Source organism: Centropristis striata, chromosome 1, assembly GCF_030273125.1.
Source record: "Centropristis striata isolate RG_2023a ecotype Rhode Island chromosome 1, C.striata_1.0, whole genome shotgun sequence".
NCBI classification, from domain to species: domain Eukaryota; kingdom Metazoa; phylum Chordata; class Actinopteri; order Perciformes; family Serranidae; genus Centropristis; species Centropristis striata.
Genome location: NC_081517.1, coordinates 44968760 through 45112938, shown reverse-complemented (window position 1 = coordinate 45112938; position 144179 = coordinate 44968760). Strand labels below are relative to the sequence as shown.

The window sequence follows — 144179 nt, the reverse complement described above, 5'->3', positions numbered from 1 at the left end:
TACTCATGAAAGTAGATTTGAATGATTCAACACAACATTAAAGTTTAAATGTGTATTTTCTCTGGAGTTGATTCCAGTCAAATCTAATTTATGTTTTATATTATCTTACCTATAAAATGTGAAAAATAATAAAACATTGCCTGTTATAATTTCCCACAGCCCAAACACATAAATTCATACTCAATAAACCAACAGTCTTAATATGTTTAAATATAAGTAAATATAAGTTTATGACCATATTTGACAAAGAAAAGCATTAAATATTCATATTAATCCAGAACTTTTTGCAATATATTAACTCAAATAAAGAAAGATGTTTTTACTCATGAAAGTAGATTTGAATGATTTCACACAACATTAAAGTTTAAATGTGTATTTTCTCTGGAGTTGATTTCAGTCAAATCTAATTTATATTTTATATTATCTTACCTATAAAATGTGAAAAATAATAAAACATTGCCTGTTATAATTTCCCACAGCCCAAACACATAAATTCATACTCAATAAACCAACAGTCTTAATATGTTTAAATATAAGTAAATATAAGTTTATGACCATATATGACAAAGAAAAGCATTAAATATTCATATTAATCCAGAACTTTTTGCAATATATTACACTCAAATAAAGAAAGATGTTTTTACTCATGAAATTAGATTTGAATGATTCAACACAACATTAAAGTTTAAATGTGTATTTTCTCTGGAGTTGATTCCAGTCAAATCTAATTTATATTTTATATTATCTTACCTATAAAATGTGAAAAATAATAAAACATTGCCTGTTATAATTTCCCACAGCCCAAACACATAAATTCATACTCAATAAACCAACAGTCTTAATATGTTTAAATATAAGTAAATATAAGTTTATGACCATATATGACCAATAAAAGCATTAAATATTTAAATAGGAGGAGCTGGAACCAGCAGATATTTGACATTTGAGCTTGTAAAATGACTAAAATGATGATTTGATTATAAAAAACAGCTGCAACGAGTCGATTAATCTGCTAATTGTTGCAGCTCTATTCTGCCCTACAGAGCCTAGTTACAAAGGGTTAAACTGAGAAAAACTGATTTAAAGTTTTTTAATGTTTTTTAACTGTCCAGCCAAATGTGTTATATGTAGATCAGTGATATAACTCTTATTTCTACATGTATTGATGATGTCATTTTTATGCTAAAAAATCATGACGATTTATTTGACCTTTGACACTAAAAATGTAGCTACTGCACTCTGGTTTTGCTGTAAAAGATCCTAATAGTGATGATAAACAGAGTGGAGTACACTGTAAAAAATGTTTGTAGAAATTACAGTAAAACTGTCAAATTGCATCAGAAATAGGTCGTAAAATTAAACATTGTACATCACCTTAGTAGATACTTTTAATTACTGTAAATCAAAGAATAGTATAAAACTTTAAATTCTACTGCCATAAACTGTAGAAAACACATTTTTGCTGTAAAAATATAAAATTGTCATGTAATGTTAATGGAGAAATACCTAGATGAAACAATTAATTATCCTAAAAGTAATGGGATTATTCATCAGAAATTACAGTTTTTGCTGATATTCACATTTACATACGCTCACTGTATTTTTTATGGTGAAGAAGAATTTTACTGTGAATTAAACATATTTTTTTTTACAGTGTAACTATAATGTTGTTGTCTTCTTTCACCTTTTATATTTAGTTTTCAGTGAATAAACATTTTCAAAGTGATTTTGTTTGAAGTGAATTTAAAAGTGTTTATCAACTCTGTTCAAAAAATATGTATTTTAGACTTAATATTATAAACTAATGTTATATTTTAGTCTTAATATAATTGTATCTCACTTTTTTACTTCATCACTATCTAGATAATAATTTCCCTATTAAATAAACGTATAATTTCTATTATTCTTGTCTTCACTGTTCAACACAATGAAGAAATACAAGACGACACTTACTGCAGTCTGCTTTGGTTTTGAGTTGGATTTTGGAGTTTTTTTTATTACTAGAGTCATTATTTATCTGACATAAAGCAAAATTGAAATCTAAAACGTTGTCACAAGATAAAACAGAGACAAAGGAGTTCATTTTTGGTTAAAACTCAATTTAGAGCCAAACTGTAGTTGGTGCAGTTCGAGGCTTTGTAGGGCAGAATTCTCACACATCACACGAGGACGCTGAGGCATGATGTCATCATCCAGCTCAGTGTGATGTCATCATCCAGCTCAGTGTGATGTCATCATCCAGCGCCTGGTCCTCCAGCTGCTGCTGGAGCTGACAAACATTATTACTCACACAGAGATAAAACATTCTGCTTTCTTCTTTACATTTCATCCTCTGGAAACTCTTTTTCAGACTTTTTTTCCTCACATGATAGTTTGTGACTTTCCCTGTTTCTACTGTTATTGTCCAAAGCTTTGTAATGTTACACTGCAAAAAAGGAGTTTAGTCTAAAAACCAGATCAAACAGTAAATCTAAAGGTCTAAAACCAGATCAAACAGTAAATCTAAAGGTCTAAAACCAGATCAAACAGTAAATCTGCTGCATGGACAGATAATTTACCTTGACAAGATTTATTAGATTAAGATTATTAAATCTAGAAATAAGCATGTTGAACACTTAAAATAAGAAATTAACTCTTAAAACCAGATAAATTAAAGCTGCCAGCAGTGATGAACTGGCCCGAGCAGAGTGACCTGATGATTATTTGGTTCTTACCAAGATTTAAAAAAAAAAACGTTTTGTCTTTTTTTGGTGTTTTTTGTCTTTTTGTGTCATTTTTGTGACTTTTTTTTAGTCTTTTTGTGTCCTTTTTTGGTCTTTTTGTTTCTTTTGTGTGTCTTTTTGTGTATTTTTACATCTTCTTTTGGTCACAAAATGACCAAAAGAGAGAAAAAATGTACAAAAGATGAACTGGCCCGAGCAGAGTGACCTGACAATTATTTGTTTCTTACCAAGATAAAAAAAAAAAACATTTTGCCTTTTTTTTGGTGATTTTTTTTTATCTTTTTGTGTCTTTTTTGTGTCTTTTTTTTAGTATTTTTGTGTCTTTTTACATCTTCTTTTAGTCACAAAATGACCAAAAAAGACAAAAAATGTACAAACCAGATAAAGTAAAGCTGCCAGCAGTGATGAACTGGCCCGAGCAGAGTGACCTGATGATTATTTGGTTCTTACCAAGATAAAGAAAAATACAAATTGCATAATTTATAATGTTTTAAGAGTTAATTTCTTATTTTAAGTGTTCAACATGCTTATTTCTAGATTTAATAATCTTAATTTAATAAATCTTGTCAAGGTAAATTATCTGTCCATGCAGCAAGATCCTTTCCCTCAGATTTACTGTTTGATCTGGTTTTTAGACACATCTTTTCTTGCAGTGTCTAACATATAGTTTGTGAATGATTTTGCTTTATTTATTATTTTAAATGTCTCTTTATCTGTTTCTTCCTCCAACTGTTTCTGATGTGAATTCACTCTCTGAGGGCTGATAAAGTTTCATCTCATCTTATTTTAAATTTGCTTTTAACAGTAATTTGTCTGCTCAGTTTTTGCATAAAAGTAGAATAAAAAGATGATTTACCAGCTTCAGCATTCCCTCAATCACAGCAGACACAGTCACAGTCATCCTCCATCTCCTCACTGTCTTCTTCTTCTTCATCAAAGACGCTGAAGAAAAAACAATCAGACATGATGAGTTGAGAGATTTCTGCTCTGATAATAATCAGCATCCTGTTGATATAAAGTGTCCTCAGTTAGTTTAGTCCTGCCTGTGGTCAGTTTAGAGCTATACTGCAGGCCGCCACCAGGGGGCGTTCAGGGCTTTATCAGTCAGGTAGAAGCAGTTACTTCCTCCATCTGTTCATATTCTCACATTGAAGTCAACACAAACTGATGATCTGCAGTTGGTCACTGCACATTAACACCAACATCCTGAGAGTTCACATTTATCGTCCAGAAATGTGTTTTATTGTCTCATTTCATGCTAAAGTAAACCTAAATCTGATATAAATACTGTTTGAATCAGTGCTTACCACTCAGATGGACCGGAGCAGATGAATGGAAACTTCTGGTCACAGTTCACGTCCGCCCATCCTCCAGAGGAGCTGATATGTGCTGCTGCACAATCCTCATTTGGACCATTAGGTTCTCCTGTGTTCCAGTATCTGAACGAGGAGCTGCTTCCATCGGACCACTTCCAGGAGTCTCTGAAAAGGCCGATCCAGACGTAGTTTACTCCTGCTCTTTCAATCAGCTCCTGGACCTCCTGGTTCTCTGCCTGGTTCCTCACACTGGCCAGGTCTGTGTGGTGTTCTCTGCAGTAGCTCTGGGCCTTGGTCCAGGTCATGTAGTCGTCAGTGAGTTCAAAAGTCACATCCAGCCCTGAACATAGAGCAGAGAGAAATGCTGTGCAGAGGCAACATAACACACAACACTGATGCAAACTTTATATCTGAGTTTTTCTGCGTCTGAATATTTTTCTCAGCAGTCTGATGTTTCTTAATGAATGTGAGCATGAAGCTGAAGTCTCCGTGGAGCTGTGTGCATATCAACTCCTTCTCTTGCAGCCCTGTTGACTGAGACAGTGACGTGGGATAAAGCTGTTAATGATGGAGCTCTTTATAGAAACAGAGAAATGAAGGCAGGACTCATCTGCTTTAAATGAGCTTCATGTAACTGGAGACAGAGAGGCAAAGAGCAGCAGAGAAGGGGAGAGGTCACCAAGCTCACCTGGTCTGTTTTACCTTCACTCATCAATATTCTCACCTGTCACATCACAGCACACCGCCCGTTTGCTCTTTGTGCAGGGGTAATCGTACCATCGTTCGTTATAACTCATCAGTGTGCAGTGTTCAACACCTCCTGCATTGTTTGGTTCTCCAGGATTCCATCCTCTGAACTCCTCCTCCTTTGGTCCGTAGAAACTTGTGTCTGTCAGTGACCACCTCCAGCTGTTCCTGTCATCGTACAGTCCGATCCAGACGAGCTGAAACACATATTTGCATTAATAATAATATTCATGTGTCCATATGAAGAGTGAAACAGGTTCCTGTAATAACTCCTGCTGTTTATACTGGACATTAAGAGATCTCTTATAATACACGTTCAATAGGGAACTAAATCCTTCGTCCTGGTTCAATAGCCGTGTTTCCTTTAGGGGGAAGAGTTTCGACTGTGACGTCACATACGCAACGGATTAAACACAGGAGCCACAACTGTGGCCGCCGTCGCTAACTGTGCACAACGTCAGCAGCTGATCATAAACATAGTGATGGTGAATTTACCGGCATCACTAACTGTGCACAGAGTGTCTGGTGCTTGTTGTAAACAAACAGAGATCGCTAAGCTAACACCTCCTGCAGCAGCAGCACATACACACTGTACTGCTACACAGCTAACTGTTAGCACATACACACTGTACTGCTACAGACCTAACTGTTAGCAAATACACACTGTACTGCTACAGAGCTAACTGGTAACCTGTTAGCAAATACACACTGTACTGCTACAGAGCTAAATGTTAGCCTGCTAGCACATACACACTGTACTGCTACAGAGCCAACTGTTAGCCTGTTAGCAAATACACACTGTACTGCTACAGAGCTAAATGTTAGCCTGTTAGCTCATACACACTGTACTGCTACAGAGCTAACTGTTAGCCTGTTAGCAAATACACACTGTACTGCTGCAGAGCTAACTGTTAGCCTGTTAGCACATACACACTGTACTGCTACAGAGCTAACTGTTAGCCTGTTAGCACATACACACTGTACTGCTACAGAGCTAACTGTTAGCCTGTTAGCACATACACACTGTACTGCTACATAGCTAACTGTTAGCAAATACACACTGTACTGCTACAGAGCTAACTGATAGCCTGTTAGCAAATACACACTGTACTGCTACAGAGCTAACTGTTAGCCTGTTAGCACATACACACTTTACTGCTACAGAGCTAACTGTTAGCCTGTTAGCAAATACACACTGTACTGCTACAGAGCTAACTGTTAGCCTGTTAGCAAATAAACACTGTACTGCTACAGAGCTAACTGTTAGCCTGTTAGCACATACACACTGTACTGCTACAGAGCTAACTGTTAGCCTGTTAGCACATACCCACTGTACTGCTACAGAGCTAACTGCTAGCCTGTTAGCACATACACACTGTACTGCTACAGAGCTAACTGTTAGCCTGTTAGCACATACACACTGTACTGCTACAGAGCTAACTGCTAGCCTGTTAGCACATACACACTGTACTGCTACAGAGCTAACTGTTAGCCTGTTAGCACATACACACTGTACTGCTACAGAGCTAACTGTTAGCCTGTTAGCACATGCACACTGTACTGCTACATAGCTAACTGTTAGCCTGTTAGCACATACACACTGTACTGCTACAGAGCTAACTGTTAGCCTGTTAGCACATACACACTGTACTGCTACAGAGCTAACTGTTAGCCTGTTAGCACATACACACTGTACTGCTACAGAGCTAACTGTTAGCCTGTTAGCACATACACACTGTACTGCTACAGAGCTAACTGTTAGCCTGTTAGCACATACACACTCTACTGCTACATAGCTAACTGTTAGCAAATACACACTGTACTGCTACAGAGCTAACTGTTAGCCTGTTAGCAAATACACACTGTACTGCTACAGAGCTAACTGTTAGCCTGTTAGCACATACACACTGTACTGCTACAGAGCTAAATGTTAGCCTGTTAGAAAATAAACACTGTACTGCTACAGAGCTAACTGTTAGCCTGTTAGCACATACACACTGTACTGCTACAGAGGCAACTGTTAGCCTGTTAGCAAATACACACTGTACTGCTACAGAGCTAAATGTTAGCCTGTTAGCACATACACACTGTACTGCTACAGAGCTAACTGTTAGCCTGTTAGCAAATACACACTGTACTGCTACAGCGCTAAATGTTAGCCTGTTAGCTCATACACACTGTACTGCTACAGAGCTAACTGTTAGCCTGTTAGCAAATAAACACTGTACTGCTACAGAGCCAGCTGTTAGCATGTTAGCAAATACACACTGTACTGCTACAGAGCTAACTGTTAGCCTGTTAGCAAATACACACTGTACTGCTACAGAGCTAACTGTTAGCCTGTTAGCAAATACACACTGTACTGCTACAGAGCTAACTGTTAGCCTGTTAGCACATACACACTGTACTGCTACAGAGCTAACTGTTAGCCTGTTAGCAAATACACACTGTACTGCTACAGAGCTAAATGTTAGCCTGTTAGCACATACACACTGTACTGCTACAGAGCTAAATGTTAGCCTGTTAGCAAATACACACTGTACTCACATAGGAAACTCCTGCTGTTTCTGCCGTTTTCTTCAGGATCTCAGCTTCCTCCATGCTGTCTACAGTGGCCAGGTCGGAGTATTTCTCTCTGCAGTAACTTTGTGCTTCAGTAAAAGTCTTCTGTTCATTAATGACATGAAACTGACGTCCAGCACACAGGCCTGTAGAGACACACACACTGATCACATTCATGCTGTAAATAACTTTTATACATCTTCACTTTGTAACTTTACAGTTTAATGGATCCAGACGTCTCATTGTGTTTGTAGTCAAATCAGGAATGTAACAAAGTACATTTACTCAAGTACTGCACCGGAGAGTTTAAAGTCCTGTTTGATGCCACTTTATACCTGCAATAATATAATATCATAAAATATCATATCATATCATATCATATCATATAATATCATATCATATAATATCATATAATATATAATATATAATATAATATCATATAATATGATATCATATAATATAATATCATATAATATCATATAATATATAATATCATATAATATCATATCATATAATATCATATCATATCATATAATATAATATAACTGCCAAAATTTCACACTGACAGATTGTTCTTTTTACTTATTCTGAATTTAAGAAAGAGGACAAATCTATACAAAACAATAAATTGTTGTATTTAATTTAATTTAATTTATTTATTTTTTGGCCCAAATTCTTCCACATTGTTGTATTTTAAACATTTTTGGCGTGTGACCTCTTCCAAAAAAATCTGAATGTATAATAATGAATAATAAAGTTTATTGTATAGTTAGTTATATCAGAAGTCTTCCTTGCAACTATGACAAATGTATTGATTATTTATCCTTACTCAAACATCATTTCTCTGTTATTGCTTTATCTGAAACATGGCTTACAGAAGATTCCAGAGAAATATTTAAATGACCAAATTACAATTCAGTTGACTACGTAAGAGAGAATAGATGTGGAGGAGGGGTCTCTCTGTTTCTTCTTGCTGACTGAATTTAAAGTGAGGGATGATCTCTATTGTCAAAGATTTTAATGAAATTCTGTCCAGTTCTCTTGATTTGGTAAACAAGGAGGAAAAACTTTCTTATATTTTAGGAGATTTTAATATAAACCTCTTTAAAAATAATTTAGATACATTAACCACAGATTTTCTCAATATTCTTTATTCTAGTCACTTTTTCCCTCTTATTCATAAATCTACAAGAGTAAAGGAAAATTCAGAACATCCTAACAAACAACTTAAGTGAAGGAATGAATTCTGGGTTTTGTGTTTAGATTTGTCAGATCATTTCCCCATTATACAATACTCTTTAATCAAGTCTAATAAAACCAAACCAAATGAGAAAAAGTTGCACAAAAGAAATATGAGCAAGTCAAATATTTCTATATTTAAAGATATGCTTGTCAATCAGTCTGTTTTAGTCTGAACATCAATCGTACCAGAGTCACCAGGGAATTTTATTCCACACAATTTATTTAGAAAATTAGGAGGCTTAATAAAATGTCACTTAAATTATCAAAATGTGACTGTTCATATACCTTCTCTAAACATTTGTGGGATTGATATAATGAATAAAAAATGCACAAAAAAGTATATCAGAAACATTTTACAGAGACAAAATAAGATTTCCCCCAGAGGAAAGTTATTTTGGGATCCACAACTGAACAGAATAAAGTGACTCATTTTAAAATTATCCATAATATTTACCCATGTAAAAAATGTATTTCCAGGTTTGCTGATGTAGGTGAAATGTGCACTTTTTGTGGAGATAATCCAGAAAGAACTTTACATTTATTTATGTTTGCCCATCGTCATCTATATTTATTGTTATATATTATTTTATGTCATCTATATTTTGGATTGATATGGAAAAAATCATACTCGATATGACTGGACAGCCCATCATTTTTTAACCTAAAGATAACATCTCAAAATTTGAATCTAATAATAAAACAGTATGCTTTATAACAAATCTTAAGTTTCACATCCACAAGATGAAGTTTTCCAAATCCCTCCATAACTTTAGTGTTTTCACAATAGAATTGAAGTTTTATCTAGAGACTTTAGAGTTGATGTCAAATAAGAAATGTGAACTGCTACATTTTAAAAATTAATTTTCAGAAACCCCAGAATAGTATAAAAGTAAGCACCTTATTATTTACTTTTTATTGTAAAAAATAAAAAGTACATATATATATATATATATATATATATATATATATATATATATAATAATAATAAAAATAAAATAATAATATAACAAGGCACATAGGGTGTAAGGTGCTTACTTTTATACTATTCTGGGGTTTCTGAAAATTAATTTTTAAAATGTAGCAGTTCACATTTCTTATTTGACATCAACTCTAAAGTCTCTCTCTCTCTCTCTATGTATATATATATATATATATATATATATATATATATATATATATATATATATATATATATATACATGTACTTTTTATTTTTTACAATAAAAAGTAAATAATAAATAATAAGGTGCTTACTTTTATACTATCCTGGGGTTTCTGAAAATTAATTTTTAAAATGTAGCAGTTCACATTTCTTATTTGACATCAACTCTAAAGTCTCTCTCTCTCTCCATGTGTATATATATATATATATATATATATATATATATATATATATATATATATATATATATATATATATACAGTAACTGTAACTGACATGCCTGTATTTCTCTCATTGTTAATAAAAATCTGATCGCATCATAAAAGAGTTGTGATAAGAGCTCTGCAGCCACAACGATGTATTAACGTAGATAGAATCTAAAATAAAAGAAGACTTGCCTGGTGCAGCCGTGAGGAGCAGAAGAAGAACCAGCATCTTGTTCCTCTCTGTCTTCATGAGAGAGAAACCCTTCAGACTTCTGGCTTCATGAGAGAGAAACCCTTCAGACTTCTGTCTTCATGAGAGAAACCCTTCAGACTGCTGCTGCTGGAATTAACGGACAATGAACAACACCTCAGTATTATTCCAGCAGCAGAGGCAGCAATCATTTGCATATTAAGGAAATAAGAGGCAAATGATCACCGCTACCTTAACAAATGTGAACCTTTGTTGTTGTGTTCCTGACACTGTTTGTTTGTCTGCTGAGGGCTGAAACAGCTGTTGACCAGGTAACAGAGAGGAACACCTGGGAGGAATACAGGACGTACATATTAAGAGCCTTTACTGCAGTAGAAGTACTCACACTACACTGTGAGAATACTACACTACAAGTAAAAGTGCTGCATTCAAACCTTACTGAGAGTAAAAGAATCAACAGTCTATAAAAGTATTCTCCTCCCTCGGATGTTTCATCCTTTTCTGTGCTTTACACATGAAATTATGGTTCATATCATTTGGCCTTTTTGACAAGAATTTGCAATTTGCAACTTTAATATCAAAGTGAAAACTGATTTTTTACAAAATAATGTCAATTCATTAAAAAGTTTTATTCCTTGGCTTTTTAACACTGCGTGAGTTTTGTGGTCCTCTGTGCTTTTATTTATTTTATTTCTTTTACTACTTTTAACTACGTCTTTTATTTTATTTTACTATGTTTATCTGTTTGGTTGTATTGTTTTATTTATGGCATCATTTTAGAATGATACACTTATTATTTATTGCTGATTGGTATATGGAATTGTTTGTTTTATTGTTGATGTACAGCACTTTGTACAGCACTTTGGAGACGTTTGTGTTGTTTAAATGTGCCAAACAAATAAAGTGGATTGGATTGGATTGAAAATATATCAGGTAAAGTAAATGGTTCCATAAATATTGATCCCCTTTAAAGTCACTGAGCTGTTTGAACAGAGTCCAGCTGGTTGGTGCAGCAGGTTACAGTTAGAGAGATGAGACCATCTGAGTGGAGCTGACGGCTGGTTTTACTATAAAACATCTGGAGCTCCAGTCTCTGGTCCATCACTGGTCCTGCTACTACTGACACATGGAGACACAAGAACACTCCTAGTGACTCAGAGAAAACAACATTGAACAGTAGAAGTCAAGAGATGGATACAAAAAAACAGTCAACTCAGTGGACATCCCACAGAGTTACACCATCATTAGACTTAGACTGAACTTTATTGATCCTTTGTTCTGACTCCCTCAAGGAAATTGAAGTTCCAGTAGTATATATATATATATATATATATATACATATATATATATATATATATATATACAGTACAGGCCAAAAGTTTGGACACACCCATTTCATTCAATGCGTTTCCTTTATTTTCATGACTATTTACATTGTAGATTCTCACTGAAGGCATCAAAACTATTGTTGGGATTCTGCCACAGGTGAATTTTGGGTTCATTTGTGGACTTTAACATTTGTGGACTAAATGAGACATTTTCCTGAGCCCACTCACAAAATGGTGAGTCACCTCCATTTTGTCTGACCTCAAGAACTTCAGTTCCCAGAATGCACTGCATTTATGACACCTTCCATGTGTCATGTCATTGGTCAAGGCACCTTTGACCCCACAGGAGGTCCACTGGCCTGCTATAAAGCAGACAGCTGTACCACTTTACTTTACCACTCCTCACACACACACACACACACACACACACACACACGTTTCCTTCTCTTTTGTAATGTATTCTCTATTTTATAGATGTGTGCTTTTATTTGCTTTACTTGTTTAGAATAAATACCTTTTGATTACGAATGCTGTCTATCTAATTATGTACATTATGAACGATATTCTAACCTCTGCTGTGACAAGAATTCACGATTCCTTTAACCACTATTAAATATTAATATGGTAATTTGATTATAATTATATTCATAATTAATAATCAGTGTTCCAAATTGATCATTTAATAACTTTATGAGACTGATTTAGGTGAATTGGCTATATTTTCTCTGTTTACAGAGTGGTGCCCCAAACGAGCTATGACTTAGAGTAAATCAAGTCATATCATTTCTTATAATTAATAATTATTTATAATAATTATTAATAATGCTTATAGCCATATTAATGATAATGTCCTTTTAGTAATATATTTGACGCCCTGTGCAAGGTCATCATTTATTCATAAAAGAGCCATCCTTAATCCCCAACATTTTTGGTGATCCTTGATGAAGGCGACTGGTATCTTTAAACAGATACCCCAACATAGTTGACGCCCCGGTGCGTAATTACAACACTATGAATGAACACATATGGAATTATGTACTTAACAAAAAAAGTGTGAAATAACTGAAAACATGTCTTGTATTTTAGATTCCTCAAAGTAACCACCCTTTGCTTACTAGAATATAAGACATGTTTTCAGTTATTTCACACTTTTTTGTTAAGTACATAATTCCACATGTGTTCATTCATAGTTTTGATGAATTTACAATGTCAATAGTCATGAAAATAAAGGAAACGCATTGAATGAGATGGGTGTGTCCAAACTTTTGGCCTGTACTGTATATATATATATATATATATATATATATATATATATATAGTTTAAGCAATTTAATGTCTCAGTGTACTCTGAAATGAATGCACATTTGCAACATTTAAAATTCTTTATTGAGCATGATAGTGTTTTGAAAATAAAAAAAAGATTCAAAATCACATTTTATGTTGGACTAAAGGACTAAAAAACCATCATAATTGTGTTCTATGTGTCCATTGGTCTATATTGGTATATTCCCCATAATGTTCCTTTAAGGATAAATAAGTCTGGGTTCTTCTGGTTTAAGGACCAAAACACTTTTATTGTGATGCTAATGTGAAAGTGATGCATTCCTTTTAGAAAACATGACAAAAATACCAGTAAAAATATTGCACCTATGTTGATATTTACTTTGTAAAGCTGATTTCAACTGATATTAATAGTATACAGATAATTTATATATGTTATTTTACAGTGTTATTGTTGTCAGGTTCAAACTCATAAATTAATTTTCTATGATTATATTCAACATTCTCCAATTCTCTGAGTTGTAGATTTATTGCATAAATGCACATATGCTGACTATATGTAACATCAAAATATAAAAGTTAATAAACCTATTTTTATTTAGTTAATGTTCATGTTGTCATGACAATGTGCTCACATAGATATGTTCAATAAAGTGATGTATAAACCAGTGTTTCCCAACCTTTTTTGAGCCACGGCACATGTTTTATGTGAGAAAAAAATCACATAATACCAAACAAGAATAACACAAAGTATTTTAATGAAATATAATAAAAATCTAGTCTTATTTTACTTACTGGGTGTGAAACATGGACCTGTTTAGTTGAACACAAAGCTGATATTCTGGCAGGATTTGGAGTGAATTTGGAAATGATTCATGAGCACTAGGGATGGGTACCGAATTCGGAACTTTTATAGGTACCGACCAAATTCCGTCGGTACTTCCAAGTACCGATTCATGTAAAATCAAACGGTACCATGTTTCGGTACCTAAACGGCGTTAACTTTAAACTGATCATTGATTTCAACCTGTTTTCATTTGACGTCTCCGATTAACAAGCGTGCTGACGATCGCACTATTTTTTATTTTTTTATTTACCTCCTCGTCTGGTCCTGTCTGCTCACCGCGGCCACTAGCTGCTGCCCTCTTCCATCCCGGCGCAGAGACGAACAGCCGGCTCTCGGCCTGCTAGCCGCCAGCTGCTATCTCTCCAATGTCTCTACCCGGGCTTGGCCTTCGTCTGCCTCCAGATTGGACCTTCCTTACTCCGTTTGCTCTCTCCATTCTTCTGTAGACCGGCCATTAGCAGCTAGCAGCTAGCTGCTGCATCTCTGGTCCTCCGCTAATACTCCGCTCTTCAACTCAGGAATATTACCTGCCACTTTACTCCAAACTGTCTCGCTAAAATTAAATCCCAAAATTTTGTGTTTGATTAGTTATTTTTTTTTAAATGTTTTTAATCAAGGTGTTGGGTAGGAGGTGTTCAAGGTGCTGTCATTCACTCCTCTGTGTTGACAGCATCATCCACCTCCCAACCTCTGTTCCAGCATCCTTTAATAACGCTGCAACCTTCATGTTACAAAATGCACGTTCACTCAGCAATAAAGCACTGCTCATCCTGGATGTTATATTGTTTTGATATATTTTTTAAAGTTTATATATTGAGAAATAAATATGTCGAATTGAAAAATTGAGATTTTATTATTAAACAAATGAACATTTATTGCCACATAAACAAACGCAAAAGTACCGAAAATTGGTACCGTTGAGTACCGATACCGGATCCTAGGTACCGGGTATCGGTACCGTATCGGTTCAAAAGTGAAAGGTACCCATCCCTAATGAGCACTGGATTATTTCCACTATATATTATACAATAGCTCCTCCCACAGTCCATGGACATGCATATAATAATAATAAGGTTAAGTAGTGACTTTAACTTGCCGGTAGGTGTGAATGTGAATGGTTGTTTGTCTCTATGTGCCTTCTATTGAACTGGCAACTGGTGCCTTTCTGGTCTAGCTTCCAGTCCCACCAGGACCCTGATGAGGATGGGGTTTATAGGTTTTATTAAAGGTGATATCAGAAAACTACGTATGCTACCTTTTCTCTTCATTTCTGTAAAATTCAAAGTAACTTTTAATCAATATTAGCGTTTGTAGCCCACTTTACACAGAACTAACGTCAGACCTAGCTAACATTACATGTATAGCTAACAAAATAACTTTCTTCAACCAGATTTTATCATCTCAAAACCAGCATAGCAACTATGCTAGCACTATGCATTCATTATAATCTCATTTATTGATAGATAATTAATCAGTTTTGACTTCTTTCCCGCCATCACTTCTCTCCTCGCGACTCCTGGCTCCCTCGTTTCGCGCCACTCAGTCTCTAGCCGGCCGCTCTGACGTTAACTCGTGCTGCATTCACTTGCAGTCGGACATTGGAAATTCGCGCTCGTAAATGTCAAATCGGACGTAACATTTCTTTTACTGTAATGAGTTAAGGTCAAGCATAAAGCTGAATATGGGAGATTCTAGAACAGGGGGGGCAATTAATTTTCCCAAGGGGCCACATGACCAACACCACAAAGGTTACGAGGGCCGGACCAAAACTCTGAACTAAATTCTGCACAGTATTAATTTAACCGCTTTATGAAATACAGTAAATTATCTGGTTTTGAGCTGCTACTGATAACAATACATGTTATGATAAGACTAAATCAAATATATCAGTAAAAAGTAGTAAATACTCCAATCACTATATCACTTTTCAATTTATTTTAAACACAACTGTAAATGATATTTAGCAAGGTTCCTATTGGTGTTTTTGTATTATATAGTTTTTCATGTTTGTGCATTTTCTAGGTGTTTTACAATGTTGTGAAGCTTTTATTTTGAAAAGGTGCTGTTCAGTGTGAAACGGGTGCTTTAATTTTGAAAGGTAGTGACAGGAAATAACGGAACGTGGAACGGTTAAATGAAAAACGAACTGTAAATAATAACGAGTGCGTTGTAATTCATATAAAGTTGATATAAAGTATGAAAAAGGCTTCTATAGTGGCGGCTGACCGGAAACAAGGTTTGTTCAAGTTTATTCTCTTCTGTCATATATATTAGCGGCTATATTTGTTGTTTTAACTATAGTAAAAGTGCTTGTTAGCTCAATTTATTAACTTGTTAATTGTTAATTTATTAACTTTATGCAAAAAGCAATAGGTGTTTTTGACTAAAGGTAACTCGGGTAACCCAGTTATACGTAAATCGCCTTCAAAATAAAAGCACTGCGGTTGTATTGATTTCTAGTTTCTTGGTAAAAAGATTTTGTCACAGTCGCCCAGTTGGAATAAAATGAGTTTTTTGGACCTTTTGTATCCACAAGGATTATTACACACAAATCTTTCTTCCTTTATTACTAACATGCATTTTATTTAAGTGGTGAGAGAATAATGTAAAATCCTTCCTAAACAGCAGGCACAGTCAGTAAACTATTATAACCCTTAATAAAGCCATAAAAACATTTCAGAGATGATGAAACTTTATAAAAATATTATAGATCAAAGAGGCCATTTAGTGTTAAAAATCAGCAGTATTATGGAAAGTCTTCTCTATTATCTCTATTATAAAACACTTAATAAATCATCACACAAGTCAATTATGACAAATATAAATAAAGCAACAATTTGTGAAATAATTAAAGAAATTTATTAAAGTCATTGCAGACATTATTATGTTATTTCATCATACATTTTCACAACATTACTTTGTCAGAAATTTTATTTCATTAAAAACCAAATAAAATGTCATTGCAGTGACACTTTAATTTCTAAACCAAAACATATGAAGTTGAAGGAACCAAATATCTGATCTCATCATAAAGAATATGTGTAATCTAATCGTATTAATCTTATCAATAAAATGTCAGAAAATAATGAAACGTCTCAGTTATAAATCCCCACAGCACACACACATTCAAATGTCTTGTTTTAATAAACCAACACCTTTAAATATAAGTAAATATAAGTTTATGACCATATATGACAAAGAAAAGCATTAAATATTCGAATTAATCCAGAACTTTTTGCAATATATTAACTCAAATGAAGAAAGATGTTTTTACTCATTAAAGTAGATTTGAATGATTCAACACAACATTAAAGTTTAAAGGTGGATTTTCTGTGGAGTTGATTCCAGTCAAATCTAATTTATATGATCTTACTTATAAAATATGAAAAATAATAAAACATTGCCTGTTATAATTCCCCACAGCCCAAACACATAAATTCATACTTAATAAACCAACAGTCTTAATATGTTTAAATATAAGTAAATATAAGTTTATGACCATATATGACAAAGAAAAGCATTACATATTCATATTAATCCAGAACTTTTTGCAATATATTAACTCAAATAAAGAAAGATGTTTTTACTCATGAAAGTAGATTTGAATGATTCAACACAACATTAAAGTTTAAATGTGGATTTTCTCTGGAGTTGATTTCAGTCAAATCTAATTTATATTTTATATTATCTTACCTATAAAATGTGAAAAATAATAAAACCTGTTATAATTTCCCACAGCCCAAACACATAAATTCATACTCAATAAACCAACAGTCTTAATATGTTTAAATATAAGTAAATATAAGTTTATGACCATATATGACAAAGAAAAGCATTAAATATTCATATTAATCCAGAACTTTTTGCAATATATTACACTCAAATAAAGAAAGATGTTTTTACTCATGAAATTAGATTTGAATGATTCAACACAACATTAAAGTTTAAATGTGGATTTTCTCTGGAGTTGATTCCAGTCAAATCTAATTTATATTTTATATTATCTTACCTATAAAATGTGAAAAATAATAAAACATTGTCTGTTATAATTCCCCACAGCCCAAACACATAAATTCATACTTAATAAACCAACAGTCTTAATATGTTTAAATATAAGTAAATATAAGTTTATGACCATATATGACCAATAAAAACATTAAATCTTTCAATAGGAGAAGCTGGAACCAGCAGATATTTGACATTTGAGCTTGTAAAATGACTAAAATGATGATTTGATTATAAAAACAGCTGCAACGAGTCGATTAATCTGCTAATTGTTGCAGCTCTATTCTGCCCTACAGAGCCTAGTTACAAAGGGTTAAACTGAGAAAAACTGATTTAAAGTTTTTTAAAGTTTTTTAACTGTCCAGCCAAATGTGTTATATGTAGGTCAGTGATATGACTCTTATTTCTACATGTATTGATGATGTCATTTTTATGCAAAAAAATCATGACGAGTTATTTGACCTTTGACACTAAAAATGTAGCTACTGCACTCTGGTTTTGCTGTAAAAGATCCTAATAGTGATGATAAACAGAGTGGAGTACACTGTAAAAAATGCTTGTAGAAATTACAGTAAAACTGTCAAATTGCATCAGAAATAGGTCGTAAAATTAAACATTGTACATCACATTAGTAGATACTTTTAATTACTGTAAATCAAAGAATAGTATAAAACTTTAAATTCTACTGCCATAAACTGTAGAAAACACAGTTTTGCTGTAAAAATATAAAATTGTCATGTAAAGTTAATGGAGAAATACCACAATGACACAATTAATTATCCTAAAAGTAATGGGATTATTCATCAAAAATTACAGTTTTTGCTGATATCTACATTTACATACGCTCACTGTATTTTTTATGGTGAAGAAGAATTTTACCGTGAATTAAACATATTTTTTTACAGTGTAACTATAATGTTGTTGTCTTCTTTCACCTTTTATATTTAGTTTTCAGTGAATAAACATTTTCAAATTGATTTTGTTAGAAGTGAATTTAAAAGTGTTTATCAACTTTGTTCAAAATGTTTTTATTTTAGACTTAATATTATAAACTAATGTTATATTTTAGTCTTAATATAATTGTATCTCACTTTTTTACTTCATCACTATCTAGATAATAATTTCCCTATTAAATAAACGTATAATTTCTATTATTCTTGTCTTCACTGTTCAACACAATGAAGAAATACAAGACGACACTTACTGCAGTCTGCTTTGGTTTTGAGTTGGATTTTGGAGGTTTTTTTTATTACTAGAGTCATTATTTATCTGACATAAAGCAAAATTGAAATCTAAAACGTTGTCACAAGATAAAACAGACACAAAGGAGTTAATTTTTGGTTAAAACTCAATTTAGAGCCAAACTGTAGTTGGTGCAGTTCGAGGCTTTGTAGGGCAGAATTCTCACACATCACACGAGGACGCTGAGGCATGATGTCATCATCCAGCTCAGTGTGATGTCATCATCCAGCGCCTGGTCCTCCAGCTGCTGCTGGAGCTGACAAACATTATTACTCACACAGAGATAAAACATTCTGCTTTCTTCTTTACATTTCATCCTCTGGAAACTCTTTTTCAGCCTTTTTTTCCTCACATGATAGTTTGTGACTTTCCCTGTTTCTACTGTTATTGTCCAAAGCTTTGTAATGTTACACTGCAAAAAAGTAGTTTAGTCTAAAAACCAGATCAAACAGTAAATCTAAAGGTCTAAAACCAGATCAAACAGTAAATCTAAAGGTCTAAAACCAGATCAAACAGTAAATCTAAAGGTCTAAAACCAGATCAAACAGTAAATCTAAAGGTCTAAAACCAGATCAAACAGTAAATCTAAAGGTCTAAAACTAGATCAAACAGTAAATATAAAGGTCTAAAACCAGATCAAACAGTAAATCTGCTGCATGGACAGATAATTTACCTTGACAAGATTTATTCAATTAAGATTATTAAATCTAGAAATAAGCATGTTGAACACTTAGAATAATAAATTAACTCTTAAAACCAGATAAATTAAAGCTGCCAGCAGTGATGAACTGGCCCGAGCAGAGTGACCTGATGATTATTTGGTTCTTACCAAGATAAAGAAAAATACAAATTGCATAATTAATAATGTTTTAAGAGTTAATTTCTTATTTTAAGTGTTCAACATGCTTATTTCTAGATTTAATAATCTTAATTTAATAAATCTTGTCAAGGTAAATTATCTGTCCATGCAGCAAGATCATTTCCCTCAGATTTACTGTTTGATCTGGTTTTTAGACACATCTTTTTTTGCAGTGTCTAACATATAGTTTGTGAATGATTTTGCTTTATTTATTATTTTAAATGTCTCTTTATCTGTTTCTTCCTCAGACTGTTTCTGATGTGAATTCACTCTCTGAGGTCCGATAAAGTTTCATCTCATCTTATTTTAAATTTGCTTTTAACAGTAATTTGTCTGCTCAGTTTTTGCATAAAAGTAGAATAAAAAGATGATTTACCTGCTTCAGCATTCCCTCAATCACAGCAGACACAGTCACAGTCATCCTCCATCTCCTCACTGTCTTCTTCTTCTTCATCAAAGACGCTGAAGAAAAAACAATCAGACATGATGAGTTGAGAGATTTCTGCTCTGATAATAATCAGCATCCTGTTGATATAAAGTGTCCTCAGTTAGTTTAGTCCTGCCTGTGGTCAGTTTAGAGCTATACTGCAGGCCGCCACCAGGGGGCGTTCAGGGCTTTATCAGTCAGGTAGCAGCAGTTACTTCCTCCATCTGTTCATATTCTCACATTGAAGTCAACACAAACTGATGATCTGCAGTTGGTCACTGCACATTAACACCAACATCCTGAAAGTTCACATTTATTGTCCAGAAATGTGTTTTATTGTCTCATTTCATGCTAAAGTAAACCTAAATCTGATATAAATACTGTTTGAATCAGTGCTTACCACTCAGATGGATCGTCAGATGGATCGTCAGATGGATCGTCAGATGGATCGTCAGATGGACCGTCAGATGGATCGTCAGATGGATCGTCAGATGGACCGGAGCAGATGAATGGATACTTCCTGTTACAGTTCTCGTCCCACCATCCTCCAGAGGAGCTGAAATATGCTGCTGCACAATCCTCCTTCCCCCCGTAGTTATCAGGTTGATCTAGCATCCAGTATCTGAACGAGGAGCTGCTTCCATCGGACCACTTCCAGGAGTCTCTGAAAAGGCCGATCCAGACATATGTTCTTCCTGCTGGAATCAGCTCCTGGACCTTCTGGTTCTCTGCCTGGTTCCTCACACTGGCCAGGTCTGTGTGGTGTTCTCTGCAGTAGCTCTGGGCCTCGGTCCAGCTCATGCGGTCGTTAGTGAGGACAAAAGTCACATCCAGCCCTGAACATAGAGCAGAGAGAAATGCTGTGCAGAGGCAACATAACACACAACACTGATGCAAACTTTATATCTGAGTTTTTCTGCGTCTGAATATTTTTCTCAGCAGTCTGATGTTTCTTAATGAATGTGAGCATGAAGCTGAAGTCACCGTGGAGCTGTGTGTATATCAACTCCTTCTCTTGCAGCCCTGTTGACTGAGACAGTGACGTGGGATAAAGCTGTTAATGATGGAGCTCTTTATAGAAACAGAGAAATGAAGGCAGGACTCATCTGCTTTAAATGAGCTTCATGTAACTGGAGACAGAGAGGCAAAGAGCAGCAGAGAAGGGGAGAGGTCAACAAGCTCACCTGGTCTGTTTTACCTTCACTCATCAATATTCTCACCTGTCACATCACAGCACACCGCCCGAGCGTTGGCTGTGCAGTGGTAGTCGTACCATCGTCCGTTAGAACCCATCGCTGTGCAGTGTTCAACACCTCCTGCATTGTTTGGTTCTCCAGTATTCCACCGTCTGAACTCCTCCTCTCCTGGTCTGTAGAAGCTTGTGTTTGACAGTGACCACCTCCAGCTGATGGACAGTCCGATCCAGACGAGCTGAAACACATATTTGCATTAATAATAATATTCATGTGTCCATATGAAGAGTGAAACAGGTTCCTGTAATAACTCCTGCTGTTTATACTGGACATTAAGAGATCTCTTATAATACACGTTCAATAGGGAACTAAATCCTTCGTCCTGGTTCAATAGCCGTGTTTCCTTTAGGGGGAAGAGTTTCGACTGTGACGTCATATACGCAACGGATTAAACACAGGAGCCACAACTGTGGCCATCGTTGCTAACTGTGCACAACGTCAGCAGCTGATCATAAACATGGTGATGGTGAATTAACCGGCATCACTAACTGTGCACAGAGTGTCTGGTGCTTGTTGTAAACAAACAGAGATCGCTAAGCTAACACCTCCTGCAGCAGCAGCACATACACACTGTACTGCTACAGAGCTAACTGTTAGCCTGTTAGCACATACACACTGTACTGCTACAGAGCTAACTGTTAGCCTGTTAGCAAATACACACTGTACTGCTACAGAGCTATCTGTTAGCCTGTTAGCAAATACGCACTGTACTGCTACAGAGCTAACTGTTAGCCTGTTAGCACATACACACTGTACTGCTACAGAGCTAACTGTTAGCCTGTTAGCAAATAAACACTGTACTGCTACAGAGCTAACTGTTAGCCTGTTAGCACATACACACTGTACTGCTACAGAGCTAACTGTTAGCCTGTTAGCAAATAGACACTGTACTGCTACAGAGCTAACTGTTAGCCTGTTGGCACATACACACTGTACTGCTACAGAGCTAACTGTTTGCCTGTTAGCACATACACACTGTACTGCTACAGAGCTAAATGTTAGCCTGTTAGCAAATACACACTGTACTGCTACAGAGCTAACTGTTAGCCTGTTAGCACATACACACTGTACTGCTACAGAGCTAACTGTTAGCCTGTTAGCACATACACACTGTACTGCTACAGAGCTAACTGTTAGCCTGTTAGTACATACAGACTGTACTGCTACAGAGCTAACTGTTAGCTTATTAGCAATTTGCAGACTGGATGCTAACATCCCCTCCAGCTCTGCAGCTGGGAGAGACTGCTGCAGGAGGACTGTGGCGCCTCCACTCGTTCTTACTCTTCTTAACGAGTCACAGCTCGTTAAGAAGAGTAAGAACGAGTCTCCAAAAGTCTCCAATAACACCAGGAAAAGTCTCTGGATTTGTCTCCAGTCGCTTTATTGAAAAATAGTCTCTAAGGGGGTCTGAAAAGTCTCTAAATATAGCAACAAAGTTGCTAAATTGCCAACACTGCTTCACCAGCTTTTACAAATGTTGCGTGTTGTTGTGGCGTCCAGTACTACGTCACATCCTGCTTAGTGTTCTATCCAATCAGCAACCAGGCTGTTTACAGGGAGAATAAAGACCCTGCTCTACTACAGGGACTAAAGAAGTCCTGACAAAAGTCCTCTAGGACGGCTCGTATTCAGATTAGGGGCGTTTCGGTGAGTGAGACCCTCATTCTGGGTGTTGGGCGGTCGTGGAAACAGCCTAATGTAATAAAAAACATTAAAGAGTTTCTCTGAAGTATCACGGCTCAGATTGTAGAACTTTAAATCCACGTGTCACTGACATGATGTCAGAAACAGCTTTGAAAGGAGAGAAAGAGGAAAGTGAACTCACAGAGGAAACTCCTGCTGTTTCTGCCGTTTTCTTCAGGATCTCAGCTTCCTCCATGCTGTCTACAGTGGCCAGGTCGGAGTATTTCTCTCTGCAGTAACTTTGTGCTTCAGTAAAGTTCTTCTGTTCATTAATGACATGATACTGACGTCCAGCACACAGGCCTGTAGAGACACACACACTGATCACATTCATGCTGTAAATAACTTTTATACATCTTCACTTTGTAACTTTACAGTTTAATGGATCCAGACGTCTCATTGTGTTTGTTGTCAAATCAGGAATGTAACAAAGTACATTTACTCAAGTACTGCACTGGAGAGTTTAAAGTTCTGTTTGATGCCACTTTATACCTGCTATAATATAATATAATATAATATGATATCATATAATATAATATAATATAATATAATATAATATAACTGCCAAAATTTCACACTGACAGATTATTTTTTCTTATTCTGAATTTAAGAAACAGGACAAATTTATACAAAACAATAAATTGTTGTATTTTATTTAATTTAATTGATTCATTCATTTTTTGAGATTGAGATTTGGTCTATTAACAAATTCTTCCACATTGTTGTATTTTAAACATTTTTGGCGTGTGACCTCTTCCAAAAAATCTGTATGTATAATAATGAATAATAAAGTTTATTGTATAGTAAGTTATAAAAGAAGTCTTCCTTGCAACATTATTTATCCTTACTCAAACATCATTTCTCTGTTATTGCTTTATCTGAAACATGGCTTACAGAAGATTCTAGAGAAATATTTAAATGACCAAATTACAATTCAGTTGACTTTGTGTTTAGATTTGTCAGATCATTTCCCATTTATACAATACTCTTTAATCAAGTCTAATAAAACCAAACCAAATGAAAAAAAGTTGCACAAAAGAAATATGAGCAAGTCAGATATTTCTATATTTAAAGATATGCTTGCCAATCAGTCTGTTTAGAGTCACCAGGGAATTTTATTCCACACAATTTATTTAGAAAATTAGGAGGCTTAATAAAATGTCACTTAAATTATCAAAATGTTGCTGTTCATATACCTTCTCTAAACATTTGTGGGATTGATATAATGTATGAAAAATGCACAAACAAGTATATCAGAAACATTTTACAGAGACAAAATAAGATTTCCCCCAGAGCAGGGGTGGCCAACCAGTCAGAGACCAACAGCCACATTTTATACTGTGTTACCGCAAAGAGCCACATCATACACATGGGCACAGATGAACATCAGCCCATCCCTTCCTCACACACACACACACACCTTTGCTCAGCCAGATTTATTGTAAATGTCACACACCAACATGATAATGACATAAATGGACTCCTAAAGTACTGAGACCACAGGCCAGTCTTTTCAACAATCAACACTGTTTGCACTGTCTCACACAGACACACTCCCAGTTCAACCAAGTCCACAAACATAAAGAAAATCATTTACAATAGCGTTTTTCTTTTACTATGCATGTTACTTAGTGGGACTTCTGGCATTTCTTGCCTTTAACAATCTTAACAAACTCTGATAAAAACGTTCTGTGTTCATCTTCATATTTTCGTTTTGCTGTGCATTTTTTCCTGCCAATTATGAGAGCGAACCTGCTCCTACTGGGAAACTGAGGTATTTTCATACCACGCACATGCGCGTTTGACTAAAATACCTTATTGAACTTGTGCAATCTTCCCTGCTCTGCCCTGTTCGGGACATCGCCGAACGTCACCGAAAACACCCGAGTAGTCCCGAGTAGACCCGAATGAATGACGAACAGTTCCGGAGGAAAAGTTACCGGTTCAGTGCGCTGCTGCTGCAGCACATCCTCGTCGGTTCCGGCGGAGTCAAACTGAGCCTCATCATAACAGCTTGTTATCACGTAGTGTTCGTTCTGTATGAGTACAAGATATTTGCATCGGTTGATTATTATTATTTGCTGTATAATGTGTGTTTTTATGGATCCGGACCGGTCGCCATGTTGTGATGCGTGATCCTGCACACAGAGTTTTATTTCTGTAAAACCTCACCACAGCAGGTCCTGCACCTTGTTCATGTGTGAAGCAATTAAAGAGGATAAAAAACTCTCTCTCTGAAGTAGCTGCAGTTTTCCTGACAGAAAACTAAGCCCAGACTGTATACGCCAGCATTCAAAATATAGTTTACAAAAAAAAACACAAACACAAACTTCGATATGAACGTAAGAGCCGCATGAAACCGGGCAAAGAGCCGCATGCAGCTCCAGAGCCGCGGGTTGGCCAGGTCTGCCCCAGAGGAAAGTTATTTTGGGATCCACAACTGAACAGAATAAAGTGACTCATTTTAAATCCTCCATAATATTTACCCATGTAAAAAATTAATTTCCAGGTTTGCTGATGTAGGCGAAATGTGCACTTTTTGTGGAGATAATCCAGAAAGAACTTTACATTTATTTATGTTTGCCCATTGTCATCTATCTATTATAATATTTTTTAATGTCATCTATATTTTGGATTGATATGGAAAAAATCATACTCGATAAGACTGGACAGACCATCATTTTTTAACCGAAAGATATTATCTCAAAATTTGAATCTAATAATAAAACAGTATGCTTTATAACAAATGTTAAGTTTCACATCCACAAGATGAAGTTTTCCAAATCCCTCCATAACTTTAGAGTTTTTACAATAGAATTGAAATGTTATATGGAGACTTTAGAGTTGATGTCAAATAAGAAATGTGAACTGCTACATTTTAAAAATTAATTTTCAGAAACCCCAGAATAGTATAAAAGTAAGCACCTTATTATTTGTTATTTACGTTTTATTATAAAAATAAAAAATACATACATACATACATACATATATATATATATATATATATATATATATATATATATATATATATATATATATATATATATATATTTAATATAACAAGGCACATAGGGTATAAGGTGCTTACTTTTATACTATTCTGGGGTTTCTGAAAATTAATTTTTAAAATGTAGCAGTTCACATTTCTTATTTGACATCAACTCTAAAGTCTCTCTCTCTCTCTATGTATATATATATATACATATATATATATATATATATATATATATATATACAGTAACTGTAACTGACATGCCTGTATTTCTCTCATTGTTAATAAAAATCTGATCGCATCATAAAAGAGTTGTGATAAGAGCTCTGCAGCCACAACGATATATTAACGTAGTGAGAATATAAAATAAAAGAAGACTTGCCTGGTGCAGCCATGAGGAGCAGAAGAAGAACCAGCATCTTATTTCTCTCTGTCTTCATGAGAGAGAAACCCTTCAGACTTCTGTCTTCATGAGAGAAACCCTTCAGACTTCTGTCTTCATGAGAGAAACCCTTCAGACTGCTGCTGCTGGAATTAACGGACAATGAACAACACCTCAGTATTATTCCAGCAGCAGAGGCAGCAATCATTTGCATATTAAGGAAATAAGAGGGAAATGATCACCGCTACCTAAACAAATGTGAACCTTTGTTGTTGTGTTCCTGACACTGTTTGTTCGGACATTTCAGTGAGGAGGAACAGCTGTTGACCAGGTAACAGAGAGGAACACCTGGGAGGAATACATATTAAGAGCCTTTACTGCACTAAAAGTACTCAGACTACACTGTGAGAATACTACAATACAAGTAAAAGTGCTGCATTCAAACCTTACTGAGAGTAAAAGAATCAACAGTCTATAAAAGTATTCTCCTCCCTTGGATGTTTCATCCTTTTCTTTGCTTTACACATGAAATTATGGTCCACATCATTTGGCCTTTTTGACAAGAATTTGCAATTTGCAACTTTAATATCAAAGTGAAAACTGATTTTTTACAAAATAATGTCAATTCGTTAAAACATATCAGGTAAAGTAAATGGTTGCATCAATATTCATCCCCTTTAAAGTCACTGAGCTGATTGAACAGAGTCCAGCTGGTTGGTGCAGCAGGTTACAGTTAGAGAGATGAGACCATCTGAGTGGAGCTGACGGCTGGTTTTACTATAAAACATCTGGAGCTCCAGTCTCTGGTCCATCACTGGTCCTGCTACTACTGACACATGGAGACACAAGAACACTCCTAGTGACTCAGAGAAAACAACATTGAACAGTAGAAGTCAAGAGATGGATACAAAAACAACAGTCAACTCAGTGGACATCCCACAGAGTTACACCATCATTAGACTTAGACTGAACTTTATTGATCCTTTGTTCTGACTCCCTCAAGGAAATTGAAGTTCCAGTAGCATACAAATAAAATGCAATTAAATTAAAATAAACTATATATATATATATATATATATATATATAGTTTAAGCAGTTTAATGTCTCAGTGTACTCTGAAATTAATGCACATTTGCAACATTTAAAATTCTTTATTGAGCATGATAGTGTTTTGAAAGTAAAAAAAAGATTCAAAATCACATTTTATGTTGAACTAAAGGACTAAAAAAAGACACAAAATGACCAAAAAAAGACACAAAATGACAAAAAAGACACCAAAAGACACAAAATGACTTAAAAAAGACACAAAATGACTTACAAAGACATGAAAAGAATTCAAAAATGGACAAAATAGCCCAAGACTCCATAGAGTTAAGTTGTTAACCCATTTCTTGTTCCCTGAAAAAGGCCTACTTGTATAATTCTGAAATGTACATTATTTTCCAGTTTTGGTTAAGCTTACCTTTTTTTATTTACCTCTGGCAGTTCACCACTTACCTTTGGACCCTTTCAAGCTGTTCATTTGACTTGAACTGCTTGAATTTCAATAAAAAACTGGAAAAATTGGGGTGTTCTAAAACTTTTGACCGGGAGTGTAGATATATATATAAAATAAAGATTGCCACGGGTCACAAGCAAAGAAAAATTAAATTGAATCAAAAATAGTGAAGTGGGAGCATAAATAATGTCACAGTTTTGACAGCTTTCTTGTTTTTAGCATTAGATATTGACTTGAAGTATAATAATCTCCAGTTCTTTCATAAAAACACAAAAGAAAGGTTTCACTTTGGCAAATTTACATTTATGGATGTAAAACTTTGCAAGGATTATAATTAGATTAATTAAATAATATTCTTTTTCAAATGAACTTTCTGGTGAAGTGTTTTTTGTTTTTTTTAAACTTTATTGAGAAATTAAAATACAGTCAGAACATTCATGTCGGATGGAACAAACAAAGTCTGGTATCTGTTAAAATAATTGATTATTTTCTATATTGGTAAATGATTTGATGCTTGATTTCTGCTTCTCTGTCTCTGTTCTCTGTGAGTGACGCAGGTCAAAGGTCAAACCTTGACTGTAATAAATATCTCTATGCATTTATATTAAGTTAGACAATATGATTTGATACAATGATTATGTTTGTGTGTTAATTTTGGTTTAGAAACTTTGACTACATATATTTCATTGTCTGTTTCATATTTTTTTTACTTTTAGAATCTATGTGAGACAGTGAAAATCCTTTGGCTCTGTAGACATAATATCTTTGTGAGACACAACAACAAGGCAGGAGGTTTTTGCTGAATGTTCTGGAGAAGAGGCCAGGCCAGGATGGCCTTGTCCGGGGCAGCAAGCAACCAGGTGGCATGACGTGCCGTTGTTTTAATTAAGACTGGCGAATCAGCGATCAAGAAGGCGGGACTTCCTGGAGGAAATCGACCAGCATGTTTTGTAAACAAATGTTAGTATTTTAATGGTTCCAGGGAGAGAGTCGTGGTTCAGACTTCACCAACTGAAACACGTCTGTTTGTATTCAGGGACATGAGTTTTTGAACCCGGAGATCTCTGTAAAGTGCACATTTTTTGACGTATTGTAATAAAACTTTTGTTAAACTGAGAAACTTGGACGTCTCCAGCTCTTCATTTCCCCATCAACGATCTGCGCAGAAAAATGGTGAGGTTTTTTCTGTCGGTGACAGATTTTTTCTGTTGGTGACAGATTATCAATTTTCAAGGTTTCCTCATGCAATTTTTCTAACAGTGTCCTCTGGAAACACTTCTGTTGTGTTGTGGTCTTTGCAGCATTTTCTAAGTGCTGTTCTTGTGTTGTCAAATTGATGATGTCTCCTCAAATTTGTTTTCTTATGGAGTTGGATTTGTGCCAGAATGTTCAAACAACACGTCTTCAAATTCAAACAATAAAATGGTGGTGGTGAAGGGAGCGGTAATTTGGAGATCCAACTCATAAAAGTGTAAGTATTGGCCGTATTTATTGACTTGACCTTTTGTAATATTTTTTTGTTGACGTGTTGTTTGAACATTTTGGCAAATTTTGAGCTCTCAGGGCCACCGTAGAAAAGACAACCAAATAAATAAAAGTGTGCGGGTAAGAGAATAGAGGGTTTTTTTTATAAAGCTGATAAGTTATTTCAATATAAATATCATCAACCAATATCATGTAATAACATCCATAGTCAAGTGTTCTGGTGCAACAGAAATGTCTTCAGCCTTTATTTATTTGTACATATGAGATACAGCATGGATGAACAAAAAAGAAATAAACAAGTACATATATTGTTTAAGTTGTAAATCCATTTCAATAAATATCTACTGCAACAGTAGAATTTGTTAGACAAATATATTTACATCAATTTACACAAATACTTCTGATGATGTTAGAATTAACATATTAACTTAAACTGCGACAAACATTTATCTATTTGGAAAGTGCTTAAAAACATTCAACAGTGTTCCTTATGTTCATTTCATTTATGTATCATTGGCATTGAAATAAGGTTGTTTATATTTTGGATTAATATCTCTATTTACAATTCAAATGTTAATGGTTGCCCTATAATCATAATGTCTGGTTATATTACAAAGTCATCATTATGAGGACAGAGAATGCAGGTTTAAAACTACAAAAAGACAACTATTAAAACTTTTTAAATAATCAGTTGGTTCTGGAAAAGTCAGATATGAATTAGGGCTGGGCGATATATCGAAATAAAAAATATATCAATATATTTTTAAATGTGATATGGAATTAGACATATCGGATATATCGAGTTGATATAATGTAATGTTCGTTATTCTTTTCTCATATGAATATATTTATTTCAGAAAAAGATTGGCCTATTTTATATTTTCATAGGCTATTTTTATTTAAGATAATTTTTATTTGAATGTGCACTTTATGGAGCTTTGATTTTTAAAAAAGGTTCTCATTTTTGAGTACCTTTTATTTAATTTTTGCTCTCACTTTGCAATAAAAATATGAGGATATATATCGTATATCGATATTCAGCCTAAATATATCAGGATATGACTTTTCGTCCATATTGCCCAGCCCTAATATAAATATAATAAAAGTTTATAAGACTAGAGAAGAGAATTACACTTTAGAGTTATAAACTAATGTGAGTCAGGTTGAGGACTGGAGGTAAATATGAAGTTCTATTATAGGGATGTAAATGTATGTTTTCATATGTACATGGAATAAATAATTATGTATTAGAGGGAGTGTGTATGTATGTTTGTGTATGTTTGTGTATGTTTTATGTCCTGATATGTTTGTCTAGATGCATCTATTGTAGAAACATCATATGAAAACAAATCAGCTCTCCCACACTGCAAAAAAGGTGTTTAGTCTAAAAACCAGATCAAACAGTAAATCTGAGGGAAATGATCTTGCTGCATGGACAGATAATTTACCTTGACAAGATTTATTAAATTAAGATTATTAAATCTAGAAATAAGCATGTTGAACACTTAAAATAATAAATTAACTCTTAAAACCAGATAAAAGAAAGCTGCCAGCAGTGATGAACTGGCCCGAGCAGAGTGAGATATTTTATTTTGTTTTAAGAGTTAATTTCTTATTTTAAGTGTTCAACATGCTTATTTCTAGATTTAATAATCTTAATTTAAGAAATATTGAAAAAAAAAAACGCTAAAAAATTAGTCAGAAAAAACAGGGAAAAACACTTCATTTAGAAATAATTACCCCAAAAAATAGAAATAAACACCCCAATAAAAACAGAAAAAAATTGTAAGAAAAACAGAAAAAAATTGTCAGAAAAACAGGGGGAAAAAAATCATTAAATAGAAATAACTATCCCAATAATCAAAAATAAATTAATCAGAAAAACAGAAAAAATATACTCAGAAAAAAACAGGGAAAAACACTTAATTTAGAAATAAATACCCCAAAAATATAAATAAATACCCCAATAATCAGAAAAAAATTAGTCAGAAAAACAGAAAAAATATAGTCAGAAAAAACAGGGAAAAACACTTAATTTAGAAATAAATACCCCAAAAAACAGAAAAGAAATTAGTCAGAAAAACATGAAAAAAATAGTCAGAAAAACAGGGAAAATAATCATTCAATAGAAATAACTACCCCAATAATCAGAAAAAAAATTAGTCAGAAAAATAGAAAAAATATAGTCAGAAAAAACAGGGAAAAACACTTATTGCTGTTTTTAGACACACCTTTTTTGCAGCGCCGCTACTCTTCAGTGTGATCAAAGCATGAGCAAACTGTTTACATTCTCATGGAGTCGTTTTAATCCGTGTAGACGTGAGAATATAAGAGTTTCATCTCAGAACTGTGAGCAGGAAGTGGCTGCAGAGGATCCCAGCAGCGAGGATGAAGAACATGATGATGACGGTGAGTCCTCGTCGTACCGCCAGCTGTCTCAGCGTCAGGACGTCTCCCACCACCGTGGTCGTGGTTTTATTCTGCTCCGGTTCCTCCTCGCCGCTCTCAACCCGAGAGGCAACAGTACAGACCTGAGGCTGCTTAGAGTCTAGAGGGAAGATTTAGTGTTAGCACCATTTACTGTCTCACACACAGGATGCAGAGGCTCTGCCTCCATGGTTGAAACAGAGCGCTAAAATGCCCAAAATATTGGTGAAAACGAGATGAAATGCCTTATTGGCTGCCCTTTATACATGCAAAAAGTGATTGGGTGTCCTCTAGGGTTCCCCTTCATGTAATAAATTATGATGATGTGTCCTCTAGAGCACTGGTTCCCAACCTTTTTCTTGAGGGAACCACATTTTTACCATTGTAAAATTTGGCGACAGTGGTACAGTCTTACATTTGTTAGCCACCTGCGGTCCGCATAGTATCTCAGCCATGCTTCTGGTCGCCTCCAGCTTCATTAAAACTGTCAATAATGTTTTGGGGTCTGCTTGTGACAACAAGTTACCTTTTTCTGAGGAAAAACTCTTTGGGTTTACCCACCGTCTGAGGATGTTTAGTTGTCTGGTGTCACTTCAGCTTTCAGGGTTTCAAACTTTCATTTGCCAGTTTCTCACTGCAAAAGATGCATTACATCTTTTTCTTTTTGAGATATTCAGCATTTTTGTCTCCCTGACGCTTCGCCATTTTTCCATTAGCTCTGTGTTTCTGTTGCTAGGTGGGGTTACCTCTAGGTGAGGTTACCGCTAGGTGAGGTTACCACTAGGTGAGGTTACCTCTAGGTGAGGTTACCACTAGGTGAGGTTACCGCTAGGTGAGGTTACCGCTAGGTGAGGTTACCACTAGGTGAGGTTACCGCTAGGTGAGGTTACCACTAGGTGAGGTTACCGCTAGGTGAGGTTACCACTAGGTGAGGTTACCTCTAGGTGATGTTACCTCTAGGTGAGGTTACCGCTAGGTGAGGTTACCACTAGGTGAGGTTACCTCTAGGTGATGTTACCTCTAGGTGAGGTTACCGCTAGGTGATGTTACCTCTAGGTGAGGTTACCACTAGGTGAGGTTACCACTAGGTGAGGTTACCTGTGTATACTGCAGGAGGGATGTTACACATGTCCTTATTCTCGCGATATAGCCTTTATTTTTCATCTTTTCTGTAGGGATTTTTTTATTTAAATAAATAAATAAACGTACAATGTAGCCCTTATTTATGCCCCCCAGAACCCCCTAGATGGTTCAGTTTGATGGTTTTAACTGTCAGTACCATGTCATTAATTACTTTGATCTGGATCTCCTTTAACTTAATGCTAATGGTAATCAAGGTTGAGGATTATTTCATCATACACGATGCATCAGAGCTTTTAGCTGCTAGTGGGGCCCCATGTTGTGCAGAATGGGCCCTTTTGAGTCCTCCACTGACTCAATGTGCCACATAAACAAACTTAGACTCACCTATATTTTCCATCTTGACCATCTCTTTCTCTTCTTTGTCCTTGATCCCTGCTCTCTCACGAGCCTGATCACACAACAAAGACACTTGTTTTTACAGTTGTTTTCACTTAAATGACATCACTTTTTTCTTTTATAATGCTCTTTAATAAATGATAAAAAGTAGTTTTCACCTCTTGAGCAGCTTTGTCCCAATCAAGCCTCCACAGATAAATGACGAAGAACATGGCCTGCATCACCACACAGAGAGTCAGACCTGTCCACAGTCCTGCAGAGGAGAAAGAGGAGAAAGAGGTTTAGTGGCGATCAGCAAACAAATTGTGCATTTTATGACGAAAGCATCTAATCTACAGACCCAACGGTTATATTTTAGACGTGGAGGCAGTTTGTATTTGTCCTCAGTGTTGCATGTTTCCATTCTTTACCCCATCACGCTGCATTATAACCATGTTTATCTTTGTTCTAATAAAGATACTTTTAACTTTTTTACTTTTAAATTCCCATATTGAGCGCTGCAGCAAGACTCTCTCTCCCCTCAACCTCCCACAGACACCTGTTGACTGTCTGCTGCTGTCTGGAGGCCTTGGAAGGTCATCTCCATAGCAACCGCTATGTTTTCGCTTTTGCCATACCAGCGAGCTGAGACGGGACTGATTAAGCGCTGGACAAAGTTTTTCCTCCTTTCCTCTCCTCACATTGTGCTGTATTTCTTTCTCTTCACCTCTGTCATATTGTTTGTGTGTTTTTATATGTTTTGGACGGGTTGATGGCAGGTTTTGTACTACGCTGTGCAATGACAATAAAGGCTTCTGATTCTGGTTTTTAAATTTAGTTTATATTTTAGTTCTAGTCATTATTACACACTAGACTTTTAGCACATCTTCTAGAGAAAGCCATTACTGCATTTAACCCTCTGGGCTCTATGATAACGTGACTTTTTTTAAAGCGTCGTAACAAAAAAACGAGGTGACGTGGAGCGCTGCTGTCCACTTCACTCCAAAATACAGACGTGAAACTTTCTCCAGTTTTTTGTTTGATGCTCCTCGGTCATGTAAAACCAAAGATATGATTGTTTTAATTTGATAGTACAACAATATTTATCCAAGAGTAAAAGTAGGATGTGACGAGGCAGGCGTGGCATTCTGTAAAAATGGAAAAAAGAGTCTAATCATCTAACACTGTTCCTATAAATAAACATGTTTTTATGGTAATTTTTTATGTATAGTTTTATTATATTTGAATTTTACCTTTTATATGTTCATATTTGTAACCTATGTTTACACTTTTCTGGTCTTAAACAGTTCATTGAGCATATTTATGTTTTTTATTGTCATAAATGGTAAAATTTGATTTCAGATTTCATGATTTTTGTGTATTTTTGGGCTCAATGTGTTAATAAAGTGGGTTAAAGTGAAAGAATAATTGTCATGAGTATAGTAAATATTATGTGGTATATAAAGGGCAAATAGGCTCAGACAGCAGAGGGTTAAAGATTGAGAAAATATGTGTGTGACAGATGTTTGAATCCTGAATCTCACCTACGATGCCCATGTCTGCTGCAAACATCAGGGACACTCCGATGGGGAAACCGATGAAATAATGTCCCACCAGGTTACACATGGCTCCAACAAACTGTTTCCCTGCTCCTCTGAGGACGCCTCCAGTCACACCCTGCCACGGTAAAGAGATTGAGTCAGTCACATTCTGTAAACTGCATGTTAATATAAATATTACTAGAGTTAAACAGTTTCTCACCGCGGTGGCATCAGCAACATGCATGAAGACGAAAACAACCATGACGTCACTAACTCGGTCTAAAACATCCCTAAAACAGACAGAAAATCCTGTTAGACACCAAATATAAGATCAGAGAACAGAGTAATTTCATGTTTTATAATTCATCCTATCCAGGTAATAGACAGGCCCGAATCTGGGAAAAACCCTTCAGAAAATGAGGCATTTTGGGGTAAAAATGTTTTCTTGGTTGTTTCTCTAGTATTTTTTTGTGCTGAATCCATTTCTGCTGGATGTCACGCTGTAAAAGTTACGGTTTAGTCACAATTATTGATTAATTAGCATAATGATTGATTAATCACCCAATATTAGAAGTGGCTATAATTTTCCAATGTGTGTATCTATTATAAATGGTTGTTTGGGTTCATTGTAAAGGAGCATCCATGGCTTTCATTTAAGACCAAAGTTGTATCTTTCTGACAAACACAGAGGTCACATGACCTCTTTAAACCAGAAATTACACACATTTTACCACAATTTTGTCCTAAACTCTTTAGTTGATGTGATCGCAGTAGGATCAAGGGACATCAGGGACCAAAAACAACAATGTCCAATGCCAGAATGTTCAAACAACACTTCTTCAAATTCAAACAAAAAATATTAATCAAAATATCAAATACAAAATTGAAACAAAAATATATAAAGTCAAAGACAAAATTCAAAACTTGCAATCAAATTATTTGTGTAATTGCAAAATAAATCCTCCATTCAGTCTTTAAATAACTGTTTTTTGTTTGTTTGCTGCTGGTTTTACTGGTTTTGCTGGTTTTGCTTTTGCGATTCTGTCTTTGTTATTGCAGCCTTTTTGCTTGCGGTGTTGTTGCATGTTCAACATAAAAATGTTATACGATAATAATATGTAAAAGTTGTATCAGGGGGTCAATAATGCAAACATTTATAATTTGAAAAACAGAAAATCTCTTAAAAATAATGGTGTGAGTGAGGTGAAGTGTGAACTTACCGCTCTGTGGTGAAAATGTATCCGATGACACTTTTAGAGACGGTGAAAGTTATTCCAACAATTAAAGCAATTATGACTGAAACGAGAGAAAAAATTGATATTGTTCAGAAATGTACTCTTTGTTTTATAAGACTGTACACATTTACATTATGTGACTGACGTTTGAATGACAAAAACATACATTTTAAGTGTGTTTTACAAGTATAATTTAAAAAAATACCCATTGAAATCAGTCTACTGATAGTGATACTGCCTGGTACAACTAAAGGGACATTTTTTTGGACAAATATCTAGACATTTTCCATGATTTTCTTGATAATAACCAAAATCATTATGAATAAAACCATGTTAAATGTCTAGATATCAGCTCTTAAATTTAACTTTTATCACATATTTTTGTTGTTATCATTATATTTGTCCAAACAAATGAACCTTTAGTTGAACCAGACATTAAAATGAACAAGAAAAAGAAGAAAACAAGGTGGTTTAATACTTTTTCCATGACTCTATTTTCAGTCATTTTGTTTCTATTTCGATAATTTTTTGTTATTTTTACATCAACAGTCATGGAAACATTCTTGATAATAACCAAAAATCATTATCAATAAAAACATGTTAAATGTCTCGATATAAGCTCTTAAATTTAACTTTTATCAGATATTTTTATTGTATACGTTTATTTCAAACAAATGAACCTTTAGTTGAACCAGACATTAAAATGAACAAGAAATAGAAGAAAACAATCTTATTCTTACTCTATATCATCATAAGCTCGATATTACTACTATTAAGTAGTATTTCTTTCTTTCTTTGATAACTTATAAATATAACACACTGCAGCAGCTCTTACCTGCAACGATAACAGGAATCTTGCAGATCTTCCTGGCTTGTTCAGCGTGTCCTGCACCCAGAGCTGTTCCCACCTGAACACTGGCAGCCACGGAGAAACCCAACGGGAACTGGAGAAGAAACAAGTATTTGCTCACATTGTAATCTATAATAAAACCACTTTGGAAGCTCTGGGACTTGTTTCACTATCTATAAAAACAATATAATCACTCAAACACATATGTGATTTTAGTTTCACATTTTGTGTCTTCTTTTAGTCATTTTGAGTCTTTTTTGGTCATTCTGTTTCTTTTTTGGGCCATTTTGTGGGTTTTTTTTTGTCATTTTGGGTCAATTTGTGTCTTTTTGTGGTCATTTTTTGTCATTTTGTGGTCAATTTGAGTCCTTTTTTGCTTCATTTTATGTAATTTTTTGGTCAATTTGATTCTTTTTTGGATAATTTTGTGTCTTTTCTGACAAATCCCAAAGTATCAAGTTGTTACTTTCCAAGGAGTCTCTGGCTTGAAGCTGACTGTTACACACTCAGGAGGTCAGAATGGACCTTTAAACTGATAGCAAAGGACTTAGATTAAAAGTAACAATATAATATAAAAATATACAGTACAGGCCAAAAGTTTGGACACACACCTTCTCATTCAATGCGTTTCCTTTATTTTCATGACTATTTACATTGTAGATTCATCAAAACTATGAATGAACACATGTGGAATTATGTACTTAACAAAAAAGTGTGAAATAACTGAAAACATGTCTTGTATTTTAGATTCCTCAAAGTAGCCACCCTTTGCTTACTAGAATATAAGACATGTTTTCAGTTATTTCACACTTTTTTGTTAAGTACATAATTCCACATGTACAATGTAAATAGTCATGAAAATAAAGGAAACGCATTGAATGAGAAGGTGTGTCCAAACTTTTGGCCTGTACTGTATATATAAATGCACAGACAGAGAGATGTTTTAGTTGTTGTCTGCTTCATTATTTGTCCAAAATTCTTCGTATCAACTGAGTTTGTCTGATCTGAACTGTGATATTCTGTTCAGATTCATGTTAGATTGGGGGTCAAGACTCAAAAAGGTTGAGAACTAACTGGTTTAGAGGATTTACTAACCATATAAGCGATGACAGTGAGCTGGTAGATGATGGCCTGGGCCCCCAGCTCCGTCTCACTGACCATCCCAGCCAGGAAACCTCCCACCTCGAACAGCCACCACTCCAGACACAGCATGAGCATACTGGGGATGGCCAGTTTGATGAAGGGCCCCCACTCCTGGAGACAGTCCATGGACCAACCTGGGGGCCAGAGAACCGGGTTAGAAAGGAACATTTCCCCCTTCGCTTCATTGTGTTAGAACCAGGCGGCAACCTCCTGGTCTGAGCAGGGAGGCAAACCAGGAAGTGCCTTAAGCTGCATTCTAACATAAATTCCAGCAGGGGGCGCTAAGTTTGGCTGCAAAAGGTGACGTGGAGCGCTGCTGTCCACTTCACTCCAAGTTACAGACGTGAAACTTTCTCCAGTTCTTTGTTTGATGCTCCTCGGTCATGTAAAACCAAAGATATGATCGTTTTAATTTGATAGTACAAAAATATTTATTTATATGAGTAAAAGTAGGATGGGACGAGGCAGGCGTGGCATTCTGTAAAAATGGAAAAAAGAGTCTAATCATCTAACACTGTTCCTATTAATTTTGCGTTTTTATGGTCATTTTTTATGTAGAGTTTTATTATATTTGAATTTTACCTTTTATATGTTCATATTTGTAACCGATGTTTACATTTTTCAGGTCTTAAACAGTTCATTGAGCATATTTATGGTTTTTATTGTCATAAATAGTAAAATGTTATATCAGATTTCATGATTTTTGTGTATTTTTGGGCTTAATGTATTAATAAAGTGGGTTAAAGTGAAAGAATAGCAAAGAATGCAAAAGCATTTTGTTCCATTCATTTCAATACAAAATGAGAAAACTTCTCACTTGATTTATTCCCTCAGAAATGTTTTTCAGGACAACACTATGGTCTCAATCACTAGTTAAAAATCTTCTTCAAGACAATCTGATGTCAATAGTTCTAATAATGGCCCCATTTAGAATAAAATAGAAGATAAAGAATCGTATGATTTGGGGCGGGGCTACCTTTGATGAACAGGTCACTAACAAGGCGAGCCGTCACCAGGAGAGAAGCAGAACAATGCGTATCCACGGCAACGTGTCAATGACGTTCTTTTCGGTCATTTTACATTTTTTTTTTAATCATTTTGCATCTTTTTTTTGTTTTTGTCATTTTACATATTTTTAAAGTCATTTTGCGTCTTTTTTAGTCATTTTATGTTTTTTTTTGTCATTTCATGTATTTTTTTAAAGCCATTTTGCGTCTTTTTTTTGTCATTTTACGTCTTTTTTTTGTTTTTTTAATTGTTTTTCAGGACAACACTATGGTCTCAATCACTAGTAAAAAATCTTCTTCGAGACAATCTGATGTTAATAGTGTAAATAATGGCCCCATTTAGAAGAAAATAGAAGATAAAGAATCGTATGATTTGGGGCGGGGCTACCTTTGATTGACAGGTCACTAACAAGGCGAGCCGTCATCAGGAGAGAAGCAGAACAATGCGTATCCACGGCAACGTGTCAATAAAGTTATATATAACGTTATATAGATAGAAAAAAGGACTTTTAGCGGTTTGGTCTCATAACTTTGAGCCTTTCACTGTATTTTGACTAAATGACGTATTATTTATTGTTTGGTTGGACTAACAGACACTCCAAGGAATCATAGAAGAAGATGGATATTATATAACAGCATGACTTGAGTTAACTCCTGTCCGTCTCAGTGGATAAAGAAGAGAAGAAGAACTGACCTGCCCATGTAGACTTGAACAGTTCCCTCCAGATGATGTAAACATAAAGCAGAGCAGCCAGTAAATACTGAGAGATGGCGTTGGCTGCAGCAGATCCACTGAAACACAAACCAGCAGCTTTTACTGATAAAATAACATTAATTACATTTATACCATCATGTTATTTGCTGACTAGGCCTGTCGCCGTAATACATTATCTAGGACGATATGTTTTCCCAGAAACTCAGAAAATCTGAATTCTGATAAGTTTAATGTCGGGATTCAAATTCAACTTAAATTAATCTTTCAGATGTGGCTTTCATCTTATTTTGTAGGATCACAATCAAAGCCAACGTTATATCTGCCAATCTCAACAGCCCAAAGCATCATTTATCAGTTTAGACCAAAGCTATAATAGTTTTGGATTTTTCATTAGTTTTAGTTTTAATTTCCTTGAGCATTTTTGTTTTCAATTTCAGTTAGTTTTAATGAGTTTTTAGAGTGAGTTTCCTAGTTTTAATTAGTTTTTATTTTTTGGAAAATGCTTAGTTTTAGTTTAGTTTTTATTACTTTTAGTTTTTTGTGATGGGGTATTTGTTGGGTGCCAGATTCAAAGAGGCCATAATACATTTTGCCTTTATTTCCTTTGGTTTATCCATTTTAGCCCCAATAAGGTTATTAACTCTTACAGTTCCTGGTGTTTTCATGTGTTCATGTTCACTAACAGAATCCTCTTTCTAATAGAAACTCTGGATTATGTATGAGAAAAGTTGACAAAGACGAAAAAGAAAGACATTTCCACTATAATTTTAGTTAGTTTTGTAACCACACAATACAGTTTCAGTTAGTTATTTTTATTTTTATTTCAGTTAACAAAAATGTTTTTTCAATTCTAGTTTTTGTTATTTCATTAGTATTTGTTAACTATAATAACCTTAGTTTAGACAAAGACTCACAAATCTATAAATATAGGGACTATTCCTTAGTTGAGCCACATAATAAAAGGATATACTCTTTTTATTTATGCTAATCGTATCAACATTAAACTGATAAACTGGCTGATGCAGACGCATCGCTTCAAATAAAAAAACTGTTCACTTATTGATGGACATTCAGTTAAAATGCCTTCAGCATCAATATGATAGATAGATTAGATTACTTTATTCATCCCCGAAGGGAAATATGAACGTACAGCTTAGAATTGAACTCATATTGGGAACAAAATCTGAGTAGTTGTTGTGTATTACACATAATAACCAAGGTGATAGATAAAATGATGTAAAAACTCACGCCACGCCCAGCTCCAGGTGGAAGAAGACGTAGTTGATGACGATATTCAGGATGTTTGCGATGCCTCCGGTTATAATCTGAGGCCAGATGATTCTCTGGAAACAGCACAGGATCAGAATTATTACACTTATTACTCACTTTAATCATCATTACATCTTCAATCAGCATTGTTGTGAATTCTTGTCATAGAAGAGGTTGGCATAGTGTTGCACCTGGTTTTGAAGACACTTTGACAGCAGCTGGTACATAAAAGAAGCCTGAGGAAGAAAAAACAGATAAAAGTTAAAGTCACAGAGTCAAAAAGTTCAGAAGATGATTGAAAAAATAAGGAGAGAAGCTACAAAATGATTTTCTTCAATGTCATCAAATGAGCAATAACAACAATATTTAAGGGTGTAGTAGAACTAAACCCCCCCGACACATTAATCAGCTGTTTTTGGTAGTAGGTTACTACGACTATTGTTTTTGGAAAATCTGCTTTTATGTAAATTATTGCTGTATTTTTTTTAGGAGTATATTATAGTCAAGTGCAAATAAGGTTTAACCCTAAAAAAAATCTCTAAAAAATCTCTCTCTCTCTCTCTCTCTCTCTTTCTCTCCTCCTCCTCCTTTCTCATATTTTTTTGCCTAGTATTGGAGGCTTTCTCCTCCTTTCTAGTGCTCAGATTTTAGTAAACGTTCAGTATATTATTAAGGACATCTAATACTACAAGAAACAGCTGAGAAACCTTTTGTTAGAAGTTTTTTTTAGGGTTATGTGTTTATTTTTCATATATGCACCCTCCTATTAGACGTATTGAGGAACATCAGGTTGTGGCTTGTTGTCCACTTTACCCAACTCACAAAGTTGACTTTATTCTCGTAATTTTAACGTTTTTCTCGAACTGCATAATGAAAAATAATCCTCCTCCATAAAAAAGAGCTCATTTGTGCTTTGAGAGTCATATTTAACCAAAGAATAAGTTATTGCTTCTCCATATTCTACAGTAAGGAAATCAAAGTGCAGCAGACTCACCGGGAGAGCCGGCATGAAGATCTTCACGTACAGCTGGGAGTAACTGCATGACACAAGAAACAACAAGCAGGTTGTCAGTATGATGTGACTCTTAACCCTTAATAGGGCACTCATTGAAATACTTGCAAATTCCTAATTTCAACCCTAGAGAATATTGGAGGATATTACATACTGCCAGAATGTATAAAAAAAAACATACGGACCCGGGGGAGGGGGGTAATATTTTGAGAAAAAAATTTACGAGATTAAAGTGGCAAATCTACGAGAACAAATGCGCAGATTTATGAGATTTAAAGTGGTGAATCTGTGAGAAAAAAGTTGCTTTTCCCCACTTTTTTCAGAGACCTGCTGGGCTTCATCATGACTGAACCAGAAGGTGATATATCATGAACCTGCTGACGTTTTTAAATTTCAATAAAATTCAAAATAATTTCACTCTTTCCTTCATAATGTGTCAGGACAAGTGTGTTTGCCAAACTTAGGAGCAGTATTCAAACCAGCAGTATGTTGAGAGTAATATAGGAGGAGAGATGTTTTTGGGTCCTTCATTGAGTCAGCTTCAAGTCAGTCAATTTGTTTGGCTGCACTGGGAATTACATGTACAAACTTCTTTTTTTTATGTAAATATGTTATTTGTTGTTAACAACAACAGCTCCAAGTTCAGACTTTCAGTGTAAATTAAACACACCATAAGGTGTTACGGTAAGAACGCGTTAGACCCGCCTTCAAAATAAAAGCAAACACATGTAGCTTTCAAAATAAGAGCACATGGATGTGTTAGGAGAGTCCACCACAGAATTTGCAAGAAGACTGTCAAAATATGACGCCTTCAATAAAACAGAAGAACCCTTATTCCCTTTTACAGGAATTCATTAAAATATGCAATGATTCAGATGGAATAGTGACATTAGAATGTGCGAGAGGCACCAAATTTAGACTTTTAGGGCAAAAATTTCTGGCAAAAAAATCCTGGTTCTAAAGGCTCTGACAGACTGGACAGACTAGAAATCACCCATTTATGTTAATATGTTGGTTGTTCTTGTTTACAATACAGTTCGTATAAAAATGTTTAAATATAACATATTTTGGTTAAGGCATGGAGTGGATAAATAATAAATTGAGTTAAAATCATTTGCTGACAGCTTCGTCCCCCCAGTTCAGAAATCCCATCTGCGCCCATAAAAAACATGCTACATTTAAAAATAAGAGGTTTATGCATTTATATAGAACTAATTGATAAAGTCCACTTAAAATGATGATAATAAATATGCATCTCTTAAAAGGGGTGTTCAATCTGCATAAAAAATACTTCAACATCAGTGTTTCAGCAAGTTTAACATTAACATTGAAATAAATACATGATAATGTATTTTTCCAACGATTTGAATCTTGCCTCCGAAAAACAGTCACACTTCTACCATTCACCTTCACACATAAAACAGACAGCACAGAGTACATCCGATAAGAGCGTTAAGTTTAAACATGTCTGCTTACAGGTCGACACAGTACTAGTTCCTAATAACGGGGTATATCTACATATGATGGTGTGTATGTAGGCGTATAGATATTTGAGTGTTGTTGTCACAGACTGACCTGGCCACCTCGGGGTTCTGTCTGAAGACCAGCAGGAGAGGTTCAGTGTTGATGAGGACGGCCCAGCAGGGGAAACAGGCCAGCAGCAGGATCAGGACCCCCCTCTGGAGAATCACACCCACTCGCTTCAGGTTACCACTCCCATACGTCTGGAACAGGAAACAGGGAGAGAAACAGTTAGAAACACTCGTCATCTGGTCACTGCAATTCAACATTTATGAACCCTTAATAGGGCACTCATTGAAATACTTGCAAATTCCAAATTTCAACCCTAGAGAATATTGGAGGATATTACATACAGACAGAATGTGTAAAAAAGACAACATAGGGACCCAGGGAAGGGGGGTAATATTTTGAGAAAAAAGTTTACGAGATTAAAGTGGCAAATCTAGGAGAAAAAATGTGCAGATTTATGAGATTTAAAGTGGTGAATCTGCAAGAAAAAAAGTTGTTTTTTTTTTCACTTTTTTCCTCGTAAATCTGCAACCTTTTTCGCGCAAATCTGCCACTTTAAATCACTTAAATCTGCAACTTTTTTTCTTGTAGATTTGCCACTTTAATCTAGTAAATTTGCAACTTTTTTCTCAAAATATTACCCCTGGACTCTGCTAACACATCCATGTGCTCTTATTTTGAAAGCTGCATGTGTTTGCTTTTATTTTGCCTTTATTTCCTTTGGCTTAGCCCAAAAAAGGTGATTAACTCTCACAGTTCCAGGTGTTTTGAGTTTTGGTTCGAGTCTCAGTAAACATATTTACCATGTGTTCCTACATATTTTTATTTTTATTCATACTTGGCCCTAATATGCCTAATTTTTTCTAAATTTTTAATTTTTACATTGGCGGTCAAGGTGAATAAAGTTAATATTATTATATTATTATCATACTGATTGGTCAGATGTCATGGTGTCACCGTCTGTGACAAATACGGTTCTTCGCCCAATAAAGGGTTAATAATGGTTATTAAAGTGTTGTTTGTCTTTGACGATAAATATAAAGTCACAGTACCTGAGATATGAGTGTGTCACATGTTATGGTCAAACCGGTTCCGATGGAGATACCAGTAACATTGATGATCTGCAAGTGAAAAATAAAAACATTTTCCTTCTTTGTAGACAAAAGAAACCAATTTATGGGACAGACACATTTATTAGCTGATCAATTTAAAAGCAAGCTCATTGTATCAAAGGAAATGGCATAAAAAGAGATTCAAGAATCAATTTATATCTTCTTACTGCGATGGCTAGAGAAACTCCAGCTAGCTCTGTCTTCCCCAGGTGACCACAGAACACCATGCTGATGATCCCGATGGCAAACACCATGAAGGAGGAAATAATCTGGGGACAAAAACAGACACCACACTCATTTTCCTCTTCATAGAGGTATATGGCACTTAAAGGTTAATGCTCATTAATCATGATAATAGATAACTTGAAGGTCAGTAACCTGCTAATACCACTTAAGACCACTAATTTATATTGTCATGTATTTTGCAATCAAAATCTAGCCACATCTGGTAACACCTGAGGGTTTGACTAATACCTGGAACAATTGATACCATCCCATAATTTTCTTATGCAATGAAAACGTTGTTCACTACTAAATAGAGATGAGAGATAAAACAGAACAGAGATGGGAGTAGATCTTTCCTTTATTGCCTGGATCACAGATTAGCTGACAGGAAGGGGAACTGTGTTTCTGGGACATTAATGAGCAGCACAGGAGCTCCACAAGGCACTGTACTGGCTCCACTCCTGTTCACACTGTACACAGCGGACTTAAAATAAGAAATTCACTTTTTAAAACAAGATAAAGTAAAGCTGCCAGCAGTGATGAACTGGCCCGAGCAGAGTGACCTGATGATTATTTGGTTCTTACCAAGATAAAAAAAAACCTTTAGATTTAGAAGTGTTAGATAATTTATCTTGTTTTAAGAGTTAACTTCCTATTTTAAGTGTTCAACATGCTTATTTCTAGTTTTAATAATCTTAATTTAATAAATCTTGTCAAGGTAAATTATCTGTCCATGCAGCAAGATCATTTCCCTCAGATTTACTGTTTGATCTGGTTTTTAGACTAAACACCTTTTTTGCAGAGTGGACTTCCTGTTTCAGTTTTCATTATACGACTTAGATAATCAAACAAACTTGCGTTTTGAGTGACGTGCTTTTTCACTCAGACAACGAGAAAACAAATATACGTATTTTATTAATGTGACTAAGATTTGAAAAGAAGATATATTTATTATTATTATTTACCAACCATTCACGCTTTTATTTTGTAAATTAGAACTTCCGGTTGCAGAATATGAAGTTATGGGTGTTTTTTCGATTTAAACGAGAAAATGAAAATCAAATATATATTATCTATCCGTCGATTCCTTTCTGACCCTGATGAAGTAAAAAGCTGTATTGTATTTTTAATTTTAGTGTTTGTATTTTTGTGTAAAGACTTGTTTTTAGGATTGACATTGTGAGCTTTTTCATGCTTTCCAATCTATTCAACTGTTGAATATGGTGAGTCTTTACCTAAAATATTGGCTCCAGTTGAGAGTTTTAGTTGCATGAAGTTAAAATTATATTTCAAAAGCATTTTCTATCACCAAAACGGGCTCGTTTCAAGTATTTCTGGCTTATTTTAATGTTACTACAGTTGGGCTTTTCAAGCAACAATTGCTCAAAATAAGAATATTTTTATTTATTTTAAGCTATCGTTGGTTTTTCCAGTTTATAGATATTTTTTTTTACAAAGAAAACATTTACTTACTGCACTGGCAGATAATTTGACTTGTTTCGAGCATGTATCTGCTTAATTCTAGTTATTTATTTCTTATTTTTTGCAGTGAGAAAGATGTCGAGGCTGTTGTTGCTGCAGAACTATTTGTACATGTGGAGAGTTATGTAACTGACATAACAAACACTGTCTGTGTTTGCGTAATCACATCTGTTAATGGGTAAAAGTTTCTCTAAATGTGTTTTCAGAATCTGTGTGTGCATAATCAGTCTTGTAAATGTGTAAATGTGTGAATTGTGATTTGGGAGTTCTGACGTTTGTGACTGCGTAGAGAAATCTGTAAATGTGTAACAGACAGACACATGTTCAGACATGCTGGAGGAATCTCTCCTTTTACTAACTTACATAATGATTCATTTCATTGTTGCCACAACCTGTTGCCTAAACTTGTTGCTAATTGTTGGGGTACCATCCGCAATTTCCACTGAGTACATACATAAACATCACTGCTTTTTTATAATTACTATACTCCCTCTTCCCCATTAATATCTTTGCTATTTATTATATCTTTATTTACTTTTTAGGTATTAGGGCTACGTGCAAGGCAACATGCACTTTATATTCTAAAAAATGGGTACTCCAAATATCATAAAATTACCATTGCTGGTATTTAACAAATGTAATGTGTATTAAGTATTGTGCATTTAAAATAGCACTTTATATTTACTGTGCAATCGGACAATCTGCAATATAATTACGCACCTAAAACACTTTAATCAGCCCTTTGATATGTAAACGTAGAGTTTAACATCAGTGAAATACGTTTGGTCCCCTGACCTTTGACCTGTATGTTCCATGATCCACTAGACTTTTCATTGTTCTTGCTTTTATTTTTATTTTCTGTTCTATTGTGTTTTCAAGGACACGTTTTCTCTCCTCCTGCTCATTCTGGCCATGAACGCAACTGTTCTACTTGTTGTTACTGTTGTTTTATTGATTTTATTGTTATTATTATGGTACTGACATCTACCTGCCAAAGGGACTAAAGATGGAAATTATCCGTTGGCTATAATCTTGCATATTTACATGTATATGTTCATTAATATGTATTGTCCCTGTTTTTTAAGTAAACTCAAACTCAGTTTGGGCTGCTCGTATACTGGTGAAGATATTTTACAGACAACAAAGGTAACAATACACACATAGTGCATGCTTTAGTGATCTTTATATTCTTTATGTATTCTAAATGAACAAATCCTAACATAAAATTAATAAAAGGCTGTTCTCTGAATAAATAAAAGTATAAACCAAAGTTATCCTACATAAAGAACAGATTAAGGGAGTCCTCTCGTTTATCGGTATGAATAGAGAATTTGATATTTAAAAATATATATTTCATCAGCTCGCTTTCAATTGTAAAATTTTATATTTGAATGTACTTCGATACTTTTTCCTAAATATTTTATCTGCTCATTTTTAGTCTTAAATTTTTATATTTGAACATCATTCTCTATATGTCTCTTTTAATGATTTTACTGTTCTGTGTAAAGCTCTTTGAATTGCCCTGTTGTTGAAAGCTGCTATATAATAAACCTGCTTTGTCTACATTCACTTGATTAAAAATTAAATGAATATTGATTAAATTAAATTGACTGGTATTTATAAAAGAAGACTAGTACACACATGGCTTTATCAGGCGACTAATGAAATGATAACGAGGAGACAGGTAACTTTATCTTTACAGTCTATACAGCATACTATAAAATTAATAAACTTCATTTTAATTATTTATGAGTGATGAGTTTAATCACTTCTTATCTACATGTGTCCATAATCTCCTTGTTAATGATTATTTTATTTCATCCTGAATTAAGGAGCACCTTGAGGTCTAATAATAAATATAATAATGAAATTAACCATCACGATTGTTTGCAGAAATAGGTGGTGAATTAGAAGCTTTGAGATGGAGAACTCCACTTAGAAATTATCTCAGAAAATCAGACTTACTTGTAACAATGAATCTATTAGTGCTGATCTTTTGTGCCAAATGGATTTATTACTAAATGTATTTAATAAATGCAGGAGTAAAGAAACACTATTTGCTTGCGGTGCAGTTAGGATGATTTGAGAATGAAATGCTTACTTTTGTCATAATTTTGCAGGTTTGGTGGATACAAAAGCTGCTAAAGCATTTGTGAATTCAGTGTTTTAATTTAATAATGCTTCAGTCCTCTACATTAAGATTGTATTGTTGACTATATTCTCTCACTACATTTAATACCCAAGTGTGACTGTAATTTAATATAATCTAAACACTGTAAAAAAGGTGTTTAGTCTAAAAACCAGATCAAACAGTAAATCTGAGGGAAATGATCTTGCTGCATGGACAGATAATTTACCTTGACAAGATTTATTAAATTAAGATTATTAAATCTAGAAATAAGCATGTTGAACACTTAAAATAAGAAATTAACTCTTAAAACTTTAGATTTAGAAGTGTTAGATAATTTATCTTGTTTTAAGAGATAATTTCTTATTTTAAGCGTTCAACATGCATGTTGAACGCTTAACACTGCCTGTTTCTAGGAATTCCTTGGCACATTTTTTTTCAATCTACGTATAAATAATACGAATTTAGACTCAAAATGACCCCCAAAAAGATGTAAAATTACCAAAAAAGACACAAAATGACGAAAAAAACATGTTAAATTAATCAAAATGACACACAAAAAACAAAGATGATCAAAAAAGCATGTAAAATGACAAAAAAAGACACAAAATGACAAAAAAAATATGTAAAATGACAAAAAAACATGTAAAATTTTCCGAAAATGACACAAAAAAAAAATCAAAATGATCAAAAGAGAATGTAAAATTACCCAAAAAGACTTCCAGTAGTGACGTCATCCTTATTTTAAGTGTTCAACATGCTTATTTCTAGATTAAATGATCTTAATTTAATAAATCTTGTCAAGGTAAATTATCTGTCCATGCAGCAAGATAATTTCCCTCAGATTTACTGTTTGATCTGGTTTTTAGACTAAACACCTTTTTTGCAGTGAACATGTAACCAATTTGACTGGCCAGTTAGAACACTTTAAAGCAGTTTTTCTCAGTTTTACCCTTTGCTAGTTACTGCAGTTAGACTTTACATAGATAGATAGATAGATAGATAGATAGATAGATAGATAGGTAGAACCTTTGAGTTCACATTCCAACTGGACTATATTAATCTAGGTAGGTACTTTATTTATCCCAAACTGGGAAATTACTCTGTGTGTAATCCTTCAGGAAATTGGCAGCACAATGCAAAAAAGCCAACTTGTATTTTTTGGCCTAAAACAGTGATTTAAGTTGGTAAAACTTGGAAATATAAATTACTGACATTTAGGGCAATAATGTAAGTTAGCACAACAAAGGAAGCCAGTTGTCTGCTCAAAAACAAGTTGGTGAGTTGTTGTTACTGATATCTTTAAGTTGGGGTTCACAACAAGGGACAATAGTTCTGATAACTCTTATTTCTTTGTTGGGAAATGCGGAAAGCGGTGAAATTCGGTCATTAGCGAAAGCTAGCGGCTAACTGATGCTAGCGGCTAACTGATGCTAGCGGCGCTGCTTGTTACAGCTACAAGAGTAGCCATTAGCGCATCAATGCTAACTCAAAATTGTGGTCACAACATTAGCTGACATTTCATAGCGGCGTTACAATCGTGCCAATTCAGCACATTGCAGAAGTTAGCAGAAGTAAGGATTAAAAGTTATTACAATGTAAAATTATAAGTTAATACAACTTACAGTTGAGTTGACAAAAATCTGAATTCAGAGTTGAGCAAACTCAAAAACCAAACTTAAAATATTTAGTTTAATTGTCCAACTTAAAATTTTATCGAAGTTTGTTGCCTTGAAATTTTGAGTTCACCCAACTTTTCTTTTTTTGCAGTGCAGCAGCACCACACCAATACAATAAAATAGAATGAAATAGAATAAAGTTAATAACTACACTGCAAAAAAAGAAAAGTTGGGTGAACTCAAAACTTCAAGGCAACAAACTTCGATAACATTTAAAGTTGGACAATTAAACTAAATATTTTAAGTTTTGTTTTTGAGTTTGATCAACTGTAAGTTGTACTAACTTATAATTTTACATTGTAATAACTTTTAATCCTTACTTCTGCTAACTTCTGCAATGTGCTGAATTGACACGATTGTAACGCCGCTATGAAATGTCAGCTAATGTTGTGACCACAATTTTGAGTTAGCATTGATACGCTAATGGCTACTCTAGTAGCTGTAACAAGCAGCGCCGCTAGCATCAGTTAGCCGCTAGCATCAGTTAGCCGCTAGCTTTTGCTAATGACTGAATTTCACTGCTTTCCCGCATTTCCCAACAAAGAAATAAGAGTTATCAGAACTATTGTCCCTTGTTGTGAACCCCAACTTAAAGATATAAGTAACAACAACTCACCAACTTGTTTTTGAGCAGACAACTGGCTTCCTTTGTTGTGCTAACTTACATTATTGCCCTAAATGTCAATAATTTATATTTCCAAGTTTTACCAACTTAAATCACTGTTCTAGGCCAAAAAATACAAGTTGGCTTTTTTGCAGTGTAGTCATAATGTGCAAAATAAGAGAGTTCAAGACACAATAAAAATACAATATAGAACATAAAAACAAGGAGATATTATAAATTATATTATAATGCAAGGAGCTTTCTCTGATATAAACCAGTAGTTCTCAACCTTTTTGAGTCGCGACCCCCAATTTAACATGCATGTTGTCTGTGACCCCCACTCACTGAACACAATCTCACACGCACAGTTCAGATCACCCAAAAAAGAAACAAAATTCCCCAAAAAAGACACAAAATGACCCAAAAAGAAACAAAATGACCAAAAAAGGAAACAAAATGACCAAAAAAAGACACAAATGACTAAAAAAAGACACAAAATGACCAAAAAAGGAAACAAAATGACCAAAAAAAGATACAAGGTGATCATGGCCGACTGAAGACGTGTTTTCGTTGAGCTCCCGCTCCCACATTGATTTTATTTAAATTTATCTGCAAGTTAATGCTCCTTTCTTGACTCATCACACCAGCACAGTGCCGAAAGATCTACCGATAAGAAGAAAAGTGACGTTTTGATAGTTTGCAATGTCGAAACAAACGAAGATTCAGCCACGGAAACAGCCTAATGCTGCAGCTGCTAATGCTAATGTTAGCCAAGCAACAAACTCTCCACAGCAAATAGACACGGCTTCACCAACTAACATCATGGAAACCGAAGCGCTGATTCACAAGGTAACTCAAAATTTCAGCGACGTTATGGAGACGAAACTTTCAAAGTTTTCCGAGACTCTGGAAAAAATTTCTACAACTTTAGAGAGCCAGTCCAAACGCATTACTGCCACGGAGCAGCGAGTTTCGGACGTTGAGGACATAGTGGCTGATCTGGAGACCAGGCTCGGTGAAGCAGAAAAGAAAATGAAGCAAATGGCTCATGGCATGGATGATATGGAGAACCGAAGCAGACGGGACAACATCCGTGTCCTGAATCTCGAAGAGGGCACGGAGGGAAATCGCCCTATACAGTTTTTTGAGTCCTGGCTGCCTACTATACTTGGACTTGGACCGGCGAACCCCGAGACGAAAAGCCGCATTAAAATTGACCGGGCGCACCGCAGCCTGGGACCGCGAGGAGCACGTCCCCGACCGGTTGTTATTAAGCTCCACAACTCCAGAGACAAATTACGCATAATGGCAGCAGTGCGGGGGAAAACTAACCTGGAACATGAAGGACAGCGGATCTCCATCCTTCAGGATCTGTCTCCTGCGGTCCGAGAGAAGCGTCGCGCCTTCAACGGAGTGTGTCAAGCCTTAATAGACAAGAGGATCCGCTTCACCATGCGCTACCCGGCTACACTCACCATAAACCACAACGGCACGGAGCACAGGTTCGAAACGCGGAGAGATGCAGAGAACTTTCTTGAAAAACTGAAATAGAAGACCACTCAGAACTGTGACGTGTCTACTGTATGATTACATTACTACACGCCATCTGGAATGAGTAAGTTGTGTTGCATTGATACTGAAGTTATTCTGCCTAACAGGATATCAGTGTGATAAGGAAGAAACAGCACAGTCAGCCTGTGTAAAACTATAAAAGGCTTCAGAGCTGATTTAGCTCAGTTAAGTGTATTTCTCACTTTGCTGCGTTTACAGCCTTATCTGATGTATTAGTTTGGGGTGATAGCAGAGAAGGGATAATGTTAAATTCATAACATTACCAGAATATCGACATGCTTATTAAGTTGTATGTTGTGGGAGCGGGGGTGAGATACGGAAGTTGTTTTGAGTTTTCTCCAGAAGCGATTAGCAGCACGTACTCCTGTAACACTACCATTGAGTAGCTCTTTTTTTTTTCTTTTTTTTTTTTTCTCTTTTTTCCTTGAATTCTCATGCTCCCATACTATTTTCATATTTGTTTCTTTTTGTGTATGTGTTTGGGGGTGGTTCTTGTTTTCCCCCCATGTGTAGGAGTTGTTTATATCAGCACAGCTTATTTGCCAAACAATAGTGAATTGCTTGTTTCATGTCATGGGCTATACTTGTTTGAATCACACCATTTTCCTTTACCATCTAACAAGTTATTTACACCATGAGTAACATAAAAATCGTTACACTTAATGTTAAAGGTATCAACCATGTGGTGAAGAGACGTAAAATACTCTCTGTGCTCAAAAAAGATAAGGTACATGTGGCACTATTACAAGAGACCCACCTTACTGATCTTGAACACTTAAAATTAAAACGTGATTGGGTTGGTCAAATATATTATTCTTCATTTAACTCTAAGAGTAGGGGGGTAGCAATACTTATAAATAAACATATTGCATTTACGCTAGATAAAGTTATATGTGATACGGAGGGAAGGTTTGTGGTTATTACTGGGTGTCTATATGGCGAACGAATTCTTATAGGAAGCATCTACGCCCCCAACACTTTTGATAGCTCATTTTACTCTAAACTACTGGCTAACATCTCTTCCATTTGTCCATCACTGGTAATAATTGGAGGGGATTTTAATTGTGTTTTGGCCCCAGGAATGGATCATAGCCCACCCAATGCCCTTCCTCTCTCCAAGATGGCTAGAGCCACAAGGGAGCTCTGTTCTGATCTCGGCCTGTTTGATGCATGGAGAATTATCAATCCACAAGAGAAAGATTTTACTTTTTTCTCCCGCCCTCATCATTCCTTCTCAAGAATTGATTATATTTTTATTTCGAGATTAGCTCTGGACAGGACCAACACTTGCTCTATTAACACATGTACCCTTTCAGATCATTCATCAGTCACTATTGAACTTCTGCCACCTTATTATGACCCCACATCCAGACACTGGCGTCTAAACCCATCTCTCCTTAGCAATCCTACATTTTTAACATATCTAGAATCACAATGGGAACTTTTTATTTCTACAAATGATACACCTGATGTCTCTGCTTCAACCCTGTGGGAAACAGGTAAAGCATTCCTGAGGGGTGCCATAATATCGTACACAGCTGCAAAGAAAAAAAGTTCATTAGCAAGACAGGTAGAACTCGAACAGCAAATTACAGCACTAGATAGAGAGTTTAAGGCTACCTCCTCAATATCTATCTTTAAAAGATTAGAAGCAGCACGATCTGCCCTGGATCAACTGCTAACCCAAAAAGCAGAATCAGCAATATTCTTTGCCAAACATAGACTATTCGAATCTGGTAACAAACCTGGTAGGCTTCTTGCCCGTTTGGCCAGAGGCCGTACAGGGATTTATGCAATACCATCACTTAGGGACAGAACTGGCACAGAACATTTTGAAACCAAAACTATATGTAAAATAATGAAGGATTTTTATCAGGAACTATACTCGTCAGAGTGCCAAAATACCTCAGAGCAAAGGAAACATTTTCTTGATAGAATAAACCTTCCCACATTATCTGAAGAATGCAAAAATGATCTTTGTAGGTCGATCACAGCACAGGAAGTTCTGGAGACCATTAAATCTTTACAAAGTGGGAAAGCTCCCGGCCCTGATGGGTTCGGCCCCGAATTTTACAAGAAGATGGTAAAGCTGGTGGTGGGCCCTCTGACCAATATGTTTACTGAATCTATTGAAAGGGGCGCGCTTCCACCAACTTTTAATCTGGCCCACATTTCTTTGATTTTAAAGAAAGATAAGCCCTCTGATCAGTGTGCATCTTACAGGCCGATAAGCTTACTCGGGGTTGATTGCAAGATTCTATCAAAACTCTTGGCTAGAAGATTGGAGGAGGTGCTACCTGTCTTAATTAAGCCAGACCAGACGGGCTTTATTAAAAATAGATATTCGTACTCTAATGTTCGCAGGCTCCTGAACATAATACAATTTTCACATAGTACAAAGAAAAAGGTCCTCGCCATCTCATTAGACGCTGAAAAAGCGTTTGATCGCGTAGAGTGGGAGTATCTTTTTGATGTTCTTCACAGGTTTGGATTAGGTTCAAGTTTTATTGAATGGACTAAACTTCTATACAGATCTCCTACTGCCAGAGTTCTTGTAAATGGCTCCAAGTCTGATGTTTTTCCTCTGAGTAGAGGTACACGACAAGGCTGCCCCCTCTCTCCACTATTATTTGCACTGGCACTGGAGCCTCTGGCAGAAACCATTAGGAGCCACCATGAGATATCTGGTGTCGCTTTGGGAGGCAACGAATATAGAATTTCGCTTTATGCAGATGACATCTTGCTGTTTATCACTAACCCAGAGAGTTCAATTCCTATTTTGTTATCAATCATTTGTCAGTTCGGTCAGATTTCAGGGTACAAAATTAATTACAGCAAGTCAGAGGCCTTGCCACTTGGTGACCTTGGTGGCCAGGCATCCCTGGTTAATTTCCCTTTCAGATGGTCACCTTCAGGTTTCACTTACCTGGGCATCAGAGTATCAGCAAATATTAAAGAACTGTATAAACAAAACTTTACACCAACCCTGGCAGCAGTCAAAAGTGATCTTAACAGGTGGTTTGACCTCCCTCTGTCATGGATGGGTAGAATTAGTCTAATAAAGATGAATGTGCTCCCTAGAATATTATACCCATTGCAAATGTTGCCACTTAAGATTACTAAGAAAACTAATCTAGATATTGAAAGATTTCTCTCAAATTTTATATGGCACGGAAAGAAACCTAGATTAAAAATGAAGACTCTACAATTACCAATAGATGAGGGGGGTCAGGCCCTTCCCAATTTTCTTTTTTATAATTATGCTTGTCATGCTCGGATAATATCAGGCTGGCTCAATTATTTTCTTCTTCAGGAGACAAATGTGGATGCCTGGTGCTGTGCCCCTTTCTCCCCTCTCTGCTTTCTTCTAACTGAAATGAGTAAACTTCCTGCTGAGGTTAAAGATAATGTCATCATGCTTAACACATTAAAGATCTGGCATGATGTTGCTAAACATTCTGGCAGGGGAGGCTTCTCATCAGCTTTACAACCTTTAACTCAAAACAAAGCCTTTCCTCCTGGTACAGGGAAAAGTATTTTCGGTGTCTGGCACTCAAGGGGCTTGAGACTAGTAGCTGATTTATTTGAAAAAGATAATTTTATGTCATTCACGCAGCTTCAGACAAAATACAGTATACCACATAATCACTTTTTTGGTTTTCTCCAGGTGAGACACTTTGTACAAACTAATTTTACACTCCCAACAGACCAACCATTAGTCAGCCCAGTTGAAAGTTTCCTCCTTAATTTTAATCTAACTGCCATGAACGGTAAAAGATTCATCTCCCTGTTCTATGCAAAACTATACTCTGTGAATCCTGTCACTACCAGCAGGTATATGGAGTCATGGGGTAGGGACTTGGAGGCTGACCTCGATGCCAACGCATGGTCAGATGCCTTTGAATCTATAAAGAAAACTTTTACTTGTAATAGACTCAGAGAAAGCCAGTACAGAATTCTACACAGGCTACAATGCACCCCTCACCTTCTAAACAAAATAAATCCCCAGATCTCCCCTTTGTGTGGGAAGTGTAAAAAAGAGGTAGGGACATACTACCACTGCATTTGGCAATGTCCCTTGATAGCCAGATATTGGAAAAATATTGCTAAGGAACTCAGCTCAATCTTTCACAAAACAGTAAAGCTGGAACCAATCTTATTTCTTTTGAATATACATAAGGGGCAGCTCTCTTTACCCGCTGGACAGCTTATATTAATGGGCAAGCTGCTTCTTTTGGCGAGGAGATGTGTTTTGTTTCAATGGATTAAAGACAAACCCCCTTCAGTTACACAGTGGTACAGGGAAATATTCAAGGTTTTTCCTATGGAACACCTCAGTGCCTCGTTAAAGGGCAATGACAACTTATTTTATGGTATCTGGCAACCTCTGTTGAATCACCTTCCTGGTGACCTCGTTGACCTGCTGCAGAAAGGGCAACCATATTTTACCTTCATCAATAAGTCATAGAATACTTTTTTTTTTTTTTTTTTTTTTTTTTTTTCTCTTCTCTCTCTCTTCTCCCTTTTCAGTATAGTCCCCATGTGAATTTTTTGTATATTGTATGATGTGCAATTCATATATGTGAATTAGTGTATTTTTCATTTTGCAGTTTGGTTAAATATGTCTGTGCTGTATGGTTCGTTGTTTGTTCTTGTGCAATCAATAAAATATATTACAAAAAAAAAAAAAAAAAAAAAAGATACAAAATGACCAAAAAAAGCTACAAAATGACTAAAAAAAGACACAAAATGACCAAAAAAGGAAACAAAATGACCAAAAAAAGACACAAAATGACCAAAAAAAGATACAAAATGACCAAAAAAAGACATTAAGTGACCAAAAAGACTAAAACACATTAACACTTTAACACAGTGGAGACAGAGCTGACTTCCAAAATGATTTGGTGACCCCCAGAAAAAATCTTGCGACCCCAATTGGGGTCCCGCCCCAAGGTTGAGAATAGCTGATATAAACAAACAGAGAGTGTTACCACTGATCCTGCCAGTCTGAAGAGTTGTTTGAGCTCCTTCCTGTCGTCCAGCGGGATGCAGCGCTGCAGCAGCTTCATGCAGCAGCTTCCTTCAGACTCCTGAGGAGGAGAATCTCCTGCTGCTCCGTTCATTTCACCTCCGTTAACTGCTACTTTAGCAGATCCGTCCATCACTCACCACACTCAGAAACACAAGAACTATCCTCCTCAGCAGCAGCAGCAGGTTTTATTCAGTCTGCAGCATTTCATCAGACATGTAAAATAAGAAACGAGTCTGGTAAATGTTTCTGTTGATAACTAACAGAGCAGACTGCAGAGACAGATTCCTGCCAAGAATCAACAAATAAACGTCATCAGTCAGATATTATGAGATGCTCCAGTCAATATTTGACTCATGTAGTAGCTCATAACTCTGACTTAAAGGGCAGTTTGGGTTCATGTTCAGGTTCATACGTGCAGAGGTGGAATGTAACTAAGTACATTTACTCAAGTACTGTACTTAAATACAAATTTGAGGTATTTGTACTTTATTTGAGTATTCCTATTTTATGTAACTTCTATATTTCTACTCCACTACATTTATCTGACAGCTTCAGTTACTTTACAGGTCAAAATTTAACATAAAAACATGATTAAATTAAAGTGATTAGACATTTATTTCATTAAACCTCATAACAGTTCTATCTAATAATATATTTATAATTTATAAAACAATATGAGTAGGTTCATTCTGCATAACGAGTACTTTTACTTTTGATACTTTAAGTACATTTTGATGCTGATACTAACCAAAATTTACCAAAAATTATAGGTAGGTAAAATAACCCAAAAATAAACAAAATTACCTTTAAAAAAGCCATAAAAGTTCCAAAAAATATATAAAAAGACACAAAATTACAAGCAAAAACCCACAAAATTTTCAAAAGAAGAAACAAAATAAAAAAACAACTTAAAATGACCAAAAAAAAGACACAAAAAAATGACCAAATTTTCGAAAAAAGTCACAAAATTACAAAAAATATTTACAATTACCAAAAAGTGACAACATTTCAAAAGGATAGAAAATTACCACAAAAAAAAGGACAGAATTAAAAAAAAATGTATATATACTTAGAATATATTAATCAATCTGAGTGGGTTCATTCTGCATAACGAGTACTTTTACTTTTGATCCTTTAAGTACATTTTGATGCTGATACTTTTGTACCCGGCCGGGCTCAGCCCGAAGAAGCGACGTGGATCCGCCGACCTGTGGGCCCACCCCCCGCAGAGTAGGGCATAGGGGTCGGGTGCAGTGGGAGTCGGGCAGCAGGCGAAGGCGGGTACCTGGGCGTGCTGACCCCCGGCTCCAGCGGCTAGCTCTGGGGACGTGGAACGTCACCTCGCTGGTGGGGAAGGAGCCCGAGCTTGTGCGGGAGGTGGAACGGTACCAGCTAGAAATAGTTGGGCTCACCTCCACACATAGCGTGGGCTCTGGAACCAAACTCCTGGAGAGAGGCTGGACTCTCTCCTTTTCCGGAGTTGCCCAGGGTGAGAGGCGCCGGGCGGGTGTGGGGATACTCACAAGCCCCCGGCTGAGCGCCGCTGTGTTGGAGTTCTCCCCGAGGAACGAGAGGGTCGTCTCCTTGCGGCTGCAAGTCGCGAGGAGAAGGTCTCTGACTGTTGTTTGTGCCTACGCACCGAACAGCAGTTCGGAGTACCCGGCCTTCTTGGAGTCTCTGGGTGGTGTCCTGGAAGGGGTACCGCCTGGAGACTCTGTAGTTCTTCTGGGAGACTTCAACGCTCACGTGGGCAACGATGACGGTACCTGGAGGGGGGTGATTGGGAGGAACGGCCTGCCCGATCTGAACCCGAGCGGTGTTTTGTTATTGGACTTCTGTGCTAGTCATGGATTGTCCATAACAAACACCATGTTCGAACATAGAGTTGCTCATAAGTGTACCTGGTACCAGAGCACTCTAGGCCAAAGATCGATGATCGATTTCATTATCGTATCGTCAGATCTGCGGCCGCATGTTCTGGACACTCGGGTGAAGAGAGGAGCAGAGCTGTCAACTGATCACCACCTGGTGGTGAGTTGGATCAGGTGGCGGGGGAGGATGCTGGACAGACCTGGCAAACCCAAACGTGTAGTGAGGGTGAACTGGGAACGTCTAGCGGAGGCCCCTGTCCGCAGGGTCTTCAACTCACACCTCTGGAAGAATTTCTCCAACATCCCGGGTGAAGTTGGGAACATGGAGTCCGAATGGGCCATGTTCAAAGCCTCAATTGTTGATGCGGCTGGTAGGAGCTGTGGCCTGAAGGCCGTCGGTGCCTGTCGTTGCGGCAACCCAAGAACCCGCTGGTGGACACCAGCGGTGAGGGAGGCCGTCAAGCTGAAGAAGGAGGCCTTTCGGTCTTGGCTGGCCGAGGGGTCTCTGGAATCAGCAGACAGGTACCGTTTGGCCAAAAGGGCTGCAGCTGCGGCAGTCGCGGAAGCAAAAACTCGGGTATGGGAGGAATTCGGGGAGGCCATGGAGGAGGACTTTCGGTTGGCCTCAAAGAGGTTCTGGAAAACCGTCGGGCGTCTCAGGAAGGGAAAGCAGGGCTTGGCCCAAGCTGTGTTCAGCGGGGGCGGAGACCTGCTGACCCGACCTGTGGATGTCGTCGGACGGTGGAAAGAGCACTTTGAGGAACTCCTTAATCCAGCCAACACGTCCTCTGTAGAGGAGGCAGAGTCTGAAGACTCAGGGGAAGACTCACCAGTAACCCTGGCAGAGGTCGCCGAGGTAGTCAAAAAGCTACCCGGTGGCAAGGCGCCAGGGTTGGATGAGATTCGCCCTGAGATGCTGAAGGCTCTGGACACTGTTGGGCTGTCATGGTTGACACGCCTCTTCAGTGTCGCGTGGAGGTCTGGGACAGTGCCAGTGGAGTGGCAGACTGGGGTGGTGGTTCCCATTTTCAAAAAGGGGGACCGGAGGGTGTGTTCCAATTACCGTGGAATCACACTCCTCAGCCTCCCCGGAAAAGTCTACTCCAGGGTGCTGGAAAGGAGGCTCCGGCCGATTGTCGAACCTCGGATTCAGGAGGAACAATGCGGCTTCCGTCCTGGCCGTGGAACAACGGATCAGCTCTTTACCCTTGCGAGACTTCTGGAGGGGGCACGGGAGTTTGCCCATCCAGTCTACAGTGTTTTGTGGACTTGGAGAAGGCCTACGACCGTGTCCCTCGGGGAGTCTTGTGGGGGGTACTGCGGGAATATGGGGCACCGGGCTCGTTGCTACGAGCTATCCGGTCCCTATATAACCAAAGTGAGAGCTGTGTCCGCATACTCGGCACAACGTCAAACACGTTCCCAGTGGGTGTTGGCCTCCGCCAGGGTTGCCCCTTGTCTCCGATTCTGTTTGTGGTTTTCATGGACAGGATCTCAAGGCGCAGCCGGGGGGAGGAAGGGATTCGGTTTGGTGACCTAAGAATTGCATCTCTGCTTTTTGCAGATGATGTGGTTCTTTTGGCTTCATCAAGCCGGGACCTCAAGCACTCATTGGGGCGGTTTGTAGCCGAGTGCGAAGCGGTTGGGATGAGAGTTAGCACCTCCAAGTCTGAGGCCATGGTTCTCTGCCGGAAAACAGTGGACTGCCCCCTCTGGGTGGGGAGAGAGGTACTGCCTCAAGCGAAGGAGTTATCTCGGGGTCTTGTTCACGAGTGAGGGTAGAACAGAGCGTGAGATGGACAGGCGGTTTGGTGCGGCGTCAGCAGTGATGCGGGCGTTGTACCGGACCGTCGTGGTGAAGAAGGAGCTGAGCCGGAAGGCAAAGCTCTCGATTTACCGATCCATCTACGTTCCAACCCTCACCTATGGTCACGAACTTTGGGTAGTGACCGAAAGAGCAAGATCGCGGATACAAGCGGCTGAAATGAGCTTCCTCCGTAGGGTGGCTGGGCTCAGCCTTAGAGATAGGGTGAGGAGCTCAGACATCCGGAGGGAGCTCGGAGTAGAGTCGCTGCTCCTTCGCGTCGAAAGGAGTCAGCTGAGGTGGTTTGGGCATCTGGTAAGGATACCTCCCGGGCGCCTCCCGTTAGAGGTGTTCCGGGCACGTCCAACTGGTAGGAGGCCCCGGGGAAGACCCAGAACACGGTGGAGGGATTATATCTCTCTCCTGGCCTGGGAACGCCTCGGGGTCCCCCAGGAGGAGCTGGACGTTGTGGCTGGGGAGAGGGAACGCCCTGCTTAGCCTGCTGCCCCCGAGACCCGGCCCCGGATAAGCGGAAGAAAATGGATGGATGGATGGATGGACTTCTGTACTTTTACTTCAGTAAGTTTTGAATGCAGGACTTTTACTGTAGTGGAGTCATTTATCAGTGTGTATTAGTACTTTTAATGCAGTAAAGGATCTGAATACTTCCTCCACCACTGCATACATGATTTGAAAACATGACAGCTCTTTCTGGTTTCTACTAGAAAATTTTACATGCTTTAATTTTTGTTTTCCTCATACTGTCTGTCTGAATAGAGCCGTATTCACCCTAAAGTCCAGTCTGCTCTGATTTACCTGCAACAATTACATAATGTTGAATTGTAGATTGTTTCTCAAGCGGTCTCAGAGTTTATTCTGTTTAATGGATCATCAGGCAGCTGTGATGTCTGCACACGTTGGTCCTGACGGAGTTAACTATGTACGACAGCTTGTAAAGCGCTGTGACGACAACTAATGGTTGAGTAAAGTCACACATTACTGGAGTCAAGCTGCCTGTTCGTCACTCTGCAGGAGTCTGAGGAGTTTATTCAGAAACCAAACCAGCTACCAGCAGCAGGGCTGCATTCTGGTGTTTTTTTTGTCTTTTTTTGTGATTTTACGTCTTTTTTATGGTTTTTTTTGTCTTTTTGTGTCTTTTTTTTGTGATTTTACGTCTTTTTTGTGTCTTTTTTTGGTAATTTTGTGTCTTTAACTTCTTCTTTTGGTCACAAAATGACCAAAAAAGACAAAAAATGTACAAAAGAGATCAAATTAAACAGTGATGAACTGGCCCGAGCAGAGTTACCTGATGATTATTTGTTTCTTAAGATAAAAAAACGTTTTGTGCCTTTTTTCTTTTTCTTTTTGTGTCTTTTTTGGTGATTTTACGTCTTTTTTGTGTCTTTTTTGTATCTTTTTTTGTGGCCTTTTTTGGTCATTTTGTGTCTTTTTACATCTTCTTTTGGTCACAAAATGACCAAAAAAGACAAAAAATTTACAAAAGAGATAAATTAAAGCTGCCAGCAGCGATGAACCGGCCCGAGCAGAGTGACCTGACAATTAATTGTTTCTTAAGATAAAAAAAACATTATTATTTTTTTTGTGTCTTTTTTGGTGATTTTACATCTTTTGTGTCTTTTTTTGTTTTTTTGTCTTTTGTGTCTTTTTTTGGTGATTGTTCCTTTCCTTTATTCTTCCTTATATCTATTTTTACTGTAAAATAGTAACTTTTCATGTGATAAAAACTGAAACCCTTTTTTCAGCTTTGTGAGGAGGCATTTTGTGGCGTCTTCTCTTCTTCTTTTTGTTGTTGTTGGAAAAAATTGCATGGTAGGAAAAGACAAACTGGTAAAAGAAATCTAGTTGTAGTCTTGTTAATAGTTTCCCTGCTAGATTGACAGTCTGTCTAAAACCTCTGTGAGACTAGAAACTCTAAACTCTTGTCTTTAGATGGGAGCAGGTGGGACACCAGAGTTTAGAGTCTTTTCCAAATCTTTTCTAAGTCTTCTGATGTATTGGGGGCATTATTTGAAGTCACTGCTGATAGTTTGAGAATGTTTCTGCCCTCTGGTGGTTCAGTTATTAAATACAGTTTAAAGAAAAGGGACTCTTCTTATCAGATAACAGAGAATTCTGTATTGACTATCGTCCCACCAAGGCTGAACTAATGTGATGTGATGGATGATTTAATACAGGGGTCTAAAACTCAAATTACCTGGGGGCCGCTGGAGGCAGTATCAAAATGACCAAAAAAAGACACAAAATTATTAAGAAAAGACACAAAATGACCCAAAAAGACACAAAAATGACAGAAAAAAACTAAATTACTTAAAAAAGAAACAAAATGACCAAAAAAGACACAAAATTACCAAAAACAGACCCAAAATTACTAAAAAAGACACAGAATTACCAAAAAAGACCAAAAAATTATTTTAAAAAGACACAAAATCTTAAAAAAAGACACACAATTACTAAAAAAGACACAAAATGACACAAATATGACAGAAAAAAACTAAATTACTTAAAAAAAAGAAACAAAATGATTTAAAAAAGACAAAATTACAATAAAAGACACACTTACCAAAAACAGACACAGAATTACCAAAAATACACAAAATTATTTTTAAAAAAAGACACAAAATTACAAAAAAGACAAAATTACAAAAAAAGACACAAAATTACCAAAAAAGACACAAAATTACCAAAAACAGACTCAAAATTACCAATAATAGTAATTAAAGGGACCTTCCACACACAACACGGTAAAGTGCCATTCATATAAAACTCACATTAAACTTTTTAAATTTAATAGTTTACCAGCACCTTCAATTAGTTTTTCCACTTTGCTGTTCTGGCTCCAGTTCAGCATTGTTTACCATCTTTTCAACATAATCAACAATCAACAAAGACTTCTGACTAAACAAATGAGGAACCATACAAAGCAAATCTTGACATTGTTTTTAATGGTGGGAGTTGAGCATTACAAAGCAAGAGCAGACATCATCATTCAGTCATTCACAGATAAAATCCCTGATGAGACAACAATGCATTTTATGGCTTATTACAGCATGCTTCGTGAGCACAGATGAGGAGTTCAGAAGTTTTCCCATCATTTGTTTGGGGGCAATTTTCTCATAGAGCTCATAATCAGCAGAAAAGAAATTAAATTGTTTTCTGCTGCAAACTGGGAATAAAATAGAAGGAATTATATTCTGTGGCGACCACAGGGAACAAAACAGGACGAGTTAACGAATAGTGTTTCAACTGCCATTATAAATATAGATATATATATATATATTATATAGAAACACTGTTTGCAATAAATTGTGTTCCCAGCACTGCAGTGGTGAAATTATTTCTGTTGACTTTAATTTCTCCAGTGAACATGCAGGTCAGTGTGCGTCAATCCCTTTTATGTTATGAAACATTCCAAGTGAAAATGCTGTAACAGTCGGACAGATAACCAGAAGGATTGTGCATTTTATGATAAAAGCCTCAAATTTGGTATGTTTTTAGCCAAAGGGCATATAGAAAATAATAAGATGTGGAGGCATGACAAATTTTCAATCCATCACTGGCGGCCATCTTGAAAAATGGCCGCCAGTGATGACTGTTTTTAGATTAAATTTCACATTACCAATGGATAATAGGTGATAGAAACATACATTTTGGTACAGTTATAGCCAAAGACATGGGGAACATGTGGAGGGATCAAGACTTTTCAATATGACAATAATTAGATGTGGAGGCACGACAAATTTTCAATATGGCGGCCAATTTCAAGATGGCCGCCAGTGATGACTGTTTTTAAAAAAAAATAAATTTCACATTAACAATGGATAATAGATGATAGAAACATAAATATTGGTACAGTTATAGCCAAAGACATGGGGAACATGTGGAGGGATCAAGACTTTTCAATATGGTGGCCATTTTTCAAGATGGCCGCCAGTGATGACTGTTTTTAGATGAAATTCCACATTAGCAGTAGATAATATGTGATAGGAGCATCAAATTTGATAGAGTTATAGCCAAAGACATGGGGAACATGTGGAGGGATCAAAACTCATGACAAATTTTCAATATGGCGGCCATTTTTCAAAACGGCCGCCAGTGACAACTGTTTATAGATAGGTAATATATAATAGATTTCACATTAATAATGGATAATATACCACCACATTTAGCACCAATATCATAGCACCAAATTTGGTACCGATATGGACCCTCATAAATGATCAATATGGCGGTAATTTTTGAAATTGGCTGCCAGTGACAAAGTGCCATATTGAGACTCGTCGTGCCTCCACATTTTGTTCTATGTGCCTTTGGCTACAAGTGTACCAAATTTGATGCTTTTATCATAAAATGCACAATCCTTGTATAATTTCTAGCTAAGCTGCTCCACTATAATACGACAGCTTATCCACAATAATAAGCTTTACGTAAATCAGTGTTGTACATGATTTTGTGACCAATGTGTTGAGTTCAAGAAACTCCAATGACAGGCTGTCAACCAGTGATTGGGTCAGTTTGACCTGAGACCCTCCCACTCAATGTTAATCAGTACAGATAGCCAGTGCTGCTTACTGTAAACCTGCAAAGTTTGGGCTATCTGTGCCCATATTCAATCACTGATTTACCACTATTTGTTGTCATACCGGGAAATCCATAATAATGCACTTAGTGTAAGGGACATTGTAGTCTAAGTCCTTCCTGACGGTCCCAGAGAGGCGTGCAGGTTTTTATGATCTTGAAAAGGTTACTTGTTAATTGATAACTTAAGATTCTCTATGTAACTTACCATGAATATCTACTGGAAGAGGGTGTAACCAAGTCTCCTATATGGAGAGTCTTGATATCAATGGATACACTGCAAAAAACGTGTGTCTAAAAACAAGATAAAAACAGTAAATCTGAGGGAAATGATCTTGCTGCATGGACAGATAATTTACCTTGACAAGATTTCTTAAATTAAGATTATTCAATCTAGAAATAAGCATGTTGAATGCTTAAAATTAGAAATTAACTCTTAAAACAAGAAAAATGATGTACCATTTATAATCTAAAGTTTTTTTATCTTGGTAAGAAACAAATATGTCAGGTCACTCTGCTCGCGCTAGTTCATTGCTTCTTGCAGCTTTAATTTATCTGGTTTTAAGAGTTAATTTCTTATTTTAAGTGTTCAACATGTTTATTTCTAGATTTAATAATCTTAATTTAAGAAAGCTTGTCAAGGTAAATTATCTGTCCATGCAGCAAGATCATTTCCCTCAGATTTACTGTTTTTATCTGATTTTAGACACACTTTTTTTGCAGTGTACATGGAGATTCTTGTTTTCAATGGACATGTTTTAAAGGAAAAAGGAAAAATCAATGGAAGAGACTGGTGGTTGACAGCCACATCACCATGCACCGGACGGTTCAGTGTTTCTGCTGAAGGTGGAGAAAGAGTGTTGACAAATAAATGCGAGAAAATCTAGCAAATGTATTACACTATCATAAATCATACTAAATGTCTGTACAAAATGACAAATTTAAAAGTGCAAAGGACTGTATCTCATCCAAACTGTTGTTTCATAAAGTCACATAATGCGCATACATCGGCATTCTGCTCCTAGATTTATAAAATGGCAAACGCAGCTTCAGGCTTGATTTGTGGGATTTTAATCAAATCATTTCTCAAGCTAGTTATTTGGTTTTGTAAACAGTAACATTCAAAGAAGTCCTCACTGACAGCCTGGAGAATGTATCGATAAATACCTATCAGTAAACTAAAATGTTTCTTATCAGTCAGTCATACAAAAGACCTTCATATGAATGGAAGCAAATACTGTGTCATTGAGGATGTCTGTGTGTGTGTGTGTGTGTGTGTGTGTGTGTGTGTGTGTGTGTGTATGTGTATGTGTGTGTTTAAAAGGCCTGCTACTCCTCCATCTAAAGATTACGCCTGTAAACATTTCCAAATACTTCCTTGCTTGTCTTTACATTCCTTGTTTACTCACTGCAGTAACTCATCGATTAAATAAACAAATAAATAAATAAAATAATAGATAACATAGAATACATTCAAGTACATCAGTTCCTCAATACTGGAATGCAAGCAGGTTCTGCTGTTGCAGCTTGAACCACTCGACAGTCTGGTTGTTGGCTGACTGTTTGGTTTTTTGGAGCTACATTACGTGCACAGCATAAAGTCAGTAAACCACATGCACCTTGACGATCTCAAAGGTTTTCCCAGAGGTTTTTGTGATCATTTGAGCTGTCATGGAGCTCCGTGACACCAGTGTGTTTCTGAGGTAACCTCCCGTCACACTGCCCATCCTAAACAGGACCTTCCTCTGTCTGCAGCAGCTGTAGGCTCACCGGTGATCCCATGAATCTCAGGGAACACGCCACAGGTTGCTCTAAAGGTCCTTCCAAAAGACTTCAGAGGTTGTGGTCCTCTCATAGTGCAGTGAGGGTGCGGAACAGCTGAGTGAGGCAGAAGACGGAGGCGGTGAGCGCGGTGCACTGTTTGGCTAGCAGCTTGGTGCTCAGGTCCTGGCAGCTGCGCTTGCTGCTAGCTCGCTCGGCTGCCAGGCAGAAGTCCCTGAATGATCGGGCCACGTCTGCCAGACCTGCCACTGCCTCTGCGTTCCTCCGGTCACACCTGTCGCAACCGGAGAACCAGAGGCAAATACCTGCCAACTCCACCAGGGTCCGGAAACTATCAGCCAGGGAGTGAAGCATCTCCTCTGGGCTCTGTCCGATCCCAACAACCTTCTGGCAGCCTGACATCAGCCGCCGTGCCTCCATCTGGAGAACCCTCTTGTTTTCTGTGAAGTGGACGGGGCAGGTGTCCCTTGCATGGCGACCTCCATGACTTGCCAGAGATCGGTCAGAACCGCTACTCTCCAGGATGGAGAGGAGCTGGTCCACGTCCACCCGGAGTACTTGGAAGCCCGTTGGGGGTTCTGGGTAGCGCTGTTGGCCGAGCCGACTGATGGTGTCCTTGTGCGTTTGAGACAGGAAACAGTCAGAGGCGTCGGACAACGGCGAGAGGAGAGGGCTGAGCTCAGAGGTAGAGGAGGAGAAAAGGATGGTGCGTGGGAAGGAGGGAGAGTAGGTGGAGGAGGTGGAGAGAAAAGAAGAAACGGGTGGAGAGGTGATGAGAGGAAGACCTGCAGAAGTCGGAGTCACTCCGCTGCTCTGAGTTCGGCACGAGAACTCGTAAACCGTCAGCTCTTCGTCAAAACTGTCCCCGCTGCCGAAGCAGTTGGTGTAGACTGTCGGGCAACCACAAGCATCCAACGGCACCTGAACTCCTTCAACTACTGATTCACATCCAGTCGCTAACACAGAAGTGCAGCCCAACTCAGACTTCAAGGGCAGGGTAGTCCCGGGACTCTCTGTCTGGGACGGATCCTCACAGATGGTAAAAACTCTGCAGCCTGAAGAAAGTTCTTTCGGTTCGTCTGAATTCGGCCCTGTAGGCCTACAAAGACCCATCAAAGGTCTGTCGCTACTTGTCCTTACTTTCTGTGACTGACTATGAAAAGGAAGTCCTGGCCCGTTTAGATTCTGTGTGGTCACCACAATCTGTGGGGGGAAAGAACGTGACAGATTCATTTTATGACCTGGAATGTCTTCGCCTGGACTTGTGACGCTCATCTTTGATTCGGGAGCGTCTTTCAAAGGGCCGGGAGTATCCATCTTTAGGCCTGAAGGGTCTCTTTGGAGGCTGTTCACTATGGAGGCTGGAGGCTCTGTTATTGGTCCTGGTGCATGATTGATGGATCCAGAGTGAGGAAGCTGATTTTGGTGTTGGGATTTGGGCTCAGTCTGGACCGGCGATTGAGAGTTTACTTCCTTCGTCTCTGACACTGAACAGGGAGTCTTTGCTGATTTTGTTTCAACCAAAAACTCTCCATCTACCTCTGATCCTGTAACTGTTGTATCCGAATCGTCAGAATCCACAGATTCTGCAGTTGTACCCGTTTCGAAGTCAATTGTTTGTGTGACATCATTAACGTCTGTAACCTTGATGGTGATCTCGTCCCGACTGTTGTCCTGAGTCGGACTCTGAGCTACATTCCCCAACCCGGCTTGGTTGAGGGTTTCCTGGGAACGTGATAAATAAAGGGGCAAATTCTGAATCTTCCCCCTAAGTGTGGAGGCAGATAGGCGACCCATGATGCTCGGGGAACAGGACTGGAAGAGGAAGTGAACTGGAGAAGGAGCTTTGGGAAGATCACAGATTGTTGCTGTGTTAGCTAGGCTAGGACTAGCTAAACCATCTTTAGCTTCTTCACTTCTGGATTTGTCTACATTTTGATCCGAACATGAAGAACTTTCATGTTGGAATCTGGCACCTGAATTAAATGTAGGAGATGTGGCACTTGTTGCAGCTCCAAGCTTCGCAGTGATAGAGTTTATAGCTCGAGTGTAATCCGAATTTACTGAATGAATTCTCGTATGAGCCTCAGTGTTGGTAAGAGACTTGATAGTCATTTGAGACTCATTTTTACTTGTCGTAGCTGGATTTGCACTGACGCTTTGCTTTATAGCTACAGCCCAGTCATTTTTCTTGTCACTTGAACAAGAATTTAAGGAATTACTCACCTCATCATCTTCAAAAACATTGTCTGAAGTGGTGCTGTCAGTGACTTCATCGCTAGTGGAGCCAACAACACCGCCATCGTCATTGACACTGGTGGTGACGTCTAAATGCAATTGTGCTTTGTTAGTGTGTTTGCCAATTGGCATCTCCTCAGAATTCAGAGACTTATTGATTGAGGTTCCCGTGTAATCTCGACCCTTCCTTTCCCAATCACTTTGAGAGTTGTGTAGAACTGGTACTGGAGGTAGAGGGGATGGTGGTGGAGGTGGTGGTGGGATGTATGATAGTGGGTTTGACTTTTTAAACACGCTTTCAAGCACATGTTTCTCTACATATGAGTTTTGCTCTAGGGCACTAAGATGTGCTCCCAAAAGGCCGTTACTGCTCTTTTTATTCACATCTATCAAACATGTTGGTTGTGTTTCGGCCTCTGGAGGACTCTCAGTACCCGAGAGTGGTCTTTTTGAACTGGAGGAATACCCTCGCACTCCTTCTTCTTCCTCCTTTCCTTCCTCCTTAGAGCTTACTGCAAAAAACAAATGGTTTGAGAATGGTCCATTCTCTGGTGTATCCTCTCCCTCCTCCTCTTTCCCCTCCTCCATCTCCCCCTTTTCCTCCCCTTCCTCCTTCCCGTCACCCCTCCGATCAGAACTCTCCTTCCCGTCTGGATCCACCCGGCAACGGACAACGGTGATGCTGGGAGACGCCGCCTTCACCACATCTGTGACCGATTTGGATTCCATTGCGTCTGGTTCCATCTCCATGTCTTGTTTCCTGGTCCTGGAGGGGGTCTTTGGGTCTCTAGTCTGTTCACGAGACTTCAAACCCAAAGGAGAGCCGGGTCCATCTGAACAGGGTCTGGACAGGATAGGTTTGGACTCGAGCTGAGCTGGTTCCCCTTCAGAGTGAGTCAACGAGGAGACGGTTGGACTGGGATTCTGGGTTTGCTCTGAAGGTTCAGGATCTGAACTCAGCATCTGAGCATCATTGGCTTCTGCCAAATGGTTCCTATGAGACCGACCAGAGACCAGGTCCTGCTTGGCGGGATCGGGCTCTGGATATGAAACCATGGAGGTGTAATCAGTTTCCATGAAGGAACGGCGTTTACGGGATCTTTTTCTGAGTTGGAACAACGTTTCTCTTCCTCCTCCTTCTTCTTCTTCCGCTCCTTTACTGTCTTCTTCCACTTTTTCATCTTTGTCTGTTTCTGTCACCGACACCGAGATGTCACTGAGACTGAGTGTGCTGAGGTCCAGTTTCATCTCTGTGCGAATATCTGCAAAAGTGAAAAAAAAAATGCTTAGTCAAACTTGTAGTGTTTGTAAATCCGTTTATCATTCGTTCTTTCCATTTTCAATTGGCAATCAACAACCAAACAGTGAAAAATTGACTGGTTATTTTGTTATTTGTTTTTTATTATAACACAAAAAACGAAAAAAATGCTTGTTTTTTCATATTTCAATATTAGGCTCAGATCAAAAATATGAAATGGAAAAACGAACACAAAAACTGAATTTGATTTTAAAATTTAATTGGTCGGGTTTACATATTGAAATATGAAAAAACAAGCATTTTTAAAAAAAAATTTGTTATAATAAAAAACAAATAAACTAACCAGTCAATTTTTCATTATTTGATTTTTGATTGAAAATGGAAAGAACAAATTTATGGAAATTAACTTGTTTCCAAAAACAAAAGTAATTCGTTCTGTGTTGTGTGGACAGAAGCAGTTAATAAACATACTTTAGGTAATACAAATGAACTCAAACCTCCAGTTTTGTATCACTATTTTTTTTACTTGAGGGTTTATGTAAAGGGTGACTGGCACTAGTTCTAACTAAAACAGTTTATGTGATTTAATTAACTAGTTTATTTATATATTAATGAGCTAAATTTTTACTGCTTTGGTCTTAGTCACTTTTTTAGCTATATATATATATATATATATATATATAAATATATGTATATGTGTGCGTGTGAGTGTGTGAATGTGTGTGTGTGTGTGTATGACTAATAAGTATTAAGATTTTTTTAATTCTTTAAGTAAAAAATATCAATGCAACAATGTAAAATACTCAATAAGAGTCCTTCATTGAAGTACTACTTAAGTGAAATTACAGAAGTATTATCAGTAAAATGCACTTAAGGTTTTTAAAGTGAGAGAACTCATTCTGCAGAACAATATCACATATTATCATGTATGACACTCATTGAGTTTATTCTGGTGAGGTTGTTCCACTGGGTCTCAACCAAAGTTTGTCAGGTGATTAATGCAACATAAAAGAAGAAAAAACAAAGTTCTGTTTCACATATTTATATATTCTTTGTGTCCTTTTTGTACTCAGTGATGTTCTTTGTATGAAATACTGGATAATTGCCTCTTTCGACTTTGAACAATCTTTTCAGTTAAACCACATGTGAAGTTAAGAGAGAAATCTATGTAGTGGAACGACTCAGTGACATGTGAAACATGTGAAACATGTGACCAGGAGACGGGACACTGGTGGACTGTTACTGGTCACATGCAGCCACAAAGGTTGGAACAACTGGTTTAATCTTTAATAATGTCACTGTATCCTGACTGAAGAGTAACTGGAGACTATCTGTCAAATAAATAGTGGCGTAAAAAGAACAATATTCCCCTCAGTGGAGGTAAAAACTTTCAGCAGCATGTTTCCTGCTGTCAGCTGAACTCTAAAGTTTTGGCTTTTACACAAGTTTCCATGTTCAATTTAATGCATCAACTCTTTTTCAGCAATGGTTAAAATCACCACGACCAAGTGCAGTAACATGATTTTACTTTTTTTGCAGAGATTTTGCAGATTTTGCAGTGTGCATTTTTAATGCAATCTTTTGTGTTTACTGTTTTTTTGTCAGATTTGTGGATTTTTTTTTAAATTTTTGTGTTTTTATCTGTTTTTTGTAATATTTTTATTTTTTGTGGGGTTTTTTTTTGTAATTTTTATGTTGTTTTTATGTTTTTTTTTGTAATTTTTTTATGTGTTTTTGTGTGTTTCTTATGTGTTTTGTGTTTTCATTATCTCTGAGCCAGAATCATCAAAATTGCAAGAAAAACAGGCTTGAAATATTTCACTCTATGTGTAATGAATCTATATAATGTATGAGTTTCACTTCCTGAAATGATTGATATTGACTTTCTGCTAATGTTGTGTCATTTAGTAGAAATTTCCACCACCAGATGGCAGCAGAACAATCACCAGCCTGTTTTCATCACTCGGCCTTCAACATGACACAAGATTCATGTGACACAATGAAAACCACATCAAACATGGCTCCTTCCACATACATTTGCTATATCCAATAAAATTAAAGAAGTTTAATATGAATTATAATAATAATAATAATATTATTAATATTATACACTTAAATATTTGAGTTTCGATGCAGCAAAAATAATTTTTAGGTCAAGACAACAAAATCAATGGAGTTAACTCAAATGAATTGGACTATTTGACTCTATATTTTAGGTTAGAATGACTTTTTGCACAAATGTTTGTTGTATTAAAAAGGAAAAATGATTTATGATAACAAACAAGCAACATTCGGTTTTACAGTGTACATATACTAATAATATATACTAATAATAAGTAATTTAGTTTTTTCAGTCATTTTGTGTATTTTTTGTCATTTTGTGTATTTTTTTTGTCATTTTGTGTCTTTTTTTAAGTAATTTAGGTTTTTTTCTGTAATTTTGTGTCGTTTTTGTAATTTTGTGTCTTTTTTAAGTAATTGAGGTTTTTTCTGTCATTTTGTATCTTTTTTTAAATAATTTTGTGTCTTTTTTTGGTCATTTTGTGTCTTTTTAAGTAATTTAGTGTTTTTTTCAGTCATTTTGTGTATATTTTTGGTAATGTTATGTCTTTTTTTTGGTCATTTTGTGTCTTTTTTAAGTAATTAAGGGTTTTTTCTGTCATTCTGTATCTATTTTTAGTAATTTTGTGTCTTTTTTTTGGTCATTTTGATACTGCCTCCAGCGGCCCCCAGGTAATTTGAGTCTGAGACCCCTGGTGTAAAATATTTAACACTATTAAAGATTTAAATTACACTTTTCAAAGTGTAATTTTAACTCAGAATCCGTCAGATTTATATAAACTCAGAAAAAGTATTAAATTTAACACTCTGTGAGTTGAATTAACATTTTGCTGCGTAATAGGAACGTCTCAATAAAGTTTTGAAAAAACAAAAAACAAACAAAAAACAAAACCACCCCACCTCTCGGCAGGGCCCCTGAGGTGGGGTCTTCAGGTGAAGCGAAGCGATCTCTGGCGTCGAAGAACTCCTCGTCAGAGCTGCTGTCTCCGAAGCCGGGCGGAGGCTGCAGGATGGGGACGGGCTCCAGATCCACCACCTTCTCCTGCTCCTCCTTCACCTCCTCCTCCTCCTCCTCCTCCCAGGGTTCTCCTTCGGGGGGCTGCTGGGGGCGGGGCAGGCTGCGGGCGCTGTCGGGGGTGATGTTGGAGCAGAGTTTGTAGTAGCAGCGAGCGTCGCTTTGGTCAAAGTTAAACACAAAGTCCATGTGGGAGGACGGGGAGGTCGGGGAGGGGGAGGGTGGTCTCCTCGACTCCTTCAGCAGCTTCCTCCTCCTCCTCCTCAGCTCCTCTTCTTCGTCGTCCTCCTCGCTGGCCTCCGGAGGGCTCGGCAGGAAGTCGACGAGGCGGGAGAGCTCGGCGAAGCACAGCGAGCTGTCGTCAGAGCAGAGGTTACCGGAGAGGTTACCGGAGGAACATTTCGGGGACGGGGACAGTTGGGGATCAGCTCCGTCCCCTCCAGACCTCCTCCTGCAGGAGCCTCCTGGACTCGGGAGGTGGATGAACGGGTGTGAGTGAGCAGGAGGAGGAGCGAGGAGGTGCGGCTCGACGTGGCGGTGGCAGTAGGGGAGGACCTGGAAGGGGGAGTGGCTGTGGGAGTGGGTGTTGGGGTGGAGGGAGGAAGAGGAGCACGTGAGTAAGTCGTCTTCCTCCAGAGCGTCGAGGGAGTCGCAGGAGGCGCTGGTGAGGACTCGAGAGTCAGTCTGGCAGGAGTCGGAGGCTTCTGATGCCGAAGGTTGCTCCTCTGCTCCTCGTGCAGCGTCTCCTCCTCCTCCTCCTCCTTCGTTTTCTGGATGTTCCCCACAATCATTATCCATTACTTTGGTCTGAGTTTTACCCTCCTGCTCCCTCTCCGTCTCCTCCCTGTGCTCTGATTCAGCTTTCTCTTCCTTCTCCTTCTCCTTCTCCTTTTCCTTTTCCGTGTCAGCGTCCTTCTCCTCCCGTTGTTTCCTCTCCTCCTCTTGAGGTTTATCAGCCTTTTCTTTGTCATTTTCTTTGCTTCTCCTTTTGTTTCTGTCTTTTCTTTTCCTTCCGTCCGGGTCTGATGAGGATCTGATTCGGGGGCGGGGCCTGTCGTCATGAGACACCTGGCTGACCAGAGCCTCCATGTCCAGGTCTGAGGACGAGTCCGAGTCGCTGCCACACCGGGACACGTAACCTGAGAACAAACACCAACAAAAAACAACAGTTATTTATTATTTATTATTATAACAGTGGTTCCCAACCTTTTTCTTGAGGGACCCACATTTTTACCATTGTAAACTTTGGCGACCCCCCATTGTCCATTTCTTTTATAAAGCTGAACTCAATGTGACTTTCATGGTACCCTCTCTTTTTCTTTTGGAGATATTCAGCATTTTCGTCTCCCTGACGCTTCGCCATTCTTCCATTAGCTCTGTGTTTCTGTTGTTAGGTGAGGTTACCTCTAGATGAGGTTACCGCTGGGTGAGGTTACAGCTAGGTGAGGTTACCGCTAGGGGAGGTTACCGCTAGGTGAGGTTACCACTAGGTGAGGTTACCGCTAGGTGAGGTTACCGCTAGGGGAGGTTACCACTAGGTGAGGTTACCGCTAGGTGAGGTTACCTCTAGGTGAGGTTACCGCTAGGTGAGGTTACCACTAGGTGAGGTTACCGCTAGGTGAGGTTACCACTAGGTGAGGTTACCGCTAGGTGAGGTTACTGCTAGGTGAGGTCAGCGCTAGGTGAGGTTACTGCTAGGTGAGGTTACTGCTAGGTGAGGTTACCGCTAGGGGAGGTTACCGCTAGGTGAGGTTACCACTAGGTGAGGTTACCGCTAGGTGAGGTTACCGCTAGGGGAGGTTACCACTAGGTGAGGTTACCGCTAGGTGAGGTTACCACTAGGTGAGGTTACCGCTAGGTGAGGTTACTGCTAGGTGAGGTCAGCGCTAGGTGAGGTTACTGCTAGGTGAGGTTACTGCTAGGTGAGGTTACCGCAAGTTGAGGTTACCGCTAGGGGAGGTTTTACGCTAGGTGAGGTTACCACTAGATGAGGTTACCAATAGGTGAGGTTACCGCTAGGTGAGGTTACCGCTAGGGGAGGTTTTACGCTAGGTGAGGTTACCGCTGGGTGAGGTAACCGCTGGGTGAGGTTACGCTAGGTGAGGTTACCGCTAGGTGAGGTAACCGCTAGGTGAGGTTACGCTAGGTGAGGTTACCGCTAGGTGAGGTTACCGCTAGGTGAGGTTACGCTAGGTGAGGTTACCTCTAGGTGAGGTAACCGCTAGGTGAGGTAACCGCTAGGTGAGGTTACCGCTAGGTGAGGTTACCTCTAGGTGAGGTTACCGCTAGGTGAGGTTACCGCTAGGTGAGGTTACTGCTGTGCGCTGTGACTCCAGTAAAACTCCTACATTTACATTTATTTAAGACTTCCAGCTTTTAGTCTGTAACTGGGGACATCTTTTGGTGTAAGCAGTATTATGGATATAAATGTGTACCTTCCTCAGCAGACACTCTGTGCTTCTTGAAGTCGTGAATCCAGGGGAAGATGTTGAGCGAGGGGTCAACAAACACTCGGCAGTAGCCCGCTATGAGACAGGACATGTCTTTGGCTGCCACTGACTCCAGTAATAACGTGATGGGCTGGAAGGAGACGAGATGATATAAGAGGAGACGAGGAGAGAGAGGGGATGGAAAGACAATGTCAGCAGTGGAAAAACACTTAGCATACACCATCCTGTTGCATCCAAGGGTCATAATAATATTGATGAAAAGGCAATTCTTCTTCTTCTTCGTCATGCTGAATGCTGCACATTGTTTACAGGAAGAGGAGCGCAAAGTGATGTCAGTAAGCAACAATCAGGACTAAAATACAGCGACGTTAGGTGGAATTCACAGTATTTTTAACCCTCTATGGTTCGGTGTCGCCCCCATTTTTGACCTGTCAAATTTCTACAATGCATGTTTTTGAGTGATGCAATACTTTAAATGTTCCCGCCTTTTTCCCATGGCGGTCTATGAGGCTGTTGGTGCGTGATGGTGGATCATCTGTGCGTCCTACGCCCAAACTATAACTCTGACAGCTTTACCACACCAATGTGAGGGAGAAGACAAATTTTTCCAGTTTCCAAATTTATTTTTTGACAAATTTTTCTCTCCTTCTGCACTCTAGCGATGATGTCATCCACTCTAGCCTCTCCATAGGGTTACATTGGGGGGACTTTTTGGCGTGTTTTTGCAGAATAATTTGAAAACCGTTTGTCGAAACCCTTAGAAAAGTCATAGCACACTTGTCATGGCCGAGCCGGTTGATTTGATACCTTTTTAGTGTATGTGAGACCAAAACTCTGGGAAGAGTAGTCGACTGAAAAAAAACACGGAAGAACCAGAAGAATAAAATCTAGGATTAAGCCCCGTGGAGAGTAGATAGTGTGCTCCTGTCAGATTTCTACAAGTCATGTTTTTGAGTGAGGCGATACTTTAAAAAAAAGAGGGAAGAGCATAGGGAACCAATAGCAATGCTTTAATGTGTCACATGACCTCCAGGAGGCCATATTGAAACCCTGTTTTGCAGACTTTTCCAAAGGAAACAGCTTTGCTATTTTGCGCCACAAAAAATCACTCAAAATGTCATTTCCTGGCCATTTTCCATCTGGAAAAAAATATATCCCTACTAATAGCTGAGTAAACCTTCAGTTTTGATAGTTTCACCCAATTTATTTTCTAAGTAAATAATGGAAACTTGTTAAAAATGCAACTGTTGGCAACAACGTACCTTTGGAGGGAGAAAAGACAATATCGGTTTCAAGAATCGGCCCAAAAAGAGTCACTTAGACACAAAAACCTGAGAAAATAGTGTCCAGGTTGAAACATACTACAGTTTCCATTTCAATTAAAACAAAGAGGCAGTTTGATTTGTGAGCTTCACGCTGAATCTCTTGTGACCAAACTGCAGGTGCATCAATCTGCACCAACAAAGGGAGAACACATTAAGCTAATTGGTACGCGGCCCAATGTAATCTACCTTTGTAGCAGCGCTTGTAATGCTGATTCAGTGAGTTCAAAGATAAAGTGCCTTTTGAAGATGTTTACAGTATTTATCTTCTGCCTGTATGTCAGCTGTGTGTGTGTGTGTGTGTGTGTGTGTGTGTGTTCGTGTACTTCCTACATAGTGAGGACCAGAACACGTTTTTAACCAACATAGTGAGGACATTTTTGCAAAGTGAGGACATTTCGTCCGGTCCTCACTTCTTTAAAGGCTTTTTTGAGATTTCAGACTTTGTTTTAAGGGTTAAAGGTTACATGATAATGATAATTAACTGAAACTGTATTGTGTGGTTACAAAACTAACTAAAATTATAGTGAAAATGTCCTTCGTTTTCGTCTTTGTCAGCTTTTTTCATACATAATGAAGATGGATCACACAAAGGAAATAAAGGCAAAATTTACTGTGACCTCTTTTAATCTCCCACCCAACAAATACCCCATTACAAAAAACTACAACTAGTAAAAACTAAACTAAAACCAGCAAACTCACTCTAAAAACATTAAAACTAACTGAATTTGAAGACAAAAAATCACAACGAAATTAAAACTAAAACTGATGAAAAATTCAAAACTATTATAACCTTGCAAGGGAATTCACTGTTACAATGAGGGTCCTCACAAAGACAGACGTACAAGAATGTGTGTGTGTGTGTCTCACCTTGATGTCCTGCAGGTAGATCTTCACCAGGCTCACCTTGTCCGACTCTGGCAGCAGCTCTATGCGTGTGATGCTGCTGAACTCCGTCAGGTTTGACAGGATGCTCAGCTTGTGGTTCACCACCTGACTGACCCCGTACCGAGCCCCCACCAGCAGGGTCACCATGGACTCACGGTCCTGGAGCTGGTGGGGGGCAGGGTTATTATAGTTAACGAAATAATGAAAACTAGAATTGACAAAACATTTTTGTTAACTGAAAATACAAAAGAGAGTTTTTAAAAAAAAACCGATAACTAACTGAAACTGTATTTTGTGGTTCTAAAACTAACTAAAACTAACTAAAATTATAGTGAAAATGTCCTTCGTTTTCGTCTTTGTCCACTTTTTTCATCCGTAAACCTTTTTGGTTGATATGAAATCTATTTCATCTATCTGGTTTTATGACTTAATAAACTTATTGGGGCTGAGATGGATCAGACAAAGGAAATAAAGGAAACATTTATTGTGACCTTATTGAATCTGGACCCAACAAATACCCCATTACAACACAACTACAACTAATAAAAACTACACTACAACTAATAAAAACTAAACTACAACTAATAAAAACTAAACTACAACTAATAAAAACTAAACTACAACTAATAAAAACTACACTAAAACTATTAAAAACTAAACTACAACTAATAAAAACTAAACTACAACTCATAAAAACTAAACTACAACTCATAAAAACTAAACTACAACTCATAAAAACTAAACTACAACTAATAAAAACTAAACTACAACTAATAAAAAATAAACTAAAACTAATAAAAACTAAACTAAAACTAAGCATTTTCCAAAAAAAAAAAAAACTAATTAAAACTAGCAAACTCACTCTAAAAACAAATTAAAACTAACTGGATTTGAAAACAAAAAATCACAACGAAATTAAAACCAAAACTAATGAAAAATCCACAACTATTATAACCTTTTTGACACCAAATCATTATCACCATACAATTAATAAAGGTTAACTTTCATAGAATTGCTTGACATTTTGAGCATATGCATCCTTTATAGATAAAATCAATTTTTATAACACCCATGGTCCTGAGGGGTCAAAAAGGACCCCATGACATAAGACAGGTTTTAGGACATGTAGAAAAAATTATTAACAACTTTTTTTTTTCAACCTTTCACAGCAACTCAAGACCAACAAATTGATACATCATTTTTATATTATTTTCATATTTTTTTCATTATTATTGGGCAATTTTAGTCAAATATACAAAATCAGGGCCTCATTTCAAGAGTTAAAAAAGTAATAAAACCTGAGTATTTTTTTCAATTGTAATAGTGGGGAAAAAATCTTGAAACTGAGTGAGTTTGCCTAAGAGTTGCCTTAAAAGGTTAAAGAAAAAGTTGTTAATAACGTTTTTCTACATGTCCTAAAACCAGTCTGTTATGGGGTCTTTTTGAATAGAATAGAATAGAATAGAATAGAATAGAATAGAATTCTTTATTGTCATTGCACAAAAATACAATGAAATTGGATGGCAGTCCTCTTGGTGCTTATAAATTAAAAATGAATAAATAAAGGCAAATAGAGTTCTAACATAATACAAGACAAAATAAAACATACTTGTCCAGCTATTCACAGACATTTTTGACCCCTGAGGACCATGAGTGTATAGTCGACTAACAAGGGTTAAACATGGAGACCATGACAGACTGAGACGTCACTAACAGCATCTCAACATAAAATAAATACAGCATAAACATCAACAGCCTACCATCATGGTGGCGCTGAAGGATTTCCCTCCGAAGGACTTGAGGTCGCTGAGCTCCTCCAGGTAGTTGATCCTGGTCTGGTCCACAGAGAGACCCTTCTGCTTGGGGTCGTTCTGGGACTGACTCTTCTTCATGTGGTAGCCGATCGCCTTCCTCAGGTCTTTCTCCCTCATGTTCCTCAGCAAGGTGGAGGACACAAAGTTCTCGATTCCCCACGTCTTCCTAAAGCACACACACAAACACAGAGTTAGAGTCAGAGTTAGGGCTAGGCGACATGGACCAAAAGTCATATCCTGATATATATTTAGGCTGAATATCGAATATGATATATATCCTGATATTTTTAGAGCAAAGTGAGAGCAAATGTTCAGTCAAAGTCAAATATGACATGTCACCAGTAGTTTTATTGATTTATTTAAGTGAACATAAATACTGTATAACAACAGGAGAACCTTTTTAAAAAAATAAAATAAACGCTCCATAAAGTGCACATTTAAATAAATCAAAAAAGTCTTAAATAAAAGCCTCAGCTTGCCTGGAGCAAGGATCACAGTGCAAAATTGAACCATATCGATATATGCGATATGGTCTAATTCCATATCACATTTAAAAATACATGGATATATCTTTTATATCTATATATCGCCCAGCCCTATCAGAGAGCTGAAACTACTTAAGGACGTGTGAATTTACAGTCAATATAAATGGAGTAGAGTCCCTTTTATTATCCCAAAGCATTTTCCTTCAAATGTTGAAATGCATCATTGATGCTAAGCTAAAGGGCTGAGTGCTACGAGACGAAAGTAACTGTGTGACTGTTAGCTGACAAAGAGTAAAATGTTAATTATTATACTTTAATTTAATGGATCTACACTACAGGCCAGAAGTTTGGAAGCAACTTAAATGTTCTGTTCACAATGTCTTTCTTAAGAACCAGTGTGTATTCTTTGTATTTCTGGATGTGTTTACTACATTATCAGACTTTCATTGAATTGAACCGTTTTCCTCCATTGACCTTTAGGTAAACATTGATGTTATCACACCATTACTGAATAAATGTTACCAAAAGAAAAGAAGTTTTAGGGTTGAGAAGATTTGGAAGAGTCACAACTTCAGTGCAAAAGTAAAAAACAAATCCCAGTTTGCATTATTCACTTTATCTCTTTGGCTTTAGAGAGTTTGGAGACAAAAATCCCAATAAATCTCAACTGTGTTCATATCTCTGACAAAAGAAACAAGAGTTCAGATTTATACATTAAGGAAAGAAGGAAACACAAAGTCTAAGCAATAAAAACCCAAAGAGCTGATCATTAGAGTCAAAATTAGCTCTTATTAGTGACTTTTTATATAATAATCATGTGTTTTTTGTTGCAAAGTATAGCAATGATGATCTGTTTTTGTATAAATTTGATCTTGCTTCCAAACATTTGCCCTGTAGTGTACATATGATTTAAAAAGTGTCTCACGTGATGATCTTCAGGTTGGTTTTTGGAGATTGTCCACAGCTCGCCAGTCTCTCCTGGATGTGCAGCGCAGCGAGCCGCAGCGCCGTGTTACACCTCATCTCTATCGCAAAACGCTCCTGGAGCACGTCATTCACCCCCTGAAACACACACACACACACACACACACACACACACACAGAACAAAACAATAAGAACATTTCTGAAGAAATGCTGAATGAAATGCTTGACTCTGGCCCGTGACTCTCTCCCTCTCATACAGTATTAGGTTATAATTTAAACTGTTTTCAAAATGGAAGAGGAAGAAGTCATGTTAGATAATAAAGCAGGTGTTGTGTGTGTTTGTCCATCTGTGTGTGTGTGTGTGTGTGTGTGTGTGTGTGTGTGAAACTGTCAAAATAACAAGAAAAAAAGTCACAAGAAAAAAGTCAAAATAACGATAAAACTCGTCAGTGTTAAACTGACAGTTTTCAGTTAGTGTGTGTGTGTTTGGGGGAGGCGTTGGTAGCTAAGCAACCGGGGCCAGGTGGCGTCCACCAATCAGAGCAGAGCAATCAACTGAAATCAACTGCTCCTGTGAAGCCACTGACAGAGAGAGAAACAGCAAAAAGTTCTCCTCTAACAGAAAGTATCTTAGTCCAACCCGTAGCTCCTATCATTGATCTGACTTCACTTTGAGCATCCTCAGTTCTTCCTGAACGTCTACATATGTGTTTTGTGAAGAAAAATTAATAAATAGTTCTTTTAGAGTGATCAGAAGAAACTGGTAGCTCTGCTTTCCTCCAGAAATGTTCCCTCCTTTTCCCCATGGAGGTCTATGAGGCTGTGGGTGGTGTTGGTGGATCATCTGTGGTCCTACGCCCAAACTATAACGATATCTTCCGCCAACATTCATCTTCACTGCTTTGCAGATGACACCCAGCTCTACATCTCCTGTAAGCCCAACACCACTCCTCCACCCTCCTCCCTTACCTCCTGCCTCTCCGATATCAAATCTTGGTTCACTTCAAACTCCCTAAAACTCAATAATGACAAAACTGAAATCCTCCTCGTTGGCACCAAATCCACTCTCTCCAAAGTTGACAGTTCCTCCCTCCAAACCTCCAAACCTCCAAACGGACATCTCTTCACCTCCCCTCCCCTCAGCTGAAGGAGTTGATCTCTTACCTGCAGGTAGAGGTACTCGAAGGCAGTGGGGTCGTCCTGCAGCATCGTCTGGAGGCTTTTGGGCATGAAGCAAACACGGAACAGACACCTGTAGTCATGGGCCTCTTTCTTCTGGACCACCTGAACACACACACACACACACACACACACACACACACACACAAATTAAACTCCCTTCCAAATGTAGCTGTAGCGTAGATAGATTTAGATGTAAATAAATATAAAAGAATGTAAAATAATTGTTTTTAGTGTGAGTTTGTGTGTGTGTGTGTGTGTGTGTGTGTGTGTGTGTGTGTTCTTGTACTTCCTACATAGTGAGGACCAGAACACGTTTTTTAACCAACAGAGTGAGGACATTTTTGCAAAGTGAGGACATTTCGGCCGGTCCTCACTTCTTTAAAGGCTTTTTTTTTTAGATTTCAGACTTTGTTTTAAGGGTTAAAGGTCACATGATAATGATAATTAACTGAAACTGTATTGTGTGGTTACAAAACTAACTAAAATTATAGTGAAAATGTCCTTCGTTTTCGTCTTTGTCAACTTTTTTCATACATAATGAAGATGGATCAGACAAAGGAAATAAACGCAAAATTTACTGTGACCTCTTTTAATCTCCCACCCAACAAATACCCCATTACTTTGAAAAAAAAAAATTCACAACCCAATTAAAACTAAAACTAATGAAAAATCCAAAACTATTATAACCCTGCAAGTGAATTCACTGTTCCAATGAGGGTCCTCACAAATATAGAAGTACAAGAATGTGTGTGTGTGTGTGTGTGTGTGTGTGTGTGTGTGTGTGTGTGTGTGTGTGTGTGTGTGTGTGTGTGTGTACCTGCTGGATCCTCTCCTCATCATGCAGCAGCAGTAGTTTGGTGATGCTGTGTTGCTGCTCCAGCACCAGAGAGAAATGTTGGATGTGGCTCAGAGAAAGTTTCTCCTTCAGTGTCATCACGATGTCCTGAACACAAACAGATTAAAGAGAGAGACAATATTTCATAACATCAGGGACATACCTGCTGAGGGGAGCAGACCTGGAGTTTGAGAATCTGATGTACAGTTAATCTAATAGTGATAGAAACTGAGGGAGCAGTGAATCAGACTTGACATTCAAACCAATATTTTCTCAGTTCAGTTCAAGGTGCTGCACCGTCTACATTACTGGAAGACTTCCTGGCAGAATGTAGCCACACACTGACCCTTGTGTGACAGATGAAAATGCTTCCTGTGACTCTATATCATATGTTCTGGGGTTGCCCCTGCCCCCACCTCAATATGAAAGTTTAATGTTCGTGCGAGTTTGATACGAATCGCACTTTTCATTGATGTGTGCGGAGCTGAACGAACCGACCAATCACGGTGGGGTATATTGCTCTCGGGGGCGGGACATCGTCTGATGAGCATCTTCAAGCCCTACTGAGGGTCTCAACTGCTTCCTCCCTTAAGCCAAATGTGGCTCAGTTATTCCAGAGGAAGCGCTGCCAGATCTCTAGCAGCAAGAAGTAGGCAGAAGAAGCCATGTTTATGTTCAATGTTCCATTCATGTTCAGAAAGTTAAATGTTAAAGAACTGTTAATACAGACATTTGAATCTGAATAATAATAATTACATTTCTCTAGTCAGCAACTATTTGTGCTTTCTTCAGTCTTCTATATCTGCTGTATTTTTATTATTATTATTATTATTATTTATTTAGTTAGTTTTTATTATTATTATTATTATTATTATGATTATGATTATTATTTCCATTTTATTTATTTATTAATGATTGATTTATTTTTTTCTTATGAATTTGTTAAATTTTTTCATCCTATTTTGTGTTAAAAAATAAAAATAAAGACATTTGATGACATTGGAATGTTTTTGTAAGAGCTTTTTTTGTGGAAAACCTGATGCGGCCCCGCCTCACCCAGACTCTACCTCCAGCGGCCCCCGGGTAAATTGAGTCTGAGACCCCTGCTCTAAACTATTTAAATAAATGTGTTACTCCCTGCCCCCTAATTGCCATTTTTGGTGAAACCTCAGAAAACATATCTATGACTTTTACATTTACATTTAGTCATTCAGCAGACGCTTTTATTCAAAGCGACTTACAGGAAGAGTGAAAGCAAACAATCAAGGTTTAGTGCAATAAGAGCTATTAGTGCATCAATAAGTGCTAGTGACAATTCTTTGAGGAGTAGAGTTGACTTCCTGTCAACGCAACGTTATGGCATTCTCAGGTTGATTTTGTTGGACTGGAAGAATACTGCTCCACCCACCTACACACATCTTATCAGGAGTATTATGTGCAACCTAAATTAGAAAAAATCAGGTTTACTGTTAATGTTGCTCTACAGAACTTTCACAAGACATGGGATGACTTTATTGGATTTGTAAAGCAAGCTTCATTTAGAGTGATAAACCTCCAGCTGATCCATTATTACTTCAGGTCCCAATCCCTCCCTTCCTGTCTGTTTGTATGTGTGTCTTATCTTCCTTTTATTCCATTTTATTTTATTTTTTCTCTCATATATGGTTATTTCTTATTGTTATTGTTCTTAAAACCTGTTTTTATTCCTTGGCTTTCAACTACGCATGAGACTCTGCTCTTGTTTTAGTGTTTTTAGGGTTTTAATTAATTAATTCATTTATTTATTTTTAATTGTTTTTTGAAAAGCAATGAAATGATTTATTGTAGTGTTTATTCCCTGTTTTATTTATTTTATTGTTCTTGTTTGCTTGTTTATGTACAGCACTTTGTTGTTTTTAAAGTGATTTACAAATAAAGTTGAGTTGAGAGATGAGTTATCTTCATTTATTTATTAATTTTCCATTTGCTTTGTTTTTTTTATATTTATACTATATATATATATATATATATATATATCCTTTATTTAACCAGGTAAAAGTGTCATTGAGATAAAAAAAAAAAAAAACTCTTTTCCAAGAGAGACCTGGCCAAGAAAGTAGGATAAAAATAGTCAAGTTAAAACATTAGTATACTAGTAATGTGACTATATAATTTTGGTGTTAATATTTCTTTTGTACTATTTTCTTTTTGTACTCTAATCTATAGATGTATCAGATAAAATGATGTGTGCTCTGCCAGCTGATATAATTATGCATCCAAGGAAAATCCAATAAAAATAATTTTGAAAGAAAGTTTTAGTTTTATTTAAACATGAAGCGACGACACTACATTACAGCCCTAACCTTGCTTCACACCGTCCTTTAAGCTCATCATAAACTCAGCTTCATCTCTGAGCCTCCATTCTGTCCTTCGGCTGTTAAATATATCGAGTATAAATAATAAATAAAATATTACTGGAAATCAATATTGCATCTTACCTTGACTGTTGTGTTGGGGTCGAATTTAAAGGCCTTGGTCTGTCCGTTCTCCAGATACACCTTCAGCACGTTGGGCAGGAAGAGCAGCGAGTTGCCCTGCAGAGAAAACAAGAGGTCAAAGGTCAAGGGAGGTGTCAGATCAGACGGAGAGCGTCGTAAAAGTTGCTGGTTCAAGAGGAATATAAATCAGGCTGACAGGATTAATATGAGAGGGAGAGAAGGAGAGGAAGCAGTGTGTCTCTGTTTCTCCATCAGCACCGGCTCTGACACAATAACATAATAATAATAATAATAATAATAATAATAATAATAACTATATAACAATAATAATAAAGTTTATGAATGTAGAACTCAGTAGAAGGTGAATTACAAGGAAAAGACAAGAGAGGAATATACACAAAATACATACTTTAATCAGTAAACATGCAAACACATGTACCCAAATGGAATAAAGTAACAAAAGCTTTCTAATATTAATACATTTTAGGGCTGGGCGATATGGACCAAAAGTCATATCCTGATATATATTTAGGCTGAATATCGATATACGATATATATCCTGATATTTTTATCTCAAAGTGAGAGCAAATGTTCAGTCAAAGTCAAATATGGCATGTCACAAGTAGTTTTATTGATTTATTTAAGTGAACATAAATATTGTATAACAACAGGAGAACCTTTTTAAAAAAAATTAAAGCTCCATAAAGTGCACATTTAAATAAAAAAATATCTTAAATAAAAGCCGCAGCTCGCCTAGAGCAAGGATCACAGTGCAAATTTGAACTACAGTCATGGAGAAAATGATTAGACCACCTTGTTTTCTTCAGTTTCTTGTTCATTTTAATGTCTGGTACAACTAAAGGTTCATTTGTTTTGACAAATATAATGATAACAATAAAATTAGCTAATAAGAGTTTAAATTAAGAGCTGACATTTAAGACATTCTAGACATTTAACATGGTTTTGTTGATAATAAAAAACATGTTAAATGTCTAGATATCAGCTCTATAATTAAACTCTTATCAGCTATTTTTGTTGTCATCATTATATTTCTTCAAACAAATGAACCTTTAGTTGTTCCAGACACTAAAATGAACAAGATATGGGAGAAAACAAGGTGGTCTAATCATTTTCCAATGACTGTATATCGATATATGCGATATGGTCTGATTCCATATCACATTTAAAATGATATTGATATATCTTTTATATAGATATATCGCCCAGCCCTAATACATCTTCAACAATTTATAAGAAGATACTGTAAGTCTGAGTTTATCAGACAGGTTGTTTCAGAGTTTTGTTAAATTTTAAATCGTGGCATAAAACGAGCCGACAGGTTTCTGCCTGACGTCATCAGAGGGAGTTCAGAGGTTCAGCGAGGCGTCGGGACATGAAGTGCTTCAAAATTAATGACTAAAATCTTAAATTCAATTTGGGTAACAACCTTCATTTTGAATTATGTCTTTAAATTGGCTACCAGTTTTAGGGCTGAGTGTTGGACTAGAGTTCTGTCTGCAGGCTGGCAGAAACAAATGTAGCACAAATGTTACAAAACAACATTTCCAGAAAACTGGTAAAAAAATTAACATGCATCTTCATCCACTCCTGTTATGGGTGGAGGTAAAAGTAGTTGAATCAATGAGATAAACAGCTGGAGGCAGTAAGTCTCCAGTCACATGTAACTACAGCACTGTGTAAGAAAAAGAGGTAATGAGATGATTTAATCAAAGAGCATCTTAATAAAACACATGCAAATACACAAAACACAACAAACTGAGAAAACATCTTCATCAATCTAACAACACAAGAACAACATTTAGAAAACGCTGCAAAGACCACAACTAGGGCTGGGTGATATATATATATATATATATAAACTATATCTATATACTTTTAAATGTAATATGGAATTAGAAAATATCAATCACACACACACACACACACACACACACACACACAAACACACATATATATATACATATATATACACATATATACATATATACATACATACATATATATGTATATATATGTATGTATGTATATATACATATATATATATATATATATATATATATGTAGTATGCGGACATATACATATATATATATACACATATATACATATTTATATGTATATATATACATACATATATAGTTCAATTTTTTTCTTTTTTTATATATAAATGCTGCCCTTACTAGTGTTTGTCACATTTACTTCTTTTGTTATTCTTTTCTCTCATAAATATATTTATTTCAGAGACATTTTTGGCCTATTTTATTTCATAGGCTATTTTGACATTTTTTGATATTTATTTTAAGATATTTATATTTTATTTAAATGTGCACTTTATGGAGTTTTGATTAAAAAAAGGTTCTCCTGTTGTTATACAGTATTTATGTTCACTTCAATAAACAGTTTTAATAAAACTACTTGTGTCATTTCCTCAGATTTAGTGTTTTTATTTTATGTGCTTGTAGACACACCTTTTTTTTTTGCAGTGTAGACAGATCCTAAATGATGTGATTTTTTTTTTTTTAACCAATATTTTATTCATTTTTAAACAGACACAAAACAGAGAACATACATGACAGCAGAGGGAATTAAATACTTCACATAGACTGAATAATATATAGAAAGAAAGGCAAAAAATAAAGTAAAATAAATAAAATGAAATAAAAAACAAATAAAATAAAGATACAGTCAGAAGTAAAACAAACATAAGAATAGCATGACTATAATGGACCTTACAAGGAAAGTTAAATGATGTGATTTTAAATTAACCAAATGAACTAAATGAAGCATCCTAACACATAACAACATATTTAAGGACAGAGAGAGATTAGTGTTTCTGTCCTCCAGCTTCTTCTTCTTCTGTGGTGACTCATCTCTCTCGTCCCCTCTCTCGTATCATTTTAGAAAGTGTTTTTCTGTATTGACACTGTGATGTAATGCAACATTAATGTCAGTATGTTTTCTAGTTGAAATGCTTTCAAAGCTTTCAGAGTTTAGCCAGCCCCTCCCGTCTCCATCCCTCTTGTTCTCTGTTTTAATGACGGCTAACATCTCTAATCTGCTGCTGCTCGTCCTGTAATCACCGACATTAGGCCTGATATCGATCCTGTTCTCTCTCTCATTAGTAATGGACGCTCCTCACTCTGTGGTTTCCCTCATCCAGATAATTTCACATCCGCTGGCAGGACGGGAACCCAAACCAGAGCCAGGCTAACATCAGAAACACACCATACAGTATTAGATAATACTGAGAAATTATTAAACATCACTCCTCGTCATTGTGCAAAGGTACAAAGTCTGTAGTATCAAAAATGGTTATTCATCAAGATCTAGATGCTCTGTGGTATTTTCTTGTAAACAAACAACAGTTATGTTTATATTCAGAGCCTAAATACATTCTGTGTATTCTTCTGATGTAGAGTATTGAAGCACATATTGACTTATTATCATCAGCTGGTAATCAGTGGCGTAGAAACCATCAGGAGAGTCTACACTGTAAAAAATGTCTGTAGATTTTAGGGTGAAGAACTGCTGAACCATGACAGTAAAAGACGTAAAATGATAAATGGGTTAATTCAGTTTCAGTAACAATGAAACACCTTAAATGTAGATATCAGCCAAAACAGTGTTTGTTTTTGTTTGTTTTTTACAGTTTAAAAAAATTAATTACTCCACTGTAAAATTACTAAAAAAGGATGTAAAATGAATTAAAAAAAGACACAAAATGACTGAAAAAGGATGTAAAATTAATTTAAAAAATCACAAAATGACTGAAAAAGGACGTAAAGTAAATAAAAAAGACACATAATTACTGAAAAAGGATGTAAAAATGAATAAAAAAGACAAAATGACTGAAAAAGGATGTAAAATGAATTAAAAAAAGAAACAAAATTACCAAAAAAGAATGTAAAATGAATTTTAAAAAATCACAACATGACTGAAAAAGGACGTAAAGTAAATAAAAAAGACACATAATTACTGAAAAAGGATGTAAAAATGAATAAAAAAGACACAAAACTATTGAAAAATTATGCAAAATGACTAAAAAAAGACACAAAATTACTGAAAAAGGATGTAAAATGAATAAAAAATTGAAACTTTAATATATATTCTCCGGTCTCAATATATATGCTCAACTTTAAATATATTTATAGATATATATATTCTCAGGTTTTCAATCCATATATATATATTGATTTCCTGAACGACTTGCCATATATATATATAGAGGATAAGACAGAATAAGAGGGAAAATGTATTACACTAATTAAAGTGGAAATATCCATTAAGTGGAATAATCAGCCATTAAAGTCTGTCCAGAACTTTAAAAGGTGAACATACCTGTCCACAGCTACATCACATATGGTTTCACATTGTTAATGAATGACTGAAGGACACAGTCAGACACATAATAACAAGCTGAGAGACATGAGGAATCTAAAGCTGATTAATAGTAGCAGTAAAGGATCAGGATACCTGAGAGTGCCCGTTGAACTCCACCTCCTCAGCAAAGTGGACTTTGACCGGGTTGGACCGGAGCTTGGCCCTCTTCTCCGGGGTGATGAAGGAAGACTTTGGGCCCTGAGAAGAAACAAAATGATCAATGAGGATGTTATCGTATTTTGTTTTTATGACTTCATAGGGCTGTTTCCACGACCGCCCAATACCATGAATGAGGCGGTTCTCACTCGCCGAAACGCCCCTAATCTGAATACGAGACGTCCTAGCAGACTTTTGTCTGGACTTTTTTAGTCCCTGTAGAAGAGCAGGGTCGTTTTTCTCCCCTGAAAACCCCTGAAAAACTGCTAAGTTGGTTAAAAAAACAACTTAGCAACTTTGTTGCTATAAATAGCAACTTTTCAGCTTTTCTTAACGAGCTGCACATTCCTCCTGCAGCAGTCTCTCTCAGCTACAGAGCTAACTGTTAGCCTGTTAGCACATACACACTGTACTGCTACAGAGCTAACTGTTAGCCTGTTAGCACATACACACTGTACTGCTACAGAGCTTACTGTTAGCCTGTTAGCACATACACACTGTACTGCTACAGAGCTAACTGTTAGCCTGTTAGCACATACACACTGTACTGCTACAGAGCTTACTGTTAGCCTGTTAGCACATACACACTGTACTGCTACAGAGCTAACTGTTAGCCTGTTAGCACATACACACTGTACTGCTACAGAGCTAACTGTTAGCCTGTTAGCACATACACACTGTACTGCTACAGAGCTAACTGTTAGCCTGTTTGCAATTTATAGCAGACTGGACGCTAAGGGGTTAACATCCCCTCCGGCTCTGCAGCTGGGAGAGACTGCTGCAGGAGGACTGGGCCGCTTCCACTCGTTCTTACTCTTCTTAACGAGCCTCCGACCCCCGCGGCTCGTTAAGAAGAGTAAGAACGAGTCTCCAAAAGTCTCCAATAACACCAGAAAAAGTCTCTGGATTTGTCTCCAGTTGCTTTTTTGATAAATAGTCTCTAAAGGGGTCTGAAAAGTCGCTAAATATAGCAACAAAGTTGCTAGGTTGCCAACACTGCTTCACCAGCTTTTACAAATGTTGCGTGTTGTTGTGGCGTCCAGTACTACGTCACATCCTGCTTAGTGTTCTATCCAATCAGCAACCAGGCTGTTTTCAGGGGAGAAACACGGCCCCGCCCCCTGGTGGTTGGTGACTACTGGTGTAGAAAGTGTTGATTAGATCTGCAGGAGAGACGCATTTTAAAATGGAAATATCACCGACCATCAGGTTAATTTAATCGTGGCGGCCAAAATCGTGATCACGATTAAAATTTGATTAATTGTGCAGCTCTAATATAATGTATATAATATAATTAAAGTATTAAAATAATTGTGCCAGCTTCAAAATCACTCTTGAAGTTATTATTCTATTCTTAAGATCTAAAATATCAAACTAAACGTTCCACGTTATCAGATATGTTGAGTTTGTGCAGTAAACTGAGGAAAAGCTTTGATTATTTAACTAAAACAAGTTGAAGCTGTTCAAACTTGTGCACACTAAATAATAGAGAGCATTTAACATGAAACATAGAGGACAGGAAGAAGAACGGGCCAAGTGATTATGATACAGACGGATGCATCCATTTTTAAGAATGCATTAATGTAGTAATAGTAATACTGTTCTGCTTCAAGTGGTTTACATTTAGGAGATATCGATTATGCATTTATATATTACTCAAAGGATCAGTGTGTTGGCTTTAGTAGTATCTATAGCAGAGAGGGAGGCTGCAGATGTGCATTTTATGACTAAAGCATGAAAAGTTTAAGCAAATAATCTACACTACAGGCCAAAAGTTTGGAAGAAAGAACACATTTGTGCAAAAAAAGATCATCATTGCAGCAAAATAAACATGATTATTATATAAGAGTCACTTATTAGAGCTCATGTTGACTCTAATTAACAGGTCTTTGGGTTTTTATTGCTTAGACTTTGTGTTTCCTTCTTTCCTTAATGTATAAATCTGAACTCTTGTTTCTTTTGTCAGAGATATGAACACAGTTGAGATTTATTCAGATTTTTTTATCCAAACTCTCAAAAGACAAAGAGATAAAGTGAATATGCATATTTGAGGTTGTTTGCTCAGAAAAATCAAGGGAACGATTTCATCTCATGTCAGGTCTTGTATATACATTTTTCCCCAACAGAAAATGTAGATTTTGACACCCAGATGGACCTTCTAAGTGGCTTGGAAGATGTATTCATTCTCATAGACTTTATATGGCTACCATCTCTGATCCACAATCTTGATGAAGTGGCTCCTACCAAAACAATTGAAACCTATAGTGATAGAGAGCATGTGGAAAACAGTTTGGTGCTTTTATTCTTCTTAAATCTGGTCCTTAGCCGCCTGAATATTAAGCTTGTCTTGGTTCAGAGTTCTTTTGATGTTTTGTCACCATCAAGAGATGAATATTTTCTAGAAAGTTATAATAATTCACTCAAACTTTTTGTTTTAATTTGAATTGTGAATTTTAATTTAGAGGCCGTGTTTAAGCCGTTTAGGGTTTCTTGCTGCTACCTTGCAGCTTCCTGTTGTTGTTATCTCTTTATCCTCGTCTTTGTCTTATTTGTGCAAAATGACAAAAAAACTTCAAACTAATTCCTCAAAGCTCATTAAAGATTTCTTGTGACTCTGAATCAGCTGCTGAAGATGCTTCCATCAGCACAGCAGCTCTTTATTCCACAACCTGCTGCAACTTAATGCAAACAGATACATCAACCTGACACACACACACACACACACACACACACACACATACATGTCTCTGTTAATTCTGATGTAGCGGTGGAAGTTGGTGACAAGATGCTTGTTAGCCGTGACCTTTGACCCCGAGCCTCATTGCTATGCTGATGAATGTGTTTTTTGACAGCAGAGTTTTTAAATCCCACGAGCACAGAGACACTGTGACCTCTAACCTGTCGTATGGAAGCATGTTTATACATACAAGTAGAGCAGGACTATATATATATATATATATATATATATATATATATATATACATATATATATATATAAAGTCATGCTCTACTTTTCAATTATATATTTATTATTTTAATTTTTTTATCTAGCTTTTTTACTTTTTATTATTATTAGCATTTAATTTAATTTTTAATTTATTTATTTATTATTATTATTACAGCTAAAATGATTTATATATGTATATATAAATAAAAATAGACTAATACATAATAGCAAATAAATAAATAAAAGAGAAGATGTTGTAACACTAAGATGCATGAGCAGAAAAATATTTAAAAATGGTTCAAATAAAAGCCAAATTAAAAAGATAAGTCTTAAGTTTTCTTGCGCGCACACACACACACACGCGCACACACACACACACACACACACACACACACACGCACACACACACACACACACACACACGACTCACCAGCATGGTTCTGAGGACGGTCATCGTCAACGTGTCCTGACACTCCCTGAAAAAAGAAAAAAGGGGGACTGTTAAGGTTAGATCTGATGTGGAGCGGCTTCTTTAAAGAGTATTCTGTGGTAAATATGCTGATTATCATGCATGCATGCATCCGTGTGAGTGTGTGTGTGTGTGTGTGTGTGTGTGTGTGTGTGTGTGTGTGTGTGTGTGTGTGTGTACCTGATGATCTCTGCAGCCTGCTCTGGCGTCAGGTCGTCCACTGTGATGTTATTGATCTTCACCAGCTGATCTCCAGGGACCAGACGACCATCTGCAGGACCACCTGGACACACAAAACCTTCAATTATCCTCACGTTATTTATTCTGAGGTTATTTATTCTGAGGTTATTTATTCTGAGGTTATTTATTCTGCATGTGTTTATTGTGCAGCAGGTTGATGCCAGCAGCACCTTTCATCTCACACTGATGCTTCATTTTACACAAAGCTCTAAATCTCTCTGTCCGTCTCTCTGCAGGAAGATAATGACTGTATATCAGTGAGAGTGGATCAAACAGCTGATGTCTATCTGCCTTATTAAACATTCAATTACTATATTCTAGTATTCAACACTAACACCAGCGTTTATTATCGTCCTCAGGTCATCATCCATCTCTAACAGCTGCTGTTACTACTACTGATACAGTTACAGGCTGTAGATTCACTTCACATTTGAATAGATATGTAGATTTATTTTAGGTCATTGTATTTGGACATGCATGAGAGAAAAAAAACTTACAACCTACTACATGTTAGAGGTAGGGCTGGGCGATATATCGATATAAAATATATGAAGACTGAACATTTGCTTTCACTTTCAAAATGAGAAAAAAAAGTCTGAAAAAAAAGTCGAAGTCAGGAAAAAAAAGGCAAAATGAGACAAAAAAAATTCTAAATGAGAAAAAAAGTCAAAATAAGAAAAAAAAAGTTGAAGTCAGGAAAGAGAAGTCAAAATGAGAGAAAAAAGTCAAAGTTTAAAAAAAAGTCGAAATGAGAAAAAAAGTCATAATAAGAAAAAAAAAGGCGAAGTTGAAAAAAAAAATCGAAGTCAGGTAAAAAAAGTCAACATGAGAAAAAAAATGGAAGTCAGGAAAAAAGAGTCAAAATGAGAAAAGAAAAATTCTAAATGAGAAAAAAAGTCAAAATAAGAAAAAAAAAGTTGAAGTCAGGAAAAAGAAGTCAAAATGAGAGAAAAAAGTCGAAGTTAAAAAAAAAGTCATAATAAGAAATAAAAGGCGAAGTTGAAAAAAAAATCGAAGTCAGGAAAAAAAAGTCAACATGAGAAAAAAAATCGAAGTTAGGAAAAAAGAGTCAAAATGAGAAAAAAGTCAAAATGAGAAAAAAAGTCAAAATGAGAAAAAAAAGTCTGAAAAAAGTCCAAGTTGAAAAAAAAATCAAAGTCAGGAAAAAAAAGTCAAAATGAGGAAAAAAAAAGTCAAAATGAGAAAAAAAAGTCGAAGTCAGGAAATAAAGTCAAAATGTGAATTAAAGCTCAAAATGAGAATAAAAAGTCGAAGTAAAAAAAAAGTCGAAGTCAGGAAAAAAAGTCTGAAAAAAAAGTCGAAGTTGAAAAAAAAAATCTAAGTCAGGAAAAAAGAGTCAAAATGAGAAAAAAAAAAGGCTGAAAAAAGTCCAAGTTGAAAAAAAAAATCAAAGTCAGGAAAAAAAAGTCAAAATGAGAAAAAAAAAGTCAAAATGAGAAAAAAAAGTCGAAGTCAGGAAATAAAGTCAAAATGTGAATTAAAGTTCAAAATGAGAATAAAAAGTCGAAGTAAAAAAAAAGTCAAAATGTGGAAAAAAAGTCGAAGTTGGCACCCAAGATTAAAAAACACATGTTAATGAACCACCCAAACTCCACCAGACCTGAAACCCTCAATCTTTATGTTCTGAAGCCTCATTATAGTAATAAAACAGAGTCAGGACTGAGGACAGAACTGACTGAACTCTGACTCCTGCAGTCTGTTTTTTTGTCTGTTTGAAAGAGACAAAAAGAGGCACACGTTTATGTTTTGTTTGAGGAAATGATATGATTACCTGACGTTATTGTGCTTTTATTGGATGGATTTTGATCTTTTTCTCTGGTGTCGTGGTTCTGAGCCCTTTCTTTAGAGAACAGAAACTCTCTGAAGCTAACAGTTGAATTGTCTAGTTGCTGATTGACTCGTTGGTGAGTCACAGCTGATCCTGCTGTTTACTGTGAACCAGACAGTTGCAGCTTTTGCTCAGTAAATTTCAGCTTCTTCTTCCTTGTGGACGGAGGTTTAAAGCCCCAAAGGTGCAGAACAAAGAAGAAGAAAAACATCTTTGTTCCTGCAGCCGCCAGTCAGAGAAACAAGTCAGAGAAACACTGTATGGAGGCTACAGAAGCAGCTTTATTTATTTGAATTTAGTAGAAATATAAGTGACCTGAATCTAAACCTCAACACAACTGCTTTCTGCTCAAGCTATTACAGAAAGTCGTGTTTTATGAGTGTGCTAGTGAAGCTGTGTGTCACATGCTGGATGCTCACAATATTTACATTTAATATTTATAACCCTCTATGGTTCGGTGTTGGCCCCATTTTTAACTTGTCAAATTTCTACAATGCATCTTTTTGAGTGATGCGATACTTTAAAAAAGAGGGAAGAGTATAGGGAACCAATAGCAATGCTTTAATATGTCACATGACCTCCAGGCGGCCATATTGAAACTCTATTTTGCAGACTTTTCCAAAGGAAACAGCTTTGACATTTTTGACAAAAATCACTCAAAACGTGAAAACTTCGTTTTCTGGCCCTTTAACATGTGGAAAAAAATAATTCCTACTGATAGGAGAGTAAACCTTCATTTTTGATAGTTTCATGCAATTTATTTTCCAATTAAATAATGAAAACTTGTTAAAATGCAACTGTTTCCCTGAGGCAACAATGAACCATTATGGAATCAGCAGCATGAGATGTTGGTAGTGTGTGTTTATGTATTTATATAATGTTATAAAGCATTACATTCATCATAATTTTGTTGTGATCTTTACAATTTAATAAAGATATATTTGATATTGGTTGCATTAAAGTAAAGTTCAGGCTATTAATGGACTTTGAGGGTCATTATTTACTATTATAGTCAACTTTATGTCTTATTGCTTATAATTTCCACACATGGCAACAGACAACAAACCCCAAAAACTCCAAAACACTCCAAACATTTTTTTCCTAACTGGCATCATAATGCATACAATAGAAGGTTATAAGGCTCCTGATAACTGACTGGTTTGTATTTTCTATTGATGTAAAACTTTTTTTTTTTTTATCTAATTTTATATTATTAATAACCCACGTGAAAGCATGTTATTTTTTAAGAGTTAATTTATTATTTTAAGTGTTCAACATGCTTATTTCTAGATTTAATAATCTTAATTTAAGAAATCTCTGAGGGAAATGATCTTGCTGCATGGACAGATAATTTACCTTGACAAGATTTATTAAATTAAGATTATTAAATCTAGAAATTAGCATGTTGAACACTTAAAATAAGGATGATGCCACTACTGGAATTCTTTTTGTGTAATTTTGTGTCTTTTTTGATAATTTTGTTTCTTGTGCATCATTTTTGGTTAGTTTTACATATTTCTTTTGTAATTTTACATTTTTTTTTGTCATTTTGTGTCTTTTTTGGTCATTTTACATCTTTTTGGGGGGTATTTTGAGTCTTTTTTGGTCTAAATTCATATTATTTATATAAACTAACTAAAAATGACGCACAAGAAACAAAATGATCAAAAAAGGATGTAAAATGAAAAAAAGACATAAAATTACCCCCAAAAAGGATGTAAAATGACTAAAAAATTATGTAAAATTACAAAAGAAATATGTAGAACTAACCAAAAATTACGCATAAGAAACAAAATGACCCAAAAAGACTTCCAGTAGTGGCATCATCCTTATTTTAGTTGTTCCAACATGCTTATTTCTAGATTTAATAATCTTAATTTAATAAATCTTGTCAAGGTAAATTATCTGTCCATGCAGCAAGATCATTTCCCTCAGATTTACTGTTTGATCTGGTTTTTAGACTAAACACCTTTTTTGCAGTGTGTAATTCTATTTTTTTAGACGATCACAGACGTATTGGCCAGAATTTCCACCATGCAGTGCATTATTTAAGATTATTCAATTGCGATATAAGTTGACATTACAGCCGATAAGATGGACAGATGTCGGTGATATTGATACTCTAAAATGTCTTTAAATACAGATTCATATTTACTGTAAGATGCTGCAGCACGAGCCAGAGAGACACAGAGCCAAAGACTGACTGAGGCCACCAGAGACAGCAGTCTGTGTGTGTGTGTGTGTGTGTGTGTGTTCTTGTACTTCCTACATAGTGAGGACCGGAACACGTTTTTAACCAACAGAGTGAGGACATTTTTGCAAAGTGAGGACATTTCGGCCGGTCCTCACTTCTTTAAAGGCTTTTTTGAGATTTCAGACTTTGTTTTAAGGGTTAAAGGTTACATGATAATGATAATTAACTGAAACTGAGTTGTGTGGTTACAAAACTAACTAAATTATAGTGAAAATGTCCTTCGTTTTCCTCTTTGTCAACTTTTTTCATACATAATGAAGATGGATCAGACAAAGGAAATAAAGGCAAAATTTACTGTGACCTCTTTTAATCTCCCACCCAACAAATACCCCATTACAAAAAACTACAACTAATAAAAACTAAACTAAAACTAAAGCATTACAAAAATATAAATACTAAACTAAAACTAGCAAACTAATTACAACTAACTGAATTTGAAAACAAAAAATCACAACGAAATTAAAAGTAAAACTAATGAAAAATCCAAAACTATTATAACCTTTCAAGGGAATTCACTGTTACAATGAGGGTCCTCACAAAGATACAAGTACAAGAATGTGTGTGTGTGTGTGTGTGTGTGTGTGTGTGTGTAGCAGATGGAGACTGAGGAGGTAATCTCTCCTGGACCTCGGGGGATTCAGAACCTTGTGGCTCTGCAGCAAACTGCACTTCACAGTACAAATATAGACAGAAAGTACTGCCCTACAAAGACTCACTGCAGTAGAACTACGACTCTGGTTGTAGTGAAATTGAGTTATGAGTTAAAATGAACTCCTTGATGTCTGTTTTATTTTGTGACAAAGTTTTAGGTTTCAATTTTTCTTTAATTCAGAGAAATAATGACTGATTTGGATATAAATATATACAAATTTAAACATAAAACCAAAGCAGACGGTCTGATACAGTGCAGCCTTGTATTTCTTCAGTGTTGAATAGTGAAGACAAGAATAATAGAAATTATACGTTTATTTGATAGGGAAATTATTTTCTAGATAGTGATGTTGCATTTGATATAATTTATTTCTGTTGTACAGCACCTTGTAACTCGTTTTTGAAAGGTGCTATATAAATAAAGTTTTTATTATCATTATTATTATATCTTTTGGTCCATATCGCCCAGCCCTATCATACAGTATATCTTTAATATAAGTTAGTAACAAAAAGTATTTTGCAGTGAAAATGTCGGCATCATTCACAGAAATGTAACTATGTAATATTTTTAATCAGCATGTACTGAATATTGAACACACACACACACACACACACACAAACAAAATAAAAGCTATCATCTGTTTAAATTCTGTAATTTAAAAAGGTTTTGACGATGAATAAGCCTGAGAACTCTTCATTTATTACTGATTATCTGCTATGTTATCTTACCAATTAACACTTTAGATTCAACAATGAAAATAATGATAGTATTTTCATTCCACAGACTCAACAGTGAATATTAGAAAATTACATTTTCTAAAACAGATGTACGACAGTATAGAACAGTAAACTCCACCATAGAAATAAGATTGAAGTTATATACAGAAACTGTGAGGTAAAACCTGCAGCCATCTAGTGAACACAATCTCAGTAATGTTGAATGATTTACTCAGCTTCAGGCATAGATCTGGCATCAGCTTTAAAAGGCAATTCATCTTAAAATGAGTGAGAACTACCATGGCTGTAAGTGGATCAGACTCTTGATACTGAATGTGATGAATGAGTCTGTTCTCTCAAAGTTACTGACAGACTCTGAGACTGCAGCTCTCTGTAGAGGTGACAACATTTACAGCAACAATCACTGGACAATCACTGATGATCTTTAGGCCCTTTAACATCCTGCAGCATGTGGAACCCTTAGTATCACATTACTACCTTCTGCAATTTCTGCAATCAACACACAAACTGAGCATCATAAGAATGAACCATATAACTGTCAGCATATCAGACACATGCAAAACAAGAGTTTGTAAGTTTTACTTTGTGACCAGTTGCTGAACCAAGACATCCAGTAGCAGTGGTACGTCCACCTAGGGCTGCACGATTATGGCCAAAATGGCTCGTTAAGAAGAGACTCCAACCCCCGCGGCTCGTTAAGAAGAGCCTCCGGCCCCCGCGGCTCGTTAAGAAGAGCCTCTGGCCCCCGGGGCTCGTTAAGAAGAGCCTCCGGCCCCCGCGGCTCGTTAAGAAGAGCCTCTGGCCCCCGGGGCTCATTAAGAAGAGCCTCCGCCCCCCCGCGGCTCGTTAAGAAGAGCCTCCGGCCCCGGTGGCTTGTTAAGAAGAGCCTCCGGCCCCCGCGGCTCGTTAAGAAGAGCCTCTGGCCCCCGTGGCTCGTTAAGAAGAGCCTCTGGCCCCCGCGGTTCATTAAGAAGAGCCTCTGCCCCCCGCGGCTTGTTAAGAAGAGCCTCCGGCCCCCGCGGCTTGTTAAGAAGAGCCTCTGGCCCCCGCGGCTCGTTAAGAAGAGCCTCCGGCCCCCGCGGCTCGTTAAGAAGAGTAAGAACGAGTCTCCAAAAGTCTCCAATAACACCAGAAAAAGTCGCTGGATTTGTCTCCAGTCGCTTTCTTGAAAAATAGTCTCTAAGGGGGTCTGAAAAGTTGCTAAATATAGCAACAAAGTTGCTAAGTTGCCAACACTGTTTCACCGGCTTTTACAAATGTTGCGTGTTGTTGTGGCGTCCAGTACTACGTCACATCCTGCTTAGTGTTCTATCCAATCAGCAACCAGGCTTTTTTTTCAGAGGAGAAACACGGCCCCGCCCCCTGGTGGTTGGAGGACTACTGGTGTAGAAAGTGTTGATTAGATATGCAGGAGAGACGCATTTTAAAATGGAAATATCACCGACCATCAGGTTCATTTAATCGTGGTGGCCAAAATCATGGTCAAGATTAAAATGAGATTAATTATGCAGCCCTGCAATGGAGGTTGGAGGCATAATGTACTGGCCCAAACAATGTTGCACTATATAACGTGTATATAAATAAAGCTATAATATAAAGTCAGTAGACAGTTCAGAAACAGTAAACTGCCTGGAGGAAGTGTCCCTTTCATTGAAAAGCTCTTTGCTTGTGTAAAACATCTTCAGTATAATGAGGCAAAACAAAGCAGACACACACACACACACACACACACACACACACACACACACACACACACCATCAGTTTCCCAGTATGTTTCCTCTGTTAATGGGAGTGTGTGAGCCAGTCTGCAGTGAGCAGAGAGTCTCAGTTTCTATTTTTCCAGCCTCTCGTCTTGTTGTGTGTCCAGTTTCCTGCAGAGGTCTGGCTCTGCTCCACAACAACATTTGCTGATGAGACTTTATGCAAAATAAGAGACACAATGGAGACAATGGGACAGAAACAGCTCCTCAGAGAACAACATTTGTTTTTTTTACACCCTCCTTCCAATTATGGTGCTATAATTAGGATGAGGAGGTGATCCTTTTAGCCTCGTTACATGCAAATGTTGCAGAGAGAAGCTCTTTACATAGTTTATTAATACACCAGACAATTATTAAAGTACACTTTTTCAACTGCTTGTAAATGAAAATATCGAATCCGACAATCACTTTAATTTAACCCTTTCATCAAGCCCTTCACGCTGAAAATGCGATAGAAACTTTACAAATTAATATTTTTTTCTACTTTTTACTGCATAAAGCTCTCAAATAACTTCCGCCCTGCTCAAAACTACCAAACGATTTTAAAGATTTTAACCTTTAGCCCTGAACATATTTAGGGACCGAGCACTAACGGTGCGAGGACCCTATTGTAATTGGTCCGTCTATTATTATTCTTCCCCTTCCCAAAAGTAAATCGCTAATTTGGAGCCTTTATCATATTCAAAAACTCCTCATTTTTGGAATATACATAAATCTCCGCTGAAATTTACGTATTCTAGTGGTCCCGGGAATGGGCGTGGCAAAATGACTCAACAGCGCCCCCTTGAAAGTCAAGAAAATTCAGCCCCTCGCACAGGAATGTCGCAGAGACACAAAGCTCTACTCGGCTCGGTCCCGTTCAGTCCTGCTTGCAGGCCTAGTTTGTTTTTATTTTACTTTCTTTTTTTTTTTTGCTATTCATATTTTAGTTCACATCAATATCTAAGTATAGTCTGGACCTGTAATTTTTAATTTAATTTAATTTAATTTTTATTTAATTTGCCATTTCTTACCTCCCACTGTCTTAAGTTGAATGATGTGTGATATGTGCCTCTTTTGTGTGTGTATGAGACTCTATACTGCAAACTAAATCTACCTCTGGGTACAAATAAAGTCACTAAAAAAAATAAGGACTGACCACCTTCATCGAGACCAGCAGCAGCTCAGTCTGTTGGCTGATAGATCCTGACCAGCAGACAGAAACAGAGCAGATCTTGGCAATGAAAGCTGGCAGGTAGATGAGATCTCCATGAGGGAGGAGGTGTTGGGAGGAGGTGATGGGAGGAGGTGTTGGGAGGAGGTGAGGTAGCAACCAGAGAGTTGGCTCTCCTAAATATGCAGCGTCAGCGATGGAAACAAGCCCCCTGATACTGAGGAGGACTGGATTTATTCTACTTATTAGTTGTGAGAAATGCTGCATAGCTTTTAGTGACGAGAGTCGACATGTATCACAGATCAGATCAGATCAGCTGGACTTAAAGTTCAGAGATCAGCTTCATAACTGTTCCCTCAGAAGAGCCACCAGGGGGAATATATAGGAGCTCAGCTGTCAACAACTTGTTGTGAGAAAATATTATAAAACAATGTAGGCATTTAATCCGATCGGATGTGTGATTACAGTGTTTCCCTTAGAGGTTTTTTCAGCAGCAGTGTTGCCAACTCCTCAGTAAGGAGAGTAGCTATTGGCTCCTAAAAGTCGCTAGAAGTCGCTAGATGACGTCATCGCCTAATTTGCATAACTGACCATGTGCATGTACTTGTAATGTAAAACTTGGACATTTGAATAAATCATAGCCATTGTTGAAGGATTCACATTCTTTTTTAAACATCTTTTTTTCTTTAAATCTTCTTGGACGCTAAGGGGTTAACATCCCCTCCGGCTTTGTGACTGCAGTTGGGAGAGACTGCTGCAGGAGGACTGAGCCTCATCAACTCGTTCTTACAAGTTGAGGCTCTTCTTAACGGGCCGGAGGCTCGTTAAGAAGAGCCTGCCCGTCTCATCTGACCTTTGGGGGCTTTGAGCTCTTAATTTGCCCCTAGAAACTACTCCATTATTCTAGAGAAGAGCTTCTTGTCATGTTGCTTCTCTCTGTTCCCATGTGAAAGGTGTGGAGGTACCTGGGGTGACGTCCTGCACCAGGATGGGGCTCTGGGAGGACAGCGTGAGGCCGTGGGAGAGGAGGTTCTGGTCCCGCTGGATCTGAACGATGAAGCGGAACGGATAGTTCCTCTGGTCTGATCCGCTGTCTGCTGCCTTCCCATCCACCAGCACCCGATCCCTGGAGAGGAGGAGAATAAAACTAGTTATTCACAATCTCACCTTCTCTATTTGTGTTTCTTCTCTGGCAATAAATCAGTTCTGAGATGATTAACTTCATTAAGATATTACCCAGCTCTAGAACCTTATACAACCCACACAGTAAAATCAGAATACACAAATTAACCCTGTAAGAGTTGATCTGAACACTCTTAAAGTCTCTATATGGGTAAATTTGACTCTTTTTGGTGTTAAATTTTAACTCCAAAAAGAGTCAAATTTACACTAACTCAGTGTAAAGGTACCAACACTTGAAAAAGTGTTAAAACATTATTAAAAACCAATTTATTCTTCTGGACGTTCAGTCCCAGCGAGGCAAGAATCCTTGGCTTTCTTTTACTTTTTTTTACCCTTTTCTTTTTCTTTTTTATCTCTAACTCTGTTTGTGGATTAAGTTTTTATTACTATTTTATTGTTTTACTGTTTTTAATATTTCATTGTTTTTATTTATAACTATATTTGTGTATGATTTTATTGTATTTTAATAACTGTACAGCACTTTGGTCAACTGAGGTTGTTTTTAAATGTCTATAAATAAACTTTGACTTGACTATAGACACTTTAAAGGTGTTAAGATCAACTCTTACCGTGTTCATTTGGGTACATGCTGATTTTACTGTGTACATCAATAAATGTGAACTGTCCCTTTAAGAATAAAGCGTTTACCTGCTGAGGGAGTGCGACCTGCTGCCGAGGTCTCTGGACCTCCTCAGCCATCGTCCCACCACCTGCTCCACCCGACTGGTTCTACGGGACGGGGAGCGACTCCTGTCCTGAGCCTCCATTTACCTGCCAGAGGGCAAAGGTCAACAGACATATACAGTCAGTATAATTGGTTAAATAAGTCAGGTCAAAGGTATTTCCATAGCGCATTAACAGACGGCTGAGCCACCAAAGGGCTTCACATAAAAGTGCATAAAGTGCAATAAAATACAGGATTGACAAAGATGAAAGAAACAAAAAGTTTTAACCCTTTATATCAGGTGAAGAACTATATTTGGTAACTTCAGTGGATATCTAAATGGGTCTCCATGTCTCTCTGTGAGGTTGTACAACCACATGGATTTGTAATATTTAGAGAAAAAAGTTGCAAATTTATTAGATTAAAATGGCAAATCTACAAGAAAAAGTCGCAGATTTAAGAGATTTAAAGTAGCAAATCTGCGCGAAAAAAGTTGCAGATTTACGAGAAAAAAGTGAAAAAAACAACTTTTTCCTCGCAGATTCACCACTTTAAATCTCATAAATCAGCAAATTTTTTCTCCGAGATTTGCCACTTTAATCTCAAAATATATATATTTTTTCTCAAAATATTACCCCCCTCCCCCGTTAAGAGGCAGATACAGCTGGACGTCATTGTGACAATGTGACAAAGTGTTGATTTAATGTAATGAAACATTTTGTGCATTAATCCAACCAGGAAATATAAACAAATCTAACAGGAAGTAGAGAGCAACCAGATTTCCTGAACATCAAGTGTTTTCTGTCCATTAAAAAGGGAAAAAGAGGAGAAAAGAACACATAATTGTGTATGTAAACCCAGCTAATATCAGATATTTGCAACCAGAATGCATGATGCAAGTTTATCACAGGAGTCAACATTTATTTTAAAACGAAGAGCTTCGGAGACCCAGCAGACACACAAATATTTTTTCTATAATCTATAAATTTATACATATATACTGCATTTTTTATACAATTCATTCCTGTATATATTGCACTATGATTCACTTAATTACTGCTTCAGCACTTCTGGTTAGATGCTATCTGCATTTCGTTGCTTTGTACTTGTGACATGTGCAATGACAATAAAGTTTAATATAATCTAATCTAAAATACACACATTTTGTCTCATCAGAGGGATTTTATTGTGTGTTTGAGCTGGACAGAGGCCAACAGTGATGTCACTGGTGACTTCATGCTGTCTAACAGGCTCTCAGCACAACTTATTGCCTGTTGCATTCAAGCCTCAATAAACATCAATATCAATAATTCCTGATTATCAGTAATGAGGGTGTTCCCTTTAAATGTCTCCCTGGAGTGTTAGCTGGTGGTTGGTGGTTGGTGAGCTGCTGTAATGGACCTGGCTATTCTCTGGAGTCTGTGGGGTTTTAGACAGACTACATGAGAGTTAATGGATTAATGCAAGATTTGAGGAAAAGTAATATCAGCTTACACACACACACACACACACACTCTCAAACAAACATGCATGCAGACAAAAGCCTACAGACATTAATGTCGTCTTTATCCCATTTAAGGCGGGAAACCATTACCGCATTTCTACCAGAAAAGCCGGGAAAGAGGATACGTGGTTTTGTAGTATTTGTAGTTTTTTCCACCTATTTTCGGTCTCTTGGCCAATGAAATGCATCAGAATACATATGGGAGTGTCGCAATGCATCATGGGACTTTTACAGAACTTTGAAATCATCACCAAAAAAGACACAAAATGACAAAAAAAGACACAAAATGACCAAAAAAGACACAAAATGGCTAATAAAAAGAAACAAAATGACTAAAAAAGACACAAAATGACCAAAAAAGACACAAAATGGCTAATAAAAAGAAACAAAATGACTAAAAAAGACACAAAATGACCAAAAATGACACAAAATGACCCCAAAAAAGACACAAAATGACCAAAAAAAGACACAAAATGACTAAAAAAGACACAAAATTACCAAAAAAGACACAAAATGACTAAAAGACACAAAATGACCAAAAAAGACGCAAAATGACTAAAAAAAAGACACAAAATGACCAAAAAAGACACAAAACGACTAAAAAAAGACACAAAATGACCAAAAAAAAACACAAAATGACTAAAAAAAGACACATTGTTTTCGTGACCTCAACTTTTTTTTCAATTTGACTTTTTTTCGCATTTTGAATTTTTTTCCTGCCTTCAATTTTTTTTTCCACAACTTCGACTTTTACTGCCTGACAGGACTCTTTCTAAGGAAAAATTTTCTACGGAATATTTGCTTTCACTTTGTGATAAAAATATCAGGATATATACCGTATATCGATATTCAGCCTAAATATATCAGGATATGACTTTTGGTCCGTATCGCCCAGCCCTTTAGCATCCAACTTCTTTCTGCAACAAGGGGAGTCGCCCTCTTCTGGCGATTAGAAAAAATGCAGGTTTAAGTCACTTTTCAAACCACTTTTCAAACCAACAACACACACACACACACACACACACACACACACACACACTAGACCTTCCTCTGAGGCAGTCAGACAGAGTCCTGGTCATTAGCTGTTACCTGATACCAACCTGACATCATCATAGACTGAATCTACTAGACTGACTGGGAAATAGATACTCAGTAGAATCCCCTCACTCTGAATGACAGATGGTGCAGCATACGAGCAGTGAATGAATAAGTGAGCAAATGAATGACTGAATCTATACAGTCATAAAGTAATCAGTAAATCAATGTTAGCAAGGAGGATGCCAGGGTTGGACTGATGGACGACGTGGACCACTGTGAGATTTATGAAGTGCTTAAAACAACAATTCTTACTAGAAAATTTCTTCTGGGGAAATAGTGAAAGGGCCACGGGGGCTACTGCCGGTGTGTGTACACTATGATGAGATTCTTCAGAGATTTATAACAATTAATACTAGTAATGTTATGATTCTATATAATATACAAGGAGCACACCTACAACAAGCATTCCTTTACAAGTATTTATTTATACAGCAACCTATGACCTTTAACCTCAAAATGTATGTGTGTGTGTGCGTGTATCTGTAACTGTAATCACATCAAAGATCAAAGGCAATCAGAGCAATCAACAGAATTAACTGCCACCTGAATGTTCCTGAACAGTGACAGCAGCCAGAGGTAGACAGACTGGAATTTCTGGCCTCGAACAGAAAGCATTTTTGGCAAAACCATAATACCTATCATTGATCCGACTTCACTTTGAGCGTCCTGAGTTCTTCCTGAACGTCTACATATGTTTGTTTTTTAAGAAAAATTAAAAAACAGCTTTGTTAGATCGATCTAAAAAAACTGTTACATCTCCCTTTTTCAGAAATCTTCCTGCGTTTTTAATATGGGAGCCAATGAGGCTGTTGGTGGTGTTGGTGGATCATCTGTGCGTCCTACGCCCAAACTATAACTCTGACAGCTTTACCAGAGGATTGTGAGGGAGAAGACTAATTTTCCTACGTTTCTATGTATAAATTATTTCTGTAGAGTGGAATTTGCGGCCTGGAGCGCAGTTTTCAAATTTATTTTTTGACAGTTTCTTCTCTCCCTCTACACTCTGGCGATGATGTCACACACTGTGACACGAACATTCCGTGCAATACACACCCATTATAATCTCAGAATTTCTCCAAAAATGATCATGGTCATTGAACAGGGATTGATAAAAAACTATATGACCTATCGAAACGTGGATTAATACACCGATACACAAGACTTGTGTCTACTGTTTAAAGTTTAAATGGAGTCTCTAGGTGAAATTATGCCGGAGAAGTAGACGTTTGAAAATATCCAATTATTGTTCTTTTTCGCTCATTTTTCTCCGGCCATCCCATTCACTTCAATGCAAAAATTTTGGGCAGTAATAGCACACCGAACCCGATCAAACCGCACATTTTGATATATAATTTGTCCTGCAACTCTTCAAGTTGTAGGACTAGTAGCGGGACGAAATTGCGTCCGGAAGAGGAAGAAGAAAAAATCCACAGTATAACAGTAGTGCTCGGTGCGATTGCCCCGAGGCCCTAATTATTAAATTAAATGGTGCAGAGAATGATTTCACAACTGCAACTACAGGCCAGGCGGCAACCTCCAGGTCTGAGCAGGGAGGCAAACCAAGAAGTGCCTTAAGCTGCGTTTTACTGAGAATTCCAGCAGGGGGCGATGACTGCGGCTGCAAAAGCATTTTGGTCCATTCATTTCAATACAAAATGAGAAAACTTCTCTTTGATTTATTCCCTCAGAATTAAAAAAAAGAATGAAAAAGTTAATGGATAAATGACAGATGGAGGCTAATGAATGTGGTTTCCCTCAGAGAGCAGATGCAGGAAGGAATCTCCCCCAGACGGACATGATGATGATGATGATGATGATGATGATGATGATGAGGCATTAGTACGATCCATTAGAGGGTCAGGAGGGGGGAGGGGAGAGGGGGAGCTAGGTTTCTGAAGAAAGAATTAAAAAAGAAAGGGGTAAGGTGAATCATCAGGTCCTGTAAGATCTGCACTGTAAAAAAGGTGTTTAGTCTAAAAACCAGATCAAACAGTAAATCTGAGGGAAATGATCTTACTGCATAACAGATAATTTACCTTGACAAGATTTATTAAATTAAGATTATTAAATCTAGAAATAAGCATGTTGAACACTTAAAATAAGGGCGACGCCACTACTGGAAGTCTTTTTGGGTAATTTTGTGTCTTTTTTGATCATTTTGTTTCTTTTGCGTCATTTTTGGTTAGTTTTACATATTTCTTTTGTAATTTTACATTATTTTTAAGTCATTTTGTGTCTTTTTTGGTCATTGTACATCTTTTTTTGATCATTTAATTTTTTTGTGTGTCATTTTCAGTAAATTTTACATATTCTTTTAGTCATTTTGTGTCTTTTTTTGGTCATTTTACATCCTTTTTTGATCATTTAAATTTTTTTGTGTGTCATTTTCGGTAAATTTTACATATTTTTTTAGTCATTTTGTGTCTTTTTTGGTCATTTTACATCTTTTTGGGGGTAATTTTGAGTCTTTTTTGGTCTAAATTCGTATTATTTATATAAACTAACTAAAAATGACGCACAAGAAACAAAATTATCAAAAAAGGATGTAAAATGGAAAAAAAAGACATAAAATTACCCCCGAAAAGGATGTAAAATGACCAAAAAAAAAACACAAAATGACAAAAAAATATGTAAAATTACAAAAGAAATATGTAAAACTAACCAAAAATTACGCATAAGAAACAAAATGACCCAAAAAGACTTCCAGTAGTGATGTCATCCTTATTTTAAGTGTTCAACATGCTTATTTCTAGATTTAATAATCTTAATTTAATAAATCTTGTCAAGGTAAATTATCTGTCCATGCAGCAAGATCATTTCCCTCAGATTTACTGTTTGATCTTGTTTTGGCCACCATTTTTTGCAGTGTGACAGTAGCAGAAAAGTGAATGAAAGGAGAAGAGGAAGGAAATACAGAAGTGTGATAGAAGGAGAAAGGAGGAGGATTAGTGATGAAAGTGTTCAACATGCATGTTGAACTCTTAACACTGCCTGTTTCTAGGAATTCCTCAGCGCAATTTTCTTCAATCTGCGTATAAATAATGCGACTTTAGACCAAAAAAGACTCAAAATTACGCCCCAAAAAGATGTAAAATGACCAAAAAAGACACAAAATGACAAAAAAATATGTAAAATGACAAAAGAAATATGTAAAATTTACCGAAAATGACACACAAAAAAATCTAAATGATCAAAAACGGATGTAAAACTACCAAAAAAAGACACAAAATGACTAAAAAAATATGTAAAATTACAAAAGAAATATGTCAAACTAACCAAAAATGATGCACAAGAAACAAAATGATCAAAAAATGATGTAAAATGAAAAAAAATACACAAAATTACCCCGAAAAAAGATGTAAAATGACCATAATAATCTTAATTTAAGAAATCTTGTTAAATAAATTATCTGTCCATGCAGCAAGATCATTTCCCTCAGATTTACTGTTTGACCTGGTTTTTAAACAGCATTTTTTGCAGTGTGACAGTAGCAGAAAAGTGAATGAAAGGAGAAGAGGAAACAGCAGAGTGATAGAAGGAGGAAGAGGAGGATTAGTGATGAAAGTGTTCAACATGCATGTTGAACTCTTAACACTGCCTGTTTCTAGGAATTCCTCAGCGCAATTTTCTTCAATCTGCGTATAAATAATGCGACTTTAGACCAAAAAAGACTCAAAATTACGCCCCAAAAAGATGTAAAATGACCAAAAAAGACACAAAATGACAAAAAAATATGGAAAATGACAAAAGAAATATGTAAAATTTACCGAAAATGACACACAAAAAAATCAAAATGATCAAAAATGGATGTAAAATTACCAAAAAAGACACAAAATGACTAAAAAAATATGTAAAATTACAAAAGAAATATGTCAAACTAACCAAAAATGATGCACAAGAAACAAAATGATCAAAAAAGGATGTAAAATGAAAAAAAGACACAAAATTACCCCCAAAAAATATGTAAAATGACCATAATAATAAATCTTGTCAAGGTAAATTATCTGTCCATGCAGCAAGATCATTTCCCTCAGATTTACTGTTTGACCTGGTTTTTAGACACCATTTTTTGCAGTGTGACAGTAGCAGAAAAGTGAATGAAAGGAGAAGAGGAAACAGCAGAGTGATAGAAGGAGGAAGAGGAGGAGGATTAGTGATGAAGTGTTGAGTGACACACCCAGACAGAAACGTCTCCTGGGGAACTTGAGTCATCAGCACATTATTCATCCATCTGCTGGTGAAAACCCTTCGCCTGCTTCTATCTCTTCCTCTCGTTTTCTTTTCATCTTATCTCAGCTCCTCGATTCTCTCCATTCAACAGCTCACACTTCCTGTTTGCTTCACTCACAGTATTATTATATATCTAACGTCTCAGGTTACAGGACACGAGGCAGATGTGTGATAGGTTTGTTCATTGATCACAAGAAACCAACTAACTCACCAGCAGAATGGGGAACTCACAAGTGAAATTAAACATCGACGTCTCTTTAAAATCACCGGTAACACTTTAGAATAACCATCTAAGTAATGTTTATAGATGGTTTATAAACCAATTATTAACCATTTACTAAGTGCTTTACATATTTAACCTTTAAATGGTTTCAACCAATTTCTAAAAGGTATATGAATCATTTCAAAATCATAAACAGGTAACACTTGACAATAACCATCATTTATAAATGGTAAACAGATTTTAGTTTATTAATGTTTAATCATAATTTATAAACAGTTTATAGGCCATTTAGAATGTTAAATACATAATTTATTACTGTTTAAATAACTAAATTATGTATAAATGGCTAATAGATGGTATATTAATGTATATTTATAATTCATTTACTATTAACAAACAATTAAATTATAATTAATAGTTTTAGTTTCACTCATTATTAAATTTTTAACACCATATTTAGTATGTTTATAGGTAACACTTTAGAAAAACCATCCAAGTAATGTTTATAGATGGTTTGTAAACCAATTATTAACCATTTACAAAGTGCTATACATATTTAATCTTTAAATGGTTTCAACCAATTTCTTAAAGGTATATGAATCATTTCAAAATCATTAACATATTAAATATGGTGTTAAAAATTTAATAATGAGTGAAACTAAAACTATTAATTATAATTTAATTGTTTGTTAATGGTAAATTAACTATAAACTTACATTAATATACCATCTATTTGCCATTTATAAATGATGTAGTTAGTCAAACATTAATCAATTATGTATTTACAATTCTAAATGGCCTATATACGGTTTATAAATGATGATTAAACATTAATAAATTTGAATTTGAATTTGAATTTAAATTATCTGTTTACCATTTATAAATGATGGTTATTGTAAAGTGTTACCGAACTCACAAGTGAAATTAAACATCGACGTCTCTTTAAAATCACCGGTAACACTTTAGAATAACCATCTAAGTGATGTTTATAGATGGTTTATTAACCAATTATTAACCATTTACAAAGTGCTATACATATTTAATCTTTAAATGGTTTCAACCAATTTCTTAAAGGTATATGAATCATTTCAAAATCATTAACATATTAAATATGGTGTTAAAAATGTAATAATGAGTGAAACTAAAACTATTAATTATAATTTAATTGTTTGTTAATAGTAAATTAATTATAAATATACATTAATATACCATCTATTAGCCATTTATACATAATTTAGTTAGTTAAACAGTAATAAATTATGTATTTAACATTCTAAATGGCCTATAAACTGTTTATAAATTATGATTAAACATTAATAAACTATCTGTTTACCATTTATAAATGATGGTTATTGTAAAGTGTTACCAAATCACCTTACACTTTATCCAATCCACTTTATTTATAGAGCACAATTTTATCAAACACAAGGTTTCCAAAGTGCTGCACAAACAATAAATAGATAACACAATACAAAGAGATGTAGTAAACAATAGAGCAGTAAAATGCAATAAGATAAAATAAATTAAAAATAGGATAAAAGTAAATAAAATAAAATTTAAAATGTACTGCCCGCACAAAATAAAATATCCATCTATACAAATAAAAACAAAAACTTTACACCTTAAGGTCCCGAAACGGTCCCTTTCATTCAAATGTCATAAAAATGTGATACATAAATATTTTTTCTCACTTTGGCTTTTACACAAGTTTCCATGTCCAATTTAACGTGTCAACTCTTTTTCAGTAAATGTAAAAACACCTCGATGGAGTGTAACATCATTTTACTTACTTGCAGAGATTTTTCTGATTTTGCTGTGTGTTTCAACATTTTTACTGCAATCTTTTGCGTTTTTTGTAAATTCTGTGTGTTTTTATGTGTGTTTTTATGTGTGTTTTTGTACATTTTTTTGTCTTTTTTTGAAAAAAATGTGTGTGTTTTGAGTGTGTTTTTTGTAATTTTTTGTGTGTTTATGTGTGTTTTTTGTATTTTTCTGGGTGTTTTGTGTGTGTTTTTTAAATTTTTGGTGTTTTTGTGTGTTTTTAGTGTGTTTTTATGTATTTTTAGTATTTATTGGTGTGTTTTTGTGTTCAAAATGTTGATCCAGTAAGTCAAAATGAAAACAATAATAACCGGGTCATATATAATAGGTGAGGTTGTGCTGAAAACAATGATAGCAACACGTCAATTTTCCATTTGTAAAAACAAAAAAGCCATTTGTAAAACTGAAAATTATGTTTGTGAAGTGTGACTCTACACGTTCTTGACAAGATCGACACAGATTCACAAACAAACAGCTTGTGATTCACCATAGGATTTGTAACTTGTGTGTTGGTTTTTACAAATAAATGTGTATTTGTAAAAAAAAAAGAAGAAAAAAAGCATTTGTAAAACTGAAAATTCTGCTTGTGAAGTGTGATTCAGCATTTGTGGATCACCAATCACACACAAGCATCTCTTTCCTCAATGACATATTTTTGAGACGTTCTTGTCGACAGAATCCACAAACACAAAATTACAAGTTACAAATTAGGAACAAATTAGAAATTTGTATTTGTGGATAGCAAAACATGTGTGCAAATCAAGGATTATTTGCAGATCACCCTCTGTGCTTTTGCAGATATTATTGAGACAAATTCAAGCCCAAACGTAAAGGCACACTTTCTTTTCCTAAAGGATTTAATTCTTAAAGTGAATGATCAATGATCAGGGATGTAAATCAGCCAAATGTCTGTGTGATCCTTATGTCAACCAGTGGGACAGAGCCTTCATACTCCTCTAATCCCTGATGATCCACCAACATGTTTCCTCCTCCAGTAGCTGTGACTGACTGGAGTCAGTGGTCCAGAGATCTGATCTCTCTGGTGAAATGTGGAGATGGCAGCAATTCTCATTCTGCCACCGCAGCGTTCAAGATAAGAGACAAGACAGGAAATGTCGGCAGATTTTCTTTTAAAAGGTGAAACATGAGAAGCTGCTGGGAATATTATAGGACCTCCCTCTGACATCACTCACAGGACACATCACAGCTCTCAGTTCACTCTTTCTTCAAGGTTTCTAGTTTATCTATCGCTGCTGCAGGTTCTTATGATGGAAACGAAGCATTTCAAGTATTTTCTGCTCTGGTAGTCATTGTTGTCTATTTTGAATAACAGATTGATGAGTCATGAGAGGATTCTAGGTTGGACCCTGAGACTAGGGCTGGGAGATATATCGATATAAAACAGGGGTCTCAAACTCAAATTACCTGGGGGCCGCTGGAGGCAGTATCAAAATGACCAAAAAATACACAAAATGACAGAAAAAAAACTAAATTAGGCTACTTAAAAAAGACACAAAATGAGAAAAAAAGACAGAATTACCAAAGAAAGACACAAAAATATTTTAAAGACACAAAATGACCCCAAAAAATACACAAAATTATTAAAAAAGACACAAAATTATTACAAAAAGACACGATATTACAAAAAAAAAGACACAAAATAATAAAAAAAACCATCAAAATTAAAAAAGACACAACAATATTGCAAAAAGACGCAAAATTACCAAAAAAGACACCAAATTATAAAAAAAAACCCCACAAAATTATTTAAAAAAACAAAATTCTTTCAAAAAGACACAAAATTACTAAAAAAGACACAAAATTATTACAAAAAGACACAAAATGAACAAAAAAAGACACAGAAGGACAGAAAAATATATATATATGTGGTCTATTTGTGGCTCCACATCATATGTCAGCTAGTTCAACCAAAGAGTGATTTGTATTTCCATGTTTGGTTTGAAAAGATTTTTAAAACCAATACTTTCCAGTGTCATCAGTCATCTTGTTTGGGGGGTCAGGGTGTGTAAAGGTCCTGACTCTGGTTTAAAATAACTTGTTTTATCTCCTCTTAAACAAGTGGAGGTATGTGTTGGTGAACCCAGATTTAATCAGCGTCCCAACACTATAAAGCCTCCACAGCGACAGCGTGTGCTGCCAGGTCCTTCTCTACCTACTGACCTGCATGATGCTGCTGGCAGAGTTACAGCACAGAGCAGATCTGGCAACCCGCCGTGGGACAGGTGTACATCTACTGAATCAGCTCTAAATGTTCAGGCTGTTTCAGAGGCAGATTTATCATGTTAAATGAACCAGAAAATGTCTAAAGACATGTTGAGTGTGTTTGACTCTGGCCGTGACTCTCTCTCTCATACATTATTAGATTATAATTTGGACTGTTTTTAAAATGGTAAAAAAGGAAGAAGTCATGTAAGATAATAAAGCAGGTGTCTGTCTGTCTGAAACTAGCGTGAAACTGGTCAGTTAGTGTGTAAAACTAGTGCACTCTAGCTATGATCATCCACTCTAGCCTCTCCATAGGGTTACATTGGGGGGATTTTGTGGCGTGTTTTTGCTGAATAATTTGAAAACTGTTTGTTGAAACCCTTAGAAAAGTCATAGCTCACTTGTCATGGCCGAGCCGGTCGATTTGATACCTTTTTAGTGTATGTGAGACCAAAACTCTGGGAGGAGTAGTCGACCGGAAAAACACCACGGAAGAAACGGAAGAAAAAGAAATAAGCCCAGTGAATAGTAGTTAGTGTGCTTTTGCAAGCAAGCACACAAAATAAAAAGAATAAGACCGGTGAATGGTAGTTAGTGTGCTTTTGCAAGCAAGCACACAAAATAAGAATAGTCCCAGTGAATAGTAGTTAGTGTGCTTTTGCAAGCAAGCACACAAAATAAGAATAGTCCCAGTGAATAGTAGTTAGTGTGCTTTTGCAAGCAAGCACACAAAATAAAAAGAATAATAGTAGTAAGTGTGCTTTTGCAAGCAAGCACACAAAATAAAAATAGTCCCAGTGAATAGTAGTAAGTGTGCTTTTGCAAGCAAGCAAGCACACAAAATAAGAATAGTCCCGGTGAATAGTAGTTAGTGTGCTTTTGCAAGCACACAAAATAAAACGAATAAGACCGGTGAATGGTAGTTAATGTGCTTTGCAAGCAAGCATACAAAATAAGAATAGTCCCGGTGAATAGTAGTTAGTGTGCTTTTGCAAGCAAGCACACGAAAATAAGCCCACGGAATAACAATTAGTGTGCTTTTGCAAACAAGCACACAAAAATAGGATTAGGCTTGGTGGATAGTATATATTGTGCTCTTTCAAGCACACTCAATTAAATAATAGAATGTCATGAGACACACAATATGAGGTGATTACTTCTCTCTGCTTCCAGAATTTATGGACTAGTTAGAGATGACATTCATATAATTTCCTTCAACAGCTGTATTCTGCCCTTTATTATTGTCCTCTCCATGTGTTGCTGAGGCATGTTGCTGATTCATATTCTCCTCGGGGGGAAACGCCTGTTGTCTCTCTGCTTGAATGTTTTGGTCCCATCAACATGAAATCCCTGACTCCCTCCCTCTCTCTGAGATTATTAGATTATTGTTAAACTGTGGGAGGAATCAGATTTCTCACATCTGTTTATCTGCTTCTCTGTGACTCTAACACAACTGTTAAAATAGATCTTAAAGGAAACTCCACCCTCACAAATACACAACATATCTAATACACTGTAATCTTGTTTTTAGGCTAAAAACCAGCAGAACTTTACCGTAATAAATATGGTGCAACTTTTTTTAATATTACAGTAAAATGATATTAACACTGTTGATTTCACGTTTAACATTGCCATTTTATTCCATTTTTTACGATATAAATAAAAAGTTTTTCCATCAAAAGAAACGCTGTTTTGCCAAATAAATGACCAGAAAATACTTTATAAATGCTGCATGAATTAAAGATTTTACCATTAAATATTACAGTATATTTCTGATAGAGATATGGTGTTTAGCACATTTAACAGTTAGAAAAAGTATTTTTTACAAAATATAAATGCAAAAATGATTGCTTGTATGTATATTACAGTATATTTTTGCTACAAACACGGTGCCTGAGTATTTTACAGTGGAGTAATGTATTTAAAAAATAAAAAATAAATACTGTTTTGGCTGATATATACATTTACAGTGTTTCATTGTTACTGAAACTGAATTAACCCATTTATCATTTCATTCATGTCTTTTACTGTTATGGTTTAGCAGTTTTTTCACCGTAAAATCTACAGACATTTTTTACAGTGTAACACAACTGCTAAAATAGATCTTAAAGAAAACTCAACTGATATCTCATATCATTTATACCCTGGATCATATTTTTGGACATTAACTTTGATTTCTGGCATAATCCATAATGCATTTTGTAATAAAAGACTGAAATGTGTATTGATTGTGTAAAATCTATTTTAGATGTGAATGACCTAGACAATGTCTCCAGACATGTTCACACACACACACACACACACACACACACACACACACACACACACACACACAGCTGAGACAGCTCTGTAGATCAAGTCACCAGCTCTAAGAGGCAGATGAGACAAAAAGAGACAAAGTCTGATCTTAAATAGGTGAAAAAAGGTTTAGAAGAATAATCTTTCTAAATTCATAAAAAGGTCTAAGCTATCTGGCGATATGGCCCTAAAAGATTACCACGATATTTCCGGGTATGTTTGCTCCGATTTGGAAAAAGTCATTCATACACTCATATTCTCCAGATTACATTACTGCAAATCACTTCTTTATGGCTTAAACCACAAATCTCTCTCTCTCCTCCAACTGGTTCAACATGCAGCAGATTCTTACTGGTTCTAACAGACACATTACTCTGATGTTAGCTTGACTAACTGACTGACTGAGTGACTGAGTGACTGAACAACTAACACTGACAACTAACTGACAAACTAACTGACAAACTAACTAACTAACTAACTAACTAACCGACTAACCGACTAACGAACTAACGAACTATCTAACTAACTAACTGACTTACTAACTAACTAACCGACTAACGAACTAACTAACTGACAAACTAACTGACAAACTAACTGACTAACTGACAGACTTACTAACTAACCAACCAACCAACCAACCAACCAACCAACTAACTGACTAACGAACTACCGAACTAACTAACATACTAACCAACTAACTAACTAACTAACTGGCAGACTTACTAACTAACTAACTAACGAACTAACAAACTAACTAACTAACTGGCAGACTTACTAACTAACTAACTAACTAACTAACTAACTAACTAACTAACTAACTAACTAACTAACTGACAAACTAACTGACTAACTGACTAACTGGCAGACTTACTAACTAACCAACCAACCAACTAACTAACTAACTACCTAACTGACTAACGAACTACCGAACTAACTAACATACTAACCAACTAACTAACTGGCAGACTTACTAACTAACTAACTAACTAACTAACTAACTAACTAACTAACTAACTAACTAACTAACTAACTAACTAACTAACTAACTAACTAACTAACTAACTAACCAACCAACCAACCAACCAACCAACCAACCAACCAACCAACCAACCAACCAACCAACCAACCAACCAACTAACTAACTAACTGACTAACTAACAGACTAACTCACTAACTAACTAACCAACCAACCAACCAACCAACCAACCAACCAACCAACTAACTAACTAACTGACTAACTAACAGACTAACTCACTAACTAACTAACTAACCAACCAACCAACCAACCAACTAACTAACTAACTAACAGACTAACTGACTGTGAGTTTCTTACCTGATTATGAACAACTCTGTTTTATTCTACTACTTATTTATAAAAAAACATCCTGAACTTTTTATTTTTCTCTTTTCCTGGCGTTATGTCAGCAGAGCTCCTGTTATTATCTGCAGCAGAGAGATTATGGACGGTGTTTCCTCTGAAGCTGAGGCACACACACACACACACACACACACACACACACACACACACACACACACACACACACACACTCTAACAGCTCCAGAGTGATGGAGGAGCACTTACTGTATAGATCCCCCCCTCCCTCACCCCCCCTCCACCACTTCCACTCTCTTCACTTTAGCTCTCTTGTACATTTATTCATTTACTTTGTCAACTGTCATCACTCTCTCTGTGAGTTATGAGCTTTTATGTTTCACACATGCTGCAAGAGCACAAATATTTAATATATTCTTATGACCTGCTCTTTCTATTAAACTAACTTACCAGGTGAATTCAGGTGAAAACTATTTTAATAATAAAGGTAGTGTGTAGTACATTTACTCTCATTTCAGTGTGGTATATTACGTTATCCTAACCTTACATTAACTCCCTTTCAGTGTGTTCACATAAATCTTATATATTGGCCAAAAATAATTCTAATATAATGAACTGTGGAGGTTGCTCCTGTTCATTACCAGACATTTCTGCTCCTGATATAATAAATTACATCACATAGTAGCAGAACTTTAATTTAGATCTCCAACGTTTCAGCAAGACAGAAAAAAAAATCTGTATCCTAAAAATGAACACTCAGTCACTCATTGTAAAATATGGTAATTTGTATCTTATGTATATATAAATGTATATTTTGTTTCTTACAGTAAGTGGTTTATTTACCAACTACAGTAAATACATTCCATAGTAAACGAGCGTACGACAGAAAGCTAACAATTAAAGTTGTTTTAATCACACTAAACTGTGACTAACTGTTTTGGATAACTTCCTGTCGCTAAACACATGCAGCTTTCAAAATAAGAGCGCAGTGTGTTAACAGAATCCACCACAGAATTTACAAGAAGACTGTCAAAATAAGATGCCTTAAATAAAATATACAAGAACCTTTATTCTCCTTTAAATAATTCTTAAAATATGCAATCATAAGATCAGTGTATATCAGGGGTCTCAAACTCGCGGCCCACGGGCCAATTGTGGCCCTCGTGACGATATTTTGTGGCCCCCACCTTGATATGAAAGTTTAATGTGAGTTTTATATGAATGGCACTTTACCCTGTTGTGTGTGGAAGGTCCCTTTAATTACTTTTTTAATAATTTTGTGTCTTTTTTAATAATTTTGTGTCTTTTTCTCAATAATTTTGTGTCTTTTTTTTCAATAATTTTGTGTCTTTTTTTCAATAATTTTGTGTCTTTTTTAAAATAATTTTGTGTCTTTTTTTGGGGGTAATTTTGTGTCTTTTTTGGGGGGTAATTTTGTGTCTTTTTAAAATAATTTTGTGTCTTTTTTGATAATTTTGTGTCTTTTTTTGTTAATTTTGTGTCTTTTTTTAATAATTTAGTGTCTTTTTTGGTAATTTTGTGTCTTTTTTTAATCATTTTGTGTCTTTTTTTTGGTAATTTTGTGTCTTTTTTTAATCATTTTGTGTCTTTTTTTTTAATTTTGTGTCTTTTTTTAATAATTTTGTATCTTTTAAAAAAAATCATTTTGTGTCTTTTAAAAATAATAATTTTGTGTCTTTTTTCATCATTTTGTGTCTTTTTTGGCAATTCTGTATATTTTTTGGGCATTTTTTTGTCTCTTTTTGGTCATTTCGTTTCTTTTTTAAGTAATTTAATTTTTTCTGTCATTTTGTGTCTTTTTTTAGTAATTTTGTGTCCTTTTTTGGTCATTTTGTGTCGTTTTTAAAAAAAAATTATTGTCTTTTTTAGACAATGGTGTCTTTGTCATTTTGTGTCTTTTTGTTTAGTAATTTTGTGTCTTTTGGTCATTTTGTGACTTTTTACAGTAATTTAGGGTTTTTTTCTGTCATTTTGTGTCTTTATTTAGTCAGACAATATGTACTTTCCTCAAAAGCATATTTTCCAGAGCAAACTAGTAACATATAAACATATTTTGTAGGAGCTTAGAATATACTGGAACATGCATTACTCACCACCTGATACCCTGAATGCACACACACACACACACACACACACACACACACACACACACACACACACACACACACACACAGAGCAGCAAATGGGATTAGCAGTGTGTCTGCAGGCTGACAGGGTGTTTGTGCGTCACTCACTGAGCCAGATTAGACTGATCTCACCTCTCAGGTCTGTTTAACACACAGATAAACTACAACAGTCTGTCTGTCTCGTTCTCTCCTCTTCATCCTTTAATCTCCTCCTCTTCCTTTCTGTGTACACATACAAACATTAGTGTTTCTGTGCTGAGAGGCGACCGACCTGCCGTCTGCCCGGCTCAGGGCTCCATGAAGCCGCCAGTTACAGCGCCGCTCTGCTCTCCGTCCGCCCATCGCTCTGATGAAGAGGAGCAGCGGGACGCGTCTTCATCTCCTGAGGGGGAAAACACAGCGTCACATTTAAGGGTTAGAGTTAGAGTAGGGCTGGGCGACATGGACCAAAATATATCCCGATATATTCAGGCTGAATATCAATATTTGATATAGATCCTGACATTTTTATCACAATGTAATATGACATGTCACAAGTAGTTTTATTGAAACCGTACTTTTGTTCTGCAGTTCACATGAGAAACATGAAGCAATCAAGACAAGGTTCGCAAAAGTATAAAGATAACTATAAAAATTTCCTCTGGGGAAATAGTGAAAGGGCCACGGGGGCTACTGCCGGTGTGTGTACACTATGATGAGATTCTTCAGAGATTTATAACAATTAATACTAGTAATGTTATGATACTATATAATATACAAGGAGCACACCTACAACAAGCATTCCTTTACAAGTATTTATTTATACAGCAACCTATGACCTTTAACCTCAAAATGTGTGTGTGTGTGTGTGTGTGTGTGTGTGTGTGTGTGTGTGTGTGTGTGTGTGTGTGTGTGTGTGTGTGTTTGAAGCATGTGTATCTAGAGGAGTGTGTACGTTTACGTGCATGTGTGTGTGCGTGTATCTGTAATCACATCAAAGGATCAAAGGCAATCAGAGCAAAGATCAAAGGAATTCTTATTATGGCAGAATTAACTGCCACCAACTGCCAATGTACCGTAACAGAGGTGGACAGACTGGAATTTCTGGCCTCGAACAGAAAGCATTTTTGGCAAAACCATAATACCTATCATTGATCCCACTTCACTTTGAGCGTCCTGAGTTCTTCCTGAACGTCTACATATGTTTTTTTTTAAGAAAAAATGAAAAAATAGCTTTGTTAGAGCGACCTAAAAAAACTGTTACATCTCCCTTTTTCAGAAATCTTCCTGCGTTTTTAATATGGGAGCCATTGAGGCTGTTGGTGGTGTTGGTGGATCATCTGTGCGTCCTACGCCCAAACTATAACTCTGACAGCTTTACCAGAGGATTGTGAGGGAGAAGACTAATTTTCCTACGTTTCTATGTATAAATTATTTCTGTAGAGTGGAATTTGCGGCCTGGAGCGCAGTTTTCAAATTTATTTTTTGACAGTTTTTTCTCTCCCTCTACACTCTGGTGATGATGTCACACACTGTGACACGAACATTCCGTGCAATACACACCCATTATAATCTCAGAATTTCTCCAAAAATGATCATGGTCATTGAACAGGGATTGATAAAAAACTATATGACCTATCGAAACGTGGATTAATACACAGATACACAAGACTTGTGTCTACTGTTTAAAGTTTAAATGGAGTCTCTAGGTGAAATTATGCCGGAGAAGTAGACGTTTAAAAATCTACAATTATTGTTCTTTTTCGCTCATTTTTTTCCAGCCATCCCATTCACAAAATTTTGGGCAGTTTTTCGTGACTTACGTCCGGAAGAGGAAGAAGAAGAAATCCACAGTATAACAGTAGTGCAGCACTGGTCCCTACAGATATTGCTGGCCCTAAAAACAATGCAATAACAAGCAATGTTCAAGTCGTCTCAAGTCCAGTTAGTGGTCACACTTTATTATATCGATATATTTTTTATATCGATATATCGCCCAGCCCTAAGTTAGGGTACATTTTAAGGTACTTCAGCTTGTTGTAGTCTGAATCAGGTTGATGGATGCTTCACAGACAGACAGATAGATTATTATGCAGTAATAGTATTCTCAATGATTTCTTGAAGGTACACATCAGATTTTTATCTAAAAATGGAAGAATGAACCATGGAGGAGGGCTTTCCTCTTCATTCATATTGTGCTAATCAAACAATATTCATCAGAGTGCGAGGAAGTGAAGAGAGGAAAGGGAGAAGGGATGAGAAGAGGAGGATGAAAAAGAGAGAAAAGAAGAAGGAGACAAGAGCAGAGCAGACAGGACGTGCGGTGAAAAAAAGCTACTTTGTCATCAGAGAGGCTGAAAGACGTACATGATGACGGGAAGAAAACAGGAAACGAAGGAGGGAGGAAAAGAGGGATGACAGTGAAGTGAATGAGGGAGGAGAGGAGGAGAGACAGAGGAAGACAGAGAGACAGAGGAGGAGGATGAGGAGGAGGAGGAGGTGGAGCAGCTCTGGGTGGCAGCAGGACCTCCTCCTCCTCCTGCTGCTGTTTGTGGCGTCCCTCTTGGCCCTGCTCTGCTCCAAACACCATCCATATTTAATGAAACCCTCACAAAGCTCTGAGAAAGACTCTTCTGTCCTCCTCCTCCTCCTCCTCCTCCTCCTCCTCCTCCTCCTCCCGCCACTCAAACTCTCCCCATCACTACTTCCCTCTTTCATAATCCTCCCTTCTCTCTCTCTCTCTTTTCTGTTGTCTTTCACTCATGTCTCTTTTTTTATTCCTCTTTCTAAAGATTCAAGATGATTTTCATATGGACTTTATTACTGTGCAATATTTCTTCTTTTTTAAATATACTATAACTGGCAATGTGCAATCATTTGTGCAATTAATTGTCCTTCAATGTGCAATATATTTATGAACACTTAATAGCATCATATCTGTTTCTGGCAAATTGAATTGAAGACTGAGCACCTTACTTCCCTTTCTTGCCTATGTTTACATTATATCTTATATATATATTTTTTTTTTACATTTACTTGCCTAAGTATGTGTATGTTTATATTTATATTGTATATTTTTATGTATTTTATTTATTGTTGCACTGCTTTTTGGAGTCAGCTCTCAAATCTCATTGTACATATGTATAATGACAATAAAGGCATTCTACTCTATTCTATTCTATTCTATTCTATTCTAAGATTGATTGTTTCCTGCAGCTTGCAAAAAAGCCACGGGGTTTTAATAAGCGAGCACACAATGCTAATAATGCTATTAGCTCAGCATGAGGTCGGCAATGGAGAGTTAATTTTAGTCTTTTTAGTGTGTTTCAAACAGCTTCTGCTTTAAAAAATAACAACAAAAAAAACAGGGCTAGGAACAATCAGCTGCACTGTAAAAAATGTCTGTAGATTTTACGGTGAAAAACTGCTAAACCATGACAGTTAAAGACGTAAAAATGATAAATGGGTTAATTCAGTTTCAGTAACAATGAAACACTGTAAATGTTTATATCAGCCAAAACTCAAAACTTCTTTTTTTAAATACATTACTCCACTTTAAAATACACTGGCACCATGTTTGGAACAAAAGACAAAAAATACTAAAAAAAGATGTAAAATTAATACAAAAAAGATACAAAATTACTGAAAAAGGACGTAAAATGAATAAAAGACACAAATTACTAAAAAAAATGATGTAAAATGAATAAAAAAGACACAAAATTACTAAAAATGAATTTTAAAAAGACACAAAGTTACTGAAAAAGGATGTTAAATTAATTGGAAAAAAAGACACAAAATTACTGAAAAAATTTACAGTTTAACAAAAAATAAATAAATTACTCCACTGAAAAATACTCTGGCACCATGTTTGTAACAAAAATATATACTGTAATATCTACAAGCATCACTGTAAAAATTGCATTATTTGTAAAAAATACTTTTCCTCACTGTTAAATGTACTAAACACTATATCTCTAACAAAATATACCATAATATAGCCCATATACAAGCAATCACTGCAATTATTTGCATTTATTTCTTGTAAAAAATACATTTCCTCACTGTTAAATGTATTAAACACCAAATATCTATATTTTCCTGTCAATTATATGGCAAAACAGTGTTTCTTTTGAGTGAAAAACTATAATTTATACGATAAATATGGAATAAAGTGTCAATCTTAAACGTGAAATCAACAGTGCTAATATCATTTTACCGTAATATTAGAAAAAGTTGCACCGTATTTATTACGGTAAAGTTCTGGAAATCACAGCTGCTGGTTTTTACCGTAAAAACAGTTTTGTTTTTTGTTTTTTTACAGCGTACGCACTGCAAAAAAGGTGTTTTCTTTCTGATCTTGCTGCATGGACAGATAATTTACCTTGACAAGATTTATTAAATTAAGATTATTTAATCTAGAAATAAGCATGTTGAACACTTAAAATAAGAAATTAACTCTTAAAACAAGATAATACTTTTTTTTACAGTGTGCATACATTGGAAAGATAAACCTGTCAAGTTTGTTTTAATTTGAAACTTGCTCAATTATAACCCGGATACCAACAAAGTGATGGGAAAATAAAGGCTTTTTATACGGTACACTGTAATAAATGATTCTGTAGTCAATAAAATTTATTATTTAATTTTACTTAATATATTTGATAAAATATATTAAATATTAAACGCGTCCTTTTTTTTAAGGCAGTTGTTTAAGTAACTTTAATATAAAATGTTTGAGATATAATCCACTTATTTTGATCACATAAAAAGACACAAAATGACTGAAAAAAAACCCACTAAATTACTTTTAAAAAGACATGAAATGACCAAAGAATACACAGAATTAGCAAAAAGACACAACATTACCAAAAAAGACAGAAAATTACAAAAAGACACAAAAATTACCAAAAAAGACACAAAATCATTAAAAAAGAAACACAAAATTATTTAAAAAAGACACAAAATTACCAAAAAAGACACAAAAATTACCAAAAAAATACACAGAATTATTTTAAAAAAGACACAAAATTAATAAAAAAGACATGAGATTATTAAAAAAAGACACAAAATGATTAAAAAAGACACAATTATTTAAAAAAAGACAAAAAAAATACAAAAAAAAAGACACAGAATCATTAAAAAAAGACACAAAATTACCAAAAAAGACACAAAAATTACCCAAAAAATATACAGAATTATTAAAAAAAAGACACAAAATTAATAAAAAAGACATGAGATTATTAAAAAAAAGACACAAAATGATTAAAAAAGACACAATTATTTAAAAAAAAAAGACACAAAATTACCAAAAAAGTAATATAATCTTTATGTGTCTGTAATTCTAAATCAAGAGAATTTTGAATGAATCCAACACAATAGAATTAGTCCGTTTTTAATTGACAGGCACTTCCTGTTAAGTTATTAACTCAACTTGTAACGTAGTTAGATTTAATTAATAATATTGCATGCAATCTGTTGCCTTAATTTTATTGAGTAGTTATTGTTTTGGTTTTTTTACAGTGTAAACTTCTGGCAACCACAGCTGCCGTTTCTTTTATTGTTAACCCTCCTGTTATGTTGCGGGTCAAATTGACCCATTTTAAAGTCTAAAACTCAAAAAAAAATTGTTAAAATATTTTTTTTCGGGGATGAAACATCTTCTGCATGTCTTAATGAGAGTAATCAACATATAAAATAAGAAAACAGTTAATTTCACATATTTGCATGTTTATAAGATACCGAGAGGTGACTTATCAACATCACTCAATGAAAGAAAAAAATCATAAATGTAAAATAAAATTTTCAAAAACTCAACATCATATAAAACTATTGTATTTTATATATAGGTCTCTCCAATGTACATAAAAAAAAGTTTTAACGTGCATTTTCTATGAAAAACGAGTGAATTATCCTCATTGAACCTGATCTGTGAGAGGTAAAGAACACCATGGCACTAAATATTGATTGAAATGGTTACTAATGGAGTTAATAATGAAATATAAACAATGTTTATTGGGATTTTTTTGTTTCTGACACCTTTGGATAATTAAACATTCTAAACACACTATTTTTATTCCTGAGAAACAAACATAATAAGAGGTTTAAAACAACAGTTCACTTTTTACAGTGTGTGTTCTCTCGGCCAAAAGTAACAGAAAGCACGTGCTGCTGCTCTCTTTTCCTCTCTTTTCCCTTCTTCTCCTCTTTTCCTCTCTTTTTCTGTCTTTTCCTCTTTTCCTCTCTTTTCCTCTCTTTTTCTGTCTTTTCCCTTCTTTTCCTCTTTTCCTCTTTTTCTCTCTTTTCCCTTCTTTTCCTCTTTTCCTCTCTTTTCCCTTCTTTTCCTCTCTTTTCCTCTCTTTCCTCTTTTCCTCTCTTTTTTCTCTTTTCCTCTCTTTTCCTCTCTTTTCCTCTCTTTCCCTCTTTTCCTCTCTTGTCCTCTCTTTTCCTCTCTTTTTCTCTCTTTTCCTCTCTTTTTCTCTTTGCCTCTCTTTTCCTCTCTTTTTCCTATTTTCCTCTCTTTCCCTCTTTCCCTCTTTTCCTCTCTTGTCCTCTCTTTTTCTCTATTTTCCTCTCTTTTCCTCTCTTCCCCTCTTTTCCTCTCTTGTCCTCTCTTTTCCTCTCTTTTCCTCTTTTCCTCCCTTTTCCTCTCTTTTCCTCTCTTTTTCTCTCTTTTCCTCTTTTCCTCTCTTTCCCTCTTTTCCTCTCTTGTCCTCTCTTTTCCTCTCTTTTTCTCTCTTTTCCTGTCTTTTTCTCTTTGCCTCTCTTTTCCTCTCTTTTTCTCTCTTTTCCTCTCTTTCTCTTTGCCTCTCTTTTCCTCTCTTTCCCTCTTTTCCTCTCTTGTCCTCTCTTGTCCTCTCTTTTCTTCTCTTTTCCTCTTTTTCTCGCTCACATTCACAAACAAATGGCAGCACATGCTCTCTGTGATCGTGTTCTGTATGTATTTGTCTATGTGCAACGATGTGTTTGATTTTATGAGTGTATGTATGTTTTTATTATGTAAGTGAGTGGTTGGAGTGTGTGTGTGTGTGTGTGTGTGTGTGTGTGTGTGTGTGTGTTAGTCAGAGTGCTGCGTGCATCAATAATGTATGTAGATAATGCAGCCGATTCACTCTACGAGGAACAACTAACAGGCAGAGCGACGCTCAGAGAAGGACAGAGGATGAAGATGAGGAAGAGGATGATGAAGAGGGAGGAAGACAGAGAGAAAAGAGATGAGGCAGCAGAGAGGAAAGACGAGAAAAGGAAACATGAGCGATAAGAACAGAGCAGGAAGGTTTGATGGGAAGAGAAACAGAAGACGATGAAAATGTGTCAAATTAAAATGTGTCACGTGTGGCTGTCAGATATTATTTGGGATTGATCCAAAATGTTTTAAATAAAGCCTTAGATCAGGGGTCTCAAACTCTAATTACCTGGGGGCCGCTGGAGGCAGTGTCAACATGTAGTATCAAAAAAAGACACATAATTACAAAAAAAGACACAAAATGACCAAAAAAAGACACATAATTACAAAAAAAGACACAAAATGACAGAAAAAAACCTAAATTAATTTAAAAAAAGACACAAAATGACCAAAAAAAAGACACAGAATTACCAAAAAGACAAAAAAATACTTAAAAAAGACACAAAATTACTAAAAGAGACACAAAATTATTAAAAAAAAGACACAAAATTACCAAAAAATACTTAAAAAAAGACCCAAAATTACTAAAAGAGACACAAAATCATTAAAAAAAAGACACAAAATGACCAAAAAAGTAATTAAAGGGACCTTCCACACACAACACAGTAAAGTGCCATTCATATAAAACTCACATTAAACCAGGACTCACGGGTCAAGAACTATTTGGCAAAAAATAGCAACAAATTACCACATTATGGGATGTCCAAAAATGACTCCCTCGGAAAAAAACCTCATACTATAGAATGTAATTATGTGTTAAAAATTGTCAAATTTTAATAAAAAATGCTTAAAATGGGTCAATTATAGTCCGTTGAAACATATTAGAGCATCATATGGCCAGAAATGGCAGAAAAACACCATATTATTTTGTGTCTTTTTTAATAATTTCGTGTCTTTTTTAATAAATTTGTGTCTTTTTTAATAATTCCGTGTCTTTTTCAATACATTTGTGTCTTTTTTAATAATTTTGTGTCTTGTTTGGTAATTGTGTGTCTTTTTTTTTGTAATTTTGTGTCTTTTTTTGTCAAAAATTGTCATATTTGGGCCAAAAATGGACCAATTATAGTCTGTTGAAACATATTAGAGGATCATATGGCCAGAAATGAGAGAAAAACACCACATACATATTATGGGATGTCAAAAAATGACCCTTTCAAAAAAAGAGAAATAAATATATTTATATGAAAAAAGAATAACGAACATTACAAAAGAACTAAATATGACAAACCCTAGTAAGGGCAGCATTTATATAGAAAGAAAGAAACATTTTTCAACTATATGGATATATGTGATGTGGTCTAATTGTAACAGAGGAAGAGAAAAGAGATGAGGCAGCAGAGAGGAAAGATGAGAAAAGGAAACATGAGCGATAAGAACAGAGCAGGAAGGTTTGATGGGAAGAGAAACAGAAGACGATGAAAATGTGTCAAATTAAAATATGTCACGTGTGGCTGTCAGATATTATTTGGGATTGATCCAAAGTGTTTTAGATAAACATGAGAAGTGAAGCTACTGTGGAAATGCCTTAAATCTGCATTATTTCTATTAGCCAACAGTAACACGACCTGACTTCTGTCTTCATTTGTTGCCTCTGTTAACACTCTGCTCACTATAACTTAACCCTTTCAGACCCTTCGGGCTGAAAATGTCCTCTTCTAAAAAAACACAAAAAGACACAAAATTATTTTAAAAAAAGACACAAAATGACAGAAAAAAAATAAATTCCTTAAAAAAAGACACAAAATTACTGAAAAAAACCCCCACTAAATTACTTTTAAAAAGACATGAAATAACCAAAATATACACAGAATTACCAAAAAGACACAACATTATTACAAAAAGACACAAAATGACCCAAAAAAGACAGATTTACCAAAAAAGACACAAAAATTACCAAAAAAAGACACAGAATTATTAAAAAAAGACACAATTATTAAAAAAAGACAGAAAATTACCAAAAAAGACAGAAAATAAAAAAAAAGACACAAAAATTACCAAAAAAGACACAGAATTATTAAAAAAGACACAAAATTATTAAAAAAGACACAATTATTAAAAAAAAGACACAAAATTACCAAAAAAAGTAATTAAAGGGACCTTCCACACACAACACGGTAAAGTGCCATTCATATAAAACTCACATTAAACTTTCATATCAAGGTGGGGGCCACAAAATATCATCATGAGGGCCACAATTGGCCCGCGGGCCGCCAGTTTGAGACCCATGCTCTAAAGTGTATTTATTGCAGGTTCAATTACCTTTTGCTAGTTGTCAGTTGATAATCTGAGAGAGTAGGAGGCACAATGGGCAAACAGTTTTTAGTTTTTTTTAATTTAGTTTCTTATTGATCACAGGTGTGTTTGGGGGCGGGACATGATTTAAACCAATCAGAGCGTCAGCTCCTGTTCCCTTTAAAAGCTGCACCTGCACTGACACATTGCTGTCTAATGCTGCGGAATTGGGGTCGGATCCAAGCAGCCCGAGTAGGTCGAGTAGGTCGGAAATAAGTGGAAAACAGTCACTTTATGTTCAACTTTTAGACTGTTATGTGTCGTTTCATTTATCATTTGTGTTACTAAAAGTGTAGGATTACTTTGTAGTGATATTTACTCCCACTCTGTTGATTAAAGAGTTTGTGTAGCGTAGTAGGGACCAAAAAGCACAGTAAAAGCTTTAAAAATATTATAGTTTTTCCTATATTTAAACTGCATTAGTCTTTAAGGTGTAATACTTCACTTCTTTTTATTATATCCAGGAAATTGATAAGATTTAATTTAAATAATTAATCAACCATCTAACTGGATGTTGTACCAGGCAGCTGATGTTCTTACAGAATAATTTCTAAATGCTCCAAAGACATCCAGACAAACATCAGTTTGCTGATGTTTTCAGAGGTTGAGCAATGAAACGCATCATCTCTGCTGAGGAACTATTAGTGGAGCGGATCAGATCACATATATATAGATCAAGGTTTTGTGCATTTTATGACTAAAGCATGAGACTTTCTCCATGGTTTCTATAGACCATGAGGCTCTTCAGGCTGTCTGTGACCAAAACATTTACAGTTGAAACCAGAAGTTTACATACACTTTATAAAAAGACACATATGCTTTTTTTCTCACTGTCTGACATGAAATCAGACAATCACTTTTCCTGTTTTAGGTCCGTTAGGATTACCAAAATTATTTCTATTTACTAAATGCCAGAATAATGAGAGATGGATTTTTTTAGACAATTTTTTATAACTTTCTTCAAAGTCAGAAGTTTACATACACTAACATTATTATGCCTTGAAACAATTTGAAACAACCCAAGAACAAAAGCAAAAGACCTTGTGAAGATGCTGGCTGAAGCTGGTAAGAGTGTGTCATTATCCAGAGTGAAACGAGTCCTGAGACATGGGCTGAAAGGCCACTCTGCCAGGAAGAAGAATTACTCCAAAAGAAACATAAAACAGACAGATTACAGTTTGCAAATGCACACAGGGACAAAGACCTTAATTTTTGGAGACATGTCCTGTGGTCTGACAAAACTATAATCTGTCTGTTTCACTCTTACCAGCTTCAGCCAGCATCTTCACAAGGTCTTTTGCTTTTGTTCTTGGGTTGATATGCACATTTTGGACCAAAGCTCGTTCATCTCTGGGACACAGAGCCCGTCTCCTTCCTGAGCGCTATGATGGCTGGATATTCCCATGGTGTTTATACTTGGCTATAATTATTAGAACAGATGAATGTGGAACCTTCAAGCATCTGGAAATATCACCCAAGGATGAACCAGACTTGTGCAAGTCCACAATTCTCTTCCTGATATCTTGGTTGATTTCTTTTGACTTTCCCATGATGTTACACAAAGAAGCAGTGTGTTTCAGGTGTGCCTTAAAATACATCCACAGGTGTGTCTCTAATTAACTCTAAATTAACTCTAGCTTCCAAAGACATCATCATCTGGGCTTTCCCAAATTGTTTCAAGGCATAATAATGTTAGTGTATGTAAACTTCTGACTTTGAAGAAAGTAATAAATATTGTCTTAAAAAATCCTTCTCTCATTATTTTGGCATTTAGCAAATAGAAATAATTTTGGTAATCCTAACGGACCTAAAACAGGAAAAGTGATTCTCTGATTTCATGTCAGACAGTGAGAAAAAAAGCATATGTGTCTTTTTAAATAGTGTATGTAAACTTCTGGTTTCAACTGTATATGATATGAAATGGTTAGTTGTTTACGCTTTAATTTTTACTTAACATTGGTGTAGACACAAATCAATTTACCATGGTCACCTGGTCAGTAACACAGTTCACTCTGGATTTCCACCCATACACACATTTCCAAAATAAAGATACAAAATGACCAAAAAAAACCCCACACAATTATCAAAACAGTTTTCCTCACATATTGTTCATATTGAAGTATTGTGATTTTTCCAGCCTCTCCTGTCCTCTCCCCTCAGCTCTGTGTAAACAGCCTCTCAGTGTTCAGTATGTGCTGGGTTGTGTTGCAGACGTTGTTGTGGTCTGCATGTAATGTAAGTACACAAACTTCCTTCGGGCTGCACTAGTTATTTTTAAATAAATGACAATTCACTCCACAAAACGTAAAACAATACGAGTCCATAAAGCTCTCAGTCAATATTTATCATTGATTCATAAATCTGTTACGTTACATAACTTTATTCATTTCTTCCTCCGTCTGTTCTCCTCTTCAGCCAAAAGAATGAGATGTTCACCAAGAGAACACAATCCACTTAACAGCTCACACACACACACACACACACACACACACACACACAATCCTTGTGACCTAATGACCTTTTCAGGTGAATGCCTAATCAGACAGTCTTCAGCTGACTCTGTAAGTCTGCATGTGTGTTTGTGTGTCTCTTAAGTGACACATGCAGGTAAATTACAGTAATACCATAATACCTATCATTGATCCGACTTCACTTTGAGCGTCCTGAGTTCTTCCTGAACGTCTACATGTGATTTTTGTGAAGAAAAATTAAGAAAAGGCTTTGTTAGAGCGATCTAAAAAACTGTTAAATATGCTTTTCTACAGAAATCTTGCTGCGTTTTTAATATGGGAGCCAATGAGGCTGTTGGTGGTTTTGGTGGCGCATCTTTGCGTCGTACGCCCAAACTATAACTCTGACAGCTTTACCAGAGGATTGTGAGGGAGAAGACTAATTTTCCTACGTTTCTATGTATAAATTATTTCTGTAGAGTGGAATTTGCGGCCTGGAGCGCAGTTTTCAAATTTATTTTTTGACAGTTTTTTCTCTCCCTCTACACTCTGGCGATGATGTCACACACTGTGACACGAACATTCCGTGCAATACACACCCATTATAATCTCAGAATTTCTCCAAAAATGATCATGGTCATTGAACAGGGATTGATAAAAAACTATATGACCTATTGAAACGTGGATTAATACACTGATACACAAGACTTGTGTCTACTGTTTAAAGTTTAAATGGAGTCTCTAGGTGAAATTATGCCGGAGAAGTAGACGTTTAAAAATCTACAATTATTGTTCTTTTTCGCTCATTTTTTTTCAGCCGTCCCATTCACTTCAATGCAAAATTTGGGGCACGTTTTGATATATAATTTGTCCTGCAACTCTTCAAGTTGTAGGACTAGTAGCGGGACGAAATTGCGTCCGGAAGAGGAAGAAGAAGAAATCCACAGTATAACAGTAGTATAAATACGTTATCTACATATTTTACTATCAAAGTTTACAGAGATTTCTGATTGTAGCTGCGCTGCCAGAGAGACAGAGTGATAGTTCAGATGATATGTTGCATTTTTCTCATCAGCTGATTCATATTTCATGGTGATTTATAATGAATATCGTTTAGTCTCCAGCAGCAGCAGCTTGGCTCTGATTCAGAGAACACATTTAACTTCCATCTCCACTCAGTCAATAGGGTAAATGGGTGTTTATGGCAAATATGAAAATAGGATAGGAGGTAACCTGTGCTATCATTTCATCCATCAGTAGTCAACGCTGCAAACCCTCTTTCTATTTATTCACTGAAGCTTTGAGGAGTGATTACTGACAACAGCTTTAGATCATCAACCTCCAGTTAGTCAGACCTGTCTGTCTGTCTGTCTGTCTGTCTGTCTGTCTGTCTGTCTGTCTGTTTGTCTGTCTGTCTGCCTGCACTGTAAAAAAAAATCTGTTTAATTTACGGTAAAATACCGGCAGCTGTGGTTGCCAGAACATCACCGTAAGAAATACAGTGAGCGTATGTAAATGTAAATATCAGCAAAAAAAACTGTAATTTATACTGAATAATCCCATTACTTTCAGGATAATTGTGTCATCATGGTAATTCTCCATTCATTTTACATGAAAATTGTTTATTTTTACAGCACAACTCTGTGTTTTCTACAGTTTATGACAGTAGAATTTAAAGTTTTATGCTATTCTTTGATTTACAGTAATTAAAAGTATCTACTACGGTGATGTACAATGTTTAATTTTACGACCAATTTGACAGTGTTTTACTGTAATTTCTAAAAACATTTTTTACAGTGTGCCTGTCAGAGACAGACAGGTATCACAGGCTCTGAGTGTTTGAGAGTCAGACACACAGACTCTAGTTTAAGCCTTTAGTTCGCTAATTAAACCACTTACACTACAGGCCAACAGTTTGGAAACAAGATCAAATTTGTGCAAAAGAAAAAGATCATCATTGTTATACTTTGCAACAAAATAAACATGATTATTATCTAAAGAGTCACTTATTAAACGAAAATGAGGAGACAGAATAACCAAATAAAAACCCCACAAAAGACAAAATGACCAAAAAAAGACACAAATGAAAATAAATAAATAATAATAACTAAAAAAGACACAACAACAGACACAAAATTACCAAAAAAAGACACAAAATGAGAAGACAGAATAACCAAAAAAAAAAACCCCACAGAAGACACAAAATGACAGAAAAAGACACAAAATGACCAAATGAAGACACAAAAAACTAAAAAAGAAACAAGAGACACAAAATGATTATTCTATAAAGAGTCACTTATTAGAACACATGTTGACTCTAATGATCAGGTCTTTGGGTTTTTATTGCTTAGACTTTGTGTTTCCTTCTTTCCTTCATGTATAAATCTGAACTCTTGTTTCTTTACTCAGAGATATGAACACAGTTGAGATTTATTGGGATTTTTGTCTCCAAACTCTCAAAAGACAAAGAGATAAAGTGAATAATGCAAACTGGGATTTGTTTTTTACTTAATCTCCTCCACCCTAAAACTTCTTTTCTGTTGGTAACATTTATTCAGCAATGGTCTGATAACATCAGTGTTTACCTAAAGGTCAATGGAGGAAAATGGTTCAATTCAATAAAGGTAAAGTCTGATCATGTAGTAAAGTCACTCACAAGGCGAGCCGTCATCAGCAGAACAATGCGTATCCACGGTAACAAGTCAATAAAGTTATATATAACGTTATATAGATAGAAAAAGGAGGTTTAGCGGTTTGGTCTCATAACTTTGACCCTTTCACTGTATTTTGACTTAATGACAGTTTATTTGAAGGTTTTGTTCAGTAAATGTCTTGTTCAGCGTTTAGCCTGATTAATTTCGCCCTTTTTTGCCGTATTGGCTCATGCTCTGTGTTCTGTCAGATGTCATTCAATTATATTTAAAAAAAAATATTAATTTGTACCAACACATTCTCATCCCGACTTGTCAGACACTGATGGTTTTCCAGCTCTCGGCGTGTGATAAAAACACACACAGCAGCTCTTTGTTCCAGTTTTAGACGCTGTGTCACTTTCTGTAACTTGTAGAGTAAAAACAAGTGACTTACATATTAACTCGACAATAAACTCTCTGTTACTACAGACGTCATCGTTTGGTGCACGAATTAACACTAACGATACACAGTATTAATAGAGATAAATAAAAGATGCATGCAAAATTTAATTAATGTAATGTGGAACTACTTTCAGACAACCACATGCAATATACATACATATATATATATATATATATGTATGTGTATACACATACATATATATGTATATATATACACATATATATGTATGTATATATATATACATATATATACATACATATACACACATACATATATATATATATATATATATACACACATATATATATACATACATACATATATACACACATATATATATATATATATATATATATATATATATATATGTATATATACACACACATACATATATATATATATATATATATATATATATATATAGGGCTGGGCGATATGACCAGAAGTCATATCCCGATATATTCAGGCTGAATATCGATATACGATATATATCCTGATATTTTTATCTCAAAGTGAGAGCAAATGTTCAGTCAAAGTCAAATATGACATGTCACAAGTAGTTTTATTGAAACCGTTTATCAAAGTATCACATCACTGAAAAGCATGCATTGTAGAAATTTGACAAGCCAGAAATGGGTCAACACCGTTCCATAGAGGGTTCAGTGGTTTATGATGGCAGTTATTTGCCTGAAAATATTACATATGCAGAACATATGCAAAAACATCTGAGTAAGAGCTAAAAGTGAAAAATGTTACAACTCATCTACCACTCCACAATAAGTCCAGAGGATTAATAAAGGAGGGGAGCTGCACGCCGACTCTGACTCTGTTTTTATTTCAAGTTCAGTGAAACATCGATCTTTAGAGCTCAAAATAAAAAAGTCTGCATCTGAATTATGAGTGTACGGCTTTCCCCTTCTGTGTGTTACGTAACGTCTGCTTGGAAGCCAGAAACTAAAAAAATATGAGTCTGTCTTCCTTCAGTTCCTCACACTAGCTAGGTAGCGTAGCAAATCTGTAGTTTAGGCCTCGTTTACACCAGGACGCTTGCAGGTAAAAAACGTCAAAATATTTTATAGGTAGGAAGTGCCTTTTGTTTGGACGGTGACAGAGTTTTTGGGGCTTAAAAACACAAAAATGTGCCTCCAGACTCCAGAGTGTAAAACTGTAATCCGTCTACACGACAAGACACAAAACTCTGATCTGGTCTGCTCACGTCACGTACACATTTACCTCATTATTTGTCTTTTTAGTCATAATTTGTGTCTTTTTTCTCATCATTTTGCCTTTTTTCTCATAATCTGTGTCTTTTGTCATCATTTTGTGTCTTTATTGTCTTAATTTGTGTAATTTTTGTCATAATTTTGTGTCGTTTTTGTCATAATTTAGTGTCTTTTTTCTCATAATTTTGTCATTTTTGTCATAATTTTGTGTCCTTTTTGTCATAATTTTGTGTCGTTTTTGTCATAATTTTGTGTAATTTTTGTCATAATTTTGTGTCTTTTTCTCATAATTTTGTCTTTTTTGTCATAATCTGTATCTTTTGTCATAATTTTGTCTTTATTGTCTTAATTTGTGTCCTTTTTGTTATAATTTTGTCATTTTTGTCATAATCTGTGTCTTTTGTAATAATTTTGTGTCCTTTTTGTCATAATTTTGTGTCGTTTTTGTCATAATTTTGTGTCGTTTTTGTCATAATTTTGTGTCTTTTTTGTTATAATTTTGTGTCTTTATTGTCTTAATTTTGTCATTTTTGTCATAATCTGTGTCTTTTGTCATAATTTTGTGTCTTTATTGTCTTAATTTGAGTCGTTTTTGTCATAATTTTGTCTTTATTGTTTTAATTTGTGTCGTTTTTGTCATAATTTTGTGTCTTTTTTCTCATAATTTCGTCTTTTTTGTCATAATCTGTGTCTTTTGTCATAATTTTGTGTCTTTATTGTCTTAATTTGTGTTGTTTTTGTCATAATTTTGTGTCGTTTTTGTCAAAATTTCGTCTTTTTTTGTCATAATCGGTGTCCTTATCATGATTTGTATCCTTTTATCATAATTTTTTTTTTTTTTTTAAACGCTCGTCTAAACGCAGAATAAAAAGTGAAGACGAGACGCCACTTTAGGTCTTCTGTTCACACCTGCATCATGTCGACGGAGCTTTATAAAGGTGAGTGAGTCAGCAGCAGGTGTCAGCTGATGGTCTGTCTGATGGATGGACTCTGGTTCTCTGGAGCTCTTAAAGGACTAATTCTGCTTAAATCAGGAGTTTCAGACTGAAGCCAAACTGGCTGAAAGTGCCGTCTACATGTTGGAGAGATTAGAGTTGACCTAAAACCTTTTAGACCTCATTAGAGCAGCTCCTCCTAACCTATTTACTGTCTAATTCACCATTATGCCGTAATAAATCAGGGAAAGATGGTTTCTTCGTGGCAGGAACAGTTTTTCCAAGACTCTTTCAATGTCTGATGTCTTAAAATCCTCAAATGTTTTGATTTCTCACAATATTCAGGTTTAAAAAGCCCAAATATAGCACGATTTAAAATGTGATAGGGCTGGGCCGTTTACACAGAACAGAGAGGAGAGGACAAGAGAAGTTGTTTATTTATAGTTTATTAGGAAAATGCGGAGAACTTTTATTTTGAAGGCGTAAACTAAGAATGTTGGATTTTGCATTTGTAAGGGGCAACTTCCTGTTTTTATATTTGGTTTTTACAAAGGGTTGTGATGCTAATTTGTGACAAAATTATTTTCTGCATTATTTGGATGTAAACAGGCAATTACAAATAAGTTTTAGTTAGTATTTTACCCTGGTAAACAGTTAAAGAAATGGATTCTCCCGTTATTTTCCCGCGTTGTGTTCGCTCTCTGTGTGTTTTGGGACTTTGAGAGTGAAGGAATGTATTTCTCTGCTCCGATATTTTATTTATTTTACTTTACTTTAATACACTGTAAAAAATATCTGTAGATTTTACAGTTTACAGCTAAACCATGACAGTAAAAGACGTAAAATGATAAATGAGTTAATTCAGTTTCAGTAACTATGAAACACTGTAAATGTAAATATCAGCCAAAACAGGATTTTTAAAAATTTTTTTTTATTTAAATAAATTACTCTACTGTAAAATACTCTGGCACCGTGTTTGTTTGTGACAAAAATATACTGTAATATATATACAAGCCATCATTTTTGCATTTATTTTTTGTAAAAATACTTTTTCACACTGTTAAATGTACTAAACACCATATCTCTAACAAAAATATACTGTAATATTTAATGGTAAAATCTTTAATTTATGCAGCATTTATAAAGTATTTTCTTGTCAATTATATGGCAGAACAGCGTTTCTTTTGATGGAAAAACTTTTTATTTATACGTTAAAATACGGAAAAAAAATGTCAATCTTAAACATGAAATCAACAGCGTTAATATCATTTTACCGTAATATTTTAAAAAGTTGCACCGTATTTATTACGGTAAAGTTCTGGCAACCACAGCTGCTGGTTTTTACCGTAAAAACAACAGGTCTTTTTTTACAGTGTACTGTGTATATAATATCTGTTCCTTTCCATCGTTGGTATTGATAGAAATGATGTTTTATGATGTCTTTTGTTGCAATTTTCACATATTCTGTCATTTATTTTCATGCCGTACTGTAAATCAGTAGTTCTCAACCTTTTTGAGTCGCGACCCCCAATTTAACATGCATGTTGTCCACGACCCCGCTCACTGAACACAATCTCACACGCACAGTTCAGATCACCCAAAAAAAGAAACAAAATGACCAAAAAAAGAAACAAAATGACCAAAAAGACACAAAATGACCAAAAAAGACACAAATTGACCACAAAATGATTTAAAAAAGACAGAAAATGACCAAAAAAAGAAACAAAATGACCAAAAAGACACAAAATGACCAAAAAAAGGAAACAAAATGACCAAAAAAGACACAAATTGACCACAAAATGATTAAAAAAAGACAGGAAATGACCAAAAAAAGAAACAAAATTACCAAAAAGACACAAAATGACTAAAAAAAGACACAAAATGACCAAAAAAGGAAACAAAATTACCAAAAAAGACACAAATTGACCACAAAATGACCAAAAAACACACAAAATGATCAAAAAAACACACAAAAAAGTCACAAAATTACAAAAACACACAAAATTACCCAAAAAGAAAGACATTAAGTGACCAAAAAGACTAAAACACATTAACACATGAACACTTTAACACAGTGGAGACAGAGCTGACTTCCAGAATGATTTGGAGACTCCCAGAAATCATCTCACGACCCCAATTGGGGTCCCGACCCCAAGGTTGAGAATAGCTGGTGTAAATAACTGAGTGGGACACACTGAACTAGAGTGAAGATGAATCATTATTTGGTTCCATCAAAGCTCAACAGTGCAAAGATTAATTTCAAACACTTTTTAAACGTTGGATCCAAAAATTCTCTAAACCAAATTACTCTCATCATTAATAATGCATCTCCACACATCATCTGTATGATTGACTGTGTGTGTGTGTGTGTGTGTGTGTGTGTGTGTGTGTGTGTGTTATGTACAAAGAGGTTGACAGACACACCCCACACGACTTTTCGCTCAGTATTAAACTTGACAAATACGAAGCATCAAAAATGTAGCCGAGCCTAAAAATAACATCATAAATTAGTAAAAGCTGGAGGCCGTTCACAACGCAGCAGCCTCAGATTCTTCTTCTTCTGTTTCAATTCTAGTAGCACCACTGGCTTTGTCAAACACACAAACACACACACACACACACACACACACACACTGTGACACTCATTAGCATGTTGCAGTGGAGTCTAAAGTGTGTGTCTTCTTACAGTTTTCATGGATGGATTACTGGATTTCGTCTGCAAAACGTTATTTTTAGAGACATTTATCAACCAGGAAGAGAATCAAAGGGAGCTCAAACACACAGAATACGACCAGAAAGGACAAAATGACTAGAAAAGAGACACACAGAACTATAAAGACACAAAATGACTGAACACGGACACAAAACCACCAAAAAAATGACACCAAATAACTACAAAGATGTGAAGAATACGACCAGAAAGGACAGAATTACTAGAAAAGAGACACAAAACAACACACACAGAACTATAGAGACACAAACTGGCTACAAGGAGTCACAACAGGACACAAAATGACTAAACAGAGACACAAAACCAGCAAAAAATGACACCAAGTCACTACAAAGATGTACAAAACAGTAAAGAAAAAAATGATGAAGGGACCAAAAAACAAACAAAAAAGCAAATTGACTACAAAGAGTCACAAAACAATAAAAAAGTAAAACCAAAAGTGTGTGTTGTGTTTCAGGAGGCTGAAGCATGATGCAGCAGAATCACATCAGACTGGAAGATGCATGTTGGAGTGTGTGTGTGTGTGTGTGTGTGTGTGTGTGTGTGTGTGTGTGTGTGTGCAGTGATGCATTAATAATCACATTCTGATTTCACACAGACGACACACCGTTAGTCTGTTCATCAATTCTTTAGCAGCAGTTGAACAGAGAATGACTGAGTCATTTGCTTTAAAAGGAGCCGGGAAAGCCCAGAGTGTTACTAAGATTAAAACTCCTCCTCCTCCTCCTCCTCCTCCTCCTCCTCCTCCTCCTCCCCTGTGAGCCTCCTTCCTCCTTCATCTCATCACTTTGTTTTATCAGGTAAAGTCATGAATGGATGCTTAACCTCCACCTGACTCCGTCTCCAGCTGACGGAGACTTCTGCCTCTTATTAGAAGCTTTATAATAAACGTTAGGAGGACTTTTATCATCTACACTGTAAAAAAAAGTGTTTAAAAACCAGATCAAACAGTAAATCTGAGGGAAATGATCTTGCTGCATGGACAGATAATTTACCTTGACAAGATTTCTTTCTAAATTAAGATTATTAATCTAGAAATAAGCATGTTGAACACTTAAAATAATAAATTAACTCTTAAAACCAGATAAATTAAAGCTGCCAGCAGTGATGAACTATTATTTGGTTCTTACCAAGATTTAAAAAAAACAACCTTTTTGTGTCTTTTTTTTTTGGTGTGTTTTTTTTTTGTGTTTTTTTGTCTTTTTTGCAGATTTTTTGTGTCTTCTTTTGGGTGATTATATGTCTTTTTTGTGTCTTTATTTGGTGATTTTATGTCTTTTGTTTATTTATTGGTGATTTTATGTATTTTTTGTGTCTTTTTTGTGTTAGATAGTTTATCTTGTTTTAGACACACCTTTTTTTACAGTGTGCATACATTGGAAAGATAAACCTGTCAAGTTTGTTTTAATTTGAAACTTGCTATATAATAAACCGGATGCCAGCAAAGTGATGGGAAAATAAAGGCTTCTAATGCATGCATACTTTTTAAAATAATAATAATAATTATTCTGTGTTATTGTGATGCTGTATTTGTATTTAATTGTTTATGATAACTGTGTTTAAATGTTTTCTCTTTTTATGCTGCTGTCTCTCTTGGAAAATAGATTTTTTTTTAAATCTCAATGAGACTTTTACCTGGTTAAATAAAGAATATATATATATATTTATTATTATTTTTTAATATTTTCTTATTTCTGGTGACATTGTGTCGTGTGAGCAGCTCTCTGCTAGCTTGGAGGAGCTACTGAGGAACAAACAGTTTCTATTGACAAAAATCTATTTTAGTCTCCTTCAGTCTGTCTGTCTGGCTCTGAGTCCGTCTGGAGGCTCTAAACAAACACGATCAGTCGGTGTAAACACCTTACCGGGGACCGAGGCGATCCTCTATAATCCGGTCCAGGACGAGCCGAGTCCTCCGTCCGGGACGAGGAGCAACTTGGAAAAGAAAAAAGAGCCGAAGAGCCAAAGAGCCGCACCTTCCTCCGACAGACAGGAGTCAGATAATCCACATCACCTGGAGGCACCTGGGGACCAGGAGCACCAGGAGCACCAGGAGAACCAGGAGACCGGATCCAGATCCTGTTCGAGTCCGGGTCCAGGTGAGAGAGACTAGGAGGGTGAGTCTCACTCGGCTCAGCGACGGTAATAATCCTCCAACTCTCGCTCTGCCTCTCTCTCTCCGTCACACACACACACGCGCGAGCACATGCGCGCGCGCACGCACACACACATGCGCACACACACGTGCGCATAAAGTTTTAATTGTGTTGTCCTGCTTCATGAAGAGAAAACACACAGTGGAGACCATAGACACCTATGGTGGAGACACACACACACACACACACACACACACCGGAGCTCTGTTGTTTACTCACCTGCATCTCGCGATTGTTTGTTACTCCATTTCTAATGCGCGTTCTCGCGCAGGAGCCGCGTACCCGAGGTACCCCAGACCACTACAGACCACTACAG

General features: G+C 36.2%; 2 protein-coding genes and 1 long non-coding RNA gene across 3 annotated transcripts; all 3 read right to left on the bottom strand.

The window, feature by feature from the left end:
- Positions 1–17607: 17607 nt before the first annotated feature.
- Positions 17608–20621, bottom strand: LOC131979763 (uncharacterized). Its single transcript, XR_009395134.1, has 3 exons — positions 20559–20621; positions 20108–20193; positions 17608–19128 (listed from the first exon to the last, which is right to left on the bottom strand). It is a non-coding gene; the product is annotated as an uncharacterized LOC131979763 (long non-coding RNA).
- An 11166-nt stretch (positions 20622–31787) lies between these two features.
- Positions 31788–51458, bottom strand: LOC131973666 (multidrug and toxin extrusion protein 1-like). The gene is made up of 16 exons (XM_059335758.1): positions 51405–51458; positions 44918–45019; positions 44691–44759; positions 43684–43832; positions 42091–42133; positions 41288–41332; positions 41076–41170; positions 39807–39904; positions 38058–38239; positions 36948–37056; positions 36098–36173; positions 35098–35167; positions 34881–35013; positions 33516–33610; positions 33346–33409; positions 31788–31999 (listed from the first exon to the last, which is right to left on the bottom strand). Exons 1-16 carry the CDS (start codon positions 51456–51458, stop codon positions 31788–31790), a joined length of 1596 nt encoding a protein of 531 aa, XP_059191741.1.
- A 15549-nt stretch (positions 51459–67007) lies between these two features.
- Positions 67008–105041, bottom strand: LOC131973584 (FERM and PDZ domain-containing protein 1). Its single transcript, XM_059335652.1, has 14 exons — positions 104923–105041; positions 104058–104218; positions 94627–94729; positions 94408–94453; positions 90968–91072; positions 86476–86571; positions 83981–84106; positions 83146–83265; positions 81982–82118; positions 80518–80737; positions 78740–78922; positions 76533–76677; positions 73983–75236; positions 67008–71025 (listed from the first exon to the last, which is right to left on the bottom strand). Exons 1-14 carry the CDS (start codon positions 105039–105041, stop codon positions 67595–67597), a joined length of 6246 nt encoding a protein of 2081 aa, XP_059191635.1. The 3' UTR covers positions 67008–67594.
- Between the last annotated feature and the right edge of the window lie 39138 nt (positions 105042–144179).

What these genes read in the sequence shown, in the direction of transcription:
- LOC131973584 (XM_059335652.1), bottom strand. Translation starts at nt 105,041, where the DNA reads ATGGAGGCTCAGGACAGGAGTCGCTCCCCGTCCCGTAGAACCAGTCGG. An exon ending in AGGTCGCACTCCCTCAGCAG is followed by an intron (nt 104,219 to 104,922) that starts GTAAACGCTTTA and finishes CCTCCTCTCCAG; the next exon opens with GGATCGGGTGCTGGTGGATG. An exon ending in TCGAGTACCTCTACCTGCAG is followed by an intron (nt 82,119 to 83,145) that starts GTAAGAGATCAA and finishes TGTGTGTTTCAG; the next exon opens with GGGGTGAATGACGTGCTCCA.
- LOC131973666 (XM_059335758.1), bottom strand. Translation starts at nt 51,458, where the DNA reads ATGTGGGAGCGGGAGCTCAACGAAAACACGTCTTCAGTCGGCCATGAT. An exon ending in GAGTTTCTCTAGCCATCGCA is followed by an intron (nt 44,760 to 44,917) that starts GTAAGAAGATAT and finishes TTTCACTTGCAG; the next exon opens with ATCATCAATGTTACTGGTAT. An exon ending in GTTCAAGTCTACATGGGCAG is followed by an intron (nt 38,240 to 39,806) that starts GTCAGTTCTTCT and finishes TCTGGCCCCCAG; the next exon opens with GTTGGTCCATGGACTGTCTC.